This window comes from Dendrobates tinctorius, unplaced genomic scaffold, assembly GCF_039654945.1.
Source record: "Dendrobates tinctorius isolate UK_male_01 unplaced genomic scaffold, ASM3965494v1 ptg000016l, whole genome shotgun sequence".
Taxonomy (NCBI): domain Eukaryota; kingdom Metazoa; phylum Chordata; class Amphibia; order Anura; family Dendrobatidae; genus Dendrobates; species Dendrobates tinctorius.
The window spans coordinates 46,193,459-46,312,107 of NW_027361684.1; the positions used below are offsets into that span (position 1 = coordinate 46,193,459).

Consider the following 118,649-nt stretch of genomic DNA (forward strand, 5'->3'; position numbering starts at 1 on the left):
CGGTGGGAGGTGAACCCGTACCGAGTGTTGTGCCAAATAAGCCCCGATGAGCCTGTGTACGAAATACAATCTGAAGGAAATGACGAGCCTCTCCCTCGGGTTGTGCACCATAACATGTTACGACCATGTACGTCTACCGATCCCCCACGGCCCAAACCAACCCCCCAGGTCCCTGACCCCCTGCCTACGGTCTGGGACCTGGATGACGAAGAGGACTTCCCCGTCACATCTGCGGGGCACCCCAGTAGTGGCACCACAGTAGACCCGGAAAACCCACCAGAACCAACTAGTCGACCACCCTCCACCACCCCAGAAGACTCCACTACACCCGAGCTTCGACGCTCCGAGCGGTCAACAGCTGGCAAACCCCCTGAACGTTACGAACAGGACCAGTTCATATGGCGACAAGGACTGTCGTCTCAAAAGACTAACCCAAGTCTACAAAAACCCTCGCCCGAGGACTGGCGAGCATACAGGGCGGGGGAGTGTGGGAGGAACGGCCCCCGTCGAGTGTTCGGGCCGGAACCAAAGGAGCCGTCATCTGGGTTCCGGGGGAAACTGTCCCCGGGACAATTCGGGGACAGACCGTTCTGACAGACAGATTAGCTGGGGGAGCGACCAGTATAAAGGAGGCGGGGAATTCCCCGGACGATGAGTCAGCAGACCGGGACAGAGACTGCAGGAGAGCATGGGAGCAACAGGAAGCTAGAGCGACCCACCAGTGCCAGAGAGGACGCTCACCGAGGACTCCAGAGGGACGGTGCCAAGGTGACCGGCCGAGACTTGCTGCCCCGCTCCAGCCCGCGGCCACTGCGGCCTCAGTTCAACCCGCGGCCGCTGCTGCCTCTTCTCAGCCCGCGGCTGTAGCCTACCCGCGGTCACCCGCGGCTGCTGCCGCATCCCCTCAGCCTGCAGCTGCGGCCTGTTCCCCACCACCCGCAGACGCCCCACTCTCGCCCGTGGCAAGTACCGTGCCATCAGTGGCCACCACTGTCCCGCTCCGGTCCGCAGCAGGGGCCGGGCCTCTGCTGACCGTGGACTCCCCGTCGCAGCCGCTAGCTGCGCAGGTGGCCTGTCATTCGCCACCACCCATCGCTACCGCTTGCCCCAGTTCGGGGCCTGCGGCCCACCCGTCCAAGGACTCCGCCGGGGCCTGTGGGGCTCCAGTGTCACCAGCGCGCCAGAGGGCGCGAAGACTCCGTCAACGCCTCAGCAACTGGGCCCAGCAACTACTACGCCGAAAAACCACCAACCCGAATGGCGAGGGACGTCTGGACAGCTAAGCTGACTTTACAATTAAGGACCCGTAGTCGGCCATACCGCGGCCCTATAGTGACCGGCTATTACCGGAGTAGTCGTGTTCTACCTATTTGTGTTTGCTTGTCTAGAGCCCCTGCGAGGGCAACCCGTGTTACCCCTGTTGGTGATCAGGCCGTGACTGAGGAAAGTTCCCTCTAGTCTTATAAACGTTATTTTAGAAAGCACCAAATTGTCTCGCGACTCGTCACTGCATCCTGCATACCTGCAAATACCACACATGTGCATACACAAATTAAAACTCTAATTTTTTTTAGCCTACTGCAACCAGTATAACATAACTGTAAGTACAGATATGGTCAATTATGTTACTAAACTAGTTGGCCCAATTCTAAAGCATCGGGTACTCTAGAATATGGCCAGCAGGAGATTAAAATAAAAAAAGTGATATACTCACCTTCCGACGGCCCCCGGACTCACCTTCCGACGGTCCCAGTAATGCTTAGCGCGAAGGACCGGAGATGACGTCACTCTGGTGAGAGCATGACGTCATCAGCGGTGTTTCTCGCAAAGCATTACTGGGACCGGAAGGTGCGGGTGCGTGGTGAGCGGAGGGAAAGAGTCCCGGGGCCGTCAGATGGTGAGTATATCACTATTTTATATTTTAATTCTATTTTTTACATATGCTCACCTTCTGATGGCCCCCGGACTCTGTCCCTCCTCTCCACGCTCCCGGCATCTTCCGTTCCCAGTAATGCTTTGCGCCAAAGACCGCTGCTGATGTCACTCTCGCGAGCGAGACGTCATCAGTGGTCTTTGGCGCAAAGCATTACTGGGAACGAAAGATGCCGAGAGCGTGAGAGAAAGAATTCGGAGGCCGTCGGAAGGTGAGTATATCACTCTTTTTTATTTTAATTCTATTTTTTAAAGGTTGATGGTACCCAGGGTCCAGAGGAGTCTCCTCTCCTCCGGACCCTGGGTACTGGCTAGCGACGGTTATCTCCCGGCTGCGTCGCCGCTGACGTGCGTGTGGCTGGAGATGACCCGCGGCAACAGTCGGGAGATCAGCGGCTAGTGCCGCTGATCTCCCGACGGTAGTGGTGGCGTGTTTCCTTCGAATTCCGGACTGCGCCTGTCGCTGATTGGTCGAGGCGGCAAGGCCTCGACCAATCAGCGACGCGGGATTTCGGTTACAGACAGACACAATAAGACGAATATATATATATACACACACACACACACTGGAGACTGCTGCAACCATAGTAAGGATTACAGTGTATACTCACTTCAATGAACTGCCTACCTCGCTGTGCCTAACCAACAATTAGTCGTAACCTCACAGTTTGAGAAGCAATGGTCTAGTTAATCGTGTCTTCCTAAAAAAGAAATTGCTGCCTTTCTTAGCCATAAAGTGTAACACCCGATGGCAGGAAGCTCTAGATTCCCAAATATTGGAGAGAAGTAGCTGATGTCTTCTCATGAACAGGGCCATGCTAGAGACATGTGTAGTGGATACGTCAGACTTCTAAATCATCCTCCCCCATGGGACTATTGGAAAAGCATCCCACAAAATTAGATGTTTGTGTGGGGTAAAAGGGTCGGGTTTGGGTAGCAACAACATGAGCGATCTCGTACACACTTGCTGTGTGATTGTATTGAAGGTAGTTCTAACCCTACTAGATGGTCATCGTTGAGCCTCTGTTCAAGTAGGACCCAGACATATATTGTTTCACCTGCCTTTAGTCTCTAAGTCATTCTAAGCTGGGGTCATAGACTGTGATCGAGAACGAGAAGTTTCAATCTTTCTCCAAGGCGCTGACTCGCTCAGCAAGGGAGACAGTAGATGACTCTATGGCTGTTGCTCTGGAGGCCAGCGACTCTGTCTGTGCATTGCCAAAGTTGGAGGAGGCCATAGGGATACAGGCTGGATATGAGTACTGATGGATATTGTGAGTCGGATTTAGGGCTGCAGGGTTCAGAGGTGGAATTCTGTCTGTAGTGTGCTTGTGCCACATAGTTTCTGTAACATACATTTTACACCATCATAGCTAGGCCACACTGAACCATATTTTTGAAGGACAGTCCCTAAGTTCAACCAAAACTCACCTACTCTTGTTTGCTGAAGTCCAGTAACATTTTCTGTTAAGAAATTGTCTACATATTTTCCTTATTGCCGAAATCTGATCATCCGCCACTAGAGAGTGCTACAGTTTTGTTTCTTCAGCTATGTTTTATCTGATCAAAGTAACTTTCTTCTGAAAAATAAAATCTTTTGGTAATATTTAATAAAGCATAAGTTCTCTGTTTTTTCCCCCTCTTCCCTTTCCTGTCCCCCTCCTATTAATGTCCAGCTGTGAAACACTTTTGTCATTACTGTATGGTTTTAAAATTTGTCAATAAAAATATTGGAAAATAAAAATTAAATCTTTTACCTTTAATTTACAGGTAAAGGTAGAAGTCCAGTATGAAATTTCACTGTTGGAAATGTATTCGCATGAAGACATTTCATAATAAAAAAAAATAGTTGATGTTTTCTGAAGTTTTCAAAACATTATTAAGATGTTAGTATGGGCAGGATGCTTGTACAGATGTATATGGACACTACAGAACTATATAGTCACAATATGCTCAGCTTCCATAGATTCACAGCTCTGCTTCCCTTGGACTCCTGCAAAAGTCCTATATATGTGTACAGAATCCAACTGATAAATATTTTTGCCTCTATGAAATCGGATGAATGTTTTGCCACACTGAATGCACTTGGGCACCCAAATCATCAAGGTCCACTGCTGGCAGCTCCCTTTGCAATTGCCAACCAATCACATCCATGGTAGGCATTGGTAGCATGTTGAGGCCACACAGGTTGCTCTCAGTAGCTTTAGCAACATGAAGCCTTGTGTTGTCATGTTCAAAATCAATTCCTGGGACGCTTTGCAGAAATAAAATTACCACTGGTACCACCACAAAGTCAAGGTAACACTAAGCTGAAGGTGTACCTGGAATGAAGAGTAGAGCGGTGCGGCTATCATACATGATTCCATCCTACACTATAATCCAGGGAGTAGGAATGGTGTGATGTTCCCTTGTGAAGAATTATTCATGGCCAGATGGATATCAAAGCCTGTAATGGGGTAAATAGAGGCTGGAATAGAGATATATCCTCTTCAGCAATGAGTCGCGCTCTCGTCTTGGATTCAATGATAGCCAGAGGCTGGTCTGGAGATCACGTGAGCAATGCTACGAAGAGGCCTTTCCTCCGATTGACAGTCTTCTCTGCACACACATACACACACACACGCACTGCAGAGCTGGGTGCTACTCAAAGTGAGCAGTAATCACTTCCTGCCCCAATGATCGGAAGCGATCGGCAGCAGCGAGGATATCAGTTCATTTTTTCTATGCAGCCACTGCTCCAGTTAACCAGCCTAACATGATTTCAATGCTATTTAACTGTAGATGAACCTTATATATGAAAATAGATAGTGTGTTTACATGACAAGGCTTTGTTCATATTCGAGTAGTGCGCATCACTCGGCCACTCCATCACTCGGCACTCACTCAATCACCACTCCTAGAAAACATGTCCACTCATTGAGGCAAATATCTACAAGTAGAATGTTTGGACATCATTTTACTTTCTTGTTGGAATTTGTCTTTTTTTGGCAGACACAATAGCGGACACTGACCAAAACGAGGTCAAATGGGGTTCAAACCTTCATCTTTGAAATGAATGGACATGACATGTGAAAGCCGTAGGTAGGCCTTGTACGTGAAAAACGGACGTCTGAATTAGGCCTAAGACTCGTGTTTCCTAACAGCAGATGTCGTAGAAAGAAATCTGGTATGTATGGCCAGCGTTACAAGAATTGCAAAAATAGTACTTTTTATTTTTTACTATGTTTACGTCTTTTGTGCATTTAGCCTTTTCCTTAAGACAACATTTAGAACTAATTTGTTATTTGGGGTGTGTTTGTCGCTTGTTTTCAGTAGCACCAGGTTAAGGCTGGTAATAATGTGGTTAAATATAAGTTGCACAATATGAGGGAAAAGGTGAGGGACCCAGGACAGGTTAAAGTAACACACAAAAATGACTTATTTGTGGGTGGAGGGTCAGAGGGTGTTTTTCAGCTGGCCAATCACTGTGTTTTTACTATGGTTTATACGTGAACTGTCTCCATCAAACTGTCCTTTGACTTTTCCTGCAAACTGTCAGCGAGCAGTTAGAACATTTTACATAATGGTAAGTACTAACATAGGTTTACATAGTAACATAGTTATTAAGGTTGAAGGGAGACTTTGAGTCCATCTAGTTCAACCCATATCCTATCCTAACATGTTGATCCAGAGGAAGGCAAAAAAAACCCATGTGGCAACAGTAAGCTTCACATTGAGGAAAAAAAATTCCTTCCCGACTCCACATACGGCAATCAGACTAGCTCCCTGGATCAACGCAATATTAGGGAGACTAGTGTATATACCCTGTAATATTATACTTTTCAAGAAAGGCATCCAGTCCCTTCTTAAATTTTTGTAGTGAATCACTCATTACACATCATATGGCAGAGAGTTCCATAGTCTCACTGCTCTTACAGTAAAGAATCCGCGTCTGTGAGTATGCTTAAACCTTCTTTCCTCCAGACGTAGAGGATGCCCCCTTGTCCCCGTCACAGGTCTAAGAGTAAAAAGATCATTAGAAAGGTCTTTGTATTGTCCCCACATATATTTATACATTGTAATAAGATCACCCCTAAGCCTTCGATTCTCCAAACTAAATAACCCCAAGTGTAATAACCTGTCTTGGTATTGCAGACCCCCTAGTTCCCTAATAACCTTGGTCGCTCTTCTCTGCACCCGCTCCAGTTCAGCTATGTCTTTCTTATACACCGGAGACCAGAACTGTACACAGTATTCTAAGTGTGGTCGCACTAGTGACTTATATAGAGGTAAAATTATGTTCTCCTCATGAGCATCTATGCCTCTTTTAATGCATCCCATTATTTTATTAGCCTTTGCAGCAGCTACTTGACTCTGGCCACTAAATGTGAGTTTGTCGTCCACCCATACACCCAGGTCTTTTTCAGTGACTGTTTTGCCCAGTGTTTTACAATTAAGCACATAATTACACAACTTGTTCGTTATACCCAAGTGCATGACCTTACATTTATCCCCATTAAAGCTCATTTGCCATTTATCAGCCCAAGCTTCTAGTTTACATAAATCCTCCTGTAATATAAAATTGTCCTCCTCTGTATTAATTACCCTGCAGAGTTTAGTGTCATCTGCAAATATTGAAATTCTACTCTCTATGCCCCCTACAAGGTCATTTAATAAATATGTTAAGAAGCGGGCCCAAAACTGACCCCTGTGGTACCCCACTGCTAACCGTGACCCAGTCCGAGTGTGCTCCATTAATAACCACCCTTTGTTTCCTATCCCTGAGCCAGCTCTTAACCCACCTACACATATTTTCCCCTATCCCCATTGTTCTCATTTTATGTATCAACCTTTTGTGTGGCACCGTATCAAAAACTTTTGAAAAGTCCATGTACACCACGTCCACTGCATTCCCTTGGTCCAGTCCGGAACTTACCTCTTCATAAAAGCTTATCAGATTAGTCTGACAGGAACGGTCTCTTGTAAACCCATGTTGATATTGGGTCATAAGGTTATTCTTCTCCAGATACTCCAGTATAGTATCTCTTAGAAAACCCTCCAGGATTTTACCCACAGTTGAGGTTAAACTTACTGGCCTATAATTTCCAAGTTCAGTTTTTGTCCCCTTTTTGAATATTGGCACCACATTTGCTATACGCCAGTCCTGTGGTACAGACCCTGTTATTATGGAATCTTTAAAGATTAAAAATAGTGGTCTATCTATGACTGTGCTTAATTCCTGCAGTACTCGTGGGTGTATCCCATCCGGGCCCGGGGATTTGTCAATTTTAGTGATTTGTAGACGCCGCCGTACTTCCTGCTTGGTTAAGCAGGTGACATTTAATGGAGAATTTTTATCCCTGATCATGTTATCCGTCATGGGATTTTCTTGTGTAAATACTGTTGAAAAAAAGTCATTTAGCATATTGGCTTTTTCCTCATCCTCATCCACCATTTCACCCAGACTATTTTTAAGGGGACCAACACTATCATTTTTTAGTTTCTTACTATTTATGTAGTTAAAGAATATTTTGGGATTATTTTTACTTTCTCTGGCAATGAGTCTCTCTGTCTCAATCTTTGCTGTCTTGATTTGCTTTTTACAGAATTTATTTAATCTTCTGTATTTATTTAATGCCTCATCACTACCTACTTGCTTTAATTCTCTAAATGCTTTATTTTTATCTCTTATTGCGCCCCTTACAGCTCTATTTAGCCATAGTGGTTTCCTCCTATTTCTCGCATGTTTATTCCCATACGGTATATATTGTGCACAGGTCCTATTCAGGATGCTAATAAACGTCTCCCATTTTCTTTGTGTATTTTTATGTCTCAGGATATCGTCCCAGTTAATTACACCAAGATCATCTCTCATCCGTTGGAAATTTGCCTTCCTGAAGTTTAGTGTCCTTGTAACCCCTCTACTACACATCTTATTAAAGGATACATGAAAACTTATTAATTTGTGATCACTATTACCCAAGTGACCCTCAACCCTTACATTTGATATGCGGTCTGGCCTGTTGGTTAATATTAGGTCTAGCAGTGCCCCCCCTCTTGTTGGGTCCTGAACCAGTTGTGAAAGGTAATTGTCTCTCATCGTTGTCAGAAACCCATTACCTTTGCTGGAACTGCAGGTTTCGGTTCCCCAATGTATTTCAGGGTAGTTGAAGTCCCCATAATAATGACTTCTCCTTGAGTCGCAGCTTCATCTATTTGCTTTATGAGGATATTCTCTGTAGCTTCCATTATTTTTGGAGATTTATAACAAACCCCTATCAGTAATTTATTATTTTTCCCCCCTCCCCTTATCTCTACCCACAGGGACTCTACATTTTCATTAGATTCATATATATTATCACGAAGGATGGGTTTTAAGGATGATTTTACATATAAACACACGCCTCCCCCTCGCTTATTTGTACGGTCATTTCTTAACAGACTATAGCCCTGTAAATTAACTGCCCAGTCATGGCTCTCATCCAGCCATGTCTCAGATATCCCCACCATGTCATAATTATGTTCCAACAACATTAACTCCAATTCCTCCATTTTGTTGGCGAGACTTCTGGCATTAGTATACATGCACTTTATGTATCTCTCTGTACCTCTATTCTTTCTTAAATTATTAACTGTTCTAACCTCTAGCTATTTTATTACCCAGCTATACTTATGCTATATTTCAAACGCCACCAAGTTACAATCTGTTCCCACCACTGTAAAATGTATTCTGCTTTATGCCTATACATATGTACATATCGGCCATGACACCCAGGAGTCTGGACAAGCACAGCGGTGAATAAAATGCATCCACGAAATCATGATTTCTAATACAGGATCGATTTAGATAATATATTTCTTTCATATTCCCAGGCATCATTTTAGAGGGTCAATATCACAAACACGCATTACAATGGGATCCCATCAGTATTATGTGCAGGAATGATTCTATGGCATGATATCTATAAAAAAAAAAAAAAAAAAAAGGCATCACTGAAGATCAAAAATGGCTAGCACAAAAAAGGGTAGACACATAAAAACAGTTTTGGTCAAAAGAATTGGAAAAAACTCCAGTATCGTAAGTCATAAGGGGGGAATGTATGATTAGATGGTCTTATATATAAACTCGCACGTACAGACACGGGTGGAGAAACCCCAAATGGGGAAGGAAGAAAGGGAAATATAGACGTGATTAAAAAGCGCTATCATGCCCTATTACTTCTGTCCCTACCTCACGTGGAGGTTGGCACCCTAGAACCTGCGCAGTGGCGCCCCCACTCAGTGTCGAACTAGCCCTAACTACCTACCCCTGATAAACCCTACTTTTAGAGGAAGCAGGAGAAGGATAGAAGGTCGTTAAGCCCTTTCGGGCGAGTGATCTGGAGCCAGAATATCCACTTTGTTTCCTTCTGCAGAATCATCTGGTCCCAGTTACCACCTCGTGGTGGGGCAAGAATTCCGTCAATGCCCATAAATTTGATCTTGCAGGCATTACCTTGATGACAGTTATTTATATGACTGGCGATAGCTGTCACGTGATCGGGGGTCAGCGATGTGTTGACAATAACAGCCAGAGGTCTCTTGGAGATCTCTATGGTTGTTGATGCCACATTGCTATGAGCGCCACCCGGTGGTCGGGTAGTAATGCAGTAATTTTGCTACATATAGGTGATCTGTTCATCGCCTATATCAGAGCCAATCAAGTATGGGATGCTTCTAGTCTCCCATGGAGGCTATTGAACCATGGCAAAATTTAAAAAAAAAAATGTTGTAAAAAATATAAAAAAGTTTAAATCACCCCCTTTCGCCCCATTCAAAATAAAACAATTTTAAAAAACTACAGACATATTAGGTATCGCCGTGATCAGAACTGCCCGATCTATCAATAAAAAAAAAAGAATTAACCCGATAGATAAACGGCGTAGCGAGAAAAAAAATCAAAACGCCAGAATTACGTTTTTTTGGTCGCTGTGACATTGCATTAAAATGCAATAACGGGTGATTAAAAGAATGTATCTGCACAAAAGTGATATCATTAAAAACTTCAGCTTGGCCCGCAAAAAATAAGCCCTCACCCGACCCCAGATCACGAAAAGTGGAGATGCTACGGGTCTCGGATTTTTTTTTGGAGATGCTACGGGTCTCGGATTTTTTTTTAACAAACTTTGGAATTTTTATCACCACTTAGATAAAAAAAGAACCTATACATGTTTGGTGTCTATGAACTTGTAACGGCCTGGAGAATCATAATGGCAGGTCAGTTTTAGCATTTAGTGAACCTAGCAAAAAAGCCAAACAAAAAACAAGTGTGGGATTGCACTTTTTTTTGCAATTTCACGTCACTTGGAATTTTTTTCCCCATTTTGTAGTACACAACATGGTAAAACCAATGGTGTTGTTCAAAAGTACAACTCGCCCTGCAAAAAACAAGCCCTCACATGGCCATATTGACGGAAAAATAAAAAAGTTATGGCTCTGGAAAGAAGGGGAGGGAAAAATGAAAATGAAAAACCAAAAATACCCCTGGTCGTTAAGGGGTTAAAGGGATGTTCAATCTATAGAATCTACTAAGTAAAAAAACTTCTTAAAAAAAAAATCCTCAATTTAGTCTGAAATAGTTTTTTTCTCAATAATGTATTGGACAACTCACTTGACTATACATTCCAATATTAATTGGTTTATTGTAGAGACAATAGGAAGACATTTACTCACCTACATATGTATCATTTTGAAAGCAACCCACTGTAAGTTCCATCCAAAATCCACGTGTCCTCCCCACGAAAATATTTCACATAAAGAATAGAGCATGAAAAAACTGTAATCAGCATAAGGCGATCAACACCACTATAAAAACAAATAAGACTAAGAACAAAAATTGATCGCATCAAGAGAACAAAGCAGCGCTGACAAATAGCTATAAAATCACATATAAATCAGAAGACCAGTGTCTGAGTATTGAGGCTCGTCCTTCAAACCTTATGCATGTTTCACACACAGCTTTGTCAGGGGTAACTTATTTTCTCAATGCAAGTTTTCTTTTTTTTCTATCAATTGTTTGTGTCTATTCCATACTGTGGTGTTGATCACCTATGCCGAATCACTTGAATCCACACCCTATGCTTTATATGAAGTAGTTTATACCCTGTTTAATTCGTATGGTCTTGGCTTCCCCACGTTTTTCATTGTCTTTTTTTATATTTAAGAATAAAATTGGATATACTTTTACATTAATATTTGTCCCTGTACTTGTTTTTTTTTTCTTAGTATATGCATATATTATTACAAGATATATGGGAAGAATTATTTATTGGTATAGTCAGATACTTCCGTCTAGTGTCATAATATCCCCTAGGACAATGGATGTCAATATTTCCCACTTATAGCATTGCTGTTTTCTCAGTAGATACACAGCAGTACACTATTATGGACTGATCATCTCACTGTTTTTCAAGAATAGAAAATTGTTCCAAAGAGTACATACAGTATAAAACTTTTCTTCTTTGTGTACTAGTTAAAAAACTGAATAGAGATGTATGTTTTATGTTGTTGTTTTGTCTTTCAGACTTCTTACACTGACAAAGGGCAAAAGGTAATACGATTTGTGAGAATACATTTATGTAGACATTCATTGGTTTGTAAATGATGGGTCCGTCATCATAGCCAAGCTAAGAGACATTTAATATTGTCTAGGGATGCTCTTTTCCAAAAGAAAGTTTTGCGACACTCTAGGGAGCACACCATTGTAGGACACACAAAAGAGAACATATTTTTAGGCTGAATCATCTAATCAGCCAGCCATTTGTTGACATACCCCACAGTAGCATCTGCAATTACCCTCCACCCAGAATTTGGTCAGTATTGTAGCCAGGAGTGGTTGATAAATCCAGAAGTGGTGACGTGTTCCTATTATACTTTTCCTCTGATTGTTCCATTCCTTGGTTTTGGCTCACCAATACTGAATGTGTGAATGTGGCCCATGGGTTGTAATGGCTCCAGTATAGTGAAAAAAAAGAGAGAACAGAGATGCCTAATTGCTAGGTCAGCCAACTTACATCTGCCCGATAAATATGCAATGGTTTAAAGGGGTTTTCACAGTACATACATCAATCACTTTTTCACAAGACCCCTTGTAAATGTGTGATTATTTAGGGTCTGACAATTAGAACCCCTTAGTAAACACAAAAATGTCACCTGTGCAAATGGAACGGCAGTGCGCATGCTTGACCACCGCGTCATTTACTTTTGTGGTATTGATAAATATAGCCAAGCCGTCAATTCCATAAAAGTGCCTGGAGCAATTAATACTTTAGGGGCCCCATTTTCGTGATTGTTGGGTCCCAGTAGTCAGACACTCATCATACATTACCAATCCTGTGAATGACTGATCAATATGGGTAAACCTATTAAAAGTAAAAAAACAAAACCCCTTCACATTGGGGGTTCTGTGTCAAAACGACTAACCAGCTCTCTTGACAAGCGGCTGATCTTGCCAAGCCAGGCAGCCAAAGTACAATATTACATTTTCAGGTGAATGCCCTTGTAACGGGGTCTACCAAGCTGGGGTACCTCTTTCAGCACCACCCCGTGTTTTCGGAGGTCCGCTCTGCATTGGCTGAAGTCTGAATGAATGACGCTGGCTGGAATTCCTTGTTTTCATGGGTGCATATAAAAGATCACTGCTTCTCCATGTATTTCCAGTCTGACAACACTTTTTACTCACAGGACACAGAATATATATCACACAGATACAGAGGGCCGGCCAATAGACAAGCGTCAGGCCAGACATGCATTACAAAAGCCGCAGGTGGCCGGAGCCTGCGGAGGTTTACTGTGGGAATTACAAAGGTGGGGGGAGGGCTGACACTGCTGATACATTAGGGACATGCATCTCACATGGAACCTATTATATATACATATAACTGCACAACATATTCTGGGTGCTGAGTGGTTCTGTAACACGGCTCCCCTTTTCAGCGACGCGATCGGCATACACAGTCTGATCCTTAACGGATCGGTTTGGGGATGACCGAAGTTTATGGGGGTGGTACAAGTTCCGTTTGTCGATTTAGTCCATCGGCGTTACCGTTTTGTTTGCCGGGTCTGTGGTGGATGGTGAAGTCCAGAGGTTGTAGGGCTAAACTCCACCGCAGCAATCTGACATTGTCTCCAGAGACCCGATTAAGCCAGACTAAGGGATTATGGTCCGTTAGGAGGGAAAACTGTCATCCATACAAATATGGTTGCAACTTTTTGAGTGCCCATACTACCGCCAGGCACTCCTTCTCGATGACCGCATAGCTTACTTCACGGGGCAGTAGTTTCCGACTCAGGTAAGCTACCGGGTGTTCTTGGCCGTCCGGCCCGACTTGGCTCATTACTGCCCCCAATCCAAACATAGAAGCGTCTGTGTGAACCAGAAAACGTTTAGTTGGATCGGGTGCAGCCAATACAGGGGTATTGGTGAGGGCGTCCTTTAGTTGGCGGAAGGCTTCCTCACACTCTGAGGTCCAGGTTACCTGGCAGGGTTGGTTCTTACGAGTCAAATCAGTGAGGGGCTTGGCTACGCTGCTGTAATTGGGAACGAACTTCCTGTAATACCCGGCTGTCCCTAGAAACGCCATGACCTGGGTTTTAGTGCGTGGGATGGGCCATTTGGCTATGGCCTCAATCTTGGCTGGTTCTGGTCGCTGTTTCCCACTTCCCACCCAATGCCCTAAATACTGAACCTCTGCTTTGCCCACGTGACACTTGTTTGGGTTCAGGGTGATTCCGGCCTGGTGGATCCTGTCCAATACTGTCTCTAGGTGATTTAGATGCTCTTCCCATGTCGCACTGTAGATGGCGATGTCGTCCAGGTAGGCACAAGCATAGTCCTGGAGACCATCCAGAAGCCGGTCAGCCAGCCTTTGGAAGGTCGCCGGGGCATTCTTCATCCCGAATGGCATAACTCGAAACTGGAATAAGCCGAATGGGGTGACAAATGCCGACTTGGGAATAGCATCAGGACTAAGGGGAATCTGCCAGTAGCCTTTGCATAGATCGATGGTGGTCAAATACTTTGCCCCCGCCAGCCGGTCTAACAACTCATCCACACGCGGCATGGGATATGCATCCGTCACTGTTTTCTCATTGAGCTTACGATAGTCTACATAAAACCATGTAGTCCCATCCTTCTTGGGCACTAACACTACGGGGGATGCCCAGGGATTGACTCTTCAATGACCCCTAAACGCAACATCTCTTGTATCTCTTGTCGCATCCCCTCTCGTACAGACTCAGGGACGCAGAAGGGGTTTTGTCGCAGGGGGGGTCTGATCCTGGGTCTCAACCTTGTGTTGTGCCAGGCGGGTGTACCCCGGTCTCTCTGAAAACATCCTCTGTCGCAGCCTCAACAACGCCTCCGCCTGCTGTCTCTCCCGGGGGCCTAAGTCTTCACCCAAGTGTACCTGGTTCCATGTTTTAGACTGAGTCCTTTCCCCTAAGACATCCGGCAAGGGAAGTCCGGCTAAATCCTCTGCTTCAGGTGCACAGATGGCCACTACCTCCTCAGGGCGCTCCCGGTAGGGCTTCAGCATATTCACGTGGAACATGCGGATAACCCTGGGGTCGTCACAATCGGCGACATTATAGGTTGTGTCGGCTATTTTCCCCCACTACCTGGTAGGGCCCCTGCCATGCAGCTTGGAACTTGTTCTGCTTAGTGGGCTCTAACACCAAGACCTTCTGTCCTATTTCTAAGGTGCGCTCTCTGGCCCTCCGATGGTACCATACGCGCTGGCGCTGCTGGGTCGCCTGCAGGTTCTCACGTACAACCTGGGTCAGCTCCTGTAGGCGGTCCCGGAATTCCAGCACATGGGGTACAATAGGTACCCCTTCTATGAGACCCTCCCCTTCCCAGTGTTCCAGCACTAAGTCTAGGGGTCCCCTTACCCGTCTCCCGTATACCAGCTCGAATGGGGAGAACCCTGTGGATTCTTGGGGCACCTCCCGATAGGCAAACAGGAGGTGTGGCAAGAATTTCTCCCAGTCCCTGTAGGTCCTGGTAAAAGTCCCAATGAGCTGTTTTAATGTCCCGTTAAAGCGTTCACACAACCCATTGGTTTGCGGGTAGTACGGGGCGCTTCTAATGGACTTTACGCCGCACAGCTTCCACAGTAGGTTGGTCTCCTCTGCTGTAAACTGGGTACCCTGGTCCGAGATAATCTCCCAGGGAAATCCATCCCGTGAGAAAACCTGGAGCAGGGCGGCCGCCACCGTCTCTGCCAGTATGTTAGGTAATGCAACCGCCTCTGGATACCGTGTGGCATAATCTACCACTGTCAATATATACCTTTTCCCCTGACGGACTGGGTTTGGCTAATGGCCCTATCAGATCGACCGCTACTCGGCTAAATGGTTCCTCCACAATGGGGAGGGGGCATAATTTGGCCTTGCATCAATCCCCCCCTCTTGCCAATGCGCTGGCAACTGTCACAGGTCTGGCAGTACTGACGAACTTCATAGGTTACCCCCGGCAAAAAGAAGTTTTGTGTCAGACGATGCCTGGTGCGACTGACGCCGAAGTGCCCGGCCAAGGGTATATCATAAGAGATTCGCAGTAACTCCTGCCTATACTTCTTGGGAACTACCAGCTGTTGTTTTATAGTGGGGCTCGTCCCTGTGTGGTGCTGCTCTGTGATCCGGTAGAGGAGTCCCTGCTTCCATACAAACTGTTCCCCTTCCAGTACCCCTCTCCCCTCCTGTGCCTTCCCACGATATCTCTCTAATGAAGGATCCTCAAGTAACTCCCTCTTAAATTCATCTGGGGTGGCCCATGAAATGTGTCTGGCTATGGGAATACGTGTAGGGCTGGAATGTCTTACCTGGGCCTCTGAGTGTGATTCCGCCTCCGCAGCTCGAGCTTGTCTCCGGGTGGTCACAGGATATGTCTCAGCCAGAGGGGCCACCGAGAATGCAGACAACATGGGCCCCAAGTCATTTCCCAGCAAGACGTCTGCAGGCAAATCCTCCATCAAGCCGACCTCAACAAGGCCATCCCCGACTCCCCAGTTCAGGTGAATCCTGGCAGTGGGTAGTCGATGTATGGCTCCCCCTGCTACACGGACTGCCACTCAGTGGCGGATTAAGTGGACTATGGGCCCGGGGCTGTTCATAAAACCTGGGCCCCTGTACCCCACTTCCCAGGAAAACATTTTCTGTCAAAATTTTGTGGCTCTTCTCACAAAAACACTGCATATGCTGATTTTTAGGTATACAAATTGTAACATTTATTAGACCATAAAAACAAAGAAAAATTACTTTTTTCTCACAAGAAATTGTATTGTATGGTCAAACAATATAAATAATATTAAATCGGCTGTTCCCGAATTTGGCGCCCCCTCGGGCGGTGAATGGCCTGCTCGGATGCGGGGTCTGGAAAGGAATAAAATGGCCACGCTTGGGAGGGGGTACCGGCCTGGCCGGCTACGGTTAGGGATGTTAATGATTAATCACACAGTCACAGACAGACATTCATTTCTGACACACTGCCTGCGACAGTGCTCCCAGGCAGCACAGACAGTAATGTGCAGGCTCAGCTCCGCCTCCTCTGCCCCTGGCCGCAGTATAAGTTACACTTTATATATATATATATATATATATATATATATATATATATATATATATATATATATATATATATATATATATATATATATATCTCAATACCAAATGGAACAATTCGCAATGTACCCCAGGCGAGTCACCATTTGTAAAATTATGACTCAAAGGGGATCGATAATGGACACTCCCACATAACATGTTAACACAAAAAAATGGAGTGAAAGTCCAAAATATTTTAGAAACGTAAGAAATTTATTATACATAAAAATCGTACTGACAATTATAAACAACATCTACAATGAAGGAATCGGGTAATATCAGCTGCTAATTGTCCTGTCCATATAATATTAAGTGAAAAGGAGCCAAGTGCTTCTTGTAATGATGGGCCATAAAACCGGGACACAAAGTGTAGGGAAGAACCCAGGTGCGCACCCTGAGGAACAACCCCGTTATCCCATGCTAAAGTGCTTACCCATCATGTGCTCCAGCCTCCAGGACAAGTGCAGCGCCGCCACGCTGCACTTGCGCTGGTGGCGGCGCTGCACTTGTCCTGGAGCACATGATGGGTAAGCACTTTAGCACGGGATAACGTGGTTGTTCCTCAAATAAATTTCTTACGTTTCTAAAATATTTTGGACTTTCACTCCATTTTTTTGTGTTAACATATACTGTAAGTTACACTTAGGCTGTGTGCACACGCTACGGATTAGGTGCGGATTCATCCGCGCGGATTTTGTAAAATCCGCAGGTGAAACCGCAGGTCAAAATACCTGCGGTTTTACCTGCGGATTGCTCTGCGGTTTTGCCCTGCGGTTTTTCATCTCCTCAATAGAGGAGATGGCAAACCGCAGGAGAATCCGCAGAAAGAATTGACATGTCAAAAACCGCTGCGGAACCGCAGCAAAATCCGCAGTGTGTGCACACAGCCTTACACAGGCTGCCTGCGACTGCCTGGCTGCTGTGTGTGTGAGTGTGAGTGACTCTGTGTGACACTGAGGAAGGAAGCCGCCCGCAGGGAGAGCTCAGCAGCTGACTGAGCATGGAGGGAGGCTGGGGAGAGGCAGAGAGCATCCTCCTCCCAAATGGTGAGTGACCTGTGACCCACCTGCGCTAGCCGCTGCCAAAATCTCCTGCTAACACTCAGTCCTCTTCTCTCCTCACTGTGCCTCGGCCGGCCGCCTCCACGCTTCTCTCCCGAGTCCCACAGCACAGAGAGGAGGAATTTCTGCTCCTGCCGTGCTGCGCCGCCCCCACACACGTGCCGCCTGGGGCGGCCCGCCCCCCCGCACCCCCCTTCCTACGCCACTGGGCGGCGGCGGCGGCTCACACAGATGCCGACCGGATTGGCCCCTGCCCTGGGCCCCCAAAAAACCTTGGGCCCGGGGCGACCGCCCCATCCGCCCCTATCCGCCACTGTCCGGTCCGTCTTCTCTTGGTCCCAGACGAGATGAGGCTTCACAAGGGTCAAAGTTGCCCCGGAATCTTAGTCCCTGCATACGTTTCCCATTAACCCACACAACCTGTCGATGCTGTGGTCGATTATCTGCCCGGGCTGCCTGCACGGGGTCTATTTCATGCAGCACTTCCTCCATCTCTTCCACCCCTTGGTTAATCGTAGCCCCCAATGCCGGGTCAGCTTCGCCTTGGTAGCAGTGTACAGCAGCCCGGCTGAAGGTAGTTGTTCCCGCCTTTGGCCACTGGGTATGCTGAGTCCGGTTGGGGCATTGTCTTTGCAGGTGGCCCAGATGACGACAGGTGTGGCATCGCGCACCAGGGGGACTGTGGTAGGCCGGGTTTCTAGCTGGTCCCCCTACAATCTTCGGTGGTTTGGGGCCCTCCAGGTCCATGGGCGGGCCCCTAGTGACCACCTTTGATCCGGACAACTGCGGCCTCCTGGCATCATGATGTTCATCGGCCAGACGAGCGGCTTCCTCAAGAGTCGTTGGCCGCCTGTCCCGAAGCCATTCCTGTGTCTCGGGGTTTAGTCCATTAAAGAATCGTTCTAACAGGAAGAGCTGGAGGACGTCCTCCTTAGTGGTTGCTTGACTCCCTTGTACCCACTGTAGCAGTGACCGCCATAATTTACAGGCCCATTCAGCGTGGGTATCGGTTACGCGTTTTATAAGTCCGCGGAACTTTTGGCGGTAGGCCTCTGGTGTCAGCGCATACCGGGCCAAGATCACTTCTTTGATCCGCTCATAGTCCATACAGTCCTCATCAGGTACCGTGCGATAGGCGTCCGCTGCCTGGCCTGTCAGCTTGCTGGCCAGAATCTGAACCCGTTCCTCTGGCTTTACTTGATGAAGGGCACACTGCCGCTCAAAGTCCTGCAGAAAGCTATCAATGTCTTCCTCTGCCTCCCCCAACTGTCGGAAGGCATTGTACTAGATCTTTTTGTGGCTTACTGTTGAAGGTACCTGGTCGAAGGCCAGAGCTCCCCCTGCTCGCTGACTCTCCTCTCTCCGCTCTGCCATCTCCATCTTGGCCAGCTCCACTTTGGTCCGCTCTGCCATCTCCATCTTGGCTAGCTCTTTCCTGGTTCGCTCGGCCATCTTTTCCTTCAGATCAGTACGCACATCAGCCATCACCTCTCGTATGATCTCTACTGCAGGGTTTGGGCCATAGAACGCCAGTCTGTTCTTTACCTCCCTCTGGAATTCGGTCTCCTCCACATTCACATTGGGGGGCGCTGCACTGTCGTGTTCCATGATGGCTGCTATCAAATCCGCTTTTGTTTTGTTGCTGGCGATCAACCCTCGGGCTTCCACCAGGTCTTTTAATGTAGTCCTCTTTAACTTCTGGTAATTATTTTCCATTCATTCCTTTCCTCCTGTAGAAGGGGTATCAAATCCCGCTGTCTGCCACCAGTGTAACGGGGTCATCCAAGCTGGGGTACCTCTTTCAGCACCACCCCGTGTTTTCGGAGGTCCGCTCTGCGTTGGCTGGAGTCTGAATGAATGACGATGGCTGGAATTCCTTGTTTTCATGGGTGCATATAAAAGATCACTGCTTCTCCATGTATTTCCAGTCTGACAACACTTTTTACTCACAGGACACAGAATATATATCACACAGATACAGAGAGCCGGCCAAAAGCCGCAGGTGGCCGGAGCCTGCGGATGTTTACTGTGGGAATTACAAAGGTGGGGGGAGGGCGGACACTGCTGATACATTAGGGACATGCATCTCACATGGAACCTATTATATATACACATATAACTGCACAACATATTCTGGGTGCTGAGTGATTCTGTAACAGCCCTCCATGTAATACATGGGTATCTTTATAAAACTGAGTTCCGGCATATCGAGGGAATACAAATCAGAGGACTTTACTCTCCAAGACATCTCAAGAGAAGAGTAGGACTGATGCTGTAATACATACATAACTCCTGTGGTCATGCTCTTCTGTACTGTGACCAGGAGCCTCCTCAGTGTGGTGATCTCTGCTCACAGAGATATCATCCTCATCACTTTAAATATATGCACTTCATTTATGTGACGAACAGAGAAGAGAACATAAAACATGAAAGATTTGAGGGGTTATTTTGATTGTAGCCCCAAAATTTAATTCTTAGAAAAAAAAAACTTGTGTTTTCATTTGCCAAAATTGTACAAGAGTTGCAAAACACAAGGCCGTGCCAACACCAAATTTAAAATGTTTTTACAATGTAAAATGCTAAACCCCAAAAGGCCTGCTTCTTATTGGTTATCTGGCACAATCCACAGCCATTCTCAGCACAATTGGAAGGAAGTGGTGCCATTGACGAAATGGGTGCACAATAGGCAGTCGTCAGGTCCTGCTCATTAGAACAGGACAGATGCACAGTACCTGCCGATCATGTGCGGTTCATAAATTCATCAGCACTTCTGATATGGAGGTATTTGACAAATGTAGTGTTTTCTTTTTTATGTAGCTCATCCTAGTTTCATTGCAAATGCATTTTTATGATTTTTCATAAATTTTATTTTCAAGCATGAAAGAGGTCGCTTCCTAACCTTCCATCATCTTACCTTTTGGGTTGGAAATGCAAGACAGGTATGTTTAATAGCATAAAACTGAACTATAGCAGAAATTATACATCAATTATGCAGCAATACAATAACACGTACTTTCGATATATAATTTTGGACATCTCCTTATAGGCAGCATCCTTCTATTGTGATAAAATGGGATTTGAACCTTTTGCTTACAAAGGACTGGAGACTGGCAGTCGAGAAGTGGTGTCTCACGTTGTAAAGCAGAATAAGGTAAGTGGTTCAAGAATATACAAAAAAAAAAAGTGTGTGTGTGTGTATATATATGTATATATATATATATATATATATATATATACACACACACACACTAATTATGCAAATTGTCTCTTCAGAGAGGAAGAGGACTAGAACTCTAGTGCCACCTATTGGAGGTAGCAATCCTAAAAGTCAATGTTGACCCTTTAACGAGCCTAGTTACATGACTTAGGATAAAAGCCAAGCCAGAATCTCCATTTGCAGACACTGTGTTTCGGGGTACTGCCCCTCATCAGTGCAAAGTGGGAGATCTGGTTTGGCTGCGAGAGAGGCGTCTGACCGATATCCAAGAAGTATCATTTCTCCTTGCGGAGAATAACATGCTAAGCATGTCGAGGTGAGGAGACTTAAAGCCGCAATGCTCCTCTGGGAAATATGCTAATTATGCAAATTGTCTCTTCAGAGACTTATCCTAAGTCATGTAACTAGGCTCGTTAAAGGGTCAACATTGACTTTTAGGATTGCTACCTCCAATAGGTGGCACTAGAGTTCTAGTCCTCTTCCTCTCTGAAGAGACAATTTGCATAATTAGCATATTTCCCAGAGGAGCATTGCGGCTTTAAGTCTCCTCACCCCGACATGCTTAGCATGTTATTCTCCGCAAGGAGAAATGATATATAGATAGAGATATATACACACACACACACTGTATAGATATTGGTCAATAATAACTTGATTTCACTTTAAAGGGAATCTATTGTCATACGCCCGGGTTCGAACCCTTGATTGAGCCTGTGATTTCTGGTCAGCTTCCCTGTCTGCCAAGACACAACAGATACACCTTTTCACTTTCTGTTTTGTTTCTGTTAGCCTTGCTTCAGTCTATTTAGGGTAATTGATGTTTTCATTTATTCATTTGTCTTCCCCATCATCTTTGAGGTGCGACTTTATATACTTTGTCCCTGCTGGGCTTAATGCTGGTGATAGTCTCATTTGGATGTCCAGCCATACTGCTGTAGTTTAATCCAGTCAATGAAAGACCAGCTAGGGTTAATCCCGCTGCTGTTTATGTTCTTTTCCCTGCATCTATCTTCTGTTTCTTTTTAGGAAGTAAGCGGCTTATTCTGCAAAAGTACATACTTAATACTTTATTTTCTATTTCATGGTTTGTTTTACTCACTCTTGGATCTCTTTCTATTTCTGCACACTTAACCTTCTGTAGGTAATTTGCACTCTGCTCTGCCCTCCGGTTGGTTAGGAGGAATGTGATGCGCTGCACAGACTTTCAGGCAACATAAGTCTACTTGCCATCGTCTAGTCTGTGGTTAGTTCTAGTTCTGCTCACGCAAGAACCCTTAGGGACTGGGGGTCAGGATCTCTAGGCTGTACAGGAACTGGAAGGGTCAGCTGCAGTTTTTAGTGTGTTAACTATTTTCCCAAGTCTGTTGCTACACATCTGTCAGCAGGTTTTTGATATGTAATCTGAGGACAGCAAGATGTAGCAGCTGAGACACTGATATCAACGATGTGACACTTATTAGACTTTGTGCTTTTGTTTCCATACAATGAAGGTTTTATCATCAGGAGATTATTACTGCCAGGACTGGTGCTCAGGTGAGCGCTGGTATGATCAAGCCTCCTCCTCTGATAAGCAGCTCACTGTCAATGTATACAGAAAATTGTTAATCAGAGGTGTGGGCTGAGTTCACTTTCTGAGCTCAGGTGCATATAAAAACTGCTGCACCCAGTAAACTAAGTGAAACATTGCTGGAATCAGGGTCTCTTTTCCTACATTATGGTGCTTTGAGATGAGGTAGCAAAAACCTGGTTACCGATTCCCTTTAAGTATTTTATGATACGTTATGCCAGTGCTTCCCAGACTCCAGATCTCACAGCCCCCAACAGGTCAGGTTCTCAGGATTCCCTTAGATTTCCTAAGCGTTGCAGGTGATGGAAGTATCATCAAGGCATCAGGAATTCTCTCACCTGTGCAACACTATGGAGATCCTGAAAACATGACAGGTTGGGAGCCGTGAGGACTGGAGTTTGGGAAACACTGACTTATGCAGTTGTGCCACAGATATCGATGTTCTTTGTAATATCATGCAAAAATTTGAAAGTTTTCATTATAATATTAACAAAAATGCTCCTTTGTGAAGATATTGTGGGCTGTGGAGTGATATCTGCTATTGTTCAGACCAATAAAAATACGCCGGCTATGTAAAATGTGTTTCATCTCAATAGCACTGGACACATTTTGGATATTTTAACCCCTTTGTGACAATTTTTTAAATTCTGTCCAATGTCACTTTATGTGGTCATAACTCTGGAATGCTTCATCAAATCCCAGTGATTTTGAGATTGTTGTTTCATGGCACATTATAATTTATGAGAGTGGTAAATTTAGATTGATATATTTTGTGTTTATTTATAAAAAATGTCAGAAACTTGACAAAAATGTAAAAAAAAATTGCAATTTTCAAACTTTGATTATCCCTTTAATCCAGATAGTCATACCCCAGAAAAACATTAATAAATAAAATTTCCCTCATGCCTGCTTTACATCAGCATCATTTTTAAAACACTAGTTTATTTTGTTAGCCTTTCAGGAGGTTTAAAAATGTAGTAATAATTTTTCATTTTTTCAAGGAAATTTACAAAGTTTATTTTTTGAGGGACTTATCCAAGTTTGAAGTGACTTTAGGGGTGGCTTTTATTTCAAAACCCCAAACATGATACCATTTTAAAAACTGCACCCCCAGACATATTGAAAACTGCTCTCAGGTAGTTTATTAACCCTTCAGGTGATTTTCAGGAATTAATGCAAAGTGTTATAGCCGGAATGAAAAAGTGTTTGTTTACCACTTAAATGTCACTATCTTCTGAACTGACCGCTATAGCCAGGAGACTCTATTTGGCCATGAACTGCTATGGCAAACATCAGGACCACACAATCAAGGTCTCGGTGTGTCAATTAGATTAAAGTGCAAGCCCCCAAAATCTATTAACCATTTATTTGATGTAGTCACTTTTGACAGCAGCAACTAAGGGGTTAAACAGATATGGACAGTGCCAACACTGATCATTTGTGATACAGCAAGTTGTCAGATATAGTGGACAGCCTAGAGCTGCTGGATTGTCACCTTATATCTCAGGTCAGTAAATATACGTATTGGCTGTCATGAACGGGTTAAAGACGACTTAAATTAACAACAAGGGGTGCAATAAAAAGTGTATCTTGACACATATGAGGCAGACAGGTAGGACTAGTGTAACATTTCTCTTACCTGTATGCTCATATTAATAGGTCATACACGTGACAGATTCCCTTTATATGATTCCAGTTAAAACATAATTTTTATCCTGATTGCTTTAACCTCTTAGGCCTCTTTCACACTTCCGTTTTTTACAATCAGTCACAATCCGCCAGGTTTTGAAAAAAAACGGATCCTCAATTTTTTTTGAGGATCCGTTTTTTTCCCCATTGACTTGCATTAATGGCGGATTGTGACGGATTGCTGTCCGTTGCATCCGTTTTTTTTGAGGATCCGCCAAAAGTTGCTGTCTGTCACCATCCTCAAAGATTTCAAAACGGAGCTTGCAACGTTTTTTTCTGTGGCGGATCCTCCACACACTCATTTAACCCGAAATTCTTTCTGGGTGCCGGACACACAAAAAAACATCTCTCTCTCTCTCTCTCTCTCTCTCTCTCTCTCTCTCTAGCGATTCCTTTCTGAAAACGGATCCTGTGCCATCCATTCACATCAGTTGAGAACGGATCCGCTTGTCTCACTTTTTGGCGGATTTGAACTGATGCAAAAAACTGAAGTGTGAAAGAGACCTTAACGGCTGGGCAATTTTTCTTTTTTTCTGCTCCTTCGCTCAAGGACACATAACATTTTTATTCTTCCATTGACACCACTGTATGAGGGCTTCCTGTATTGTAAGTCTGAATGACTCCACTCATTTCAACATGCAATGTCTTACAAAACAGGACAAAAAATTGCAATTGTGGTGAAATTGTGAAAAATAAAAAAAACGCAAATCTGAAGTTGTTTTCTGAGATTAGTTTTTTTTTATATGTCGTTCATTGCACAGCAAAAATGACCAGGCAATAGGATTCTCCAGGTCAGAGCTAGAAAAAAAGAAAAAAAAAAAAAAAACACACTTGAAAGATACGGCCTTCCCAAACCCTGTCTTATGACAAATGCACTTCTAGCAGGACGCAGCAGGCCTCCACTAATAAAGGCAGGGGGCAGCACAGGTGCAAGCTGCTGATAAAAACAGCCACCCCCACACCTACCAGATTATAGAGGGGTTGGCTGCCTAGTAGAAAACAATTGCACACTAATAAGACTTAAGGTACTGTCACACTTAGCGATGTACCAGCGATCCCGACCAGCGATATGACGCGGTCAGGATCGCTGGTACATCGCTAAGTGGTCGCTAGTGAGCTGCCACACAGGCAGATCTCACCAGCGACATCGCTGGGGACGGGGGACGCTACTTACCTGTCACACCAGGCGATCCTGCGTCCTCCCGCCCGGCTCCACACGTCGCTCGTCCTCACAGCTGGAAGCGCCGCAGGAAGCTGACGACGAGGTAAGTATCAGACACAGCGATATCGCTAGCAATATCGCTATAACGTCACTAGTTATAGCGATATTGCTAGCGATATCTCTTAGTGTGACATGCCCTTTTACTCAGGATGCCAGTCACACAGGTAAGTGTGATGCAAAGTGTCTGGCTTGCAGCCTATTAATGTCACCCATACTATTATCAGGCGGGCTGCCCTGCACTATAATATGCACCACAAAGGGACAGAAAAAGGTATCAGCCACTGAGGACTCTCAATTATGAATATTTTTCCACAAAGGGACAGATGTCCTAATGCACCAAGCCCACAAAAAGAGGCCTAGCTGCATCCTGCCAAAAAAGATATGATAAAAAGTGCAAAAAATTAACACATATGATAAATACATTAAATGAGGTATTGGTTTATTTTGGCCAAAATAGATAAGCTCGCAAGCCAGCGTCAAGGGTCCTCATACTTGCGAGTCCTAACACTAATATCATAAACCACTAAGGCCTGTTTCACACATCCGTTTTTTGTGTCCGCCAAACTGATCCGTTTCCATTTTTTGCTGCAAACGGATGCAAACGGATCCGTTTTTTTTTAAACGGATCCGTTTTGACGGATCCGCGGTAACCGCTAATGGAAGTCTATGGGACAAAAAAACGGACCCTCCAAAAAAATGGCGGATCCGTTTTTTGACAGAAACCGACGGATTTTGACGGATTTGAAAAAACGGAAGTGTGATCCAGGCCTAACATAGAAAAATTAAAAAAAACACATACCATAAAGATACGACCTTCCCAAACCGTGTCTGACGACAAATGCACTTCTAGCAGAAAGCAGCAGGCCTCTACTAATAAAGGCAGGGGGCAGCACAGGTGCAAGCTACTGATAAAAACAGCCACCCCCACACCTACCAGAATATGGAGGGATTGGCTGCCTAGTAGAAAAAAATTGCACACTGATTCTCCAGGTCACTATGATTACATTGATACCAAACTTGTACATTTTTTTTTTTTAATTTAAAGAATGAAAACAAAATCAGAGCTTTGTAAGAAAAAAAAGTTCACTTGTCTCACCATTCTTCAAAACCTTTAACATTTTCATTTTTCAGTTGCTGGAGCTCTATGATGTCATGTCTTTTTGCGGTTTGAGATAACATTTTTACTGATATAAGTTTTGGATAGGTACGATTTTGTTTCCTATTGCATTTTTTACAATGTTGCAGCGACCAAAAGATTGCTATTCTGGCATTTTGAGTTTTTTCTCTTTACGATGTTTACGAATTGGGTTAATTAGTTTGATATTTGTTTCCTTCAAACTCTTTTTAGTAGTTTAAAACAGTACATATCAAACCAATAACATGTCATAGAATCCATGTCAAGTTGTATTTTCCATTTTATTCAATATGACATTATTGTCAAAACAATAAACTTATCCAAACTCTACCTATTCTGTAATCGCTCCCCTTAATCCCTCTCCCACCTCTGTGTGCATCCATAAAAATCTAGAGTTTATGGACTAAGGATATGTCCATCAATACATTTCAGGAGATACCATCTGGTGTCCTTCAACTGGGCTCTCAGTCTGTCTTTGATAGATGGTGATAATGTAGGAATAAGAAAAGACCAAGTCGTGAGAAACTTCCCCTTTAGCCTTTCTCTGTCAGTTAATGTTTCCAACCAATCCATTTTGAAGAGGAACATTATTTTTGTCAGTATTAGTCATTAGGATCGTATATTAGGGTTCAACCAATGGTGTAATATGCTCTTCATAACAAGCGAAGCCCATATTACCAAAATTGTTTTTATATGCTTGGGCAGAGATTGATGAGATTCCCCTAGCATATTGAAGATTGCCCATTGCGTTGTAAGTGGGAATGTAATATGAAAGGTAGTCTGTAGTTCTACATGTATCCTATGCCACAGATCTTGTCCTCTTGGACAACTCCACAGGTGATGGAGGATGTCTGGGTTGTGTGTTCCACATTTTGAGCATGTATACAATGTTGTAGGTGTCATTTTGGCCTGAATTGACGAAGTGGTGTATGCCCTATGGAGAATCAATAAAGCCATGTCCGTGTAACTACTATAGGGAATAAAATTCTTCAGTGACATCATAGCATCCAAAAAGTCCCCAACGTCAAACCATGGGATATCTGTCACCCATCTAGAAGGCCCTGTCTCTCTCCCCACCCAAGACCAATGCTGACGTAGTATGGAGTATATTTTGCTCATTGAAGCATTCTGTAAACTTGAGGTTTTAAGAAAGACCTCCGTGCAAACCATCTGAGCTGTGTCTTTCCTACCACTAATATATTTTTGGGCTAAGCTACGTGCCTGAAGGAAGAGGAATGGCCTGTGTCTAAAAAAGGGAAAGCACTGTGTTATTGTTTCAAAAGATAGTAGGTAGAAATTCTGATCCAATAAGTCAGTCACCATGGTACATGCCTGTTTTGCCAAAGGTTACATAATGTACAGGTGGACAATTATTCATAAATTTAGGGTTGCCTAGAAATGGCTGAAAGGGAGACAGATCTCCTGTCCCTCCACAAATTTTTCCCCCTCTCCTCCATGTCAAAATAGTTTGCCACAAAACCGAGTGCTCCCTAATATCATCAGGGAGCTCATTATTACCCAGATGGATCAGAGCAGTTAGTGGCACCCGAGGGCTCAACTGTTGCTCCAATTGTACGTTGGCAAAATGGGAGACCCCGCAAATCCAATCCACAGTGTACCTAAAGTTAGCTGCCAGATTGTATCTTCCAATATCCGGAAAATGAATCTTCCCTCACTTCTGGGCAATTGTAGCTTAAGCATTCCTAAACGTGTTCTTCCCTTCTCTCCTCACCTCCTAAACGCTGTATTTTATTGTTTATTATTATTATTATTTATTTATATATATAGCGCCATTAATTCCATGGTGCTGTACATGAGAAGGGGTTACATACAAAGTTATAGATATCGTTTACAGTAAACAAATTTACAATGTCAGACTGGTACAGAGGGGAGAGGACCCTGTCCTTGCGGACTTACATTGTACGGGATAATGGGGAAGAGACATCAGGTCTGGGGTGCAGCAACTCTGGTGGTGTTGAGGCAGCAGCTCAGGTGGTGGTGAGGTGGCAGAATGATTATTGCAGGTTGTAAGCTTTCCTGAAGAGATGGGCTTTCAGGTTCCGTCTGAAGGATCAGAGGGTGGTGGATAATCGAACATGTTGAGACATGGAATTCGAGGATAGGGGATATTTGGGAGAAATCTTGGAGGCGGTTGTGTGAGGAACGAATAAGTGTGGAGGAGAGTAGGAGGTCTTGGGAGGATCGAAGATTATGTGAGGGAAGATATTGGGAGATTAGTTCAGAGATATAGGGAGGGGACAGGTTGTGGATGGCTTTGTAGGTCAGTGTTAGTAGTTTGAACTGGATTCGTTGGGGAATTAGGAGCCAGTGGAGGGATTTGCAGAGGGGAGAAACAGGGAAGTAGCGAGGAGAGAGGTGGATTATTCGGGCAGCAGAGTTGAGGACAGACTGGAGTGGTGCAAGAGAGTTGGCGGGGAGGTCACAGAGGGTGTTGCAGTAATTATGGCGGGAGATGATGAAGGCATGCACAAGAGTTTTAGTAGATTGAGGGCTGAAGAAGGGACGGATTCTGGAAATATTTTTGAGTTGGAGGCGACAGGAGGTGGCAAGAGATTGGACGTGTGGTTTGAAGGACAGGGCAGAGTCGAGAGTTACTCCGAGGCAGCAGATTTCAGGTGCGGGAGAGAGCATGATGCCGTTTACCATAATAGATAGATCGGGAAGGGAAGATACGTGAGATGGAGAAAAGAGGAGTTTGGTTTTGTCTACATTGAGTTTTAGGAAGCGAGAGGTGAAGGAGGAGGATATGGCTGATAGACACTCCGGGATTCTGGACAGCAGAGAGGTGACATCTGGGCCAGAGAGGTAGATCTGAGTGTCGTCCGCATACAGGTGGTACTGGAAGCCATGGGACTTTGAGTTGTCGTAGACCAAGAGTATAGATGGAAAAAAGTAGGGGCCCCAGGACAGAGCCTTGACGGACTCCAACAGAGAGAGGGCCTGATGAGGTAGTGTGGGAGTGGGAAATGCTAAATGTGCAGTCAGAAAGGTAAGAGGTGATCCAGGACAGGGCAAGGTCTTTGATGCCAAGGGAAGAAAGAATCTGTAGCAATTGGCAGTGGTTGACTGTGTCGAAGGCAGAGGCAGGTCGAGAAGGATGTGAGCTGTTTGTTAGCTTTGGCTGTAAGTCATTAGTAATTTTGGTCAGGGCAGTTTTGGTGGAGTAGTGGAGACGGAAGCCAGATTGAAGGTTGTCAAGAAGAGAGTTAGATGAGAGGTGGGAGGAAAGTTGAGCATGGACATGCTGCTCAAGAAGTTTGGAAGCAAACGGGAGCAGTGATATGGGGCGATAGCTGGGCAAGGCAGTTGGGTCATTTGTTTTTTTGATGGGTGTGATGGTGGCATATTTGAAGGCAGAGGGGAAGATACCAGAAGATAGCGATAGGTTGAAGAGATGGGTTAGGGCTGGAATGAGTGTGTTAGTGAGGTTGGGTAGCAGGTGGGAAGGATTGGGGTCAGGTGCACAGGTGGTGAGGCCTGATTTTGAAAGGAGACAAGTAAGCTCACCTTCAGTGATGTTGGAAAGGGAGGTTATTAGGGGACGGCAGAGGTCTGGTATATGGAGTGGTTGGGGTGGTGGAACAGTAAAGGTTTGCCTTGTTTGGTTGATCTTATTTTTGAAGTAGTTGGCAAAGTCCTCGGCAGAGATGAGGGGAGCTGGAGGTGGCAGTGGTGGGCGGAGGAGAGAGTTGAATGTGCTGAACAGTTGTTTTGGGTTGTAGGATAATGAAAATACAAGGTTTGTGAAATAGGTCTGTTTAGCAGAGGTGAGGGCTAATTTGAAGGCAAGTATAGCTTGTTTGAAAGCAGTGAAGTAATCTGGCAGGCGTGTTTTCTTTCAACGCCGCTCCGCAACCCTGGATGATTGTCGAAGTTTTTTAGTGAGATTGCTGTGCTTGGGTAGCCTATTGGTTCGTCGCACTTTGCCATGCGTGAGAGGAGCGACTGAGTCTATGGCTGATGTGAGGGTGGCATTATAGAAAGCGGTGGCGATGTCCGTGTCGTGGACTGAAGATATGGAGGACAGAGATAGAAGAGAGACTGAGAGTCAGTGAATGACTAGGTGTGCGAGGTTTTTGCGATCATGTGCTAGTGGCTGGACATGAGGGGCAGATGAGGAGGACAGGAATGAGAAGGTGAGTAGGTGGTGGTCAGATAGGGGGAGGGGAGAGGTTGTGAGATTAAATGAGGAACAGAAGTTTAATATATGGTTGTGAGAATAGCTAGTTTGATATTTTGATAAATCAGCAGTTTACAAACATCACAATACCAATTGTGTATTTTTTTAGTATATTTAGTTTTTAATGGGGGATGAGGGGTGATTCAAATAATTTTGTTTTTCTAATTTTTGTAATTTTTTTTACATTTTACTGTATTTTGTAGTCTCCTCAGGAGATTTGAATGTGTGATCATTTGATCGCCTATACAGTATACTGCAATACAGTTGGATTGTAGTATATGCTAAAAATCATAGTGTTCAATGAATGACAGTAACAATCTAGTCTTCATAGGAGCATCATGACAGGCTTAGGAGTCTGTAGCAGACATCTGGCTGTCATAGCAATCTATCGGCGCCCTGCAATGGCATTGCAAGAGGTCTTATGAATGCATGGATTGGTATAATCCCAGCCTGTGCGCTGTGAATGGCTGTCAGATATTGACAGTGATATTTAACAGCAGTGGGCTGTACAACTGTGGATGTTAGAGGCATATTATTTATTAATATTTATATATATAGCGCCATTGATTCCATGGTGCTGTACATGAGAAGGGGTTACATACAAATTACAGATATCACTTACAGTAAACAAACTAACAATCACAGACTGATATAGAGGGGAGAGAGGACCCTGCCCTTTTGGGCTTACATTCTACAGGATGGTGGGGAAAGAGACAGTAGGTTGGGGGGTTGCAGCAGCTCCAGTGATGGTGAGGCGGTAGCTCCAGTAGTGGTGAGGGGGCAGCGAGGATCATTGCAGACTGTAGGCTTTCCTGAAGAGATGGGTTTTCAGGTTCCGTCTGAAGGATCCAAGTGTGGTTAATAGCCGGATGTGTTGGGGCAAAGAATTCCAGAGGATGGGGGCTATTCGGGAGAAGTCTTGGAGGCGGTTGAGTGAGGACCGAATAAGTGTAGAGGAGAGAAGGAGGTCTGGGGAGTATCGGAGATTACACGAGGGAATATATCGGGAGATTAATTCAGAGATATATGGAGGAGACAGATTATAGATGGCCTTGTAGGTCAGTATTAGTAATCTGAATTGGATACGTTGAGGGAATGGGAGCCAGTGAAGAGATTTGCAGAGGGGAGAAGCGGAGGAGTAGCGAGGAGAGAGATGAATTCGTCGGGCAGCAGAGCTAAGGATGGACTGGAGAGGTGCGAGGGTGTTAGCAGGGAGGCCACAGGAAAGGATGTTGCAGTAGCTGAGACGGGAGATGATGAGGGCATGCACAAGCATTTTAGTAGAGTGAGAGTTGAGGAAGGGACGGAATATGGAAATATTTTTGAGCTGGAAGCGGCAGGTGGTGGAGAGAGCTTGGATGTGTGGTTTGAAGGACAGGGAAGAGTCAAGGGTGACTCCGAGGCAACGGACTTCCGGTACGGGGGAAAGCGTGATGTCGTCAATTGTTATAGATAGGTCAGGTAAGGAAGATCTGTGAGATGGGGAAAGATGATCACTTCAGATTTGTCCACATTCAGTTTGAGGGAGCGGGAGGTGAAGAAGGAGGATATGGCTCATAGACACTCTGGGATTTTGGAGAGCAGAGAGGTGATGTCTGGGCCAGAGAGGTAGATCTGAGTATCATCAGCATAAAGGTGATACTGGAATCCGTGAGACTTTGAGTTGCCCCAAGCTAAGTGTATAGATTGAGAAGAGTAGGGGTCCTTGAACAGAGCCTTGGGGGACTCCAACAGAGAGAGGGTGGGATGAGGAGGTAATGTGGGAGTGGGAGATGCTGAATGTGCAGTTGGAGAGGTATGAGGAGATCCAGGATAGGGCAAGGTCTTTGATGCCAAAGGAAGAGAGGATCTGTAGTAGGAGGCAGTGGTCAACTGTGTCAAAGGCAGAGGACAGGTCTAGAAGGAGTATAGAGTATTGTCCGTTCGCTTTGGCTGTATACTTAGTACGTTAGTAATTTTGGTCAGGGCTGTCTCAGTGGAGTGATGGGGCGGAAACCAGTTTGTAGATTGTCGAAGAGCAGGTTAGATGAGAGATGGGAGGAAAGTTGAGCGTGGACGTGCTGCTCCAGGAGTTTGGAAGCGAATGGGAGCAGCGATATTGGGCGAGAGCTGGACAAAGCGGTTGGGTCGAGGGTTGGCTTTTTGAGGATAGGCGTGATAGTAGCATGTTTGAAAGCAGAAGGGAAGGTACCAGAAGTTAGTGATAGGTTGAAGAGGTGGGTTAGAGATGGGATAAGAGTAGTGGCGAGGTTGGGGAGGAGGTGGGATGGGATGGGGTCAAGTGCACAAGTGGTGAGGTGTGATTTGGAGAGAAGGTGAGCAAGCTCCCCTTCAGTGATGTTGGGTAAGGAGGTTATGGGGTTTTGGGCATTGGTCTGGTATACAAAGGGGTTGTGGTGGTTGAATAAAAAAGACTTGTCACGTCGCCGTCAGACTCGGGGCCTGCTGTCACGTCGCCATCAGACTCAGGGCCTGCTGTCCCGGCCTCGGCCACTAGGAGGCGCCGGACTGTCACGTCGCCGTCTGACTCAGGGCCTGCTGTCCCGGCCACGGCCACTAGCAGGCGCCGGACTGTCACGTCGACGTCTGACTCGGGGCCTGCTGTTCCTGCCTCGGCCACTGGGAGGCGCCGTGGTTCGCCCCCAAGTGATGGCGGCAATAGAGAAGGGGCTCCTGTGCAGGCATTTGCTGGACGCAGGCTCCGCTCCTCTGTCAGTCATGAAGGGGTTGGTGCATCACCATCTGGCCTGGTCCTGGGGGCGATCCTGATGACATCATCGATACGGGAACCTGTGAGGGATGACCTGATCCCTCAAATACCTTGGGACTGGTCTTGCAAGCCGCCGAATATATTCTTGGTTCCCCTGTGTGCTACTGTGTGATTGCTATTGCTTGACTCTGACCTCAGCCTGGATTTCTGACCACTCTACTGCCTGACGATTTTTGTACCTCTGCTACTCCCCTGGTTTGTGACCTTGGCCTGGATATTCGACTCTGCTACTGCCTGCAGTTTTGTACCTCTGCTACTCTACTGGTTTGTGACCTTGGCCTGGATATTCGACTCTGCTACTGCCTGCCGTTTTTGTACCTCCGCTGCTCTCCCTATTTCTGTCTACGTTTTTGGTTCCCTGCCTCTTTCCTTGGCTACTGTCCTGCTCTGGTCCACTGCTCCTCTAAGACAGCCACCCCCTGGGCCTTGCTATAATTCCAGATCCCTGTATAGGGGTTAAGGGTCTCGGGGTTTCTCGGGGTGCTGTCCCTACTGCAGCTCAGATTCGCGGATGGACGTCACAACTTGCTGTGTTTGGCCTATCTTGTTTTTGAAGTGCATGGCGAAGTCCTCAGCAGAGATTAGGGAAGTTAGAGGGGGCAGTGGTGGGCGGAGGAAAGAGTTAAAAGTATTGAACAACTGTTAAGGGTTGTGGGATAAGGAAGATACAAGGGATAGAAAGTAGGCCTGTTTAGCAGAGGTGAGAGCTGATTTAAATGCAAGTGTTGCTTGTTTGAGTGCAGTGAAGTCGTCTTGGGAATGCGTTTTCTTCCAGCGCCGTTCAGCAGTTCTGGATGCTTGCTGAAGCTTTTTAGTGGCGTTATTGTGCCAGGGTTGTCTATTGATTCGTCGCACTCTGTTATGCATGACAGGGGCGACCGAGTCGATGGCTGATGCAAGAGTGGCACTGTAGAAACTAGTGGCAGTGTCTGTGTCATGGAGTGAAGATATGGAGGACAGTGGTAGGATAGAGTCAGAGAGTGTGTGTTTAGATGTGCAAGGGGTGCGCGTGTTGCAGGACATGGGTGACAGGTGAGGAGGACAGGGATGAGAACGTGATTAGATGGTGGTCAAATAGAGGGAGAGGGGAGGTTGTGAAGTTAGATAGGGAGCAGAGACGGGTGAAGACCAGGTCTACTTTGTGTCCGTCTGTGTGGGTGGCTGAGGAGGACCACTGAGTAAGTCCAAAGCAAGAAGTAAGGGACAGAAGTTTGGAAGCTGCTGACTGGTGAGTGTCAATGGGGATGTTGAAGTTACCCATGATGATGGTGGGAATGTCAGCAGAGAGGAAGTGACGGAGCCAGGTAGAGAATTGGTCAATGAAGGCAGTGGTCGGGCCCGGAGGTTGGTATATGACAGCCACTTGGAGGGAGAGTAGATGCGGACAGAGTGGACTTCAAAAGAGGGGAGGACAAGGGAGGGAAGAGGTGGGATTGGGTTGAAGATGCAGTTGGAAGAAAGGAGAAGGCCCACTCCTCCACCATGTCTGTTGCCAGGGCAAGGAGTGTGGGTGAAGTGGAGGCAGTCATAGCATAGTGCAGCAGGGGAGGCGGTGTCAGAGGGTGTCAGCCATGTTTCAGTGAGGCCAAGGAAAGAAAAATTGCGAGAGGTAAAGAGGTCATGAATCACATGGAGTTTATAGCAGACGGAGGTTGAATGACATCACTCTTATATGTTAGCAATGTAGCAGGCTCTGTCGTTAAGGGGTTAATGTTCCATTTAAACCAATTTAAAAAATATATTAAAAGTTGACTTCTACTTAAAAAAAATGTAGCCCCAGCCTATATATAAAAACAATTAAAGAAGTTGGCCACTACTTGGACAATCTCTTGTCATACCCCTTGCTTGGCTCCCATAAAATAATAAAGCTGATACTCCTCTCTCGTGCTGGCGCCGTTCTCGCGATCTCTCCCTCAGCTCCCGTGCTGTTGTTGTGACATGTGATGTCGGCACTGATTGGGCATCTCTGTCCCCGCTTCTGGTCGAATTGAGCAGGAAGAGAAAGTCCAAGATCAGCTGCAGCTCTTCCTCTTAATGTTCGATAAGTCCGAAGGCGGAGACAGTGGTGCCAGCGCTGATTAGGTGCCGGCGTGACGTGTCACGACAACCGCACAAGGGCCAGGGACCTCAAGTGCCGACGATGCAGGAACGGCACAGGCGGTTAGCATAGGCTTTATTATTTTATGGGGCCAAACATTTTGATCAAGAAGGGGTTGTCCTAGTAGTGGACAACCCCTTCAATGTCTACATGGAAGAATATGTTTATTAACTTATGGAAGCAAATGCAAATACAGAAAGCCTAAAGGTACTGTGACACTTAGGCTGAGTTCACACGTGGCGTTTTTTTCGCGGCGGTTTTAACCGCGCAATTTTGCCGCAAAAAATAAGCATCCCAATGCTGTGCTAATACTGCGTTTTTTACCGCGGCGGAATCGCTTCGCGGTAAAAAACGCAGCATGCTCATTTATTTTGCGCAATCGCGGCGATCCCGCACCCATAGGAATGCATTGTTCCGCTTACTTCCCGCATGTGGCTGTGCACACCATGCGAAAAGTAAGCAGAACAATTGCGGATGGTACCCACGGTCCGGAGGAGAGGAGACTGTCCTCCAGGCTTTTGGTACCATATCCCTGTAAAAAATAGAATTTAAAATAAAAAATGGTGTTATTCTTACCTTCCGACGTCCCGCGCAGCCTTCCCGCCTCTCTCCACGCTCTCGTTCCCAGTAATCCTTTGCGAAAATGCCCGCGATGGTGTCCGTTCTCGCGGGATCGCGAAGTCTCGCGGTCATTTGCGTGATGTCATCACGAATTACCGCGAGACGTCGCGATCCCGTGAGAACGGACGTCATCGCGGGCATTTTCGCAAAGGATTACTGGGAACGGGAGTGTGGAGAGAGGCGGGAAGGCTGCACGGGACGCCGAAAGGTAAGAATAACACCATTTTTTTTTAATTATTTTTTACATTTTCTCTTTTACTACTGATGCTGCATAGGCGGCCTCAGTAGTAAAAAATTGATCACACTTGTCAAACACTATGTTTGACGAGTGTGACCAACCTGTCAATCAGTTCTCCAAGCGATGCTACAGATCGCTTGGAAAACGCTAGCATTTTGCAAGCTAATTACGCTTGCAAAATGTTAGTTTTTCCGCGGGAAAATCATGGGAATTTAAAATAAAATTTTCCCGCGGAATGGAATTCCGGAACTCTCACGGTAATTTCTGCGAGAGTTCCGCTACGTGTGAACTTAGCCTTAGCGATGCACCAGCGATCCTGACCAGCGATATGACGCGGTCAGGATCGCTGGTGCATCGCTAAGGCCTGTTTCACACTTCCGTTTTTGTGTCCGCCAAACGGATCCGTTTCCGTTTTTTTGACGGAAACTGATGCCAACGGATCCGTTTTTTTAAAAACGGATCCGTTTTTTTGACGGATCCGCGGTAACCGTAATGGAAGTCTATGGGACAAAAAAAACGGATCCTGCAAAAAATGGCGGATCCGTTTTTTTACGGAAAACAACGGATTTTGACGGATTTGAAAAAACGGAAGTGTGAAACAGGCCTTAGTGGTCGCTAGTGAGCTGCCACACAGGCAGATCTCCCCAGCAACATAGCAGCGGTCGGCGGTCGAGACTTACCTGTCAGACGAGGTGATCCTGACGTCCTCCCGCCCGCGTCCACGCGTCGGCGCCACAGGAAGCCAGCAGGAAGCTGACGATGAGAAACGGTCCAGGACGCTCTCGCGCGATCAGCGATAACCAGCGGGGGAGCGGTCGGAGGTAAGTATCAGACATAGCGATATCGCTAGCAATATCGCTATAACGTCACAAAAACCAGTGACGCTAGAGCGATATTGCTAGCGATATCGCTTAGTATAACAGGCCCTTAAGACAGAAGTGGGTTCCTTCACTTGAGCTGACATTAGACAAGAGATAAGTGTCAGACACAACTGATGAATTTCTTCCCAGGCTCCACTACTAAACATGCCTATTCATGTCAGCCGAAGAAACATCTTACTTCTATGGTGAGGTGTGTGGCTCACTGTGCTTTCATAGTCTATGGACATAAGGTCATTGTCAGAGAGAAATTATGAAATCTTAAGTAAACACAATGGTTTTCAAGAGCAAACAGAATGTACAAAAAATAGATGTAGAGAAAACTTAAAGTGCAGTGCGAGATAGAACTGAACAACATGTGGCTCACACAGTTATTTGGTTGCCCATTTGAGGCAAGAGAAAATTGCCCTATCGTTGCCATATTGCAGGCACAAACTTTTGCCAGAAACCTCTGGCTTCGGTTTATTTCCCTTGATAAGAAAGAATCCATCATGCTAAAATTCAACATAACCAACCTTTCTTTCCTCTGACATTTTCAGTCAGGTTTACTATATTTTTGAAACATTGATAGTAAGGGTATGTGCACACGGAGTTTTTTGGTGGTGCGGATTTTGTAGTAAAATCCGCAGTTTGCCTGCGGTTTTGAATGGATGAGGTGTGAAACTGCAGCATTTCTGCACAAAAGAATTGACATGCTGCGGATTGTAAACCGCAGCAAAACCGCGCGGAAAAATCCGCAGCATGTGCACAGCGTTTTCCAGTTTACCATTGAAAACAATGGTACTGTACAACGCACCTAAATCTGCTGTGGACCCGCAGCTGCAGAAACGCTGCGCATCCGCAGCAGAATACGCACCGTGTGCACATACCCTAAGAAGCACAGTCTAAGGTAACTATGGCTCCAAGCTAAAATTAGGAAATGTGGTTATTTTTCACTTGAGTAAAATTATTCAATACCACATGTCTGCGAGTTGCAAAAGAATGTGAAACTTTACGATTAGCAGAAAATTTGAAAGTGAAATTAGAGTCTTGTGATTTCAATCAATTGGCTGACAATTAGGTGCGAGTGGGTGACCTGTTTTATTTGAAGATCATAAATCTATTAAAGTCTGATCTTCACAACACATTTGTAGAAGCGTACTGTGACATGAACAAAAAAGCTTCCTAATGAACTCAGAGGAATAGTTGTCCATTCTCATCAGGCTGGCAAACATTACAAAATCATCTCTATAAAGTTTTGACTCAAATCTACAGTTAGACAGATTATGTACATATGGAAGAAATTCAAGACCATTTTTACCCTCCCCAAGAGTGGTTGACCAACAAAGATCACTCCAAGAGCAAGTCTTAAGGTACTGTCACACTTAGCGATGTACCAGCGATCCCGATCAGCGATAGGACGCGGTCAGGATCGCTGGCACATCGCTAAGTGGTCGCTAGTGAGCTGCCACACAGGCAAGTCTCACCAGTGACATCGCTGGGGACGGGGATCGCTACTTACCTGTCACACCAGGCGATCCTGCGTCCTCCCGCCCGGCTCCACGTGTCGCTCGTCCTCACAGCAGGAAGCGCCGCAGGAAGCTGACGACGAGAAACAGTCCAGGACGTTCTCGCGCGATCAGCGATAACCAGCGGGGGAGCCGGTCGTAGGTAAGTATCACACACACAGATATCGCTAGCAATATCGCTATAACGTCACAAGTTATAGCGATATTGCTAGCGATATCTTAGTGTGACAGGCCCTTTAGAAAAAATCCACAAGGTCACTAAGGAACTTAAGGTAACCGCTAAGCAACTAAAGGCCTCATTTAGAAATGTTAATGGCTATTGGAACAAAGTTTTCTGTAAGAGACCCAAATATTTTTTTCTTGTTTAAATGAGAAGTGATGGCTTTGGAGAATGAAAAACACATTAAGCATTAAAACCTCATACAATATATTATCCATCTTGTTCTTGGAGTGATCTTTGTTGGTTATCCACTCCTCGGGAGGGTAATAATGGTCTTGAATTTTCTCCATTTGTACACAATAAGTCTGATTATGGATTGGTGGAGTCTAAACTCTTTAGAAATAGCTTTGTTTAACTTTTTCAGCCTAATGAGCATGATTTTAAGAAAATCTCCTGTTTGTGACATGATGCACTTCCACAAACATGTGATGTGAAGATCAGACATTGATAAATGCAGGTTCTTTAAATAAAAGAGGTTGCAAACTCACAGCTGATTGTAATCCCATTGATTGAAAATACAAGACTAATATCACCTTCAACTTATCTACCAATACTACAGTTTCACATACATTGGCCACTGACAGACATTTGATATTGGATAATTGTTATTATTTTAAAAACAACAAAGTCTAATATTTTTGACTCTTTTCTTTTATTTGGTTCTCTTTATCTACTGATAGGACTTTTGTTAACATCTGATGTAGTTTCAGGTCGAATTTAAATTTAAAAATCTAAGAAGTTCACAAAATTCCAAACATTACTGTATATGATTCTTTGTAAGATTAGTTTGTCAATGCACATGTATTTTTGCTCATTTTTTTTTCAATTGTAATTTTTATTGAAATATATTTTTCAATGTTTACAGGAAAAGAAAAAAAAAAGTTAAGAACCAATTCAATAAACCAGGGTCTTTATCAAAAAGAAAACCAAATATAAAGCAAAGAGCCCCCAATAATAACTTTTCTTAATGTATTAAAAAGGAACAAAATTACCAAAAATACCCAAGATAATACTTTTTCTGAAAAAGGAGTAATGGTGGGGTCTGGTAGTAATGATACCAGTGAACTTGAATCACCGGGATACAAAAATAAAAAACAGCGTATCTAGTGTTTTCAGGATTTCCATAGTGTTACACATGAGAGAATTCCTGATGCCTTGATGATACTTCCATCACCTGTGAAATACTAAGGAAATCCTGAAAAAATGACCTGTTGGGGTCCGCAAGGACTGGAGTTTGGGAATCACTGATCTAGAGGGACATCTACTCTGAAAAATTGCTTAGTGAGGAGTTGGACTTTAACCCAAAATGGTTTCATCAAAGGGCAGTCCCAGAAAATAAGAAAAATAGACCTCCTAGATAGGGCGCACTGCCAGCAAAGGGGGGGAATAGATGGGTCCATTTTATGTAAAAATTCAGGTGTGTGGTACCAGAGATGAAGGATTTTGTACTGATTTTCTTTGTATGAAATACAAGATGCAGTCTTAGCTGCTCTGGTCCAAACATTTCTCCAATCTACCACTGTTAGGGATTTACACAGATGTTCCTCCCATTTGAGCATATAAGAGTGTCTAGTTAAGGAATCTGTGTCTGGAATCTGTAAAATATAGTAAATACTAGATTTTAAACCTTTTGTTGTTGAAGTATTGTCACATAGTCTCTCAAAGGAAGTTGGTGGAGGTCTGTAGACCGTGGAATAATTATGAGGCAAAATGCCTTATCTTAATGTATTGGAATAATGAATGAGAATGAATGGGGAGAGAGCGACCAGAATGGTGACCGGTCTGCAAACCCTGTCTTATGAGGAAAGGTTGCAGGATTTGGGAATGTTTAGTTTGCAAAAGAGAAGACTGAGAGGAGACTTAATAGCTGTCTACAAATATCTAAAGGGCTGTCACATTGTAGAAGGATCAACTTTATTCTCATTTGCACAAGGAAAGACTAGAAGCAATGGGATGAAACTGAATGGGAGGAGACACAGATTAGATATTAGAAAAAACTTTTTGACAGTTAGAGTGATCAATGAGTGGAACAGGCTGCCACGAGAAGTGGTGAGTTCTCCTTCAATGGAAGTCTTCAAACAGAGGCTGGACAGACATCTGACTGGGATGATTTAGCGAATCCTGCTTTGAGCAGGGGGTTGGACCAGATGGCCCAGGAGGTCCCTTCCAACTCTACGTTTCTATGATTCTATGATTCTATGAACTTTGTTTTCATCTCAACATAGGAATGTAAAATTTGTGCTTCATAATTATGTCAGCGAAGTTAAACAAACCAGACTGGGTCCATACCCCTGTGACTGAGTGGCTTTAATCATTTAATTTTTATTTTGCTTCCTTTCTACAGATACTTTTCATTTTTCAGTCTCCGCTGAATCCAGGAAATCAAGGTAAGACTATTTAAAGACGACCTGATTGCATTTATTTATATGAAATATATATCCTGGATGTGGAATATTTTGCTATTATATCCATAAAAATAATATTCTCTACAGACTAAAGTGCTCCACTGGTTTCTAAAAACACCAAGTAAGGTTTGAGTAGGAAGTAATTTAAAAGGCCTGACTGCTTCTTGGAAAATTCTTTCTGCCAAAGCATACACTTGAGCTTATGAATGTTTGTAGTCTGCAAGAGGTTCACTCATAAGACAGTGAGCAACACCCAAGGCCATGTAGAATTTAATAGTATGTAGTGCACCAAGGGCCAAAGGCTCAACCTTTTCATTGACAGAGTGGGTTCTGAAAAACGTTTACCCCTGTATAATATCCATAGGTTGTAATAGTGTAATACAGCCAATGTCCTCTGAGTGTGCTACCCTATTTCTTGTCGAGAAGACACTAGAATTCAAAGTGCTTATTTAACAATCGGGTGATGCAATTGCAGAGTTAAAGAAAAGTACATAGAGAACTTAATGTCTAATTTTAGTGCAAAACTTAAAGTTAGGTATGGATTAGGGTTAGAATTGGGGTTAGGGATAGTGGTTGGGGTTATATTTGTGATTAGGGCTATGGTTATGGTTGGGATTAGGGTTAGGGGTGTGTTGGGGTCAGGGTTGTGATTAGGATTATGGTTAGTGTTGGAATTAGGGTTAGGGGTGTGTTGGGGTTAGGCATGGAGTTAGAATTGGGGGATTTCCACTGTACATCAGGGGGTCTCCAAACGTGACATGGCGCCACCATTGATTCCAGCCAATTTTGCGCTCAAAAAGTCAAACGGTGCTCCCTCCCTTCTGAGCTCTGCCGTGCGCCCAAACAGTGGTTTACCCCCATATTTGGGGCATCAACGTACTCAGGACAAATTGCACCACAAGTTTGGTAGTCTAATTTCTACTGTTACCCTTGGGAAAATAAAAAATTGGGGCCTAAAAAATAATTTTTGTGGAAAAAAAATTATTTTTTATTTTCACGGCTCTGCATTCTAAACTTCTGTGAAGCACTTGGAAGTTCAAAGTGCTCACCACATATCTAGATAAGCTCCTTGGGGGGGGTCTAGTTTCCAAAATGGGGTCACTTTTGGGGGGTTTCTATTGTTTAGGCACATCAAGAGCTCTGCAAACGCAACATGATGCCCGCAGACCATTACATCAAGTCTGCATTCCAAAAGGTCACTACTTCCCTTTCGAGCCCTGACGTGCCCAAATAGTGGTTCCCCCACATATGGGGTATCAGCATACTCGGGACAAATTGCACAACAACTTTTGTGCTTCAATTTCTCCTCTTACCCTTGTGAAAGTAAAACTTTGGGGGTGAAAAGATCATTTTTTGTGGAAAAAAAATGTGATTTTTTATTTTCATGGCTTTACGTTATAAACTTCTGTGAAGCGCTTTGGGGTTCAAAGTGTTCACCACACATCTATATAAGTTCCTTAAGGGGTCTAGTTTCCAAAATAGTGTCAATTGTGGGGGGTTTCCACTGCTTAGGCACATCAGGGGCTCTCCAAATGCGACATGGCGTCCGATCTCAATTCCAGCCAATTCTGCATTGAAAAAGTCAAACGGCGCTCCTTCCCTTCCAAGCTTGCCGTGCGCCCAAACAGTGGTTTATACCCACATATGTGGTATCTCCGTATTCAGGAGATATTGCACAACAAATTTTGTTGCTCAATTTCTCTTTTTACACTTGTGAAAATAAAAAAAAAATTTGTTCTGAAGTAAAATGTTTGTAAAAAAAAAAAAAGTTATTTTTTTCCTTCCACATTGCTTCAGTTCCTGTGAAGCACCTGAAGGGTTAATAAACTTCTTGAATGTGGTTTTGAGCACCTTGAGGGGTGCAGTTTTTAGAATGGTGTCACTTTTGGGTATTTTCTGTCATTTAAGTGTGATGTGATCCCTAAACAAAATGGTTTTGTAAATTTTGTTGTAAAAATGAGAAATCGCTGGTCAACTTTTAGGCTATGTACCCACGTATGCAGAAAATTCCTGACTAAAAACCGGACTCCTTCCCAGGAAAAACACGTCTTTTCCGCATGTTTTTTATGCGTTTTTTTTCTGGAGCATCCCCAGTCTCAGAATATAGTTGGAAATGCATTTTTTACCGCAAAATTAATGAACATGCTGCGTTTTTTTATGCAGAAAAAACACATCATGTGCACAAAAATTGCAGACTGCATTATAAGAATGGGATGCTTAATGTATGCATTTAAGCGTTTTTGCATGGAAAAAACGCTTAAAAAACGCAAAAAAAAAAAACGCTTATGTGGGCACACAGCCTTATCCTTTATAACGTCCTAACAAAAAAAATTGTCTCTAAAATTGTGCGGACGTAAAGTGGACATGTGGAAAATGTTATTTATTACGTACTTTGTGTGACATATCTCTCTGATTTAAGGGAATAAATATTAAAAGTTTGAAAATTGCAAAATTTAAAATTTTTTGCCATATTTCCGTATTTTCATAAATAAACACAAGTCATATCGAAGAAATTTTACCACTATCGTGAAGTGCAATATGTCACTAAAAAACAATTTTAGAATCAGCGGGATCCATGGAAGCGTTCCAGAGTTATAACGTCATAAAATGACAGTGGTCAGAATTGTAACCATTGGCCTGGTCATTAAGCTGCAAATTGGCTCCGTCACTAAGGGGTTAAATTCAAGTATTAACTATTTTTGCTTAATTATGTCATATTTCTATACTGTTTGATTAAAGATCAGATATCGATATGTGGTGTTTCAATTTTACACATGATTCTTTGTATCGTTTGAATAGACTTCACAGACTTATTAGAGAGGTGCAGTCTGGGTTAGTCGATACCTTAAAGGGGCTGTTTGAGATCCATGAATGCCCCATACCCCGAGTCTGGCATCCCATTCAAATACATTTCTGGAGTCTGAGCCCATGATGATTCATGGATAGTAGATTTATATTGTTGTACAAGACGTGGCATTACCTTTGTAGCTTCAAAAACAGTTTTGTAAATCAGGAAACTGTGGTATGATTGAATTCTTGCTGAACATAGTTTTGGAGAAATTGTATTTCAGCAGACATTACGGCACCAAAAACATGTCTGTTGGCAGGAAAAAAGAAAAGGGTAAAAATCTGTGGATTTTTGTTGAATTTGTGCATGAGCTTTTGACTCGCCTTTTGATGTTTTTTCCCCTTTCACTTGAATGGGTTAAAAAAATTGACATTCTTCAGATTTGGAGCTGCTTCAAATATCCAAGGGAAAAATAAGCAGCATGTGTACGAGATTTCAGAAATATCATTCACGACGTTGGTACTGTAAAATGCTTGTTCAAACGCAACGTGTGAACAAGCCCTAAGGGTATGTACACACGTACAGGATTTGCAGCACATTTTTCTCCACCAAAAATCAAAGTTTGAGCAGGAAAAACAGTGCTAAAAATATGCGGGATTTTTACGCCTTTTTGACTTGGTTTTATGCGCGTGTTTCATGCTTTTTTACTTGCCTTTTTTTCAATAATTTTAAGAAGTAAAAAAAATTCCTTTGTTGGTTCAAATCCACAAGGGTAAAATAAGCAATATGAGATTTCAGAATTCTCATTCACTTTGTTGGTACTGTAAAGTGCAGCATTTTTTTACTGTTGAAAACGGGAAGGAAAAAATGTTGCAAAAATTAAAAAAGAGGAGTAACATTTTCGGTACTAATGAGGTTACAATTTGAAGGATTAATGTATATCAATAGCTGCATGTAAAATATTTAATACTTGATAAACGTGATAGATTACATGCTTACTTTTTAGTGAAATAACATTGATACAAATCAATCTAAGAATCCCCATCCTGAGTAATCCATGTTTTCAGTAGGTTTTAAAAATCTAGTCATGGACCGGATAATTGACCACCAATTTAGGGAATGTGAGAAGGACTCGCAGAGATGCGTTCTACGTGTATGATTCCACGTGCATGACATACGTGTAGGAGGACTGATGTTCCACTAGAGATGAAGTTGGAACTTACAGTATAAACCGCTTTTACAATATTTTGTAATATATACTAAAAGCTCAAAAACTTCTTATGCATGTGACACTTTTATCTTCATTATTCTCCAGAGATGTGCCAGCATTTAAACAAGCATGGAGATGGTGTAAAGGACGTAGCTTTTCAGGTTGAAGACTGTGAATTTTTGTTTCAGGTAAATGCATTTTACTTACATGACTTTTAATGATTTTCAGTGGCGTAACTATAATAAGGTCGTGGGCTAACGCAATATCTTCAACAGGATTCCCCAACTATAATGGGTCTTTAGTACTATTCGTCATATCAAATTGGCTAAAGGCTAGAGGGTCCATGGGGCAACTGCAGCACCTGCACCTACTGATTATTTTTAATTTCTAGGCTATACATTGCCACATACTAAGCCCATAGTGACACGCAGGTGCTAGAAGCCTGCTGTTCAGGACCAGAACTGTAATTGTGCAGCATAATGATATGTTGGGCACAAAAGCAATCACCCAATGGCCTTCCATAGCAACATCAGAAATTGGAGGAAAATCAATTATATGTCATGGTCACAACTGACTACAGTATCTGAAGGGTTAAAACAGAGTGAATGATAAACTTTCTTAAATAGGAACTTGTTGGTACTCACCAGCTCTCCTAGTAGGCCGCCCAATTACATCATGTGCTAATTACTGCTTATTCCAAGGCATTGTGCTAGTGAAAAAAGGGTTTAAGTCCTAACATGACTTAAAATCAAAAGAAAAGTTAAAGATGGTGTAGAATTTTTTCAGGATGAAAAGGGTGAAGTGGTCAAAAATGATGTTGAGAAGGCCGAACGTTTAAATTCCTATTTTACATCTATGTTCTCTAAGAAACCAATTCCAGCATCACCTGAACTTCACGGTGTTATTATAAAATAATCCACACTATCTATAAACAGAGAGATGGTGAGGGAACACTTAGTTAGTTTAAATGAATTTAAATCTCCTGGTCCAGATGAATTACATCCTAGGGTACTGAAAGAGCTAGCAGAGGAAAGTGCAGAACCACTAGCCAGAATCTTTGAAAAATCCTGAAAACAAGTCCCTGAAGATTGGGGAAGGGCAAATGTTGTCCCTATCTTCATAATAGGAAAGAAAACGGAGCCAGGAAATTACAGGCCAGTGAGCCTTACTTCTATACCAGGAAAGATATTTGAACAAATTATTAAACAGCATGTATCAAGTACTTGGATAAGAATACAGTAATTAACTAGAGCCAGCATGGGTTTGTAGCAAACAAGTCACGCCAGACTAATCTAATTTCCTTCTATGATGGAGTCACTGACTGTGTGGATCATGGAAATGCGGTAGATATAGAATATCTTGACTTCAGCAAAGCATCTGAGAAAGTATTTCTATCCTTATTGAAAATATGACCAAGTATGAGATTGACAAGGCTACAGTTAGCTAGATTCATAAATGGCTCAGTGATCGTACTCAAAGAGTGGTAATAAATGGTTGCACATACAATTGCAAAAAGTGTTTCAAATGGGTTACCAAAAGGCTCGGTCATGGCCCAAGAGTTGTTCAACATTTTTATAAATTATCTAGATAAGGGAACTGAAGGTAAACTGATCAAAGCTGCAAATGATACAAAGCTAGGATGGATAGCTAGCACTAAGAAAAAGACAGAAAAAGGATTCAGAAGGATCTCAATAAGCTTGAACAATGGGTAGCGACTAATAGAATGGTGTTTAACAGGGAGAAATGCAAGATTCTACATCTGGGGAAAAAAAACAAAATTACATCTATAGAATGAGAGGAATAGAACTAAGCAACAGCACGTGAGAAAAAGACTTGGGTATACTAATAGATCATAGACTGCACATGAGTTAACAGTGTGATGCAGCAGCAAAAAAGGCAAACACAGTTCTAGGATATATTAAGAGAAGCATAGAGTCTAGACCACGTGAAGTAATTATTCCCCTCTACGCCTCCTTGGTCAGGCCTCATCTGGAATACTGTGTCCATTTGTGGACACATTTTACATTTTAAAAAAGACATTGAAAAACTGGAGCAAGTTCAGAGATGTGCTACCAGGATGGTGAGCGGACAGCAAACTATGTCCTACAAGGAAAGGTTACAGGATTTGGAGCTGGTTCAGAGAAGAGCGACCAGAATGGTGACCGGTCTGCAAACCCTGTCTTATGAGGAACGGTTACAGGATTTGGGAATATTTAGCTTGCAAAAAGAAGAATGAGAGGAGACTTAATAGCTGTCTACAGATATCTCAAGGGCTGTCACATTGTAGAAGGATCATCTTTATTCTCATTTGCACAAGGAAAGACTAGAAGCAATGGGATGAAACTGAATGGGAGGAGACAGATTAGATATTAGAAAAAAACTTTTTGACAGGGTGATCAATGAGTGGAACAGGCTGCCACGAGAGGTGGCAATTTCTTCCATGGAAGTCTTCAAACGGAGGCTGGACAGACATCTGTCTGGGATGATTTAGTGAATCCTGCTTTGAGCAAGGGGTTGGACCAGATCGCCCAGGAGGTCCATTCCAACTCTACCATTCTATGATTCAAGGATCTGGGAATGTTTAGCTTGCAAAAAAGATGGCTAAGAGGAGACTTAATAGCAGTGTACAAATATTTGAAGGGATGTCACAGTGTAGAGGGATCATTCTTCTCATTTGCACATGAAAACACAAGAAGCAATGGAATGAAACTGGAAGGGAGAAGATACAGATTAGATATTAGGAAAAAAAAAACTTCTAGACAGCGATGGTGATCAATGAGTGGAACAGGCTGCTACTTCCTCCAATGGAAGTCTTCAAACAGAGGCTACACAGACATCTGTCTGAGATGGTCTAGTGAATCCAGCATTGAGCAGGGGGTTGGACACGATGATCCTGGAGGTCCCTTCCAACTCTACCATTCTATGATTCTATGAGATAAAAACAAGTGTAATAGACATGAGCAAAGGGTATATTTTAATATTTTTCTTTTATCTACTGACTAACACAGTACAAAGATATACTTTTCCGGTATATACATGAGCCTACTAAATGATAGACTAGCACAAAAGAAGTTAGGACCCTGCCTGCTAGAGCTTACACTCTATACATTGCTCATTTTCATATAGTCCAGGTTGCAGTGCATTAGTTTCAATGTTACTACCAGACTCCAAATTCCATTATTGCTACATTTGAATTTCATATTCTTAATTGAGGGTTTATTCAACTTAGTCATGCCACTTATTTATTTATTTTTATTTTTATTTTTTTTGGGGGGGGGGTATGATTTTCCCAAGTTTTAAACCCTAACTAAAAGTTGGAAGATTTAGGCTTTATTCAGACGTCCAATTTTCTATATCTGACTTTTTACAATTGCAATTTGTATTTTTCACAGACAGCACCTGTGATGGTCTATGGGGTCATTCACATGTCCCATTTTTCCTCTGGCTTAGTGGTCAGCGGAAAATATCGGCAACAAATTCGATTTTAATCCGAGAGTTGAATCAAAATCAGCAATACCAGTCAATGGGTCGGTGAAAAAAATCGGATTGCACTCAGACAACATCAGAATGGGGACCGATACTTCACAGATGGTCATTGGAGATTTTTTTTTTTCATGTATGAAAAAATTTGATGACACTTTTATACCACAATCTGATGAAACTTTGATTAGAATAATTGGTCCGATTTTTTTGGTACACAAAAAAAAAAAAAAAATAATGGACATTCGAAGGAGGCCTTATGCTGCTTTCTTGTACTTTTTTTGCTGCAATCAATGTAAAACCACACATTTTTGCCATGATTTTTTTTGTCACACGTGTGAACGCAGACTCAGTGGGTCTTGCTCACATTAGCCATATCTACTTGATTTAAATACGTGACCTCTGTAGTAATAAAAGCAGCTGTAATGTGAGACGCGGGATCTGTAGTTAGTGTTTAATGTAAGAACAAACATGACGGTGCTTTGAAAGACAGGCTTGTTTAATCTGAAAAAAAAAAAAGATTGTTTGCTAAAGAGCAGCAAAGTGCTGAGATCAGTGACATCACTGGCCAAATCAAATAAGCTAATGGAATGAGGAGGAGGAGGAGGTGCACAGAGAAGAAACATGAAATGCTTAGATGGCAAAGCCCAAAGTAGGAATGCAGTTCATTCTTTTACATTTGGAATGGTAAGAAAGTCTGTAAAATACCGCAATAACAATGATTTTAGACTTCAAATTAAAGAACACAAGAGAGAAAAAACAAAATACTAATAAAGATGGCTGCAGCGGCTGAACACATCGTGGTTGTGCCGCTAGGCTCTGTTGATATGTGCGCTCTTCATTTTCCGTTGTTCTGCGCAGTCGCAGGTAGCAGTAGCACAAACTATGGTGGCACTGCTGGATCTATCTCATGACAGACACCACCATTGGCAGTTAGACCTATTGCCTATAAAGGAATCTGTTATGGCGGCCGTCCATTTACACCGCACTCTAACCATCACCATATGTGAAACCACCATTTTAGGCAAATCTAATACATTGGTTTGTGCCAATTGCAGAGGAAGGTGCCTGATACAGAAATTCTCTCTGTGATGTAGTTTCCATCCCAGTGTCATGAAATGCCCACTAAGGCCTCTGATAGATGCAACAAAAAGTTCTGCGTGGAGTGTTTTCCAGTGTAAGTAGGCCTCACACAGATAAGAGGACCTCTCACTTACTATAAAGAAGTCTTTTTTTTACCTGGCACAGATGTCACCGTTGTCCATAATGTGGCTTTGTTTTTTGTTCCTACGCCTCTCGATTCCTCAGATATGGCCTTCTCCTCTCTGTAAATAAATCTACTCTTTTAGCCAACTGGGCATAGTTCTCAAGGAGACCCCCCACAGAGAAGAGTTAAGAACCATTGCCCCAAAAGACTTTATTTTCATTCAGGGTAGAGGGGCAATATCTCAGAAATTAGTAATTTCTCTCCCTATGGCTCCATGTTGGATCTGCAAACTATGTTCTCTTTGAAATGCATTTAGGTTCTTTAGAAGGAGAACAGCACCATTTACACCAAGTAATATATATATATATATATATATATATATATATAATTTATAGCAAGTGACATTTCCTCCTTAAAGGGAACCTGTCAGTCGATACATGCTGCCCAGACCACTCTAAAAGTGGTCGACTCTTTAGTGTTTCAGAGAAAAATTAGCTTGAAGATTCGACTGGGGACCATAGGAATAGACATGACCAGACTGGTGCTGCCCCTGGCCGGCTACTCCAGGTGACAGACATGTCTTTCCTTATGTATACACATGGGAGAAACCTGTAATTCAACTAGAGAAATGTAGGGAAAAAAATGACAGGGGGCAGTACTGAATTAGTAATTTCCCTGCCTATGGCTCCAGGTTGGATCTGCAAACTATGTTCTCTTTGAAATGCATTTAAGTTCTTTAGAAGGAGGTAGATCTGGGGATTTATACTGATGGAATATAGGCTGTACTGGATGGACAAATGTCTTTTTTTCGACCTTGCTAACTGTTACTATGTTACATATCTGGATGCAATCATGCAACTAGTGCTTCATTCATGCTGCCCAAGCCACAGGCAGCATGAATCGAGTGACAGGTTCCCTTTAAATGTGATCATTTACAAATCTCACTACTCTCAGACCTGGATCTCATTTTTCCTACAGGGCAAAAGATCTTAAGATTTGTGAAATCATTGTTTTTGTGTTGTATTTTTTTTATTTGAATTGTAACATATACTCCCCATCACCCTATGTAATCTCCGATGATCATCCTGCTTAGTACATAAGGCCAATGTATTGCGCTCTGTAAGGCCATCACTAGGTAACTAGACCTAAAATACATTATTATGTTAGCAATGGTTACCATGCACATTAGTCTAAAGTTTAAAACAGATGAATTCAACTAAAATAATCATCTGGCAAGTGAAGTTTAACATTAAGCAAATATTGTTGTCAACCAATGACAGACTGGCATACTTTGGAAAGAAGTTGGCAAGGTTTGAAATTCTAATCTAGTAGTAGTCACTGAACTATGAAAAAAAAATCTGTGTTCCCAGAATGTTCCTAAAATGTTGCTATAAAAATTGATCACACTTGATGTCATTTTAACCAAATCATTTTTTGACAGATCCTGACAACTGTTATTGGTTCCACAAATCATGTACATCACAGTGCTAGGGTCTCTTCTAGGGAGGAGGAAGAAAAGACTTTAAGACTTTAAGAAAGTATGCATGTTTAGGGGTCAACATGGCAATCTTTAGACAGGATGAAAAAAATGGTTAGCAACTGACGGTGCTAAGTGTATTGTCACCGAAACCCTAAAGAGCGCCCCAATGTAGTTTGCAATATTCTTCCTAAAGGTTTGACTAGCTGAATGTCTTCTGAACTGCTCATTCAAGTGCATTTCATGTATGCTCGGAGGATGACGAGCTTCACACTTTGTACTGCAGAACGCCAGCGATAAGAAAGCTTATCATATATGTCGGCCTTTACCTTGCAGCCATACCTTCCATCCTTGAGTCATGTATGCTGTTGGCCAACAGTTCTCAATCCCAACTGTCCCATACACATGAAAGTTCTTATGTTCTCTATGGGAAGAGAGGAGTATTTACATTATAAGATAATATTGAAGGGGTGTAGTTAAAAACGCCCATTTCACGATTATCTTGCAGTGTAAATATGCCGCAGATCACCTAAAGAAGGAACAAAATGCTCATTCATTGGGTGAAATGATCTTTTGTGCAGTGCCAAAAAAAATCATCATTCTCTGTGGCGTATAGAACAAGACTCACACTGCCAAGAACCATGGCAGCCTATGTTCATTGAGCAATCTAGTGTAGATTGCTCAGTTTGCATCGTTCGCTTTGGTCTGCCTGTGTAAGCAGGCATTCAAACATGCGCTGATCAGTTAAAGGTTACCGATCAGCAGTCATATTGTGCCGCTGGATGGCCAAGTAACGGACCTTAAGTTGTTGCCAGTGGCTTATCTGCCTGAAGAACAAAAAGGTCAGATGATTTGGTTCAGCTGCTTGATCCTTATCTACCCTAATATAATTTGTCAAGGAAGACAAATAATCATGGTGAATAGAAGACCAGTTCTGCTGAAATGGGCAGACGTTTATACAATGTAAATGGGGTCTTTACTTACCTTATTTTAACGTCAGTTTTGTGAATCATAGGGCTTTATTTTTGTTACTTTTTCTTACAGGAATTTGTTTGGTCTTTCAGTTGTTGGTCTCTCTTCCTCATTATTCTGACATTTGGCAAATATTAATAATTATGGTAATCCTAATTGACCTAAAACGGGAAAAGTTTATTCTGATTTCATGTCAGATATTGAGACAAACATGTCTATGTGTCTTTTTATATAGTATATGTAAACTTCTGGTTTCAACTGTATCTCTGACTAATGATAGCCATGGGCATTGTTAGATGTAGTGTATGTGCTGAAAATGAATTCTAAACATGGATTATACAATAAAGGCCAGTTTATGACGAGTACCACTACCGCCCAAAGACCCCCCACTGAAGGAAATATGCTTTGTTGTGGTTTCTATTACTTTGCACTCTATTCCTTACATTAAATCTTAAATAAAACCTGTCAGATCTCCTAAACGTTGGAGACGACCATTAGAGAGGGGAAAATAAGTATTTGATACACTGCTGATTTTGCAAGTTTTCCCACTTACAAAGAATGGAGAGATCTGTAATTTTCATCGTTGGTACACTTCAACTTTGAGAGACATAATCTAAAAATAAAAACCAGAACATCACATTGTATGATTTTTACATAGTTCAATTGCATATTATTGCATGAATTAAGTATTTAATCACCTACTAACCAGCAAGAATTCTGGCTCTCACAGACCTGTTAGTTTTTCTTTAAGAAGACCTCCTACTCTGCACTCATTACTAGTAATGGGCGAACCTGAACAGTAAAGTTTGGAGTTTGTGCCAAACACCTAGTGTACGTGTATGGACGTCTCCAGGAAGTCTGTGTTACTGTTCAGGTTCGGCATCCCAAACATGGGCTCTGATCAGTGGTAAGATCGTTACCGCCGGTCAGAGAGCTGCAGTTCCCACACTGTCAGATTACAGCATTAGAAACAGCAGCTGTGACAGGTGGTAAAAAGGTTATCGCCAGTCACAGGCATCGGCTCATAAGAGTACTGCTCTCATCAGAGTACACCTGCCATTGCTGATGGCAGCAAGAGCAGGCAAACTGGATGAGAGTGTTCATCAGCCGGCGCCTGTGCAGTAAATAAATAAAAAAAAAAAATTATGTGGGGTCTCTTCTAGGTTTGATAGCCAGTGCAGACAAACCCGACAGCGGCGGGCTGTAACCCCAGCTGTCAGCTTTATCATGTCTAGTAATCAAGAATAGTGGGGTCCCACGCCATTTTAAAAATTTAAATAATTTTAAAAAGCCAGCAAGGGGTCCCCCCATTTTTGACAACCAGTCAAGCTATAGCAGACAGCTGGGGGCTGGTATTCTCTGATTGGGAAGGGGCCAAGGATATTAGATTCACCATTTCTGGTGCTTTGCCAGTCTATTCCCACTTGCCTTGGTGCGGTGGTAAGTGGGATAATAGGTTTGGGGTTAATGTCAGCTGTTTTATGGCATCTGACATCAAGCCCAGGGGTTAATAATGGAGAGGCATTTATCATACACCCTCATTACTAACCTCATAGTTAGATTGTAAAAAAAAAAAAAAAAACACCCAGAATTTTAAAGTCCTTTAATTGAAATAAAGACACTGGGACCACAGTCTCAAAACATTACTGTTAGTAACACACTACACCGTCATGGATTAACATCCTGCATGACAAGTAAGGTCCCTCTGCTTACACCGGCAAATGTCCAGGCCTGTTTGAAGTTCGCCAATGACAATCTGGATGATCCAGAGGAGGCATGGGAGAAGCTCATGTAGTCAGAAGAGACCAAAATAGAAATTTTTTGTATAAACTTCACTCGCCTTGTTTAGAGGAAGGATGAGTACAACCGCAAGAACACCATCCCAACCGTGATGCATGGTGGAGGAAACATCATACTTTGGGGGTGATTTCCTGCAAAGGGGACAGAACGACTGCACCATATTGAAGGGAGGATGGATGGGATCATATATCGCAAGATTTTGGCCAACAACCTTCTTCCCTCGGAAAGCGCATTGAAGATGAGCCATTTCTGGGTCTTCCAGCATGATAATGACCTGAAACACACAGCCAGGGCAACTAAGGAGTGGCTCTGTAAGAAGCATTATAAGGTCCTGCACTAACCTAGCCAGCCTTGAGACCTGAACCCAATAAAAAAATCTTTGGAGGGAGCTGAAACTCAATGTTTCCCAGCGACAGCCATGAAACCTGAAAGATCTGAAGGTCTGTTAGTGGGCCAAAATGCCTACTGCAGTGTGAGCAAACTTGGTCAAGAACAACAGGAAACATCTGACCTCTGTAACTGCAAATAAAGGTCTCTGTACCAAATATTAAGTTCCGTTTTTCTGTATCAAATACTTATTTCATGCAATTGAATGCTAAGCATTTATGTAAAAATCATACAATTTGATTTTCTGGATTTTTTTAAGATTCGGTCTCTCACAGTAGAAGTGTACCTACGATTAAAATGACAGACCTCTCCATTCTTTGTAGGTGGGAAAACTTGCAAAATCAGCAGTCTATCAAATACTTATTTTCCCCACTGTACATATAAACTATAATGGCATCTTAATAAAGCTTTTGAAGTTACAATTTAATGTTTCCTCATTTTATAAAATGATTTTTAGTCTGCAGCTGATCACAAGTAAATGAACCAGGACTAATCTGCCAGGGCATTGCTTCCTCCTGACTAGTCCTGGCGCAGATAATCTAATTTTCAATCCACTCTTCTTCATGAGAGGATAGACCGATATCTTGCACATGTGAATGACGTTCCAGTGGTCAGACCATGAAGTGGCTGTATAAAGGATGTCAATCTCAACCTACCTCAAGGAAGGGCTGGCACATAGTCCATTCATGAGATTTCCAATGGTCCTTTACACCGAAGTACAATGCTTGGAAGATCAGAGGATCCAAGACAGGTCTAGTCTAGATTTTGAGACAGACACAAATTTTGTTTTTCCCTAAATTTGCCATTTCATTGTTTTTAGATCTTTAGTAAGATGTTTCAATGGTACACTTATGTACAGTTATAAGTATTTCATAGACTAGAACTTTTATTGACAAATACATCAAATTCATGCCAAGAATAACTGTTTTCTGAGAATACCTTGACTTTTCCAGAGTTCTACAATTCACCCTGTCATGCTGGAAATGGGTTTCTGGGCGAAATCCTGACTCCATGGGCCCATAACCTTAGACTGTAACTTGAACAGCTTTATTGTAATGCTACATACAGGTGGTTTCCAACTCTTAAGGGACCTGACTATTTCCTAGATACGAGTCCTAGAACTTTTTTGCAATGTAATTTTGTTCATGTTGTCACCAAAAACAAATGGGATATGACAAAACTTTCTTCACATTCCATAGGGTTATAAAAGAAAGAGTTAAAAAAAGACCAGTCAGATCTATTTTCTAACCACCCCTGACCTATCTCTGGAGCCCCAGGCTTCTGGTGACACCAATTTCACTTCTGCAGTTGTAGAAATTTCCATACAGTTGCTAAACAACAGCAATCATTTGTAACAAAGTGCATAAAGGTGTTCATGAAAATATATATAACCCATCTCGGTAGGGCCGGGGACAGACGATGGTATCAAAAACTGCCTAAGCTTTAATCTGATTTTCATCTATATGTCAATTTTTTACAGTGTGACATCCATGTGCATCATATATTTACATTAAAAATGTACAAGATCAAATGCAGTTTACTAGGATATTAACAGAAATTTCTGCTACCTATCTGCCAAGTTTGAGGACACCCTTAACGACCAGAGGTATTTTTGGTTTTGCATTTTCGTTTTTTGCTCCCCTTCTTCCCAGAGCCATAACTTTTTTTTATTTTTCGGTCAAAATGGCCATGTGAGGGCTTGTTTTTTGCAGGACGGGTTGCACTTTTGAACGACACCATTGTTTTTAACATATCATGTACTGGAAAATGGGAAAAAATTCCAAGTGCTGTGAAATTGCAAAAAAAAGTGCAATCCCACAGTTATTTATTTTTTTTACCATGTTCACTAAACTGACCTGACATTATGATTCTCCAGGTCATTACGAGTTCACAGACACCAAAAATGTCTAGGTTCTTTTTTATTTAAGTGGTGAAAAAAAAATACAAAAGTTTGTTAAAAATAAATAAATAAAAAAATTCACCATATTCTGATTCCCGTTGTGTCACCATTTTTCGTGATCTCGGGTTGGGTGAGGTCTTATTTTTTGTGCGCTGAGCTGATATTTTTAATGATACCATTTTGGTGCAGATGCTATCTTTTGATCACCTGTTATTGCATTTTAATACAATGTTGCGGCGACCAAGAAAAAACTTAATTCTGGTGGTTTGACTTTTTTTTCTCATTACGCCGCTTAGGGATTGGGTTAATTTTTTTTATATTGATAGATTGGATTATTATGAATGTGGTGATACCAAATATGTGTTCATTTGATTTTTTTTATTGTTTTATTTGAATGGGGAGAAAGGAGGGTAACTTGAACTTTTATATTTTTTTTTATATTTTTTAAATATTTCTTTTTAATTTTTTTTTTACTTTTTGCATGCTTCAATAGTCTTCATGGGAGACTAGAAGCTGCAGTACTTTGATCTGCTCTGCTACACAAGGGCGATGATCAGATTGCCTGTGTGTAGCAGAAATGCTCACTTGCTCATAGCAATCCAGCAATGACAACCATAGAGGTCTGCTGGAGATCTGATTGTCATGCCGACCCATCTGTGACCTGCGATCATGTGACGGGGTCACCAATGGGTGGGTTTTCTGACGCGCTTCCGGTAAACGCAAGTTAAATGCTGCTGTCAGCGTCATTTAACTAGTTAACAGCTGCAGGTGGATTGCGATTCCACCCACGGCTGTTGCGGGCACATGTCAGCTGTATATATCAGCTGACATGTGCCCGGAAAGGTGCGGGCTCCGGCGTTGAGCTCGCACCTTTCCGGGCACATGTCAGCTGATATATACACAAACAGAGGGAGTCCGACATCGGCGTACTACTATGCCCGATAGCAGATAGGGGTTAAACTTTGTGAGAAAATATTTAAAAATATGAAAGCACTCGCATCAAAGTTTTTATCTGCAGTCATCATATTATATAGCACTGTGTACTTACAAGTGATCATTTTGCCCTTGTACCCAGCTAATTCTTCTCTTTTCCGTTAGTTCTGTGACATCAAGTGATTAAAAACCTGACTAGCTACATCTTTCTAAGCTCTATGGAGGTCAATTTTCACTGCACTGAAGTTGGCTGGATTGCTGGAGTGCACTGTTAACTCCCGACTAATGTCAGTGCTACTGTGCTCCTCCAATATTGCAGAGGCAAAGCTGCCAATCTAGGCTGCTTATGTGCAAATTGTGCAAGAATTTTCACAATTTTTAGGTTTTTGGAACTCAGCATTGTAAATTAAACTGAAATTTGGAAACCATTCCCACTTTTTAAATCACTTTTCACATTTGGCAACTGATGTTTTCCCAGTTGTATTTTTTGGCACAGATTTGATGCATATCATTAAATTGGACTAGTGAGTAAGTGGCTATATCTATGCTGTAGAGAGGTGGTCGGGGTAGGTATAACATGGCCTAGATACTGTAACGGGGGCTGTAATAGTTATTTACTACTTTCAAAATAATTTCCATTCCTCATTCATACAAAACACTGTGCCTTTAGAATTCTGTACCATTTGTTTATGTCTCTGTGATTCTCGTTAACATTTTCAGGATTTCTGTAATTGTATCTATGACATATTGAGATTGCCAGGGGTAGAGCACTTGTGCTTGTACCGGATTGACAGACAGCTATGGCTAACACAAAGATAAAACCATGATGATGTGAGGCAGTGAAGAAGCCTTGGGCAACCCCTCCACACTGGACTTCACCATAAATAAGGAGGCTCAAGTGTCAGGTGACTCCTGCCACCAGTCTGGCCTCTACATTGATTTACTAGCACTTTCTTTTTGCTCTTTTGATACATATAATCATTTTAGAGATTTTTCTCAGGTTACATTTTATGACATTCTTCAATACTATTCCAGTTATCCTATGCTTTGTTTTCATTGCTGCTACCATGTAAATATATATATTATATATATATATATATATATATATATATATATATACACACATACATACATACACACACACACAGTGGTCAAAAAGTAGGTGGACAGAAAATAATAATAGGAAGCCTGCAGCAGTGCCTGTCGCTGATCTGACACTGCACTGCAAAGTATCAGATCAGCGATCTGACACTATACAGTGATGTTCCACAGTGGGACAAAATCATAAAGTAAAAAAAAAGAAAAAACACATGTGTAAAAATAATTTTTTTAAAATTCCTAAATAAATACAAAAACTTCCAAAATAAATTAATTTCTTGTAAATAAAACAAACAAACAATGAAAGTACACATATTTAGGATCACCGCATCAGTAGTGACCTGCCCTATAAAACTGTCCCACTAGTCAACCCCTTTAGTGAACCCATTAAAAAAAAACTGCAAAAAACAATGCTTTATCATACCACCAAACAAAAAGTGCAATAACACGCGATCAAAAAGACGGATATGAATAAACATGGTACCGCTGAAAACGTCATCTTGTCCCGCAAAAAATGAGCCACCATACAGCTCCATCAGCGGAAAAATAAAAAAGTTATAGCTCGGAGAATAAAGTGATGCAAAAATAATTATTTTTTTGTATAAAATTATTATTGTATAAAAGTGCCAAAACATTAAAAAAATGATATAAATGAGGTATCACTGTAATAGTACTGACCCGAAGAATAAAACCGGAACGGTGTAAATGCCCCCCCCCAAAGAGATTCATGAAATGCTGGTTTTTGTTCATTCTGCGTCCCAAAAATCGGAATACAAAGTGAAAAAATGGCACCAATAAAAACGTCAACTCGTCCCGCAAATAATGACCTCACATGACTCTGTGGGTCAAAATATGGAAAAATTATAGCTCTCAAAATGTGGTGATGCAAAAACTACACATACTGTCCACCTACTTTTGGACCACCCTGTATATAATGTAAAATGTATAACATTTAGGGCATCTTTGTCTACATTGTATAATCTAATAAATGGAAGCAATGATACCGCCTTATTATTGCAGGGTTTGCAACACATTATTTGGAGAGGAACTCTCCAAACCTGCTAAATTTCCATGAATTTGCTTTCAACCGAACATTTCTGATTCCAGGCAGGTTCTATTGACTTTATGGTGTTGTCTGTTGCGGTTCTGCTATTTTTTTGTTGTTGTTGTTGCAAGAATAGTACTGGAGAGATAATTCAGGCCACTCTTCACTGCCAAGAGAAGAGGGTGCCCCTGTCGGGGGGGGGGGGGGGGACACAAGCTGCCACAGACTGTTGGGCAGTGCGGACGGGCCCTGATGTTGTGGGACTGACCCCAGAAGGACTTTTGTGGTTTCCAGCCTGGATGGGAGCTGCTGAGACTGTGCCATCTCATGAAGTTGCAGGGACAGAGCAGGAAGAATTTTATAGTTACAGTAAAGTTTTCCCGTTGGAACAGAACTGTGGCCTGTGGAGTCTTCCTGAGTGCTCATCACCAGCGGCTGGAGTAAGCGTGTGATGGAGGTAAATGACTGTACCGCAGGACTGGGAATTCACTTGTCTGTTTGTGTGCAAGGGGATGGGGTGCTCACTGACTGTGTGTTAGTAAACTCGGCCATGACTAACACCCCATGCCACCTTGTTACACTTGGCACAGTCGGCAGGATCAAATCCAGAAGCCCTGCAGCTACAGAACTGGTGAAGAAGATCCCCGAGACTTGTGGACTGATGACATCCGTGAAAGAGTTAAAGATGGCGGCTGAAAGTGAGCTTAAGATGGCACTGAATAGTGACAAGGAGACACAGTGGCATGGAAATGGAGGGCGGTGCTGCTTTTCGTGGGCGTCATGGAAGGGACCTGGCACCAAAAGGAAAGAGACCACGCCCCACTGTGAATAATGCCTGCCTGAAATGGGTGCGGGCGAAGAAGAAACTTCAGCCTTCCCAACAGTGTGAGAGAATGGGTGAAGCAGTCAGATGAGACTCCGCTCACGAACAGGAGGAACCCAAGAGAGCGGGTTGGCATGTCAGGAGAGAGGACGCCATTGCCGGACAATATGCAGACAGACTATGTCCTTCCGCGGTGGCATCGAACGCAAGGACTGGAAGAGATCTGTGGCCTGGGTGGAGACGGGTCTGCGCTTGGAGGCCTGGTGGACGGACGAGTTGTAGGTGTGGCGCCCTTTCCGATGTCCAGAAAGGAGGGCTGTAAAGGATGAGAACGTGGGACTGGTGTAATCGTAACCGGCCCGGAAGACCTTGGAGGCTGTCCTGAGAGGGGTCGTCGTGACCGTGGTTCCCGGCTCCTGCGGCCGCGTGAGATCGGCACCGGACGCAGCGGCGGTGAGGTACTGGCGTCCGACCAGACGGCAGCACCAGCTCCTACCCCCTTAGGCTCCGCCATCGTCGCTGACTCACGCTGCCTCTTCCAGCATGTGTCTGGAGAAGCCCAGGGTGCACTCTCTTGAGGACGTCTGGTGGATCCGGAGAGTCATCAAGGAGAAGCTGCGAGAGCACCGTATAGTGAAGAAGCTGCAGCGCCCCGGCGGAGGAGCTGTGGCTGGACGGATGACCAGCGATGTTGTCTGGCACTTTGACTCCACGAGGGGTTATGGATTTATCCTGGAAACCAGCACTGGAGATAAAGTTTGTTAACGCTGGACCCATTGCTTCTAGAGGTCCCCTTCAAGTGTGGGAACGTGTCAACTTTGTGAAGGAGCAAGGGCCCCGAGGGCCATATGCGGTGGCTGTAAAGATGACCTCCAGGAGGAAGGACAACTGCAAGAGGCCCAGTGCAACGGTTACAGCTCCTGCAGCCAGGCAGAAGGAAGCGGCACCTGGACAAAGTGTGGCGGCCGCCGGTAAGTCAACAGAACTGTCAGCTCTGGTAGCCATGGGGCCACCACTGGAGGGGGTGCAGAGCAGAAGAAATAGCGGAGACTCCTCCTCCAGCGTGTTCTTGGCCCGTACATACATTGTTGTGCAGGGTTCAAATGCGGCCCACTATTCTAACAAACGGCCGTGTATTGACTGATGCGGTCCCCTTTAAGAAAGTTGTGCCGGCTGCACTGAAGAAAAAAAATGTGAGTGAAGAGACTGTTCAGCATCTCTCGAGGGCAAGGAGCCCTGAACGGCACCAGGACTAGGTGTCAGTGGTGACCATCAAGGTCACAGTTGAAAGTCTGTTTTCCCCCTCCTCCAAATTTCTTTAGATTGCGGGGCTGAAACCCTACGAGGGTTGATTGCTATGGACTGTTCGTGTAGCTGCTATAAGGACTGAACTATTTTACCCATTTTTAACCCTGAACTATCCCCCATTAAAAGCAGCACACCAAAGTGTTAATGGGCCTGTAATCTAGAAAAGGAGGGAGGGGTAGAAGCTGTGCAGGAGGACCCGAGGATCGAGCCGGGTCAGGACTATGTGGCCATCGGGCCAGTAAGTTTGAATGGGTCCCAGGAGACAAGGGACCGAAGACAGTTGGACCCGCTTTAAGAGGAACTGGAACTTTTTTTTTCTAAAGTTTTACCTCAGCTAAGCCGAGGTCATGTCTGATCCATCGGCGGCATCACACAAAGACTGCGTGCGTTTAATAAACTGTGTTAAGTTTACAAGAGCCATTATGGTCTGGGACAACCATATTTTAGGAGGGAGTGTAAGGAGGTGGCAGGGAACCTCAGCTGCCTTCTCTCTCCTACACACTGAGCCCATGCGGCACCCTAATGGTTCCCTTAAGTTTTTGTGTACTGTTTTATGTGTAATGTGCTGTACATGCCATATAACTGTACTTGTATAAAGTTAGTTCAGGGATAAAGGAGTTAAAAATGGGCCGGTCCTACAGGTTGACAGGGAAGGGATTTCCTGTTTCTGCAGCTGAGCCTGTGACTGTTCTACACGTGAGATCGTCATGGGACACTCAGTAATGGACTACATCGGACAGGGACTATTATATGTTGATTTATTATTTTATTTTTGTTGCAGGATACGAGGACTTCGGTGATTAGTCATTCAATAATTATGGTCAAGATTCAATAAATGAGTCTGTGTGATTATTTCAAATAAATTATTCTGGCTGTGTTTATTTACTATGTAACTATGGGGTTAGTAATGGATAGATAGGTGTCTTATAGACGCCTCTCCATTACTAACCTGTGGGCATGATGTCACTTGACAATACAAAGGTGACATCAACCCCACAAATATGAACTCCACTTGCCAGCGCTACAGGGCAAGTGGGAAGAGCGAGGCTAAGTGCCAGAATTGGCGCATCTATAAGATGCGCCATTTCTGGGGCGGCTGAGAGCTGATGTTTTTAGCCTGGGAAGTTGTCAATATCCATAGCCCCTTTCCACGGATATTAATATCAGCCCGCAGCTGTCTGCCTAGCGTTTGCTGTTTCGATTTTATAGGGGGACCACATGTCAATTTTTTTCTGTGGTTCCCTTGTAAACTAGCCAGTAAAGATTAAGCAAACAGCTGTGATCTGATAATAGCATGGGAACCTTTATGGATATTGGCTCCTTCCCAGAATATTAACATCTGCCCTCAGCCGTTGGCTTTCCCTCCGCTGGTTATTAAAATTATGCGGGAGCCCACGCAATTTTTTTTTTAATTACTTGAAAAATAAACAGATATTGCATTTTATGCAGATTTCTGACAGTTGCTTTTTTGTTACAGCATATGTAGATCAATTATGTTAATACTCCTACATAGGCATATGTGTGTGTGTCTATTTAATATTATTGAGGGTATATGGCTGAAGAGAGTTGAACAAGGAAATGACATAACAATTCTTTTTTTTCATTAATACTTTATTTAGCTCTATGGATTTACAAAAACACAAGAAAATCCGCATAAAAACTGCGCTGATTCAACTGCGTTTTCTGCCAAGAGAGGCATAAACTGTGCAGAATTTTACACAAGCAAATCTGCAACGCGTGCACATAGCCTAATAGTTTGAAATTACGTTGTAGTAAATTGATTTTATAGCACACGTGTTCTAGTGTGGAAATGGTGCATATGCACTGAGATCTTCCATACCAGGCTTCTCATTATGGGTATTGAACTAAATGGTTTACACATTACTAACAATACTTTATTGTGTCCACCAGATGGCATGATAATGTAATGCATCAGCTGTAAAGAAGAATGCCTCATTAGATCACACAAAGTACAGGAGGGCTACCAAGATTTTCAAATTTAGGGCCCAGTTAGGCAAGTTAATTATTGCAGTAAGAGAATTCCCAAATAATAGCCGGTCTAAATTTGCCAACGAACTAGCAAAACGCTTGTTTGTTGGGAGCGATGATTCTTAAACTGGCTTAAATATAACCATTCTCAGCAGCACATTGCTCTATGTAAACAGAATTTGTGATGCTGATAAAATTATATTCTAAGGACATAGAAGATCTTATTAACTAACTATAATGCCGTGCACTAAAACATTCACTGCCCAGTAAATGACCCCAATCGGTTTGCATATATTGTGCCGTGTAAACCTGCCACTAGACATGCTAGAGATGATGCTAGGACCTCTGGACCAAATATCACCTCCCTACTAAACAGAATCCCTCAATGTCTGTCTGCTATTTCATCCTTCTCCGCTAGATTTCTAAAACTTAATATGGACAAAACAGAATTAATCATCTTTCGCCCATTTCACGTGACCCCCCCCAACAGACCTATCCATTAAAGTAAACAGCTGCCCACTCTCTCCAGTCCCACAAGCTTGCTGCCTCGGGGTTATCCTTGATACTGATCTCTCCTTCAAACCACATATCCAAGCCCTTTCTGCTTCCTGCCGACTTCAACTCAAAAATATTTCACAGATCCGTACATTCCTCAACCAAGAATCTGCAAAAACCCTAGTCCATTCCCTCATCATCTCCCGCCTTGACTACTGCAACCTCCTGCTCCGTGGCCTCCCTTCTAACACTCTCTCACCCCTCCAATCTATTCTTAACTCTGCTGCCCGACTAATCCACCTGTCCCCCCGCTATTCCCCGGCCTCTCCACTCTGTCAATCCCTGCACTGACTCCCCATTACCCAAAGACTCCAGTTCAAAACCCTAACCATGACATACAAAGCCATCCACAACCTGAGTCCTCCGTACATCTGTGACCTAGTCTCCCGGTACTTAACTGCACGAAACCTCCGATCCTCACAATATCTCCTTCTGTACTCCCCTCTTATCTCCTCTTCCCACAATCGCATACAAGATTTCTCCCGCGCATCCCCTCTACTCTGGAACTCTCTACCACAACATATCAGACTCTCACCTACCATGGAAACCTTCAAAAAGAACTTGAAGACCTACCTCTTCCGACAAGCCTACAACTTGCAGTAACCACCGATCCACCAAACCGCTGCACGACCAGCTCTACCCTCGCCTACTGTATCCTCACCCATCCCTTGTAGATTGTGAGCCCTCGCGGGCAGGGTCCTCTCTCCTTCTGTAACAGTTGTGACTTGTATTGTTTAAGATTACTGTACTTGTATGCATTATGTATACCCCTCCTCACATGTAAAACGTCATGGAATAAATGGCGCAATAATGTTATCATATATGTTTAATAACTATTTTTACTATACATTACATTAGTTTAATAAAATAAAGTACATCTGCACTGTACATACATTGTTGCATGTACTAAAAGTTCTGCACATGCTGTCAATATGTGTGTGTAGGAAGAGAAGCCATAGAGTAAGGGTGGAGAATCTTTTTTTTTTTTCTTCCAAGGTCATTTAAATTTTTTTAACATCATTTGTCGATTGTACAAAATTACCAGCTTAATATTTGCGCTGCTATATTTGGTAAAATATTTAAATAACTCACCCCTAACGTGATGGCTGTAACTGCTTCTGTTTGGTGAGATGTATGATGCGAGGTGGTATTGATGATCTTGCTATTAGCAAGTACTTTTCCAAGTTTACATTGTTCTGGAGCGAAGTTGACAATTTGTGATAAGTTTTGAAAAGCACTGCTAGCAGCTTTAACTTGTTCCAAACACAGATGTATTTTTCAATGCATGTCTCCTCAAAGTGGGAAATTCATCAATGCTCACGTAACATTCATAGAACTCAAGAAGTTGGAGGTCTGCAGTATACATCACATAGGATACATAGAGACTGCTGTTTATACAGCATAAACATCATGCAAGATATACTGAGACTGCTGTTTACATCACATAGTAGAGGCTTCTGTATGTACATCACGTAAGATACACTGAAACAGCTGTATATACAGCTTTGGCAAAAATTAAGAGACCACTGCAAAATTTTCAGTTTGTCTGATTTTTCTCTTTATAGCTATATTTTTGAGTTAAATGTAAATTGCTTTTTTATTCTATAAACTACTGACAACATATCTTCAAAATTCCAAGCACTAAATTTTGCATTTATTTTCAGAAAACGAAAAATGTTCAAAATAACAAAAAATGCAGTGCTTGCAGACTTCAAATAATGCTAAGAAAACAAGTTCATAATCATTTAGAAACAACAATACTAATGTTTTAACTCAGGAAGAGTTCAGAAATCAATATTTTGTGGGATAACCATGATTTTTAATCACATCTTTCATGCCTCTTAGCATGCTTTCCACCAGTGTTTCACACTGCTTTTGGGTGACCTTATGCTACTCCTGGTACACAAATTTAAGCAGTTCTTCTTTGTTTGATGGCTTGTGACTATCCATCTTCCTCTTGATTACATTCCAGAGGTTTTCAGTTGGGTTCAGGTCTGGAGATTGGGCTGGCCATGACAGGGATTTGATGTGGTGGTCCTTCATCCACACATTGATTGACCTAGCTGTGTGGAATGGTGCATTGTCCTACTGGAAAAACCAGTCCTCAGAGTTGAGGGAACATTGCCTGAGCAGAAGGAATCAACTGTTTTTCCAGGATAACCTTGTATGCGGCTTGATTCATATGTCCTTCGCAAAGATTAACCTGCCCAATTCCAGCCTTGCTGAAGCATCCCCAGATCATCACCAATCCTTCACCAAATTTCACAGTAGGTGCAAGACACTGTGGCTTGTACGCCTCTCCAGGTCTCCATCTAACCATTAGATGACCAGGTGTAAGACACTGTGGCTTGTACGCCTCTCCAGGTCTCCGTCTAACCATTAGATGACCAGGTGTCAGGCAAATCAGAAAATTAGACTCATCAGAGAGGATTACCTTACTCCAGTCCTCTATGGTCCTATCCTTATGGTCTTTGGCAAACTTCAGTCTGGCTCTCCTTTGCTTCTCATTGATGAAAGGCTTTTTTCTAGTTTTACATGTCTAAAGCCCTGCCTCTAGGAGCCTGTTACGAACTGTTCTTGCCGTGCACTTCACCCCAGCTGTCATGTCATTCCTTTTGTAGGTCACTTGATGTCATCCTGCGGTTGCTGAGTGACATTCGAATAAGATAATTCATAATGGTCAGTGGGGAGTCGTTTTCGCCCTGTCAGTCTGTAGCCTTGTTGTCCCCAATGTCTGATGCTTGACCTTGTTGTAATGGACTGCCATCTTAGAAATTTTAAGGATGGAGGCAACATGACGCTCACTGTATCCCTCTGCTAGTAAAGCCAGAATTGAGCCCTTCTTTACCTCACTCAATACTTTGCTTTTCAACTCCTTTGGCATGGTTAAAGGTTTTTTTCATTCCTATTACTTTTGGGATATTACTAGCACTTGTTTTGCCATCCAGCTTGTCCTATTGCAAGAGGATTGTGAACACCACAGCAGGTTTTTTTTTAATACTTTTCTTTGTTAAATAAGCTTTGGTTCAGACGATCACCTAATCAGAAGGACATTAAGTAGAATGAGGAGTACTCTGGTTGGAATTCAACTGACACTGGAATGGAATGGCTGTCAGACATGTAGAGAAGCTGATTTTTATAAAACTGTGCAGTGGCCTCTTAATTTTTGCCAGAGCTGTATCACATAGGATAGTCTGCTGTATCTACATCACATAGGATACACTGAGTCTGCTGTACATGCATGACATAGGATACATTGATACTGCTATACATGCATCACATACAGAGACTTATGTATATACGTCACAAGGACACTGACTATTGTATACATTGCAGTATTCATGAGACACTGAGACTGCTGTATGTACATTACATAGGAGACACTGAGCCTGTACTGTTTACACATCCTATAGGAGACATTGAGTCTGCTGTATATGCATGACATAGGATACATTGATACTGCTATAATAATCTTTATTTAATAATAATCTTTATTTATATAGCGCCAACATATTCCGCAGCGCTTTACAGTTGAACAGTTTCAAACACAACAGTCATAAGTAACAACGTTAACAATACAATAATTAAAGCGAAATAAGATGACCCTGCTCGTGGAGCTTACAATCTACAATGAGGTGGGGGGGATACAAAGCACAGGTTTGTATTTACAATGATGTATTTACAATGACGGTCCAGCCATCTTCAGGGGGTGGGGGTTAGATGGAGATAGTGAATGGGCTACACACACACAAACATGACTTTGATTACTGAATGTGATAGGCCGCTCTGAACAAATGTGTTTTGAGCGAGCGCCTAAAACTATGCAAATTGTGGATGGTCCTAATATTTTGGGGTAGAGCATTCCAGAGGATTGGCGCAGCACGGGAGAAGTCTTGGAGTCGGGAGTGGGAGGTACGGATTAGGGCAGAGGTTAGTCGAAAGTCATTTGCAGAGCGCAGCGGTCGGTTAGGCCGATAGACAGAAATGAGGGAGGAGATGTAAGGGGGTGCCGCACTGTGGAGAGCTTTGTGGGTGAGAACAAGTACTTTGAATTGTACCCTGTAATGAATTGGCAGCCAGTGTAACGACTGGCGAAGAGCGGACGCGTCTGAGAAACGATTAGCCAGATGGACAACCCTGGCTGCTGCATTAAGGATAGACTGGAGAGGGGAGAGTCGAGTGAGAGGGAGGCCAATTAATAGAGCATTACAGTAGTCTAGGCGGGAGTGGATCAGGGCGACAGTGAGAGTTTTTGTTGTTTCCATGGTGAGAAAAGGGCGGATTCTAGAGATGTTCTTTAGGTGTAAGCGGCATGAGCGGGCAAGAGATTGTATATGGGAGGTGAAGGAGAGATCGGAGTCGAACATAACACCCAGACAGCGCACCTGCTGTCGGGGTGTTATTATGGTGCCACCCACAGAGAGGGAAATGTCAGATTTAGGGAGGTTAGTAGATGGTGGGAGCAGAAGAAGTTCAGTTTTGGAGAGATGTATGTACGTATGTACGTACATGCTATACATGCATCACAGATACAGAGACTGCTGTATATACGTCACATGGACACTGACTATTGTATACATTGCAGTAGTCATGAGACACAGACTGCTGTATATACATCACATAGGAGACACAGAAACTGTTGTATATACATGCAGTCTTGGTGTCTCCTGTCTGATGTTCCAAGCAGCCTCACTGTGTTCTAGGGATGTATATACAGCAGTCATAGTGCATCCTATGTGATATATCAATCTGTGTATCCTATCTGATGTATATACAGCAGTCTCAGTGTCTTCTGTCTGATGTACATAGCAGCCTCAGTGTATCCTATGTGATGTGTACATAGCTATGCGATTTATACAGTGATCAGTGTCTATGTGATGGATATACAGCAGTCTCTGTCTACTATGTGATACATGAGTAGCAGTCTCAGTGTCTCCTATTTGATGTATACAGCAGCCTCAATATCTCCCATGTGATGTATATACTGCACTATCAGGGTCTTCTATGTGACGTATATACAGCAGTCAGTGTCTCTTATGTGATGTATTTACAGCATTCTGTGTCTCCTATGTGATGTATGTACAACAGTCTCACTGTCTCCTACGTGATGCATTTACAGCAGTATCAGTTTTAGTGTCTCTTATGTGAAGTGCCTACAACAGTGTCAGTGTCTCCTATGCGATGTACACAGTCACAGTATGAATCAGTGTCTCCTATGCTGTAAATGCATCACATAGGAATCACTGAGACTGCTATACATGTAACACATAGTAGAAACACAGACTGCTATATATACACATCAAAGACACTGAGACCACTATATACATTGCATAGGAGACACCGAGACTGCTGTAAATACATCACATAAGAGACACTGTGACTGCTGTATATACATCACATAGGAGACACTGATAGTGCATTATATAAATCACATAGGAGATATTGAAGCTGCTGTATACATCACATAGTAAACACAGACTGCTATACATTCATCAGAGACTGCTGTATATACATCACAGACACTGACTACTGTATGCATTGCATAGGAGACACTGACACTGTTGGGAACACATCACATAGGATACACTGAGACTGCTGTATACACATCAACACATCACATAGGAGACACTGAGACTGCTCTAGATACATCACATAAGAGACACAGAGACTGATGTACGTACATCAGATAGTATATGCTGTGTCTGCTGCATACATCCCACAGGACACTGTGACACGAGAAACAAGGATTTTCAACTGCCTGCTTCAAGATGTAATCTAATGTTGCATGTGCTGCAGGGCTCAGTAATGTACATTACACGTTCAGAAGTATATGCTTCATGGGCACACTCTAGGGAATAAGTAAAGGGACGGTGACCAAAGACTGTGGCACTTAGGAGTCTTCCAGATGGCCAGAGCAAAATATGTAAACAGCCCACGAGTCAGAGGTTCCCCACCCTTGCCTTAGAGCATGATATTTTATTATTACTGATGGACATGACACCACATGGCAAACTTTTGTACTCAGCTGTACTTTTTGATATTTGCTTGGGAACCTCGTAACCTTTATGAACCAGGACTGCTTCCACTCAGAAGAACGTGGTTCGTCTATAAATTTGATATAATCATTCATTTCAATATCCACCATGTAATGCTACACCTCCAAGACATTGGTTGCTGTGGAAAATGTCTCACCCCCATGTCGCTTCTCTTTGCAATAACAGCTGATCTGTGGGTTTTAGGGAAGCCGAATCTGCATCAGTTAGCTTACCGTTGTCATAGCTCTCATAGCAAGAGAACCCTTTAAGCATTGTAGATAACTGCTTTTAAAACAGACTTTTAACCTCTCCTGACAAGTCTGCTGTACTATACATTTGTATTCTCAAATAATTCTACAGCTTCTTTTCATAAAAATCTGTAATGTGCCATTTCCCTATTATTCCTCTTGAAAATTATTAATAAATTGTACCCTAAGTGTTATTAGTGGAGGGGGTGTCCTAACATAGTAATATATTATCCAATCAGTGCCGAGAGTGGCAGACTGTCTGGAGACACACCCTATTAGTAATGGGAATGGTAACACCCAGTTGTCAATTTATTCATTATTTTCCATGAGGAATAACAATGGCACGGCACAATATAGTTATTTGGAAAAAATGACCCAGAATTGCTATTTTTGGAGCATAGAAGTGTTTATTGATAGACATGTCAGGAGAGCTCACAGGTCCCATTTAGAGAAGTGAGATATAGGCATGTACTCTATGCATCAGTAGCGTAGCTACTGGGGGGGGGGGCCAGTGGGGTCGGTCGCTCCGGACCCCGTATTCTGAGGGGGCACATCCGTAGCTGCGGTACTGTAATGGCGTGCACAGCGCACCAATAGTTAAATTCTGTGGCAGAAGAGGGAGAATCGATCTCCCTGTTCTGCCACCCGGCTGCTATGGGCCCCTAAGCAGGCGGGGGGCCCGGTTCCGGCAGTGAGCCCCCTGCCCAATACAGTAGACTGCACTGATGAGAGAGGAAGCGTTACGCACCGTTTCCCATCATCCCCCTCTCAGCATCTGACGTCAGTGACACAGACACTGACGGGGTTGCGATGACATCACTACTCGGTACCCGCTGTCCGGAAATGTGTGGAATCTCGGAGCAGCGGAGGAACCAGGAGGAGAGGTGAGTATTGGATTTGTTTTTATGGGGTGCATTATACTATAGAGTCTGCCTATGGGGGGTGCATTATACTACAGTATATAGAGTCTGCCTATGGTGAGTGCAGTATACTATAAAGTCTGCCTACTGAGAGTGCAGTATGCTATAGTCTGCCTATGGGGGAAGCATTATACTGTATAGATTCTGCCTATGGAGAGTCCATTATACAGTATAGAGAATGCCCATGGGGAATGCATTATACTATAGAAGAGTACATTGTACTATATGCAGCCCTATAGGGGGTGCATTATAAATTATTGAGAACTATCTGGTGCATTATACTATATGGAGGCTATCTAAGGGGTCATCATACAATGTGGAGATTACAGTGTGGGGGTCATCATACAGTGTTGGAGCTATTAAACAGTTTGGTGGCTACTAACGGTCAGTATACTGTGTGAGTGGTACTTTACAGTGAGGGTTCATTATACTATGTAGAGGGTAAGATTCGGGTCAATATTAAATGTAAAGTGGGCACTTATTGTTTTAGAGGAACACTGGTTACTGTGACTGTCAAAGGGGCACACAGGTCATTACTGCTTTCTAGAGGGAAAAATGTGGGCACTGTTTTCTAGGGCACTTGCACAGGGCATTAATATATTCTAGAGGTTTATTTTACCATTTAGAGGACACACAGTTCCACACAGCAGGTGCAGTAATAGGGACTCATACGGCAGCAGCGGCTCAGTATTGGGGTATCAGTAGGATAAGGAGTTTGTGCAGGTTGGGAATGGATGGTGATGGGGATGGAATATGAGAAGTGAAATATGTCTTTGTGGTAATCTCTGCAGCCGAGTCCTGGCTGGAGAAGGTGTCATGCCGGTCTGGGCCAGTTGGAAAAGTGAACGATTTCATCAGAAAGAACGTCAGATGTAAGTCACCAGCTATAACTGTGCTGTAATCTCTTATATATTTGCAGGACTGGTATCTATCACTGACCATATGGCGGTAATATCCATGTTGGTCTTATATAGAGGATATTTTCAGCAACAGCGCAGTCATCTGCTGAGGTTCTCCTACATCCACTATTAGACTGGGGTCACACATGCGAGAAACTCGCACGAGTCTCGCATCTCAATACCCGGCACTCGGGACCGGAGTGTGCGGTTGAATGTATTTCTATGCAGCTGAGCGCTCTGGTCCCAAGGCCAGGTATTGAGATGCGAGACTCGTGAGAGTTTCTCGCATGTGTGACCCCGGCCTTAGGCTGCGTCACCGAGTTGTAATCAAGGTTACCTGGTTATTGGCCCACTCAGAAGTTTTGCCCCATCCTGAAATCAAAACCCTAGCTACGCCTCTGCTATGCATTAAATAGTGAACCGCCATAGCGTCAATGCTCTGGCGATGGTCAGGATTACCGTGCAACAGCAATGAGTAATACAGCATCGGTTTAAAAATTAAAAGAGACATTTAATAGACATCTTGTAAATATAGAAGAGTGGCATACTGTCTGTAAACATGTCTCCACTAATTCTTATATACATATGTTACTGGAAAAACGGCGTGTTAATAAGAGGGCAAAGAGGTGGGAGGCGAGTCCTTACATTCACGTACTATGCAGGGAAGGACAGTCTGGTATGTCATAGATGTCTCAAGGTTACAGCAATAAAAGGCCTCATTCACTTGTAATTTTGCTTCGTGTTTATTTATCTCACATAGTTTAAAAATGCAGAATTGTCGCTCTCAACAGAATATTTGTGTTTGGAAAATATTTTTCTTTTTTTTTGGCCCATCTGAATGATTTTTTATATTACGGTCAGAACTGGATAAGAAAATGAGTTTTCATATAATAGTCTATCAGTAGATTAAAAAATACTTTTTGCCACTTAGTGATCCAATCTACCCAATTTATTGATACACAAACAGTATATAACTATACGATGGGGAGCCGTTTCTTGGAGTAATGTTTTGCACTTTCTTATTTTGCACTAAATAAATCTGAAACAATATAAGGAACGAAGACATTTTAACTAGCAAGATCTGATGCCACTTTTTGGTGAAAAATATTATATTGGAAAGAAAGTGTGCAGGCGTCAGAGTTTTCCTATCAAAAGTAGCACAATAGCTGGCATCAATGCCCACGCATGCCAGAATGCCAGCACAGACCATACATCTTTTTCCCCACTTTCTGCATCTATTTCTATATTATAATCAATGTCGCCCAAACCAAAGACCTCATATTATAATATATTAATGTATCATGATTATGTGCCAGTTAGTAGCCGTCTTTTGACTATCTTTTCATAGTTTCTATATTCTTGTCCTGCAAATAGTTGAGCCTTCTATATTTTCAAGGAATTTTTAATACGTACAAAATAATCGTTAAAAACAATACAGCAAATATACGGTAAATCACATCAATAACAGTCATTCAGCCATCTCTGAGTTTCGCCATAATGGCTTCGTCTGGGGATGGCACCTTAATTCCACCTCCAGCATCCCCATCTGTGTATAAAAAAAATCATTGACTTTAAATCAACTGCATTTCTATAGTTAGACTTTACGACAAGACATTATTTTTCGTGATCTTTTCTAACTTTTTGAACCAGATGTCTTTGTTTATTTAAAGAAAGCAAAAGAACAAGGAGCTGTCGTCGTTAAAGAGCCTTGGATTGAAGAGGATGATGGTGGCAGAGTGAAATATGCAGTGATACAGACGGTAGGTTGTGACTCTCTTCAGGGCTGATTGAATTATCAGCTTCTTTTCTGACACCAGATATTATTGAGATCTACTGGCTGTTTCCCTTTTCCCCCAGGCTCTGCTTTGTCCAGTGATTAAACTCTATGGCTTTGATCACTGACTTTCGTCTGATGAGCCAGTTTTCCCTTCTGACAGTGACTGGGAGGGGGGACTTCATTTCACTTCCTAGGCTATTTGCCTGGAGCAAATTCTTTCTAGGAGTAATGATAGAACTGGTAGCTGTTGAACACACATGCTACTATTTCACTTTTTTCTCTTGCAGTATGGAGATACTACACATACCCTCGTTGAATACCTGGGGCCATATCAAGGTGTCTTCCTCCCAGGTTTTAAAAAGCCTCTTTACAGTGATCCACTGTTACCTTCATTGTGAGTGAGACTGGTAACATGTATAATATTACTAAAACAACACAAAAAGATTCATAAAAAACCATTAAAAGGCTCTCTCTGCGCACACACACACACTACATGGATAATCCCAGAATTATTGAGTTTGTTGCTTATGTCTTGTTCATTTGTCATATGTTCGATAAAAAGATGTTCAATTTAAAAAAATTTAAAAAAACAACTATACTTCAATCCTGGAACACCCAGCAATGATACCTTTGTGGTCCCCACCAGTCTTTGTTACTTTCCCGAGAGTGAAGCTATCTCTGTATGAACCAGTGAATCACTGGTCACGTAGGTTGTGAGAACAGGACCTGGATGCAGTGATCACTTGGATCTACTTGATGTCTTTGTTCAAAATATTCAAGGGAAGTTAACAAAGACCAGGGGCAACCAGAAGAACATCCGTGCTGGAGCTACATGAGATTCAATGGGTTAATATTGATATTTTTTTATTTTGCCATTTTTATATTACAGCATTTACCAAGAGCTATAAATACCATAATATTTAAATAAGTTTTCCAAAAAAGGGGCTTGTCAATTGTTTATTGGACATTTAGTGGTTAAACAAATTTAATACATATACATTGTCTCCTGATGGTCAAATCAACTAAAAAGGGGCCATTAATTGTATTAAAAGGTAATCTGTCACCAGGATTTTACTACCTCATCAAAGAGCAGCGTGATATAGAGGTAGAGACCCTGATTCCAGCGATGTGTAACTAACTGGGCTGCTTGACAAAAGCCTTGATTTATCTGCTGCAGATCTACCAGTTTTCCTAATGCTAAACGCTCTATAACAACAGCTCTGTGTTCACTGTGCATAGGCAGAAAGCTGCAAATCAGTGGTGGGGTTATACAGAGCTCATGAATATGGTATACAAATCCTCTAGTGATAATCTCCAATAAATAAAACAATGATTTTATACAAATTAAAGTAAGCAGCCCAGTAAGTGAGACATCACTGGAATCAGGGTCTCTGTCCCTACATTTTGCTACTCTCAGATTATGTGCTAACGCTTTGGCGACGGATTTGCTTTAATCGCATGTTACCTGTTCCAGTAAAACTTTCATTTATCATACTGCAACGCAAGTTAATTTTGTATTCTTCTATGATTTCAACTACATAAAAAAACAAACACTGATATAACAGAGTCAATATTTTCATAAAGTTCTTGCTATATCAGAAATATTGTGTACGACATTAGTGAATAATGTTTCTTTTTCTTACAGACCATCAGGTTGCCTGAACTTTATTGATCACATTGTAGGAAACCAACCTGATAATGAGATGGAGCCCATTGTGAACTGGTAAGAACATTTTTTTAACCAAACTACAAAGGTCTCTCCACATTGCCATCCACTAATTCTGCAGCATAAAGGCATTATTTATTTAGAAGCCTGGCTGTTTACTTCCAAAATCAGTGCCACACCTTGCCACATACTTTCTAAGGGCTCGCTCACTGGAGCATATAATATGGCCGAGTGCTATTCAATGTTTTATCGGATATCACTCGGCGCAATGTGATACTATGGAGCAGTGCAGATCAGAGATTTTTTTTTTTAACATGCCGATTGGTGGCTGAGTTTGGATTACGCACACCATTACAAGTCTAAGGGTTCGTGGGAATCATCAGACTGCATTTGGAAGAATGTAGACTCATCACAAACTTGAACAACCCCTTTAATGCTCCTAACATAAATAAAAACAAAGTAACCCTTAACTTGTCAAATGGCAGAACACTTAAGATACCCATATATCAAGCGACCACAACCATCAGTACATGGTACATCAGTTGTAATGCCAGGTCAGACCTATGTACATTTGTATTGCATGGACCTACAATCTCCAGTACCTTCTTAACAATAGTAAGGAAACACTGGGAGCTGTTGCTATCAGTCATCATCATGCTGCAGCCTATACAGGAACCACAGTACTGATGAGAATTAGTCAGTAGCACAAAGAACATCCACATCCAGGTACCTTATACATAGATGATGTTGTCTCCGGAGTTGATCTCTTTCTTTTCTTCATCTTGTCCAGACGCTATGATGACTTTTCACAGCCACAGCTTGTCTCTGCAGACTTCAATCTTCTCCGAGTCTTCTGCAGCATATCCCCACATGATGGCCTTAACAATATCAGTGTCATTACAATGCTCCTAAGTAAAAATGTCTCCCCTGCGCTGGGCCCCTGAATAAGTAATTGCATAGATTTTTCTAAACATGCAAAAACACAGAAATAATTATAAACTCCATACGCAATTAGGAAAGATTGGGTTGTCATCCATCAGGAGTTGGCCCAGAAACCGATATCCAGAATACCAGGGCAAATTGCACAAGCCTTGAAGATCCATGTGACTGTGTTAAATTAAGTGTCCCATCACTGTTGTTCTTGAGTGCATCATCTAGGAGCTTAAGTTGCTGGAATCCGAGTCCTTTAAGAGCCTGCCAATCGCAGGAAGGTGTCAGCTAGGTAACAAAGCTGACCCCTGCCGCATATACAGTGGAATCATCTCCTGATGGATTCAAATAAGTATATATATTTATCGTACTGAATAAAATAAATAACACATTTAAAAATTTCTATGTACTTTTAGGTATCAAAAGTGCCTGCTCTTCCACAGATTCTGGTCTGTAGATGACAAACAGATTCATACAGACTACAGTGCCCTGCGTTCAATTGTGGTGACAAATTATGAGGAGACTATAAAGATGCCAATAAATGAACCAGCTCCTGGGAAGAAAAAGTCACAGATACAGGTAACAAATGTTTAACTGATGGCATATCATTAGTGGGCTATCAGCTGTTATCAGCCACAGTAATGGCCAGAAGTACCATAATCGGCACAAATCTATAGAGAGTAAGGCCTCCTTCACAAGTCCTGGTGATTCCTGTACAGGAAAAAAACAGTACTGGTGAGATCCGTGGTCAGTGTATCATCTCCATGTATGTATGTGACATCCATGTATCCATTTGGTGTCTGTGTGTCACATCAGTATGCTATCCATGTGACATGTACCGGCACCTGGGAAAAGCAGTACAGTTCGTGCTGATCCCAGGCACCGGTTGCTGAAGGAAGCGCTCGTCTCCTGGTCGCGCAGAGACAATGATTGGAGTTGTATTCAGCACCCGCTGTGTCCCTCCTGTGTAAAATAAATAATTAAATTTAAAAAAAATTGGGCTCCCTCGCAATTTTCATAACCAGCAGAGGGAAAGCCCATGGTTGGGGGCTGATGTTAATACTCTGGGACAAGGGACAATACCCCATAAGGTTCCCAGGCTACTAATAATAGTTCACAGCTGTTTGCGTAGCCTTTACTGGTGAATTTACTGGGGACTCCAGAAAAGATATGACATAGGGTGCCATTATAAATTCAAACCAGCAAAGGATAAACAGACAGCTGTGGGTTGATATTAATAGCCTGGAAAGGAGCCAGAGATATTGCCCGATCCCAGGTTACCAAGATCAGCCCTCAGCCACAAGATGCACCAAATCTGGCGCTTAGCCTCTGCTCTTCCCACATGCCCTGTGGCGTTGGCAAGTGGGATAATAGGATTGGGTTGAGCCCACGCCATTTAATTCATTATTTTACACAGGAGGTACACAGCTGGTGCTGAATACAACTCTCATCATTGTCGCCTGGTCTCAGTGCGACCAGGAGACAATGATGAGAGCTGCCTTCAGCAGCAGGTGCCTGGGAACAGCGTGAACTGCTGTACTGTTTCTTCTTAGGCGCCGGTACGTGTCATGCTGCTGACACACGGATGTCATCAGTGTGCAGATATGCGGCACACAATTTGTCCGTGCTGCTGATAAAATACAGACATGTCTGCCTGTCTGTTTGAAAATCCTGACATTTGAGCACAACCATAGAATACAATGGGTGTGCGTGTCCATATTTGCAGCCCTTTAAAAACACCGCATACGGACATGAAATACGGACGTGTGAAGGTGGCCTAATAAATAGGAGCTGAACTGCAGTACCTAGGAGCAGCTACTACACTGTGTACAGGACTGTTCTGTTTTGGCTCTGTTACTATTTACATTGGGCAGCCACCGGAGCTGACTACAGTTGATCAGCAGAGGTGTTGAACAGCCAACAATCTGAATTTCCATACAATACATTTGGTGGGAACACTTCTTATGCTAAAGGTAAGCTTTCTAGCAATTCCTTAAAGGGGATCTGTCACCCTTTTTGTAAAATAATGCATATCCTGTAAAATACTCAGGACTAGTTACCAGATATATATAGTGGTTTATTTGGATTCTTCCATCAAAGAAAGGTTATTACAGAAAAACAGGTGAATAAAAATAGGTGAAAGAGAAATTGTCCATAGTTCATACTCTGAGATCCCACATGGCAAAAGCAACATGTATTCTTCTTTCTCTCCGGGATCTCACATGGCAAATGGCGTCTGTCTCTCTTAGGCTTCTTCGTACTAAAGTAACATACCAGCTGTTATGTCATGTCATGGCCCAGCACAGAAGACATCTTCGTGTCTGTCTCTCATGATGGTGAGGGAAGAAGAGCGACCTCTACAGTTAGCCATGAATTATATACGTCTCCTAAAGCACATGGTCTCTACATATATGGAGCTGTCTTTCTACCATGAGCCAAGCTTAAAAATAGCCTATGTCGTGTAAGCTAAAGCAATGTACAGAACTGAGTCTTATAAGAAATTAACGGATTATTAATATTTAACAATTCCCCCTTTTGAGGGAGACAGACATTAATTGGAACCCTCAAATATAACAAGATCTTTTTTCTTTTCTTCTTCTTTGACAAAATAATTTAATATCAATAACAATAATAATATCAGATTACCGTTATAAGTACTCAATGACATAATTGATGTGAATTCATGTTATGGTAAGCCGTGAACAATATTCATATAAAATATGTATAATTATACTTCCCTAAGTCTAAATTGAAGCATCTCAGGTCCAGTCATCATCTGATGTCATCTGGTCTTCATTTTGATGTCTTCTTCTTGGTTCTTTTAAAAACACAGTTTTTCTATAGCATATAGATGTTGTAGAAATTGTGTTGTGTATCAAATCAAAGTCCATAAATTCAAATGTTAATACGAAAACAAAGTCTATGCAGCTTTAATATCTGTGTAGTGTCACCTTTAAAAACCTGGGCTTACATTGGCTCGCCTTGGATATTCTGGAATCCTCCATCGGTACTGGTCTTTGAACAGGTGTGACGTCTTTGGTCAGCAAAGCAAGGGTTAAAATGACTCTTCCTTGCTAAACATAGCACCATAACCAGTCCTTGTCCTAATGCACAGGACATATGTCAGGGTTGTAGCTTCCTGACAATTACCTTATTGTTCACCAGCTTTACATGGAAGCTTTACAGGTGATTGAAAACTTCTGGAACTTGATAAGAACGTGATAACACAGTTCACATCAGCATCGTAGGATCATCGTCCTCTGGTTGTCAGGTTAGACACTTTAATTGTGACTGTCAGTGGTGGATACTGCACTTGTAATTAACACAGTCTTACTGAGAAGTCATAGCTTTGTTACCTTCTGGGACTTCTGGATCGCGGCATTCTTCTTCTTGCAACTGATAAGAATCAATTTTAATATGAAGTCTTTATTAACGTAATTTCAGTATCTTGCTTGAAGTCTTCATTCCCTAGTCTATACCAAATCCGGTAATTTTCCTATCCTATAATATCACAGCGTACCATAGCAATCAGTAATATCCATATAATTATTATCAGAATTTGTACCATATATAGATTTCAATGTTTGAAATATTAAACCAATAATAAGTGATAATACATTATTATCCATATTTTTTCATGTGATAGAACATTTTTATGTCATAGGTGTAATTACCTTTTTCAACCCATAGGTGTCACTGTGTTTTATGTAATCAGTGTTTTCATCTTTATTAATAAGGAATATATTTATTATACTAATAATATGTAGGAATGTATAGCCATGAACCAAAATAAGAATATATGAGTGAGCGAATGAATAAAAGAATTGTTGCATATAACTCAGAAGTGAAACATTTTCCTTAGTAAAAGAACCATATAATTGCTATATTTAATGAAGCAAAATTCTATAGTAGATATTACTTTACTATTGATGAAAGAAAAAATAAAAATGTAAGAATTAAAAATAAAAATAGAATAAAAAATTGAGAATTAAAAATAAGAATAAGAATAAAAATAAAAATAAGGCCTTTATGTTGATGCAGAGTAGTTATGTCTTCAGTGACATATACCCTTAATATTTCCATGATCTGGATTATTTCATAATTGTCATAAACTTGTGTTACCAAAATATTCAAATCATGCAACTTTGCATGTAATTCCTCTTAGTGTAAAGAAATGACTCTTTATAATACTTATTATTATACCCAATACTTATACCATTGTACCTTATTAATATTTTTTTCCTATTAAAATGTGTGAAGAAGAGGTATTAATCAAATGTGATGATGTAGTCAGGATCAAAAACATATTTTCCCCCTTAATACCAAAAAATATTGTTCTATGAAATAATTCATTTATCAAAACCAAAATTAAAAATAATTAATTTATAAATTGTGTAAATATTATACTTGCTTATACCATTATTTGTCTGAAGATGTGTAACCATTAAAATTAATTTGAATATCATAAAATTATCCTTTGGAAAAATTAATTTAAATGTAGTTTAAGATTAACACACTTGGACAGAGAAGGAAGGTCCACTATTCCCAGATGCAGCTGGTGAATACCAGGCTCTGTGCTGGTGCCTGTTTAAAAGAGCTAAAGCTGATAAGGAAAGAATAGATTTTCTTCATAAACTATTTTTTGTTGTGCGATTGCACTTATCCACAATTAACTAAATCAAGAAATAATTACTATAGAAATACAGAAATATATGTTGTATAGATAATATTTCATTATATATCCTAATAATTTATCTGATCTGCATATTTCTCCTAAAGATAAAAGCTTTTGGGGTTTTTTTTTTTCTCTCATGCATTCAGGATCCTGAGGCCTCACAAACGTATCACATTACTCGCTCAGCAGCTGCTCATACACTCAGTCACTGTCACTAAGACTGTGTCACATATTAAGTTTAAACCAAATACCTCACATACGAAGGTGTGATGAATACACGTATTTTAACCCAAATTATCCTAATTATCAATGCATTGTAAACTATTTAAATTTAGTCTTAATATTTCTTTGAATATTCCCCACATGACATAAATATATGTATATGTATAGCTATACTTGACATTTAGGCCTAGAAAAAAATTCCATTGGTTTGCAAAAGTTGAGACCCCCTTAAAAATTCTTTCCCTAAGGAACAGGGACATAGTATACTGGTATACTTGTATTATTAGAACAAGGTTCAAATTTCCCTGCTGTGGTTGTCATTCGAACCATGCAGAAAAGCACACACACAGAACACATTAAAAAATGCAATTAGTTATTTCCTTTTAAGGGTTAGATATATATATCATGCAATTATTGCAACTTCCTGTGTAAATAAAGACATAAATCCTTGTAAGAGAATTTTTCCCGATTAAGTCCTGCTTTGAAATGAAAATTCTAAGGAAACATAAAAAATAAGGTTAATATCATATTCATAATTCTAAATATTATTACTGATGTAGATTTTTAATTTTCATTAAAAAATACAGTTCTACTATTTCTACTTCTACAAACACTCTATATATACTGTATGAATATGTATATATCCACAAACTATAAAACTACAGGATTATACTCTATAAAATAATTACATATAACTCACTAATTGTATAACACTGTTACACAATATATATTACTTTTTTCCTAGCCAATTCCTACACCCATACTTATTTCTCTGCAAAAAATATCCTGAAAGGTTCTTGCCATTTTAAAGCTGATAGATTCTTGGAGCAGAGTATTCAGTTTACAGGCCATGATGTCACTCACCACCTGTTTCTGTCTGTCAAATTCGGCCATCTTTGTTACCGGAAGAAGATCAGAACTCATCATTTTTCTGAACTCAATTTGTGTCTTTTCGGTGATCTTTTGCATCATTCCATAGGGCTTATAACAAACATGTGATTTCCTTTGTTCTTCATATATTTGTTGATTTTGAGGAAAACTCATTTTAGAAGGTTTTGCTAATGCAGGCTTCTGATAAGATTTTACTCTGACTGTCTTCACAAAATTAGCACAATTTACTTTCCTTTCACGATTCTCGTGTTTTCTGGAAAAATCAAGGGATTGCGCACATTCAAACAAAGAATCTTTTTGTGACGCAATAACACGAGATGCAGGATTTAAAAACCAAAATTTGCTTACAAAACTCCTTATGAGGGACTGTGTTTTGACATTCTCACTCAGCATTCTATACAAACGTTCATATATGGACATGAACGTAAAAATACATTCCTTCCGACCAATCCTTAATTTTTGAAGAATATCAATATCTGGATGATTTTCATTTGATGAACAAAAAATGAGAATTTTTAATCTGTCCTTATCAGTTAAATTCTCATGTGTTTCACCAGATAACTTTAAAGTCAATCTCCTAGCAAAGTTTACAGGGATCCACATTTTGAACAACTGATTCTTCTCCTCGTTAGATAAATCAAATTTATCAACACAACTTTCAAAAACCTCAGAGTTTCTACAAACATCTATTTTGTTTTCATATGCAGGAATTATTTCGCATATCTTAAGCAAAATTTTTCTTACTTTACTTCGGATTTGGGCCTGTGAGTCGTCTATTTTTAGTGGTACGTCTTTCCCTTGTACGTCCTCTACGTCAGTTCTGAAGTCTCCTCCTACTTCTCCATCTTGTTCCACGTCTGCAAGGTCACCTTCCATGGCTGCTGCTACTTGTAACTGTTTCTCCACATTACAGTGAATCTCGGGAATATCACTATCCTCTACACAATCATTTTTAGATTTCTCTGACACAGATCTATGAAATATATCTACCATCTGTAGAATATTTTTTAATCTCTCTCTTTCTCTATTGAAAAACTTAGAATCTAACCTCTGATTCTCGAGTTCACACTCGGCATATAAACTTAACCATAAAACTTCTGAATTAGAATTGTCTACAGACTTAAATTTCAATTTGCTCTGCTTAGCAAGACAATTAATGACATCCATTTTATCTTACCTTGAAATGTCTCAGCTTGTTCCTTTGATGGACAACGCTGGGTTCCTGTTGTCTTCACACGTCTGGCTTACGTCTGGTACTTTTGGCACTTGTAGTACTTCTCAATCTATCTGGTAATTCTTACTTCTAGGTTCTGTGTGATTCTTGTAAGTAGTGGAATTCCCGATAACTTGCACATATGATTTGACGTTAGCAAAGTCCAATCCCCCTTTTGGGCAAGTGGAGGGAAATTCGCAAAAAAGTACAAAAATGCAGATCTGGCTGGCTCTCCAATGTAAAATAATGCATATCCTGTAAAATACTCAGGACTAGTTACCAGATATATATAGTGGTTTATTTGGATTCTTCCATCAAAGAAAGGTTATTACAGAAAAACAGGTGAATAAAAATAGGTGAAAGAGAAATTGTCCATAGTTCATACTCTGAGATCCCACATGGCAAAAGCAACATGTATTCTTCTTTCTCTCCGGGATCTCACATGGCAAATGGCGTCTGTCTCTCTTAGGCTTCTTCGTACTAAAGTAACATACCAGCTGTTATGTCATGTCATGGCCCAGCACAGAAGACATCTTCGTGTCTGTCTCTCATGATGGTGAGGGAAGAGCGACCTCTACAGTTAGCCATGAATTATATACGTCTCCTAAAGCACGTGGTCTCTACATATATGGAGCTGTCTTTCTACCATGAGCCAAGCTTAAAAATAGCCTATGTCGTGTAAGCTAAAGCAATGTACAGAACTGAGTCTTATAAGAAATTAACGGATTATTAATATTTAACACTTTTTTTCCCCTATTAGCTGCCGGCATAGACATTGGGGGCTTATCTACAGCATTCTGTAAAGCTGTAGATAAGCCTCCGATGTAACCTGAAAGAGAAGAAAAACACGCTATATTGTACTCACGGAGGTGGCGGTCCGGTCCGATGGGTGTTGCAGTCCGGTCCGGCGCCTCCCTTCTTCATGCCATGACGTCCTCTTGTCCCGTCCTGAAATGGCTCCGGCGCAGGCACATTGCTCTGCCCTGTTAAGGGCAGAGCAGAATTCTGCAGTGCGCAGGTGCCAGACCTCTCCCGACACCTGCGCACTGCAGGACTCTGCTCTGCCCTCATCAGGGCAGAGCAATGCGCCGGAGCCATTACAGGACGGGAGAAGAGGACGTCATCGCATGAAGAAGGGAGGCGCCGGACGGGACGGCGACACCCATCGGACCGGACCGCCCACCTCCGTGAGTATAATATAACGTGTTTTTCTTCTCTTTCAGGTTACATCAGAGGCTTATCTACAGCATTACAGAATGCTGTAGATAAGCCCCCCGATGTCTATGCCAGCAGGTGAAAGACCAAAAAAAGGTGACAGATTCCCTTTAAAGTGAACGTCCACTCTTGAACATTAATTTTTTATTTATATTCTAAATTCTCTGATGCTGTTGATATGTAGTTTAAAAAAATACTGTAATAAGATTAAAGGGAATCTGTCAATCTGTCCGTAGGTTTTTGATATATAATATGAGATAGCATAATGTAGGGCAAGAAAGCCTGATTCCAAAGATATGTCACTTACTGGGCTGCTTGGTGTAGTTTTCATAGAATATATGTTTTGTCGAATGTAGTAGATTTAAGTCTTCTGCTTTGTGTATTACCCCACCCCACCCCTTATTGGTAGCTTACGGTATACACTGTGTATTGTGAACAAGCTGCTGCTCAGTGATAGGGGTGGGGTTACACAGATTAGCCTGACTGCTGGTCCTGTGAGCTGTATTCCTGGCAGTATTACTCTCCTGCTAATAAAATACTGCTCTGAAACAACTCACAGCCTAATAAGTGACACATCCTTGGAATCAGTGTCTCGTGCCTTCCATTATTCTACTCTCAGATAAAATAGTAAATACCTGCTGACAGATTCCCTTTAATTAACCTATGTTGTTGCCAACCTCCAGATGTTAAATTGTGCTGTAACTGCTTTGATCTGTACACTGCATCTGGTGTATGTCAGCACAGAATGACTGTTCAAACTAAGTCCCACAGCACAGGCAAAAAGGTGGGGCCACTCATATACATACACCTTCCCACCTGCTTGTTTTCCCTTTATCACCTCCCACGCTCTTCTTTGATTGACAGCTGTGGCTTCATAGAGCCAGAGAACGGTGGAGATAGATGAAAACAAACAGGTGGGAAGATGTATGTAAGTGCACTCCTGATAGTCCTCCATAGAGTATAATGCACACCCCATAGTCCTCCATAAAGTATAATGCACTCCCCATAGTCCTCCTTAGAGTATAAGGCACTCCCCATAGTCCTCCATAGAGTATAATGCACTCCCCATAGTCCTCCTTAGAGTATAAGGCACTCCCCTTCCCATTCTGGATGCCGATACAGCTGAATGTGAGATGATGGGTTGGCACCAAGCCCCCCTGGCTCACAGGCATCCCTGCTTCAATGGAAATGCTTGGCTGGCTCCAACGCCTGTAGCATTCTGAAAGAGGCTGTCTCTGATGATGTATATATAGTTCTGGAGCCAGGAGAGGTTTGCTTACATCTGCATGTCCACCCAGCAGTCTCCATTAAGGTCCTGCATACACCAAATCCTTTATATGCTGTGGATTTATTACAGCTGCAGTATGCTTGTATATATGTAAATACACATTGTGTTCTTGTATCCATAAATACCTTAATTTTGGATCCGCATCTCATGGATGCATGAAAGGTGTGCCAACATCATGTAACATTTAGTTATAAAGCTCTGGTTCTTATATAATTGTAAATGATAAGCACTGAGTAATTTTCACTTTCTTTCAGGAATATGTGGACTACTATGGCGGTGCTGGTGTACAGCACATTGCTCTGAACACTTCCGACATCATCAAAGCAGTGAGTAATTCAGGCAATTTCCAGAAAGCAGAAGGGAAGGAGGGGCGAGTCTTCTGCTTTGATCTCCTTGCTGTTTGGCTAAGGGTGGTGTGTTTGTACATGCGAGTCTGTGCATGAATACCTGCATGTGAGACATGAACGCTATGTATATTTTGCCTCCTTTTTGATATGGAGTATTTAATATTAATGACTTTGTGAGCACGATGACATATGTATAAGTTGTGAAAATGAGCTTACAACATTCACAATTTCCATAATGACTGTCACTAACCAGTACATGCTAATGCACCCACTATACATATTAAAGGGGTTTTACAAATTGTTTTCAAATGATCTAAAATACACAAATAATAAACTTAAAATGAGTGACATCATCACTGAGTCGCCATGTTGCCCATTACGATGATTATTATTTTTGTATTTTAGATCATTTAAAAAAAAAACAACAGGATAATAACTCTGGAGCCAGCGGTGTTGCAGCACTCGTGGTCCCAAGTCTATTGTGCGGTTGTTATGACATGTGACCCTGGCGCCCAATCAGCAACGGCGTCACTGTCCCCACCTTCAGACATTTAAGAGGAAGTCTGGGCTGCAGCTGATCTCTCACTTCCTTTTCATGTTCACTTCGACAGTAGGCGTGGACAGTGACGCCACACTGGACGCCGGCGTCACAACAACAGCATGGGAGTCCCGGGGAAAGCGAGCATTGACACCGCTGGAAAGGCACCGGCACGGGAGGTGAGTATAAGCTTTTTTCTTTTATCGGGCCAAGGTATGAGGAAAAGCTATCCAAATAGTGGACAACTTGTTTAATGCGGGTGTCCCCCTTTAAGATTATCGCTCCAGAGGCTGATACCAAAATCTCCCAAACTCAAATGTTCCTCTCAAATCTCAGCACTGCCTCTGACCACTGCACCTGTGATTGTGTACAGGCTACAGATATGACATCATGTCTCCAGAGCTGCAACCAATCCCTGATCTCAGCGGCCTTTCCAATGTAGACAGCAAATAGCCACTGAGCTCAGTGACTGGCTGCAGGGGTATCACTGTGATGTCATTGCTGCAGCCTGTACACAATCACAGGAGCAGCGGCGAGAGGCAGCGTTAGATGCCAGGAATGTTACAGCTCAGTTTATTTCTCTTTTCCTCCCCAAGCCTCTGGAGTAATAGTATTTGAAAGGGGACTACCCATTTAAGATATTGACACAATTCTCATTGATTTCTTATAATTTATTTTTAAAAGGTAAAGAATCTGAAATCACGAGGAATGCAATTTCTTTCTGCACCAGACACTTATTATGATGAGCTGAGAAAAAAATTGAAAAGCGCCAAGATCACTGTGAAGGAAGATATTAGTGTGCTACAGGTATATATCTGTAATAAAAAAAGAGCAGAGGAAAGAAAAATGGTAATAAGTCCCAGACAATAATCAATGTAAAAAAAGAACCATCTTTTAATATAAGGAATCATGCATTGCGCCAAGTGTTGGGGTTGGCGTCATTCCAGCAGTAGAGGACAGGTTGACCTATTACAGTGAGTATATGCCTTACTATGTGCCCTCTCCTGCTATTAATGACTTCAACTTTTTACTGTTGTTTTCATGCGGAGACCATGATTGTTTTTGATAGGCCGGGATCACACACAGCGAGATACGGCCGAGTCTCGCAGGTTAAAACCAAGCTCTGGCGTCGGCACTCCGGGTGGAGCGTGCAGCCGCACAGCAATACATGGAGCTGCACGCTGCGCTCCGGAGTGCCGGTGCCAGAGCTTGCTTTAAACCTGCGAGACTCGGCCGTATCTCGCTGTAGTGTGACTCCGGCCTTAAATAAAGGCTCTTTTTCTACATTGATAATTGGCTTGGACTTATTACCATTTTTTCCTTTCTTAAGCTCTTTTAATGTTCACATATTGTTTTTTTATTATTATTATTATTATTTTTATTATTATTATTATGCTTTTCTTATATAGCACCATCATATTCTGCAGACATTATTCTCACCGTCACTTTATCACCTATCCATATGTCTTTGGATGTGGGAGGAAACCCACGCAAACACGGGGAGGACATACAAACTCCTGGCAGATGTTGTCATTAGTGGGAATTGACCCCAGCACTGCAAAAGCAACAGTGCTAACCACTGAGCCACCGTGCTTCCTGTTTACCCTATACTCAGTCCTCTATTATATACCCTTAACCGTGTGTCACCAGACTTTATATTATTTTTATTTTACAGGGTATTTTTTCTACTGTGTTTATTTGATGCATTTCTTGTTACATAAAAAGGCAATGTATTGCACGTACAGGAGGATACAGAACTATAAGAAGCAAGATATAGCTGTGTACCGTATTTTTTGGACTATAAGGGTGTGTGCACAAGCTGCAGATTCTGCTGTGGATCCGCAGCGGTTTTGGTCCTGCGGATCCGCAGCAGTTTTTGCCAAACTGTACAGTACCTTTATATTCTATGGAAATCAAAAACTGCAGTGCACACAGTGCGGATTTGCTGCGGTTTCAAAACCGCAGCATGTCACTTCTTTGTGCGGAATCCGCAGCGGTTTCACACCTGCTCCATTGTAGAGGTGTCAAAACACAGGGGCAAACCGTAGGCTAATACGCAGATAAACCACAGGTCTTTCGACCTACGGATTTTGCAAAATATGCAGCATGTGCACACACCCTTAGATTAGCCTGCATAATTTTCTGCAGAGAATCCGCATCTCTTGGCAGAAAATGCCTGTGGATTTCTTGCTGATTGTAACACGTTTTTGATGTGCGGATTTGTTTGGTGGTACTGGGAATGGATTCGGTCTGTGAAATTTCTCCCTTGTGCTTCTGGAGGACAGAGAGAGAATATATGCCAGACTAAAAAACGCTGCTGCGGATCCGCAAAAACAACGGACATGCTGCGGAAAAAAACCGCTGCCAATCAGCGTGGATTTTTCCGCAGCATGTGCACATTAAATCTTACTTTACCAATCACTAACATTGCCTGTGCACTACACTGCGGATTTGATGCAATTCCGCGAGTCCAAAAATGCAGCGGATCCACATCAAAATCCGAGATGTGTGCACATAGCCTACGACGCACTTTTTCAAAAATTTAGTGTGAAAATGGGGGGTGCATCTTATAGTCCAAATGCAGGCTTACCCGGGGAGCTGGATGCGGCAGTGGGGTACCAGCGGAACCGGCGGCAGCAGAGGATTGGCGATGCGGAGTGCACCTGAGCAGGGTCCCTTCCTCAGGATGCTGGCGGCAGAAATGTGGCGACGCCGCGGCCCGATGTCCTTGGCGAGCAGGGCCGAGTGCATCAATGGTTTTCCATGCAGTCATCCTAGCAAAGCTGTGGCCCGTCGGAAGCGGCGTGTGCGCAGATTGAGATCTCTGTGGCCCTCGGCTTCAGGAAAATGGCCGCCAGAGGCCGCGCGTGCGCAGATTGAGATCTCGGTGGCTATTTTCCTGAAGCCAACGGCCGCGGAGATCTCAATCTGTGCATGCGTGGCCTCAGGAAGATGGCTGCCGAGAAACCGGTGATGCACTCGCCTCTGCTCGCTGTGGACACCGGGCTGCGGCGTTGCCACATTTCTTGCCGCCGGCACCCTGAGGAAGGGACCCTGCTCCATGCTCTGCCTCATGCAATACAAAAGCGATGGCTATATCTAGACTGTACTGACATTGGAAGATGGGTATATATAAGTGATCTAAATAAAGATTTATAGCTAAAAATGAAACATTTTCTTGAAGAAATATCATTCTACTCATCTACAAAAATATATATTTGTTTTGCATAAACTGTCCATCATTTGTTCATCTACTCATTTTATAATTGAAATCTTGAAGAGGAGATGTGGGAAAACAAAAAACGAGTTAAGGATGACGTTTTAAAATATTTCATTTACAAAAATAATATATAACTGGAAAACTGAGACACTACAATTTCCATCATAGCCTAAATGTTTACTACGCACAGGATACAAATATACTACAAGACGTACCATAAGCTGGTGATGGATAATTACATTCCTGAACACTAAGGGTATGTGCACACGTTGCAGATTAGTCTGCGGAATTTTCTGCACAAAATCCGCATCTCTTGGCAGAAAATGGAGAGAGATTTTATGTTCCAGACTTGAAACCGCTACTGCGGATTCGCAAAAACAATTGACATGCTGCGGAAATAAAACCCGCTGAAAATCTGCACAGATTTTCCGCAGCATGTGCACAGCAATTCTTAATTTACCATAGACTAACATTGCCTGTGCACTATACAGTGGATTTGATGCAAATCCGCGCTTCAAAAAACGCGGCAGCTTCGCATCAGAATCCGCAACATGTGCACATATCCCAAGTCTGTGTTCACACGTTTTTGCTGCATCTTTTTTCAGTGCAGATTTGTCACACAACCTGAAGGGTTTTCTGATTCCAGCAAAGTGAATGAGAATCCTGAAATCTCATGCACATGTTGCTCATTTGTAACTTGCAGATTTAAATGTGCAGTATGTCAAATCTATCAACTGAAGGTTTCACCCATATTTGTGAGTGAGGAAAAATCTGCAACAAAAATGCATATAAAAAATGCAGCAAAAATGTGTTTTCCGCTGCGTTTTTCCTGCCAAGAGATGCAGAAATAGCGCACAAATTTGTCCACCGAATACTTAAACGGAATCTGTCACCCTTTTTTGGACTATGAGCTTCCGGCATCAACATCAGGGGCTTATCTACATTCTGTAATGCTGTAGATAAGCCCCCGATGTAACCTGAAAGATAAGAAAAAAAGAGTTAGATTATACTCACCGGGGGGCGGTCCGATCTCGGTCCGATGGGTGTTGCGGTCCGGCGCCTCCCATCTTCATACGATGACGTCCTCTTCTTCCCTTCCTGTCGTGGTGCAGGCGCACTGCTCTGCCCTTTTGAGGGCAGAGTCCTGCAGTGCGCAGGAGTCGGGAGAGGTCCGGCACCTGCATACTGCAGTTTTCTGCTCTGCCTTCAACAGGGCAGAGCAGTGCGCCTGCGCCGAACCACGACAGAAAGGGAAGAGGACGGCATCATATGAAGATGGGGGGCGCCTGACCGCAACACCCATCGGACCTAGCTAAGCCCCTAATGTCAGTGGCCGCAGCTCAAAGTCCAAAAAAGGATGACAGATTCCCTTTAAGCACCACTCCAACATTTTACTGCATCGCTGGAGTGATGCTTTAAATGCAATTCCCATGGCCCATCTGATACTCACCTTCCAACCTTTTTCATTTGTTTTCGACCCTGTTCCCGTCGGTCTCTGGCAAAAGTGACCTGTTTACAGCTCCACTGATTCATGGTGCTGCATTGAGGTCACTTTTCAATACAAGCCTATGAGAGCCTCATTCTGCCTCTCATAGACTTTGTATTGAGAGCTAGTGACTAGAGATGAGCGAATTTGTTCGGATTTTGTCCCCGAACCTGATTTTGACATATTCAAGCCATAATCGAACCATATTCGTGCCAAAAGTTTGTCTTATGATCGATTCCGAACATGTTTGGTAATTTCTACTCCCATTGACTCTAATGACTTTCGGCTGTGTTGAACGAATATTGCAAAAACCATATTCGATTCCAATAGTATTCGGAACCAAATCCGAACAAATACGCTCATCTCTACTTGTGACGTAGCTTCTGGACGGTCAGAAGGTACTGTCACAAGATGCCATCGCAGGACCGGAGTGGTGCCGAAAAACTGTGAAGACACCCGAGATTGAGTATATAACTTGGGGGCAGGGGGCTGAGATTTAAAGCACCACTCCAGTGTTGAAAAAAAGAAAAGAAAAAGCTGGAGTGGTGCTTTAACGTGTGCACTTTAACGTGTCCTAGCATAAACTAAAATGCTAGCATAATACCCAGTGCATCAAACAAAAGGACATGATAAAAGCAAACACACTTGTTTCCTCCAACATTTGTACTGGGGTATGGTACGGATACCCATAACCTAATTTTTATTAGGTTCTGTTTGGATCCAGTTATTCACACGATAGGACAGACTCAAGATAGATTTTAAAATACACCAAACCAACTCTCGTCTGCTTTCATTATTTCAGGAGCTTAAAATTTTGGTCGATTATGATGACAATGGCTATCTTCTTCAAATCTTCACCAAGCCAGCACAGGACAGACCGACCCTCTTCCTAGAAGTTATACAGAGATACAACCATTACGTGAGTCAATTTACAAATGTCTATTTCCCCATATGCAGAGTTTGTATTTCCAATAATGTGAATGCAATCCTAACCCCAGCCAGCGATCGCGCATTTGCATTAATTGCCTGACCTGCTCAAAGCAGATGAAAGCTAAAGGATAATTGTCCACTATGGTTTTAGTGTATAATTGCACCTTTGAAGAATGTCTGTAATCACCGTTAGGGCTATTTACTGACATTGCTCTAAGGTAGAAATACGACCATAGAGAACCATAGAAATCAATCATGGAAAAGCTTTACATTTTAGACATATATATACAGTTGTGGCCAAAAGTATTGACACCCCTGCAATTCTGTCAGATAATACTCAGTTTCTTCCTTAAAATTATTGCAAACACAAATTCTTTGGTATTATCTTCATTTAATTTGTCTTAAATGAAAAAACACAAAAAGAATTGTCCTAAAGCCAAATTGGATTTAATTCCACACCAAACATAAAAAAGAGGGTGGACAAAAGTATTGGCACTGTTCGAAAAATTATGTGATGCTTCTCTAATTTGTGTAATTAACAGCACCTGTAACTTACCTGTGGCACCTAACAGGTGTTGGCAATAACTAAATCACACTTGCAGCCAGTTGACATAGATTAAAGTTGACTCAACCTCTGTCCTGTGTCCTTGTGTGTACCACATTGAGCATGGAGAAAAGAAAGAAGACCAAAGAACTGTCTGAGGACTTGAGAAACCAAATTGTGTGGAAGCATGAGCAATCTCAACTCTACAAGTCCATCTCCAAAGACCTGAATGTTCCTGTGTCTACCGTGCGCAGTGTCATCAAGAAGTTTAAAGCCCATGGCACTGTGGCTAACCTCCCTAGATGTGGACGGAAAAGAAAAATTGACAAGAGATTTCAACGCAAGATTGTGCGGATGTTGGATAAAGAACCTCGACTAACATCCAAACAAGTTCAAGCTGCCCCTGCAGTCCGAGGGTACAACAGTGTCAACCCATACTATCCGTCGGCGTCTGAATGAAAAGGGACTGTATGGTAGGAGACCTAGGAAGACCCCACTTCTTACCCCGAGACATAAAAAAGCCAGGCTGGAGTTTGCCAAAACTTACCTGAAAAAGCCCAAAACGTTTTGGAAGAATGTTCTCTGGTCAGATGAAACAAAAGTAGAGCTTTTTGGGCAAAGACATCAACATAGAGTTTACAGGAGAAAAAAAAGAGGTATTCAAAGAAAAGAACACGGTCCCTATAGTCAAACATGGCGGAGGTTCCCTGATGTTTTGGGGTTGCTTTGCTGCCTCTGGCACTGGACTGCTTGACCGTGTGCATGGCGTATTAAGTCTGAAGACTACCAACAAATTTTGCAGCATAATGTAGGGCCCAGTGTGAGAAAGTTGGGTCTCCCTCAGAGGTCATGGGTCTTCCAGCAGGACAATGACCCAAAACACACTTCAAAAAGCACTAGAAAATGGTTTGAGAGAAAGCACTGGAGACTTCTAAGGTGGCCAGCAATGAGTCCAGACCTGAATCCCATAGAACACCTGTGGAGAGATCTAAAAATGGCAGTTTGGAGAAGGCACCCTTCAAATATCAGGGACCTGGAGCAGTTTGCCAAAGAAGAATGGTCTAAAATTCCAGCAGAGCATTGTAAGAAACTCATTGATGGTTACCGGAAGCGGTTGGTCGCAGTTATTTTGGCTAAAGGTTGTGCAACCAAGTATTAGGCTGAGGGTGCCAATACTTTTGTCTGGCCCATTTTTGGAGTTTTGTGTGAAATGATCAATGTTTTGCTTCATTCTCTTTTGTGTTTTTTCATTTAAGACAAATTAAATGAAGATAATAATACCAAAGAATGTGTTTGCAATCATTTTCAGGAAAAAACTGAGTATTATCTGACAGAATTGCAGGGGTGTCAATACTTTTGGCCACAACTATATATATAATATATGAGAACAAAGAGGAAATCCAGCAAGAACTCAGCAAACCAGGATTGGAGTAAAATGATGCTTTTCTTTATTTCTTCAATAAGGTTAAAAAGACGACTCACAAGGATCAGGAACCAGAGTGCATGGCAGAAATAAACGCGTAGTCCCATTTGCGTTTATTTCTGCCATGCACTCTGGTTCCTGATCCTTGTGGGTCGTCTTTTTAACCTTATTGAAGAAATAAAGAAAAGCATCATTTTACTCTAATCCTGGTTTGCTGAGTTCTTGCTGGATTTCCTCTTTGTTCTCCTATTGAAGGATTTACTCCTAATCCAGTCCGTGCAGGAACTTGATTACCAGGTGGAAAGACCCAGCAGTCTCATTGCTGCCGCTGGACACTGACATACATAATATATATATATATATATATATACACACACACACATATATAATGTCAGACAGCCGATTTGTAACCTACAATTTGGCTAATATGTTTTAAATATTGTAACAGATTTAGTGCCTAGATGAGTAAACTTCATACGGACCTGTCGTGGCAATCATCCTGCCCCATCTCAGAGCAATGCATGACAGCACACACTAAGAATAATGATGTGTAATATACTATATATTTTTTTTATGTGACACCAACGGGAACCTTCAATGCCAATATAAAAAAGCACAAGGAAAGGGGAAAGTGAAGCAAACACTAAGATACTGTAGAACAACCATTCCTAAATGGGCTAAAACTTGTATTTTTTTTTTAAACAATTTTAAAATATACAATAATGGTCATAAAAAATATATAGAGCATAGCGCACAAGAGGGGATACATAGAGACAGGAATAGAGGTGGGAACACCTGGATATAGCAAAGCAATATGTAAATAGAACACAAGTCTCAATTGCCTATACAAAGTGTTCATATATGTATAAGTAAAGTGCATGTGCTGTAAACTTAGTAAGCCACAAAGTTGGATTAGACACAAGTATCCCTGTTTATAACAGGGACCAGGGGTAATAAGACAGAGTGTCACATATTTCCTACCCCAAGTCCTGCTAATAGAACCAGTTAGAGGCAATACATAAAAGAAGTCAAGTACTGCAATGCATATTTACAACAGAATGTAGGTATGCAGATGCCCACCACACCCGATGCGCGTTTCGCTCTGAAAGCTTCTTACTTATAGATATATGAACACTTTGTATGTATAGGCACTCAAGGTTCCTCTGGGAATAGACAATTGAGACTTGTGTTATATTTACATATTGCTTTGCTATATCCATGTGTTCCCACCTCTTTTCCTGTTTTTATGTATCCCCCGCTTGTGCTCTATGTATTAGTATATATTTATATGACCATCATTGTATATTTTAAAATTGTTTACAAAAAAAAAAATATACAATTTTCAGCCCATTTAGGAATGGTTGTTCTCTTAGTGTTAATATATATATAATTACGTACCTTTTCTAGCAGATTTACTTGTCTGTTCCAGTAAATCCGGAAGGTGGTCACCCAGATTGTGATAACAGTAATTGAGAGTGTTTCTGTATAACACGTACGCAGAGTAGGTGTCAATCATTGTGGATGCTGGAGAGGTGTCCCTCTTGTACAGATGACAAGTACATTTACATACGGTACATATATTTTTTGTTGCACCTTTTTGATATACAGCCATTAGAGAAATATAATATGCCTGTCTGAAGATAAATCTGCTGCGACTCTACATGACTGCTCAATTGTAACAGTGTGTGCATCACTGTCACGCTTCTCCCTGTTTTTCCCATGAGAGTGGACGGTCAAGTGATTTGACCCGACAATCAAAGTGGGCGAGACTAGTAGGCACGTGACCGCAACTGATCAAAATCACATACAAGTAGCCAAGTGGCAGCTCACCCGCATGGGGAGCACATGGAAATCTTGAGTGTGTGCTCATCACACACTGTCATGATTTGGCAGTCTGCACCCACATAGAGAACTGCAGTCTTTTCATCTGAGACAGAACAACCCCTTTAATTGGAAATTTACAATGCGAAGATCACAACCCCATTCTACACACTGTGTCTGATAGGAGCAGAAAGTACAGACCTCCAAAGCTTTTCATGAAGACTTAAAAATTACACTGGGAAACATTTTTACTAGGTTGATATTACAAGCGCAAAAGCAGAGATGGGCTCCTAGCTCGGGCACTCCATTTTGTAACATAGTAAATTACCAATGTAACAGTGATATACATTAGACCTATGACATATTAGGCCAAAAAAATCCAACATATTTTGTACCTAGATGAGGCTTGAAGACAATTGTTTCAGGAAAACAAGCCTTTCCAGATTAAAGTTGCTGCTACTGAAGCCGCCATCAGTCATTACATCTATGTATATGGCGCACACAGACAAGGTTTACCTTTGTGAGAACCCTCTTTAGCACCATCCTCAATACATTTACAGCACTGGAGCCAAATGCAGAATTTACATGGACGTCAGCAGAAAATCTACTGCAGCAGCCAGCAGGACTGTGGAGTCGGTAAGCCAAACCTGCGACTCCGACTCCTCAATTTCCCTTCCACCGACTCCCACATATATTGCTTATATTTAAGTGAAAAAATTATTGTAGTACAATGTGAACATCAGACATTTAATCATTTCTATGATGCAATAATCAAGATATTTAGATAGAACATAATATCTATTTATTGGAATACAACGTTAGAACACAAAAAACTGTAATAAATTGTAAATATGTAATACACTATAATATTGAATATATATATATATATATATATATATATACACACATATATATATATATATATATATATATGATATATATATATATATATATATATATATATATATATATATCACTATGTAATAAACTATGTAAGTGGCAAAAAACAGTTTTCAACAAAAACATACTAAATAACATTTGTGCAGTCTGTGAATTTGTTCTAAGAAATAGAATTGCCTCCATCAGATCCTCCTTCATAGATGACCTAAAATCTGACCTAATAATTTTAAGGCCAGTGAACAACCTCTACACTAACTTGGGTAGGAGGCAAAGCCGTAACCACATGGGCAACATCTCTAACAATTTCCAAGGATAAAGGAATTGCCTCATGCACAGTCAGTGTTGATGAACGGTTGAATTTTTCTTTGAGAGCAAGTGAAACATTTTGCTGAAATATGGTCAAGTTGCTTGCTATAGGAGACGGAGTGAAATCTTTTTCCTTGCAGCAATGCTGTGCCTGCTCCATATCATCCAAATACTTGTCAAAGTCAAACTCCTCATCTGATGAAGATATGGCAGCAGTAGCACTGTCAGGACCCAAGTCCTCTTGCGCCTGGCAGTCCTCCTGTAGGCCACTCATCCTAACTGCTACCTCAGTCAGAGCTTCTTTTCCTTTAGTAAGCTGTTGATCATCAAGCAATATACGATGACTTGGGTCCACATAAACAGCTGCCAGAAAAATTTTAATTTTCCAATAGCTGTGTGTCTCTCCGTTTCATTGAAGCAGAAATGCCATCTGCGATTAAATCTCCTCTTTGGGACAGGCAAAATAGCAAGTTCTTCCACTCCCTTATGAAAATGCCAGGAGTTAAATCCTCAGCTTGTAATTTTATAGTCACGGTAAATAGGTGATTAAGCAATTCCTTCAATTCAGCCACCTGTGTCCATTGACCTTCATTTAGGGTTACCTGAGGGTTCGCCATATCTATAAGAAACGGTTTTAGCCAGGATCAAAACTAGGGGGGGGTAGAACCTCATACTGTTCCGCAGAATCTCATACTGCACACCTCAGCTGCTGCAGAACCTTATACTGCACACCCCTACACTTGAAAATAAAGCCTGCACCTTAAGAAGATGTGGTGAATGCAATCTATTTATTCCAACTATAAATTGATGTTGATGTGTTACTGAAGACGAGCAATGCCTGTCCTGGGCGTCCTTTTGGGCAGCTATGAGGTGTACCTGACTGGTGCTAAAAAAAAAAAAAAGTGTTAGTCTGTGTGCTATCCGGCTTTCATTCTTTTTGATACAGTTAAGATATGGATAGACAGATATGGATAAATGGATAGAGCAGATTTCTAATCTGCTTTTGCTATTGAAAACATTATCTATGAGCTCAAAAACCTTTCAGGTGATGCGGTTTTTTAAAAAGCTGATCTGCTTTTGCAGCTGAAAAACGTATCCTCAAAAACGCAGCAAAAACGCTGTGTGTGAATGTAGCCTTAGATCAGGACTAGAACAGCCATTTATAGGACATTTGATAACTTACTCAAATTCCTATGAAAAAAATATTCAGCACATTCTGCAATGAACTAGTTACAGTGGCCTATAAGAAGTTAAATAGAGGGAGTTTGCTCCCACTGTCACCTCATTTGTGCTTCTGCAATGTAATTTCTAGGTGCCAATGAGTTTCAATGGCAACTGGATGCTAAATAGGTTGCATTTTCTAAGAAAAATTGGGATACTCCCAAAAAGCAGGTCATTCATTTCTGAATTATTGTCAGCTTTTTATCGATAGGTCTGTGACGTATCAGCCCATATCACTCAGGACTAGTGATGAGTGAACGGTGCTAACCAAGTGTCTTCGGCGTGCTCAAAAAATATGTTTTAGTCCACGCGGCTGCATGTCTCACAGCTGATCGACAGACGCAACACATACAAGAATTGCCTGTTTGTTGGATGATTGTGGTTTGTCCTGATGAACAGGTATGATCACCTCAAAACGAGATGACAAAACCGCCTCCATATCACATCTGGTCTCCAACTGTATGCTAGATTCTCAGCAGCGCAGTCCAGTTTTATATCGGCTTTCATCTCCAAGTGATGGTTTGTGTAGACACTATTTGACACATTAGGCTTCGTACAAAATTACCTACTACACACCATTCTTTTAATCTGACGAGACCACATTGGCAATGCCACGAAGAGTCCTTAACGTGGAAACATGTCACCGGTTCATTCTTCTAATCTAATGATCCATCCATGTAGAGGATCACCTCTGTGCACCTTTTGATATAATTTTGGTCGTTGAACAGTGCTGACGTCTTGACCTTCAAGTCTTGTGATCTGCCAGAATGAGAAACCAAGGTTTCTAAGTTAAAGGATTCTGTCCTTCTTGGCGTTGCAATTTCAATGTTGAAGAGTTGAAGAGTGTATATAGAATAGAGAGCGCCCCAGCATAGCTTATACAATAAACCTGAATACATAATTTACATATATAAAGCAAATTGTATTGATTTTATTTATTTTGCAGGGATTTGGAGCGGGAAACTTCAAATCTCTGTTTGAAGCGATAGAAGAAGATCAAGATGCCAGGGGAAATCTTACCGTCTACACTGAAAATGGAGAACCTCAGGCGTTTAATTGAAAATATCACAATCTGGAATAAATGTCAATATTCTTCCTTTTCTGTGTAAAAAAATGAAATACCTTACACCTGAGTCATCAGAGATCATAAAATCGTTCTCTATGTCCCCATAATATTTCTATACAATGTTTTCATAGAAATAGTGGATCCAACAGTAACAAACTAAAACCTTTTATTTTTTTAGCGATTGTTTGTTTTCCTTTGTTAACACTAAACTCAAAGCAAACCAAATGTTATGTGGACATAGACGGGGAGAACATACAAACTCCTTGCAAAGATTGTACTTGATGGGATACGAATCCAGGACCCCAACGCTGCAGAGCTACAATGCTAACCACTGAGCCACCATTCCTGTAGGCTGTAAGCCCGCAGGGGCAGGGCTCGCTCCTTTCTGTACCACTCTGTCATTGTTAGTGTGTTCACTGTATTTTATACTTGTATCTTGTATGTAACCCTTTCTCATGTACAGAACCACAGAATTATTATGGGTGCTCTAAAAATAAATAATAAAGTATTTCTTCTAGTGAGCCACTGGAAACTTTAGGCCATGATTCCACAAGCAAAAATGCTGCTTTTTTCCCACTGATTTTTTTTTCTGCTGGTGTCCACGCAAAACACGTAATAGTAATGTGCTCTGATTATTGTAAAAAGCAGTAATTTTATAATATGTTTTTAGTGCAGAAATGCTGGGATTCTGCACTTAAGGCTACCGTGTGTGATGCAAGAAACTCGCACGAGTCTCTCGCATCAACACCCGCCGCCGGGACTCAGGACCGGAGCTGCGGCTGCATGTATTTCTAAGCAGCCGCAGCTCCGGTCCCGAGTGACGGCAGCAGCGCCGGGTGTTGATGCGATCATGCGAGAGACTCGTGCGAGTTTCTTACATCCAGGCCTAAAAATGTAACTGCATTTTTACATGCATTTTTTTCACTCCCCATAGCACATAGGTGAAAAAAAAAGTTCAACAAAATTTTTAAAAGCACAATGGGCAGGAGCTTTCATGAAATCACATCCACTTGTTCAAACTGTTAAACATGGCAGAATTTCTGTACAAAAAAAATACAGCTTGAAATGAAAAATACTGCTTAAGAATACAATTTTAATCCGTTTTTAATACTTATATTCTGCTGATTCTTGTTCTCTTTTAATCTTGTACTGACCTTACAGTTACAAAATCCCATCCGTCCAGTTATACATCTGCCACAAAGACAGAACAGGCTCCATACAGACACTTAGAAGGGATTGATTAGTACGCTGTGCATGACACATGCCGAAGCAGTCATAAAATGCCTTACAAGTATCCTACAGGAGTCCTATTTTAACTAAAAGGGCAGATATGAGTAACTATGAATCCAGTGTAACTTGCAACACTGAGATTTATTGACAATATGGAAAGGAGTTTGTTGCTCACTGAGCAGACGATCACTAGTGTAGATGTGGGAAAGGGTGGTAGCACGGAGCTGCAGGACAATGAGGCAGATAGTTGGGTGACAGAAGGTAGGGCACAGGAAAGAGTGACATTGAGACTAGTATTGATCACACTCCAATGAGTTTGCTGAGATGCCAGATAAGGCCGGGGTCACACTAACCTGCGCAAAATACGGTCAGTATTTTACATGCGTAATACGGATGACAGACCCCTAAACAGTGCTCCGTATGTCATCCGTAATCAAGGTGTGGTCGCGTATTTTGCGCATGTCAGCATCCGTATGTAATCCGCATGGCATCCGTATGGTGAGATTTTCTCGCAGGCTTGCAAAATGGACATATAATGGAGCCCTATGACAGTTTTAATAAAGAAATGAAAGAATAGATATAGACACATAGAATGCGTATATATATATATATATATATGTATTCTATGTGTATATATCTATTCTTTCATTTCTTTATTAAAACAGTATATATGTATTCTATGTGTCTATATCTATTCTTTCATTTCTTTATTAAAACAGTCAGTGTGAGTTTACTGTATCGTGCACTGAATTGCCGGCTTTGCTAAAAGACACCTGGTGCGTATTTCTCGCAGGTCACATGTGTGCTCCGTGTGTAATCCGTATTTTTTGCGCACCCATAGACTTGCATTGGCGTACTACGGGAGTAGTACGCTGACAATCGCAGCATGCTGCGAGTGGCACGGAGCGTAGAATACAGATGAGAAATATACGGCTGGTGCGAGGGACCCCATAGAGAATCATTTGTCCGTGTCTAATGCGGGCTTTCTGCGCCTCTCACGCACCCGTATTCCTCGCCAGTGTGACTCCGGCCTAAGGGGGCTGTCAGTACAGAGGTAGCACTGCTGAAAGCCAGGGGAGTGTCTGCTCCAGTAAGGCTAGTTTCACACTAGCGCTTTTGAGCGCAGCGACGGCCTGCGCAAGGCCGCCGCTAAGCCCCGCCCCCTGCCGCGCCTCCGCCGGTAGCTCCGCCTACCGGCGCATGACGCTGCATGCGTCCCCTATCTTTATCACTGGGGGCGCAGGTCGTGCGCAGTATGCGTTTGGCGGCGCATGCGCCTTTTTGACGGTGCGCTGAGCGCAACCAAACTGCAGCAGGTTGCGTTTGGCGCAGGTCGGCGCACCGTCAAAAGGACGCATGCGCCGCCAAACGCATACTGCGCACGGCCTGCGCCCCCAGTGATAAAGATAGGGGACGCTGGACGCATGCAGCGTCATGCGCCGGTAGGCGGAGCTACCGACTGAGGCCTTGCGCAGGCCGTCGCTGCGCTCAAAAGCGCTAGTGTGAAACTAGCCTAAGAGGGGTAATAGGAGAACAGGGCAGGTCAGGCAGGTTATGGTAGTTAGGGATTTAATTATTAGAGGAATATACAGGGCAATCTGACACAAAAAACTGGTATAATCTCCTTTGCACTCAAGTTCGACACATGGCGGATTGGGTAGAGAGATTACTGGGAGAGGCTGGTGAGCACTCAGTGGTTATAGTGCACACCAGCACCAATAACAAAGTTAGGCCGGGATCACACTGGCGAGGAATATGGACGAGTGAGAGGTGTTAAAAGCACGCATTACACACGGACAAATGATTCTCTATGGGTTTGCTCCCATCAGCCGTATATTTCTCGGGCGTATTCTACGGTCCGTGCCAATCGCAGTATGCTGCGATTGTCAGCGTACTACGCCCGTAATACGCCAATGTAAGTCTATGGGTGCGCTAAAAATACGGATTACACACGGACCACACATGTGACTTGCGAGAAATACGCACCCGGTGTCTTTTAGAAAAGCCGGCAATTCAGTGTGCTATACAGTAAACTCACACTGACAGGTTTAATAAAGAAAGAAAGAATAGATATAGACACATAGAATACATGTGTGTGTGTGTGTGTATATATATATATATATATATATATATATATATATATACACACACACATATACACACACATACATGTCATTGTGACAAACATATATATAGATTTATATTTCACAGAGTTCTTCATAGCAGAATAGCCGCTAAATAAATTGCCGGCTTCTATCAAATCATTCCCCAACCCGACATGAAATGACACATGGTTTACATTCAGTAAAACATTTCATTTCATGTTTTTTTAATATGTCCCTAATAATTAGATGAGGGTTTGTGTGCAAAATTTGGGAGTTGTAGTTGCTATTTTAAGGGGTTAATTCGCTGTTAAAAAATGCGTGGGCTTCCCTTTGCCCTATAGTGGTGGCGAGTGGGTTAATCTAACAAAGGGTTAATGTCACCATTCGATTGTAAGGTGACATTAACCCTTTGTTAGATTAACCCATTCGCCACCGCTACAGGGCAATGGGAAGCCCACACATTTTTTAACAACGAATTAACCCCTTAAAATAACTACAACTCCCAAATTTTGCACACAAACCCTCATCTAATTATTAGGGACATATTACAAAAACATGAAATGAAATGTTTTACTGAATGTAAACCATGTGTCATTTCATGTCGGGTTGGGGAATGATTTGATAGAAGCTGGCAGTTTAATTAGCGGCTATTCTGCTATGAAGAACTCTGTGAAATATAAATATATATATATATATATATGTTTGTCTCAATGACTTGTGTGTGTGTGTGTGTGTGTGTGTGTGTGTGTGTGTATGTATATGTATATATATATATATATATATATATATATATATATATATATATATACAGTATATACACATGCATTCTATGTGTCTATATTATTTCGTTTCTGTTAGAAACCCTGCCATAGGGCTCCATTATATGTCCATTTTGCAAGGCGACGAGAAAATCTCGCCATACGGATGTAGACATGTGCAAAATACGCAACCACACCTTGCTTACGGATGACCTACGGAGCACTATTTAGGGGTCATTCATCCGTATTACGCCTGTAAACTACGGACCGTATTTTGCATCGGTTAGTGTGACCCCGGCCTTAGAGATCGATAGAATAAAAATAATTTCAGTCAATTAGGCCGAAAGCTTAAGGCAAGTACCTCAAAGAACATACCAGAAAAAGAATCAGCCTTCCCAACACCAGGGCAGATTACAAATGCACTAGCAAGATCCCCCATAATAAAGGAAGGAGCAGCACAGGTGCAAAATACTGATGCAAACAGCCACTCACACACCTACCAATTCATGGAGGGGATGGCTGACTCATAAAAAATGCACACAAATGAGGCTTGCACAGGACCTTGAAGGTAGCATATTCTAAAATACTATGGGAAAAATGAACAGTTCATCAGTTCATTGGTGTATATTGAAGCAGGGCATGGTGCATAGAGGGATCAGGCTATCTCCTGAGCTGAAACCATGGAAGAAATAGTGGAAAAATCCAGCAACATAAAAATATAACATATAAAACATCTCATTTATTTGGATATGGCTAAAAACAAAGAAAAAAATGAAGACAGTATAAAATAACATGTTGGACACCGGGTCTACGAATTTTGAGCATTACATGTTATTTGTCTTCACCTATAAGGCTGCGTTCACACGTCGCGTTTTTTTGCGGCGTTTTTTAACGCGCGATTTCGCGGCGAAAACGCAAAAATACAGCATCCCATGCATTCCTATGGGATTCCGCAATGCTGTGCTAATGCTACGGATTTTCCAGCAGCGCATTCGCATCGAGGAAAAATCCGCAGCATGAGCATTATTTTGCGGAATCGAGGGGATTCCACCCACATAGGAATGCATTGTTCTGCTTACTTTCCGCATGTGGCTGTGCACACCATGCGAAAAGTAAGCAGAACATTTGCGGATGGTACCCACGGTCCGGAGGAGAGGAGACTGTCCTCCGGGCTGTGGGTACCATATCCCTGTAAAAAATAGAATTAAAATAAAAAAAATCGGGTTATTTTCACCTTCCGATGTCCCGCGCAGCATCCCCAGGCTTCAGCGATACACGTGGCAGGTCCCGTTCCCGGTAATGCATTGCGATAATGACCTTTGCTGACGTCGCTGTCTCGCGATACTGTAGCGGTCTCACGAGACCGCGACGTCAAAGGTCATTGCCGCAATGCATCACTGGGAACGGGACCTGCCGGAGCATCGCGGAGGCCTGGGGACGCTGCGCGGGACATCGGAAGGTGAATATAACCCGATTTTTTATTTTTATAAATTATTTTTAACATTATATCTTTTACTACTGATGCCGCATAGGCGGCCTCAATAGTAAAAAATTGGTCACACTCGTCAAACACTATGTTTGACGAATGTGACCAACCTGTCAATCAGTTTTCCAAGTGATGCTACAGATCGCTTGGAAAACGCTAGCATTCTGCAAGTTAATTACGCTTGCAAATCGCTAGATTTTCCGCATGAAATCGCGGGAATTTAAAAAAATGCGATTTTCCCGCGGAATGGAATTCCGGAATTCCCGCGGTAACTTCCGCGGGAGTTCCGCTACGTGTGAACTTAGCCTAAGGCTCATTTGTGTAGACCCAGTGTCCACCAAGTTAGTTTATACTATCTTCATTTTTTTTCTTTGTTTTTAGCCATATCCAAATAAATATGATGTGGATTTCTCTGGAATGAAACATCAGATCGCGGATATCAAGGCATCATTTTAGTTTCAACGGTTTTATTGAAAAAGAAACATCATTAAACATGAAATACATTCACATTAGAGTACAAGGTTCCCCTCGAAGGGGGAAGTACATAGGAAAAGACACAATATGTCATACGTTATCCTTGACTTCGTTATCTTAATTTTTAAATATTTGTAGAAAAACAAATATAACATGACTAATCTAGTCTTAACAGAATGGGGAGGGAAAGAGGGGAGTGTATGATGAGTGTCGATAATAAAGATGAATAGACGTGAGATACTAGAGAGTTTGTTTTAGAGACCATAACTGAAAGAGTCGATTACCATGTCAGCACGCTATGTGCATAAGGATATCATCCTGGAGAGGTAGTCACCTCCAGGGGTCCCAGATATTTCGAAAAATGTCGAGAGAATCAGATCTGATGGCTTCTATTTTCTCGTATAACATTATCATATTAACCCTTCTCTTCACCTGCGTTATTGATAGCGTACTTGTCTTCCATCTGCTAGCTATGTGGTTTCTCGTTGCCATTGCAATTAAGTCAATAAGATGGCAAGTCCCGTTATTAGAATTGATTGGTCTGTCTCCCAGCAGTAGTACTGACGGCGACAGAGGCAATTTCTTACTCAGTAAATTGTCAATTAGTTTTACCACATCTTTCCACAGAGACTTTACTATTGGGCATGTCCACCATATGTGGAGGGTATCCCCACTATCCGTGCACCCTCTAAAATAATTACCAGGGACTGAGAGGTAGATATTGTGCAAGAAGCTAGGTACGTATGTAGGTAATAGCAGGTACACAGGATGCAGTGATGAGACGCGAAACTGAGTTGTACTTTGAGAAGTAACTTTTATAAATTGAAGCCACTAGGGCTATACTAAGCAACCAAAAACAAAGTAACAATTGTCCTCGCAGGGACTCAGTACAACCAAACACTATTAAAAAGAACACGAATAACCCAGCAAAGGCCGGTTACTATAGGGCCGCTGTATGGCCGACTACGGGTCCTTATTTCCTATAGTGTCACTTATCCGTCCTGACGTCCCTTGGCGTCTCTGATGAAGCTGCTTTGGTGTCGCAGCCGCTGGGCCCAGCTGCTGAAGATCTGGCGTAGTCTTCGGGCGCCCCAGCGCCCAGGAGGGGTTGGGGCACAACAGGCCCTGGGTGAGTCCTTTGATGAGGCAACCCCCTGTAAAGACAGCGGGGTTCCGCTCGTTAGCAGGTTCAGGGAGACTCCAGTCCCCAAACAGGGGTGTCGCAGTTACCAGGAGTGGCGGTTGGTAGGCCACGTGCACGCCCTGGGGCTGGGCAAAGAGTCTCTCTGTTGGTGAGGAGCAGGCCCCAACTGCCGACAGCAGCGGGGTGATGGCAGCTGCGGGCGGAGATGGACAGGCCGTAGCCGTGGGCTGAAGCGGGGCGGCAGCGTCCACGGGTGGCAGCGGGCAGCCCGCACCCGTGGTCTGTAGTGAAGCGGCAGCGGCCGCGAGAGGCAGCGGACAGGCCGTAACGGACAGGAGCACAGCAGCAGACGACCGTGGGACGGTTGTGACCCCGGATTGGAGTGAAGCGGCAGTTTCTTGTCGGTAATCTCGGCGCCTCCTCCCCGAAGGCCACTGGAAATCTCCCCTCTGTTGCTGGTCTCCTTTCTGGTCACTGTTTGTCGCTCTGGCTCTCTCACGCCCCCACAGTCTCTTGCTCCGTGTCTGGCGTTCTGCTAACTGACCTCTTTGCGCGCTCCCTGCCCCTTTTATACTCGCCCCTCCCCTTGCTGTCCTGTCACTCTCAGCCGTCCACCTTCCTCCTCCGCTCCCCGGGTACAGTTCCCTTAGGAACCTAGATGGCGGTCCCCTTGGTTCTGGCCTGGACACTCTGCGTGGACCCTCCTCCCTACATGTAGTGAACCCGATGGAACAGTTTAAGGGATGTTTGAGTAAGTGAAACTTGATTGCTACCCCTCATTATAGTCTCATAACACCTGTACCACCTTTGAGGTGTGAGGGAAATTTGTAGGTCCGCCTCCCACTGCTCCATAGATTTCAGTTTAGAGCCGTCTCTAGGTTGATTAAATATAGAATAGAGTTAGGATATAAGGCCATTACCCAGGGGGTCATATAAACATTTTAACTCGTACGTTGTAGGTTTTATGTTTGGTGAGCCTACGGTTTTGCAAAAAGTGGAAAATTTGCTCCAGTCTGAAAGCCTCAGACATCGGGACTTGGTATTTTTGCAACAAACTCTTGTTTTGTCATTAGTTTAAAGTGAGTCGATAAATTTTGCAGCCTAGTTAATTTATTCTGCTGCCACCACATGTGATTCCGAGACGTAATTCCTGGCGGAAACATAGGGTTATTAAACAGATTTAAGAGTGGGGAGGGGTGAGATTGTAGTGCGAATTGGAATCTGTTTGCCCTCCAGAGACGCAGGGAGTGAAAAGTATACGGTGAATGTAAAGCCAGATCCTTCGGTAAGGGTCCTGTGGCCCAGATTAGGCTCTCCAAGGAATAAGGTGCTATCTGTGAGTTTTCTATTTGTGGCCAGATGGGGGCGTGTTGTTCTGCGTTGACCCCTGCCAGCTGGGCAATCTGGGCCGCCCTGTAATAAAGAGAAAAGTTTGACAGAGAGACTCCTCCCTGTCTTTTGTGTCTGAACATAATTTGCTGGGAGATACGGGGCTTTTTATTATTCCAGATAAAACGTGTTATGTGCGAGTTTATCACTTTGAAGGTCAGCAGAGGCACTGGAATGGGCAGAGATCGAAACAAATATAGGAATTGAGGCAAGGTGACCATTTTAATAGAATGTACTCTTCCCAAAAAGGAGAGACGGGGAGGACCACTTTGATAAAGATTGCGTTAGTTTTTGGAGAAGAGGGGCATAGTTATGCTTAAATAACGTGGATTTGGATAGTGTAAGGTTGATTCCTAGGTAGGTAATATAGTGTTTCGTCAAGGCATCATTTTATTCTACTTTCTATGACCTACATGGCCACACAGAAGGCTTAGGAGGGTTGATCCTGCTATAAGGGAAACATTCCCTATCCATTCTTCTCTCTACACTGCTCTGACCTCTTGAGGATCAATAATATAGACTTACCTGTTTTCACAGCATGTACATAGCAGGGTCAGTGATTTTTTTAAGGATAGGAAATACAAGCATTTCCTGGGGATTGTCCAGTTATGTGATCACATAGTATAATGCATGCGCCATTTACAGCAGGTTATCCAAATGCCCTAAATTTTGCAACTTGTTAAGAAGTCACAGTTGACGTATCAGCCAACAACATCTGGAAACCATAATACCGCCTACAAAGACAAATATAAAAGAAAACAGAGAAATCATACTAACAAGACTTAAAAAAAGGTGTAAAAGAAAAACAAGGTGTATATGGAAAAACAAGTGAAAAACACCAAAAAACATAAAAAAAAAAATTGGAATACAATAATGAATTGGGCCCTATATTTTATGGCAGATTTGCAGGTCAATCACAGGTAATATGAATTCCCTTCAGCATTACCACTTATTACTGGGATGTTGTTCTTGCTTTACAGCTGAAGGCCCATAGAATAGAAAACTTCTTATTATAAATACTTTCTGCTTACTCTTTTATGAACTTCAACCATTAAAGATAAGTGCACACAACATCTTTTAGTCTCTGGCATACTCACTAAGTTTTTGAAGCAATAGACACTTTGTTATACTTGTGCGAGGATCATGGATCCACTGTACCATGGACTAAGGAGAACCTATAGGGGCATGGCTAAAGCCTCTTTCACACTTCAGTTTTTTACAATCAGTCACAATCCGCCAGGTTTTGAAAAAAACGGATCCTCAATTTTCTTTTGAGGATCCGTTTTTTTCCCCCATTGACTTCCATTAATGGCGGATTGTGACGGATTGCCGTCCGTTGCATCCGTTTTTTTTGAGGATCCGCCAAAAGTTGCTGTCCGTCACCATCCTCAAAGATTTCAAAACGGAGCTTGCAACGTTTTTTTCTTTGGCGGATCCACCAGACACTCATTTAACCCGAAATTCTTTCCGGCTGCCGGACAAAAAAAAATTCTCTCTCTCTCTCCTTCTCTCTCTCTCCTTCTCTCTCTCCTTCTCTCTCTCCTTCCCAGCCAGCGGTTCCTTTAAATTTCCTCATTTTCAGGATCCGTCTGAAAACGGATCCTGTGCCATCCGTTCACATCAGTTGAGAACGGATCCGCTTGTCTGACTTTTTGGCGGATTTGAACTGATGCAAAAAACTGAAGTGTGAAAGAGGCCTAACTCTTCACTAGAGCCCTGGATGGTGAGGTTAGACTTGGCTCCGGATGGACGCCATGTGCTACTCTAGGACAGACCTTGCAGACATGGCAGCTGACCCTCCAGGAGGTATGCAGGCACTGGCAGGTTCCGCTGGTATACAGGAACGGCAAGTGCTGGAAGCACGACTGGTATACAGGAAAGCCAGGTGTTGGCAGACAGATGATATACAGGCAGGCAGGTGCTTGTGGGCACGGCTGATATACAGGCAGGCACTGGTGGGCACAGCTGATATACAGGAAAGCAGGGCTGGATGGTATAACTGGTATAAGGGCAGGCAGATACTGACAAATATGGCTTCAGCAACAGGAAAGGATAGAACCCAGTTCAGACTGGAACAGCTTCAGGGAGAACTATGTTACTGGCAGGAGAGGTTCCATTCTACAGGTGTGGACAAATACAGAACCGCAGGTCTCAACAGGTACACAACCTCCGGTGCTGACAGATTTGGAACTGCAGGTGCTGACAGGTACAGAACCGCAGGCGCAGACAGGCAGGGAACCACAGGTGTGGACGGGCAAGGAACCGCATATGCAGACAGGCAGGGAACCACAGGAGCGACCATGGAGGGAACCGCAGGTGCAAACAAGTATGGAACCACAGTTGCGGACAGGCACGGAACTGCAGGCAAAGAACCGCAGGTACGAACAGCCAGGAAACCGCAGGAGTGACCAGGGAGGGAAACATAGGTTCTCACAGGACAGACAGGACCAGGTTTACACAGGACAAAATACCCAAAGAACAAATGCAAGGTCAGGTACACTCAGGACAGACAGGAACAGATTCTCACAGGTCAAATAATAATCCCCCATAATCCTGTGGAATGTAAGCCCGGAAGGGCAGGGTCCTCTTCCGTCTGTACCAGTCTGTCATTGTTAGTTTGTTTACTGTAAGTGATATTTGCATTTTAATGTAACCCCGTCTCATGTGCAGCACCATGGAAATAATGGTGCTATATAAATAAATAATAATAATAAAAAAGGACAGATACACACAGGTCAGACAGAGCCAGATTCACACAGGATAATGACAATGAAGCAGCAAGTGTACTCACTAATCACTAATGTTGCACAGCGGCAACAGATTGGAGATAGGTACGGATTCAGACACAGCTGATATAGGAAAAGATACTGACACCATGACGGTTTGGAGGTAAGTACAAAAACAAACAGAGGGTTTGGGAAAGGGAACTGCTACTGACAGCAGGTTTAGGGTAAGGACTGATACAGACACAGGTTTGGAGGAAAGTACTGATTCAGACACCGCTGGTTTGGAAACAGGTGCTGAGTCAGAACCAAATTCTGAGACAACAGGTTCAGGGAACGATCTAGTCTTATAAACAAACAGGTTTAAGAGGCATACAGACCGAGGGACACAGGTACAGACCAGATCAGACGCAGGTACAGATTCAGGGTTCAGGTCTGGGCATACAGACCCAAACAAACAGGTTTGTGTACAGAAAGGACTTGACAATGGACTTGCCAGCTAAAGTCCTTGATGTTGAACAGGTACCTCTCTAAAAGTGGAGGGTGCCTTAAATTCCAGATGCCTCCCAGGAATGGGCTGGGGACTTCTTAGGTGCGCGCACGTTACCCCTTTGAGACACAGGAAGCGCACGCGCGCACTATGCAAGATGACTGCAACAGTAGCGTGGCTGGGATGGTAAGTACGTCGGTGTACCTGTCAGGGAGAGGAGGAGGCATGGAGGGACACTGGCATTACACACTTTAGGACAATTCTGACAGTGTTTTTCCTGAAGTGTCTTCTTTGGCGCCTTTTTAGAGGTTTTTATGTGGGTTTGCCACCAGTGTTTTTCTCTTAACTGCATATGTAAATTAGTGAACAGAACCTAAGATAAAAACAGATAGAGCAAATACAGTGTAGTAGTCTCACACTAGCGTTGAGGAGGGCTGTGGATGGCAACCTCCTTCCTCCATGAAGCTCCGCCCATGCTCCGCCTACTGCCACATGCGTCCAGCGTTTCCCTGCGTACCTATCTTTAACATTGGATACGCAGGGACATGCGTTGTATGCGGATGTGTTAGTCTGAAACTAACCTATATAAATAAATAAATAGTAACAGTACATGGAAATAACACATGGTACTTAGTTAACACTGTTTTGATCAAAAAAGCGTAAAAGCCATCCATCTGAGATGAGGTGTAACCCAATGGGGACAGTACGTATCTCTTGTAGTTCACCTCACTATGTGTCAGCAGATGTAAAAATATATAAAGGCAAAGCAGGGCCTGGGACCGGACTGTTAATACACCTGCCTGTGTAAAGCTATATAAACCAAATGCAGGGCCAATTTAAGACAAATTGGGGTCTAAGACAAAATTCAAAGTGGGGCCCCCATGTCCAAAAAAAAACACGTACATGTTACACCGATATCGGTGTCACCAGTGTTTTCAATCAGTGTGCCGTCCATGTGCCATCCGTGTTTTTCCGGTATGGATAATGGAATTACAAAGCTTCTCATATACTTTCTATGTTAAACATGGACGGCACAGGTATGGCACACGGACGGCATGTTTACTTACAGGGACCCATAGACTTGTATTGGCCCTTGTCATCTGTGCTGCTGGGAAAACACAGACATGAGTGCAGCACCCTAGGTCAAATAGGGGACACGTGGCATCTGTGAAAAACATGATGGGCCTTGTGAAGTATACATGTATACTTACCAGGTTCTGTGGCTTCACTTATGCATATCCATTCTCAGGACAGTGCTAGGAGCAGCCATGATGAGGACTCAGGAGGTGAGGACACAGACAGGGCTGCAGGCATCTTCCTGGCTCGGCTTTGACCTCTGCTGTGACACTGTCACTGTGCTGTAATCAGCCCCTCCCCCTCACTCAACTTCTAACCTGACACTGCAGGGAGAAAGAGGGGGGATGGAGGGGGGTTTGGGAGAGACACTCCGGGACTAGAGGATGAACAGCATTATTCACTGCTGTACACCCTCTGGGCGCTTCATAAAGGAGCTGCAGATGTAGGGAGCCCCAGGCATCTGCCTGCCCCAAACACCGGCCCTAACCAAATGAACAGCCCAAAAAAGGGGAGCCATGACCTTGTTTGTACAAAGTACAAAACAAAAACAAAAAATGAAGCCTAAGCATGCGTCTTAACTGTCGGGGCCGTGGTCCTATTCTGCCCTTGTCTATTTTTACATCTGCAGTCACATAGAGAGGTGAACGACAAGAGTTAGGTATGGTACTGATTAGGGTACAACTTGTTGCGGTGGAATGGCTTTTACGCTTTTTTGAACAAAACAGTGTTAACTAATGCTAGTTTCACACTAGCGTTCTTTTGCGCTGCGCCTCGTGCGCATACCAAACGCATGCAAAAAATGCATCATGCGTTTTGCATGCGTTTGCTGTTTTTTTGCGCATGCGATTTAACCAGTTTGTCACCATGTTAACTGAAAAAATGCATGCAATTTTAAACGCATGCGTGTACATGTCCTAACGCACGCGTGCGTTCCCATAGACTGTAATGCTGGTTTTTTGCACATTCCGTGCGCTAACGTGCGCATGCGTTTTTTTGAGACAGGTCGGACGGACAAAAAATGCAACAGGTTGCGTCCGGCGCGCCTAGGCGCACACTACAAAAAAACGCATGCGCACAAAAACGCATACGAACGCGTGCATGCGCTAGACCATGCGCACCCATGATAAATATAGGGGAGCAATGTGCATGTGCACGATAGAGCACAAGGTGCAGCGCTAAAAAACGCAAGCGTGAAACCAGCCTAAGAACTCAATGTTATTTACATGTACTATTAGTATTTATTTTCTTACTATAGGGTATTTGCTCATTTGTTTTTATCTTAGGTTCTGCTTGTTAAATGGCCACAGTGTGAACGCACACCTAGGCATTGCACTTATACTAATTAAGGGTATGTGCACACGCTGCGGATTGCAGTGCAGATTTGGCCACGCGGATTTTTCATCAGTAGGTAAATCTGCAGGTCAAAAGACCTGCGGTTTTACCTGCGGATTGCTCTGCGGTTTTGCCCTGCGGTTTTTCATCTCCTCAATGGAGGAGATGGCAAACCGCAGCGGAATCCGCAGAAAGAATTGACACCGCACCGCACCGTCTGCACTGCGTTTTTTTATTCCCATAGGGAATAATGGTACTGTACACCGCAGCGGTCAAATCCGCTGCGGAACCGCAGCAGAATCCGCAGCGTGTGCACACAACCTTATGCTCCAGCTCAATTTTTTTGGTTTTGTTTATATATACCGTAACTAAGTGAGCAGCTTCCAAACCCCCTAAAGAATTGTCTGATCACTATTCTAAGTCACTTCATGGCTTTTGAGGCCTGAAGCAATTAAAATAAGCTCAAAAAGTCTGAGCAGTGCATATATTAATTGTTTTTAGGATTTTTTTTATTGAAAAAGATGTCGTGTGCACCTATCCTTATTGTGTGGTGATCCGCTGTCTCAGATGATAGAAGCTATACGTTATACAAGAACCATGTCTGGAAGCTGGAGACTGTAAACCGCAGAGGATAATGGAGAAGTAGTATTTTATCCTGTAACTTATAACACTAAAATAATAGCAGCTGTCTGTAATCGCTATTGTAAATAGCAGGGTGTGGGTTGTGGTCTGGAAAATATGTGTATTGTGTCCTCCCTGCTATAGACAGCAGGAAAAAGCCAGTGAAAGGCACTGCCAAGATTCACAATGCTTTCAAAGGATAATACTACTGAGTCTTAGACAATATTAATTAAAGAAGGAATTTCAGACTGAAAATACTGCGTGCTAAGGACAACTACAGAAACTGGCAAGTGAGTCCCACAATCCCCAAGACAATGCTTTATCATAGGGACATCATATCCACATTATTATTCGCGATCCCGAATGACATTTCTGAAGCTGGCTGGTATGTGGAAGATGGTTTGGATCTGTACAAGTGCACATGGTCAGACTTCAGGACATGAAGATAGCCCACTTGTGACACTTGGAGTGCATTCGCTTCAGTCTTTAGAGCCTGCTCACTGTACTATATAATGCATATGGTTGGGTTTCACAGGTCTGGAAATATCCGTTGTAACAAGGCACCTAGGTTTGTGGTTTAAAGCATCAGTAAAGGGTTATTTTCATTTTTATAAGCTATCATCTATCTGTACGATTGGTGATAACATGTCGATTGTACCCCTCCAAATCCGAAGAATGGAGCTCTGAAATGCCCATCCAAATACTACAGCAATGGATGAACATGCACACTACCACTCCAATAATGAACCCGCCGGAGACAGCTGAGTCCAGAGAGTGAATGGAGCGGTGGGCGGTTTGTATACTCAGCAATGCTCCATTCAGTGGGTGGACCCCATACCGATCAGCAAGTTATCTCCTATCTTGAGAATAGGTGAAAATGTCTGAAAATGGGAAAAGCAATCCAGTTTTTAAAAATAAATAATACAATCAGCAACAAATACTGAAGAAAAAAAAAGGAAAAGTGCGCTACGCACCTCTTCTATTCCTGGTTGATCCAAAGTTGGTCTGGCAGTCCCCAAGATCTTGTACACGCACTCAGCACCTGACCCAAATCCACTGCTGTGAAGACTATGATGTACTCATCAAACATCAAAGTCACTGATGTCTTCAGAACAACGGAGTGACCATCCCAAAGTCCAAACCACAAAATCTCTGAATGTGTCTGGGAACCTAAAAAACACTAAATGTGCCCAGGTTCTAAGCCTCAAATTGTAATCTTGTCTTTTGATATGTTGTTTGTTGCTGGTTCAATAACCTTTAGTATTACTTCTATTTATTACTTCCATACTGTGTCACTTTTATCACAAATTATTATCATTATAGTCACTTTTATTCTGCACTTGCACTTTATAGATTTACTTATCTATTTTTTCACCCGATATTGTACTTTTGTTTATACTGCTGATGCTTCTCCGCCTCCTCTTTTTATTCACTTTGTCATTTTTTCTCATTTATTTATGTTTTTTTTATCCAGTCTGTTATGTGGTGTCTTTAATAAAATTATGGATTTGATAATCAACCTTGGTATATTTATTTATATCACCCCGAGTAGTTTTTTGGTTCTAGACCTACATGTACAGACCGCGATACACGAACTGCCTGCAGGTCTCCTGCATCAAAGGCATATGACCAGTCTGTACATCATGGTCGGTACACAGACCATGTTTCCCTGAATGTGACTTAAAGGGAACCTGTCACCATGAAAATCAATCTGCAGGCATCATATTATAGAGCAGGAGGAGCTGAGCAGACTGATATATAGTTTTGTTACAAGAGATTCAGTACCGGTATATCCTATGCTTTAATATTTTAATACTCTGCTCTCTCTGGCATTTTCGGTCCAGTGGGTGGTCCTATCAGTGACCGACAGCTTTCTTCCATAAGTGTGTATACAGAAGTAGCTGTCAGTCACTGATAGGCCCAGCCACTGGACCAAAAATCCCAGAAAGAGCAGATGATTAAATGATGAAAACACAGGATATACTGAATGTTTTCTCATAAAATTATGTATCAGTCTGCACAGCTCCTCCTGCTCTATAACATGATGCCCGCAGATTAGACAGAACCTTCATGGTGAAAGATTCTCTTTAAGTCATCATTTTATACCTATCCTCTGACAGGCTCCAATAGGAGCATTAAGATGGCAGCTATGAACACCATTATCAGTCGTTTAAATACAGTAATGCCTGTGAATTGATTTGAGTGCCACCTTGCTGTGAACACAATTACTCCTACTGTCCCCTGGCTGGACATTTGTGTACCTGGCCGCTGTTGGTACAGGAACCCATCCTCCGGGCCATTTGTGGACGACAGGACTGATAATGGTGTGAATGGTCCCTGTTTCTCCTGCTCTTCTTCCTCTCGTGCTACCACCTAATCCATCATCACCTGAAGTGCTTTTTCCAGCAGGCATAGAATTGGTACAAAATCAAAATAACTGCCACTCAAAACTCTACAAGAGAACAAGTAAGCAGAAAAAACACAAGAACCCTGAGGAAGTAATTGACGAAACGCGCGTCGGGAATTGAGACACAGGGCTCGGACACCACACATGTAAGTCCCTCCTGAATTCCCTTATTGCGGTCTTTATTTTTTAATATCGCTTTTATAAATGCTAGCTATATGCAATTTTAGCAGGCATTAAGATAATTCAGGTAGCGCAGTAATTAAATATTAAGTGAAATGTACGCATGGGTTATTTAGAGGTGCTTGTTCCAAGGAAATAAATGTGTTCACTGGTGGTATTTTTATTAATTTCCTTTTATGTGGTCTCCATTGTCATATCAGCGCTTTTTTTCTCTTTTGTTACAAGCAATTTTGGCATGCATTAAGATGAATTATGAAGCCCGGTAATGACATATTCAGGGAGATTTTTTTGTATGAGCAAATTAGAGGCATTTTTTCCAGAAAAAAAATATTAATTACAGCAGTGTGATTTTTTGTTAATTTGGGCCAAATTATTCCTCATTGTGTATGGTGCTTAACTGATATCCGGGCCATAGTTGTTCTTTTATATATAGTAGGCAATTGCTGATTATAACATTTTCTATGATTGTTTTATGATATTCTTAATAAAATTGCAATTTATTTATTTATTGGCTCTTGTGTTTTTTTCTGCTTACTTGTTCTCTTGTAGTAGAGTTTTGAGTGGCAGTTATTTTGATTTTTAGTATTTTAATATAACACAAGTTATTTTTGGATCAATTGGTTGATTAATAGAATTGGTATAGTAACGCTCACGATGGCGTCATCAGCCCTAGCCATGTTGGTGAAGTATTTGAATCAGCAAAACACGTAACACACGTGCCGCTTGGAGACCCACTCATTGGTGGTGAAGTGGTGTTGTTCTGCAGAGCAACTCAACCGAGCGTGCTGTAGCTGAAACTCCACTATTGCTTGCTGCTGTTCGCACAGTCTCTCCAGCATATGAAAGGTGGAATTCCACCTTGTTGGTATGTCGCATATGAGGTGGTGAGCAGGAAGGTAGATGTCAAGCTGCAGAGTAGACAGGCGAGCAGCAGAAGGGTGAGAATGCCAAACCAAAAGCGCGAACATACTTTCAGAAGCAGCTCTGACATATGTGGGTAATTTTTAAGGAACCTTTGCACTACCAAACTCAGCACATGAGTTAGGCAAGGAAAGTGTGTCGAACTGGCTAATGACCCTCGGCTCCTGCTCTCCTGCGA

General features: G+C 42.5%; 1 protein-coding gene across 2 annotated transcripts; it reads left to right on the plus strand.

The window, feature by feature from the left end:
- Positions 1-5,372: 5,372 nt before the first annotated feature.
- LOC141080531 (4-hydroxyphenylpyruvate dioxygenase) lies at positions 5,373-100,655 on the plus strand. Of its 2 annotated transcripts, none has more exons than XM_073565790.1 (14): positions 5,373-5,497; positions 11,474-11,500; positions 20,489-20,551; positions 20,659-20,763; positions 41,321-41,363; positions 45,485-45,567; positions 74,126-74,215; positions 74,520-74,626; positions 75,878-75,955; positions 77,245-77,407; positions 86,587-86,658; positions 87,902-88,024; positions 92,726-92,842; positions 97,202-97,444. In XM_073565790.1, the coding sequence occupies exons 1-14, from the start codon at positions 5,495-5,497 to the stop codon at positions 97,427-97,429; spliced, it is 1,302 nt and encodes a 433-aa protein (XP_073421891.1). In that variant the 5' UTR covers positions 5,373-5,494; the 3' UTR covers positions 97,430-97,444. The 2 variants fall into 2 exon arrangements, with proteins under 2 accessions (XP_073421891.1, XP_073421892.1); XM_073565791.1 differs by lacking the exon at positions 97,202-97,444 and adding an exon at positions 100,015-100,655 and having other exon boundaries at positions 5,410-5,497.
- Positions 100,656-118,649: the final 17,994 nt, after the last annotated feature.

What these genes read in the sequence shown, in the direction of transcription:
- LOC141080531 (XM_073565790.1), top strand. An exon ending in ACACTGACAAAGGGCAAAAG is followed by an intron (nt 11,501 to 20,488) that starts GTAATACGATTT and finishes TTTATTTTCAAG; the next exon opens with CATGAAAGAGGTCGCTTCCT. An exon ending in AAGATATTAGTGTGCTACAG is followed by an intron (nt 88,025 to 92,725) that starts GTATATATCTGT and finishes TCATTATTTCAG; the next exon opens with GAGCTTAAAATTTTGGTCGA.